A 144,179-nucleotide genomic window follows, 5' to 3' on the forward strand; every position below is an offset into this window, starting at 1 on the left:
AGCCAGACACTGGCCGCTCAGCTCAGCGCTCCTGTAGGTGATGCTCGTACCCGAGTGAGGAGGCTAACCAGCTAACAACGTTCAGCTCAACGGTTTTCTAGTTAGCTGCAATGCTAACGAGCTAACCTGAGGCGCTGAAGCGGAGAACGGCGCCTCGAGAGTCTGATACTCGGACAAAACAGCCCGCTGAGCGTTAAAAGCGCGGGTATAAATGCGTGTCTACCTGTGATGATGCGAGTCCCGCAGATTGACGTTCGGTTCAGCTTCCAGGATGCGAACTGACTCGTTACGGGACGCCGGAGGAGGAGCGGAGCTGACACCGCGGCGGAAGAGCCTGACGGGGCGGCTTCATGGACGCGCGCGTCGGCCAATCGCGTCGGCGGAATCTCGTCGCCTGACATCATTTCAGCCGACGTCGGCGAAGCGATTTGCATCGGAATGACTGTGGCCCCGTTCCCATACGCGTACCTGTGTTCTAGATAGGAGGCCTAGGTAGTGCATAGCTATCTGGCCAGAACCGTGGGCAGCCCACATTCTGCGTACCAGCTAAAAGTTAAAGGTAAGACACACGGACTGATATTGGGACGCAGCCTGCTACTCAGCTGGAGTTACAAACGATAGAACTGCTAATTTTGGAGACTAATCAGTGGACAAAGTACACAAACCATGTGATTGAGTTAAAGTAGAGATACCCAAGGTAAAATATTACTCCAGTAAAAGTAGAAGTTCCTCCCTTGAGTAAAAGTACAAAAGTATTCGCCTTCAAATGTACTTAAGTATCAAAAGTAAAAGTTTAATTATGGCTCTAATGTTCTATTATTATCATTTTTGTAACAAGACTCAGCTTTATTAACTCATTTTAGGTGAAAATACTCCAGTGTCTCTCTTGGTAAACCAGTCTTTTAATAGAATGTCATTAATTAGTGACGCTGATGTCTATTAAAATTATCATAAGCACAAAACACTGAAGGCGAACAGTTTCCATCAGGTAGAACTGAGTGGCTCTGAAATCACTTTTTGCAAACAAGCAAAGTTTCAGTTTAAGATTTATTTGCAATGTTTAAGTCTAATAAAAACTTGCTTTAAACTCAGGTTCACAGGTGAGGTTTCCTTTACTAAACTGCATCTGTAGGTCTCTGTTCATAAACATAAACTAGACAAAACTAATTTACTATAAAATGAAATGTGTTTGTATAAATTCAGAAAAAAGACACGTCAGTCACAACTGCATATGTGTACATATTTCTATATTATGGTCTATTTACACAAAGTTAGGTTAGTTCATCATTTATGTTGAATAGACACTCAAAATTTTACGCTGCTGCACTGACGTTGAACAGTGAACCGTGTAATATATATATATATATATATATATATATATATATATATATATATATATATATATATATGTATATATATATATATATGTTGTTTTTTTTTGTTTTTTTTTGTTTAATCAAGTAACAGACATCATAGATGAGACAGGTCTTCAACAGCACTACCAGTTAATGAGGGTGAAGAGCAGCACACACTCTTGCTCCAACAGTCGTTCGGTCAAATGACGTTTTGTTGTTTTTCTAAGCAAAAATAAGTAACACATCCTCTACAAGGACGCACTTAAACGTGTCATTTTCCTGCAGATTTTTATGCACAGCTTCTATTTACCTATAGAATTTACGGATTGAAAAAAAAATTAAACATGTACCATAAAATTCACAACTTTTGCTTTGACATCATTCTGTGTTTTTTTCACCAATATAATAAATTCAGCAAACAAACAGTAATTGAGAATTAACCTGTGCAGATGTGTTCTCTGTAAAGGATGTGTTTACTTATGTTCACTTAGAAGATCAAACCAACAATTGGTCTGACCAAAGTGGGGCCTGTGGAACAGAGATGACCACACACAGTTTTTTCTTGTAGTTTTATTATTTTTCTTTAAAAATCATCACATTAATTACTTTTAGTACTAAAACATATTATGTAGTGTGATGAAATAAAGTGTGAAAAAACAATGACCCATCACACCATATATAGTCACTGACGGCAACGTAGATGACGTAACATAGATTTAGACACCACCAGTGTGAAGAATGTCTTTCAAGGACAAAGTGCCTCATCCAACGGTTTCTTTACATATTATTTAAAGAGCAGTTTTCTCCACATGTACTGGAACAAAGCCAAAGAGACGCTGTTTTGTCTTTTCGGCCCTTGGCCCAGCACAAACATTACACTTCACACTTTTCTCATTTGAAGACGTGACTGGAACAGGGCCTGACTCTGTGGCCCTTAAAGGGGAATTCTGCTGATTTTCCAAAATTTCTGCATAATTTAACTGTTGGGATTCAGGCTCTTTTGAGGACCTATAGCTGCGTCCCATTTGAGCGGCTGCATCCTTTGGAGGCTGCATTTGGAGGCTGAATGTGTCACAGCGGTGCGGCTAGACTGTCCCATTTCAAAGGCTCCTTCATATGCGGCTGATAAATGTGTCCTTCGTTGCCGTGCTGTGACACAAACAGGAAATCAGCCGTAGAGCAGACCGTCTCATTACGGTTCGGGCTTTGCGGGTCTAAGCAGCTTACTGGATACAGGTTTGAACTAAACTCTGCAGGAACATGAAGTGTGTCCCAATTCAGGGGCTGGATCCTTCAAAGGACGCGGTCTACAAAGGCGTGTCCTTTGAAGGATCCAGCCACTGAATTGGGACACACCGCATGTTCCTGCAGAGTTTAGTTCCAACTTGTATCCAGTAAGCTGCCCCACCCCTTACTTAACCCCACTACATCTGATTCAGCCAATCAGGGACTTGGGAAGAGGTTGATTAGCTGGAGCAGGTGTGGCAATACATGGTTGGAACCAGGACGCTCTCCAGGAGGATGACTGGAGAAACATACTGACTGTGATTTCTTTACACTGGTGGTGATTGGAGTGGTTTAGATGTCTATAACTCAAATATAGACATTTTAGTTACTATCCAAAATGACCAGTGTACCTACATGTGTAGTTTTTATATGTTCATAAAGGTAAAATAGTGCTAAATAAAGTGGGCACTACTTTTGCCTTAGAATGCCCTGCATGTACATTGCCACCAAAAATGGGTTTGCAAATACATATTTAAGGCAAACATCTCATCTGAGAACTACCATAAATCAATGTCTCAGGCATCAGACACTATTTTTGTTACTATTTCATGCAATAGCTTTCTGTGAGGCAAATATTAGAGGTATTAAAAGCTAATGCCGTCTGGTTACTATCACAACCATGGTCAATGATTATAGTAAAAAGTTTCTTACTTAGAATGACTTTGCTTACATCTTAATGACTGAACTGTGCAGAAATTTTGAAAAATCAGTGGAATCCCCCTTTAAACATAAACGAATGTTACGTGCTTACCAAAAGGGACATTGTACCCTCAGGAGAATCTAGTCCCTGATGAGGGTTTCAGACTTTTCTGTTGATGCAGAGGAGATTAATAAGCATGCTTTGTTTTCTGAATCACGCCACTATCATTCAACTGATTATCTGTCGATCAGACAGCTGAACAAAAGCATGTAAGCTTATCACAAATTACTGACGGGCCTAAGTGCGCAGGGGGCCCATTTTCAGAAGTACAAAATGTCTTAATTTGAGTCATTTGAACTTTATAAAAGAAACATAGAAGTGATTGAAAGTAATGAATCTGTGGTGCATTATTAATGACAGATAAGTTTGGCCTGTGTGTATGATCCCCCTCATCAATAATGGAGGCAGGTGTCACTGATACCCCTCTGTTCTCAGAGCACCTCAAACGCCGGCCCGGCCGCAGTGTACCACGACCTTCGCTGACTCCAGCGCTAATAAGAAGTCTGGCATGAGGGTATGAAAGAGAAAAAGAGACAGCGAGAGAGAGAGAGACTGAGGAAAAGGGAGAGAGAGAGAGGGGGACAGAAAGCTGACGTAAGAGAAGGACAAAGGCTGAGACGGCATGGCTGGACTGAACAAGCAAATGTTGTCGCAGCAACGATCAAGTAGTTCCATAAATCAGCAGTTTTCTCTCTCTCTTCCCCGTCCTTACAGACACTAATCAGTTCTAGAGAACAGAATGGAACAGAACGCTGATCACACATCCATTATTTATAGACTCTTTACTGAAAAAAGAAAACTGTCCTCCGTTAGTTCATAATTATCACCGTTGTTAGCGAGGCACTGCTCCAGCAGTTTATGGAAGTCGACAGAGCTGGAGCTTGAGGAACACAGAGTGCAGAGAAAGGAGTCTTTCATCCTGGATTACACACGCCAATTACACCCACTGGCTCTCCACAGCATGGCTTTGTCCACTGTTCACAGGCACGGTCCAGATCTGGCCTTTCCCTACTGATACTCACACACTTCTTCACATGAAACTTTGGCTTCCTGTCCTGTAACCAAACACAAGGGGAGGGTTCTAAAGAAGACTTTTAAATCAGACCATAAAACACAACACAAGGCCCAATTTTTGTTCACTATACTGTGCTAACCTTCACATTCCAACACGTCATAGGATTCAGTTCAGCCTCCGCGTCACTATCTCTGTACATCTAACCAGCTTTGGGCAGCCATAATCCTGTAGGCATTCCATTTTTAAGCTTGTACGTCCATGAAAGAGCCACTAGAGGGAGAGAGAGTGCTGTTAAAACACTTAACCTACATGCAGTACAAAGAACACTCGGAAGATTTTGTGGATTCAGACTTAAAATGAAGGTAATGAGTTTGTACACAGGTTTACTGAGGAACCGAAGTACATTGAGAGTCACCAGAACTAAAAAAGCGGAGCACTGCCAGCTTAACTGAACCTATTTAAAGTTAGTGGGCTGCTGGAGATCCCCTTTCCTGCTGAAGAAGTGTGGGTGAAAAATGGACAGTAACTGTGACTGAAATATAAAGTTGTTTAAGCTTGAACCTGTTAGGTAATTTTAATTTTTAAAAGGTTTTTCTTTCATAAAAGCATGTCACAATAAAAAAAATAAAAAGTCCTTTGTTGTTGGATGTGCCACGTTTGACAATCACAATTTGAAGTTCAAAATTTTGTATTTTAATGAGCTGAATATGTTTAAACTCGCTGTATTATTCAAGTTTATGGGGCAGTCGTGGGCTGGAGGTTAGGGAACCAGCCCTGTGACCGGAAGGTCGCCGGCTTGAACCCCTGAGCTGACAGGACATGACTGAAGTGCCCTTGAGCAAGACACCTAACCCCCAACTGCTCCCTGGGTGTTGCAGATAGGGCTGCCCACTGCCCTGGGCAGGTGTGCTCACTGCCCCCTAGTGTGTGTATGTTCACTAGTGCACATGTGGTGTTTCACTGCATGGGTGGCTTAAATGAGGAGGTGAAATTTCCCTGTTGTGGGATTAATAAGAGTCACTTCACTTGATTTGAAAGGTTTCAAGCATAGAATCATGCAAAACTATTTAATATGACTACATTACCTTTTTAATAGTTTACATATTCTGTATAAATGGTTGGATGGTTGCACCATTTCACATGTTTAGACTGTGGAAGGCATACATTCCTAAAATTAATTTTATTTTGGTGCACTGTAAGAAGGCTTTGTTGGACAATGTGCTGTGTCATGTGTTTATTAAATTGTTTAATAGGAAAATAATGGACCTAAACACAAAACATGCATGTCAGTGATGAGCTAAACAAAATCAGAATTGTTTGTTAGACAATAAACACATCCAGACAGTCTGTGTGTTTGCAGCAATGGAACTGCTGCTGAATAACAAGACAGAAGCGTAGGTGAGGAGCGAGCATTCCAGGCCTCATAATAAGCTTTTAATGGCTGTTTAATTCAGAAGCCCAGGCTCATGCTTAAGCCCTGGCAGGGTTGTTGTGGCTCTCTGCAGGGATCTCCATGCAGGAAGAGCCCTAGAGCGTTACTAAAGCACACTGTTAATGAGACCGTACTCCAACGGCTCAATTCAAAGCAAGAACAGTGAGGAAAGCTGTAAATCTTCAATTATTTGTTCAGCTATAGTTGATATAATGCTGAGTTTTTCTCTACCATTCTTCAGAGGCATTAAACATAGACCTACACTGGTCAGCCATAACATTATGAGCTCCTCCTTGTTTCTACGCTCATTGTCCATTTTATCAGCTCCACTTACTATATAGGTGCACTTTGTAGTTCTACAGTTACAGACTGTAGTCCATCTGTTTCTCTGTTTGTTAGCCCCCTTTTACTCTGTTCTTCAGTGGTCAGGACCCCCATAGACCCTCACAGAGCAGGCACTATTTGGGTGGTGGATCATTCTCAGCACTGCAGTAACACTGACGTGATGGTGGTGTGTTAGTGTGTGTTGTGCTGGTACGAGTGGATCAGACCCAGCAGTGCTGCTGGACTAAAGACCACAAGCTGGGTGGTATTTAGTCCAGAAGACACAGTGTCCATGATTTCCAAAAAGAATTTCAAATGTTGCTTCTTCAGACAGGATTCTGTTTATATTTGGTTTCTTCTTTGCGTTTTAGAGTTTTAACTTGCATTTGTGGATGCAGTGATGAACTGTTTTCACAGACAGTGGTTTTCAGAAGTGTTTCTGAGCCCATGCAGTGATTTCCACTACAGAATCATGTCTGTTTTTAATGCAGTGCTGCCTGAGGACCCAAAGATCACGGCCAGCAAATACTGGTTTTTGGCCCCGTCCCTTACATACAGAGATTTCTCTCTCTCTCACTACGTAAGTAATAACTCACTACACTACTCTCTGAATCTTTTAATGATATTATGTACCGTAGATGATTTGCACATCATTGCATTATGTGTTTATTTACATTTTGCACAACGTCCCAACTTTTTTGGAAATGGGGTTGTGTTAACTATTGTGTTTAATGGTAGATAAATGCTCCAAAAATTCCAAGCTGCTTCAACTGTGGGGAAATACTGTGAGCCTTAATGTCAGGAGGGGTTGTTACCAAAATGCTAAGCTAAGATATCATTTTATTTCTTTAGTTATTGTAGACCACTAGCTATCACCTCCTCATAAATGAAGTAGGTTCTTGAAATAGGTTAACCCAAGTAGGAAGCAGCGTCTAACTTCTACAAACTGTGATGTAATAAACCATCATGCATGTGTGTGTGTGTGTGTTATTAGGGAGTTTTTCCTTGCCACTGTTGCCACTGGCGACGCTCATGGGGGCTCAGACTTTGACTTGACTTGAACTTTTTCGGTGCTTGATGATGCGTCTTTTCACTTAATACAGACACGTTTTTAGTCCGACAGAGCTGACGCTGCGTACTAACAGAAAGAGTTCAAACCATTTCAACTTTTGCTGCAACGCATTCTGACGTGGAGGCACATCAACCAATAGAAATGTTTTGTTTCACCCTGGATTGCGAACTGTACAAATTCCACGCGCTCCAGCCGTGTACACACCTTTTAGATGTACAAGATCTATATGCGTCTGCGTCTACTGCTCCATCTTTGCGTTGTCTAGTGTGAAGGCACCCAAACACATTAGAGGTCTGAGTGTCTGATGCTGCATCAGCCTCTAGTATGTAGGCATCCTAATACTTAAAATGAATAGACAGGTTTTAATTAATTTAGCCATTTGTTCATTCAAGGACTACTCTTCATGTGATGTTTACATCTCCAGTGGATTTTACCAAGTCTTTAAGCCGCCTCAGCCTTTGTGGTCAGAGCCCCCCAGGCACTGGCCCTAATGGCCCGGTCAGTATTCCGTCCTTGCATGAATTAATTTACACATAAACTACTTATTACATGTAATAGATCTCTTGGGTCAGTGGCGACACATAATACGTCTAATGGGTCAGTGTAAACAAACTGTGGTGCTTTTGGTGACTTTCCTGCTCTTCACACACCAACTAAAAATGGCAGTTATCTGCTGGGGTAAATCAGGTCCTTTTGAGTGGGAAAATAGCTGGACTTTGGCTCTCCAGGACTGGAGTTTGTCACCGCTTGTCACACCACCCGCCGTCACACTGCTGAACTAGATGTTCTACATACGTAGCATCTGTTCTGCGTAAAGTATCTGAACAGATGATCAGTAAGTAGCACGGACTACATGCCTCCAAATAGCTCAGTATTCCACCCTAACCTTAGGCGGTCATTAAAAGACTTTGTTATGGCTAACAGCTTTGGAATCCTTGACTGGAACGCCAAAACACAGTTACACACACACACACACACAGACACACACACACACACACACACACACACACAGACACACACACACACACACACACAGATAAAGAGAGAGCAACAAAATCCCCCAGCGGCTGCAGGGTCTCACAAACCCTATCGCACTCCTTCATGATGTGTGTAATTACTGTGAAATGCTTTTCAGGCTCTCATCCCGTCTGCCTTGGCCTAAATAACGGTGATAATGATACCAACAGAGGAGCCCCCCTGCTGTCTCACTGTCCCTGGAGAGGGTGTAGGGCTGGGCGCCTGTGGCCGAGTTCTCTGGTTCTCACAGCCATGGTGGTGATAGAGACAATGATGGCTGCATCTGAATTTTCTTATGGGGTCTGTCTGGACAGCAGAATGAGTTCTGTGAGTTCTGTGGATCCACAGTAACACGATAACTACACTGAGAATTAAAGGACACAATTCCCAATTATTGACCATTACACCTATTACAACTGAACAATATCGAAATCGTAATTTGAAAGAGTGCAATTTTCAAATTGCAACAGCAATATTAGTCAAAAAGATTGCGATTAGATGTTTTCCATAAATTATTCAGCCCTAACATGTAACATTTATGGTTATACATGCATAAAACCATGAAAAGATGGAGGTGGATGGTCAGTGTGGCCTCGGAATGCATAAAAAGTAACTCCAAATGGACGGGCATAACGTCCCGGGATAAGAGGGCTTCACTATGCGTTGGTGAGAAGCCTGTGTTGTCTGTGATGCTGGGTTTGGGGTTTCTGCTGTTTGTAAAACAGAATTGCTGATAAAATTAATAATGGTGTTTATTTTTAATCTTGTGTGCATTCAATACATGGACAGAATGCAGTGTCCATATGATTTTTTAAAATAATCTGAAATATAGATTTATTACAGACTTTGCTGTCTATAATCTATTGTTTAGATCAAAAGGAGCACAATTAATAGCAGATCATTGAGATAATGGGTAATGCATAAAATGTCGAGCATAAAATGTTCCAAAAGCTTACAGTAGTTAATACAGTTTGAATGCGTATTAGACTAAAGTATTTACCGGAACGCTAAATTCAAACCTATTTTGATCCTTAAACAGTAACTCACCACGCAGGAGCTGAGAGATTTAGCATGATTTGTGCTGCGTTTTTGTGGCATACCAGTTTAAGGCGCCTCAGTGTGGTGAACAGAAAATTCAAATCAGAAGCTGACTTGAGCTTGACCTACACCGATCAGCCATAACATTCTGACCACCTCCTTATTTCTACACTCATTGTCCATTTGATCAGCTCCACTTACTATATAGGTGCACTTTGTAGTTCTACAGTTACAGACTGTAGTCCATCTGTTTCTCTGATACTTTGTTAGCCCCCTTTTACCCTGTTCTTCAGTGGTCAGGACCCCCATGGACCCTCACAGAGCAGGTACTATTTGGGTGGTGGATCATTCTCAGCACTGCAGTAACACTGACGTGGTGGTGGTGTGTTAGTGTGTGTTGTGCTGGTACGAGTGGATCAGACACAGCAGTGCTGCTGGAGTTTTTAAACACTGTGCCCACTCACTGTCCACTCTATTAGACACTCCTACCTTGTCGGTTCACCTTGTTACAGGACGCTGCCCTCAGGACACGGTTGGCTGGATATTTTTGTTTGGTGGACTATTCTCAGTCCAGCAGTGACACTGAGGTGTTTAAAAACTCCAGTCCCAAATTATGAAAAACTAACGCATAAATAAATAAATACATGAAGTGTGGATGCAGCGTTCTAACTGTGCTGTTATTTCACCATAACATCACGTTTTTTTCACAAGCACTGTATCACTCCGCTGAGACACCGTTGCTAAGCAACGACTGTGACAGCCGTAGGAGACGCTCAAGACATTTGAACGTTTTTACTTCTTACTTTGCCACAAACAGAAAATGGACACTTTTAAGATCACATTTGACCGACAGCCGATTTGGTCAGACTCTGAAGATGAGACGACACTAAATTCCCAAACTGTCATCACCACTGAGCAGCTTTTCAGTCGGCAGCTGTGACAGAAGAACAGCTAAACAACCTGGAATCAGCCAGAAATGAACCCAACACCATTCGCCAAACTAAATGGGCTGTAAGATGCTTTACAGACTGGCTGGAACAAAACAACATTAATACTGATCTGGCAAAAACTGACAAAACTGAGCTGAACTTGATATTGCAGCAGTTTTATGGCTCAGTCTGATTTGATCAGACTCTGAAGATCAGACTACACGTTTGGCAAATGGTGTTGGGTTCATTTCTGGCTGATTCCAGGTTGTTTAGCTGTTCTTCTGTCACAGCTGCCGACTGAAAAGCTGCTCAGTGGTGACAGTTTGGGAATTTAGTGTGAGGAGCTGGAGAACGAACTGCCGGCTGTGCAGCGAGTGGGCGGAGCTCGTTACTCTGACGTAGCAACAAGCTGCTCGTTAAGGAACTATAATTTGGTGAAGGAACTGCGAACATTAAAACATATTAAACGCCGCGTTCACGGCCCAGTTTATTAATTTATTACTGTATTTATTTAACTGGTGTATTAAAGCAATAAAACACTCGAGGAGTGTGTTATCACCAATAACATCACGGCTGTGATGATCTACGGCGACCGAATCACGATAACACACTCCCTCTCGTGTTTGATTGCTGAAATAAAGTACGCTTAGAGCTCTGTTAAGCGTGTTATGTATAATGAGTTCTACAGTTCAGTACAGCTGCCATGTAAACACGTTTTGAACTGAATCGTTATGAAGGTGAAAGAACGTTCTATGGAACACTAAAGTCGAAGTCTGAAGTCGTTCAGTTGTTTACTGACCGAGCAAACCGCTTTCTCTTGTGCTCCACTTTGCAGGCGAGCTGCTGTCTGAAAATGACTTCTTCTCTCTCTGTCCTCGGCTGTCCGCTGCGGTCAGCGCTCAGCGGCAGCTCTTCTCATTTTCTCTTTTACAGGTGGCGGAGGGTCCAGGACAAGCAGCGGCTGAAAGAAGACGCTGTGACCCAGACCGACGCTCACGATGGCGAGTCCAGTATTTTCACTAGCACAGCGATGAAGAGACGCTTCCATTACACAGTCCTGCTACTGACCGGACAGCGGTGCCAGCTAACTTCTGTAACTTTGCTCTCAACTATTAGTTTTAGTGTTTCACAAAAGCATCCAAGTTTGGTTAAAATATACTGTTTTCATTTAAAAAGACTTGAACGACCACATTAACATCTCTTCCTCACATTTAGCTCCATCTAGTGACATTAGAGTGGTAATGTTAGCTTTAGCCTGAAGCTAAGCTAAACCTAGTTTTGTTATGGTTTGCAACTGGTTACCACAGTAAGTAATGTCTTCAGGGTTTCTCAAACTATTCATTAAAATTAAATAATTAAAGGTTAGCGCTAAAATACATGATTTGTCGATTATGTAAGTGACAAATAGAAACTGTTCAATAAACTTTGCAGAAAAAAAACATATTTATGTTAATTCAGTATTGAGGATGTGTTCATTTACTTTATCAGCGTGATCCAGAAAACGGACCAGTTACTGTGTAAAAATAATCTTTTTTATGCCAAAATAGTCTCTGACGCCTCAACTTCATGCAAAGTCACAAGCATCAAAAAAGAGAAATCCACACACAGATTGGTTTGCAAGTATTTTTGAGTTTAGCAGTTGCTGTTTTTGTTGATATGGAAAATATTAAAAAAAGACTGCAGTCCACGAGTGTGGATTTCACATTGTTAAAAAAAATTATATACTATATTTCTATAGCTGTATGTTTGCTAAAACAGAGAATAGCTATAAAACATTATTCATTTATTTTCTATCTAAAATAACTAATTTGTTTTTCATAAATGAGCACTCTTTCGTTGTATACTTATTTCGATTTCTAGGTGTAGACATGCCCAATCAGTGTTAAATTAAAAAAGTGTATTTTATTGGTTTAAACAGTTTTACTTTCACATTTTCAGACTGGTGATGGCATTCAGACCAACTGAGCGAGACTAAATGAGAAAGTTAAACAATCAAATAAATAATAAGTAACGTTTTATGTTATCAACTTAATTGTTTGTTGGAAATATGTGTCCATTCTGAAATTAATGCCTGCAACACGTTCCAAAAAAGTTGGATGGGGAAATTTAAGACTAGGAACATTGTGAATGCGGTTTGTGCGTCACCTCTTTGCTCAGACTATTTTGCTGCTGTCAGAAGAAAACCTTGTATGTCCATTTGTGTTGTTTTTCAGTTTTTGACATAATTTGAAAACGCTTGTTGTCGTTTACATTGTGCGTAAATTTCATGATGAATGGACCAAAAGAAACGGCCCAAAATGACTTGGAAAAAAATCTGGTTCCATTGATTTACATTAAAAATAAAGTAGGTTTTTTCCTTCTCCTGTAAAGTTACCATTTTCGAGGTTTTCTTCCGACAACAGCGATATGATAGCTAGTCTTGAGACGATCTGTAGAAGGAATTAATTCCACCACTCAGTCCACACACTTTAATTTTAGAGAATGAAAAACAGTTTTTTTTTTCTTCAAAAATAGAGGAAACAGGTAACACATATTTATGCAGAACCTTTGATAATAAGCATGTGATTCCGCTTATTATCCACTTATAAACGTGTAATGAAAGTTCAATAACACTTTTCCAGTTTGTGATGAAGGCTCACAAGACTTATCATCTTCGGCTTTTTTAGGTGGACCAGCAAACTCAGGTAAGAAACCTCAAATTTTGCCTTAAAGTCTACAGACGGCAATAGATTCTTTCATCTGTAAACGTAAAGAAAATACGTCTTTATCTGTCAGCACTGCATTTTTAATGTGTGGACATGTGAACTTTTTACGTGTGCAGGTGACTGGTCATTAGGTGTTTTGGCACCATGCCATAGGTTCCCATCATCACCACCACTGTGATCAATTCTGACTCGTTTCTCCAGAATGAAGCATTTCACACCAAACCACTCCGAGTCACTTTGTTTACAAGTTAACCATTTAATTATGCAGAAAATTTTTAAAATCAGTGGAATTTCTCCTTAAGGGAAACGAGGTGAGGCCAGAGCAGAGCCTGTTTATGAGGAGTCTGACCACTTCCTATTCCCCCTTACATCAAAAACAGGACCGCAAATCAGCAGAGGGCGCCCACGAGCAAGTCCTCAATGAATGGGAGTGAATGGAGCTCAACGGCTAAAAACGAAAAGTTAAAATAGTTCCTAATCACTGAACCAGAACTTTCCTTTAGTTTTAGAAAGTAGAAGGATGAATTTCACTAAAAGAAATCTCACCTGTATGTTTCCTTGTTTCTACAGCAAACTGGTTTTGGGCAGCAGAGCACTAAAATTACTGCTACTGAGTGCTGATTGGTTGGCGAGCGGAGCAGCTCATAAAAATAAGCAGCTCTTAAAAATAAACAGCAGTGTTAAAATGTTTTATGCTGTTCAGGAAATGAATGTATTCTTTTATATTAAAAATGTTTCAGCATTTATAAACTATGATTTTGCTCAAATGCTCCATATCAACCCATTCATTTTGGACTCACTCAGGAGCGCCCTCTAGTGTTTGAGAAACCCGGAAGAGGCCCAAAGTTCCTACCGGTGTTCTGACGAATTGTGCTACTTTGTCAAAATGTCCTACAGTATTACGTATTTTAGGTTGTGCTCTATATAAAAGTGTGGTGAGGATGTTTTAATGGCCTAAATTACTCTATCAGAAAATGCTACCTGCACTGAAATCTATAAGTGGGATAGTTTGACAGCCTAGGGGTCGTTCTACAGAAACGTCCACTGTTCTATCTCTTCATAGGAGTCACTGGTGTTACTGATCCTCATTGGTGTTCCACATAATAAAGGAACACCAGAGACATTTTTAATGAACAATGCATTTTACTAAACGGCTGCTACAGAACATCAAACCACATGTTGTCAATCATGGAATATCCACTAAAATATGAAATTTAATCCATTTGTATTCTATTTTTTCACAATTACCTCAGAATAAAGTCGGTCACACCAGTGACTTCAGCTAAAAGCTTCGTATGAAATCATGAGCTAAATGAGAAAATCTCTGATAACTGAAAGACTCAGTGGACTCACCATGAGCTTTTCTTCATAGATCCTCAGAAAACAGGTAAAAGGAAGTCGAGTGATGTCATCAGTGTGACGTTACACGGTAACACCAGTGACACGACTCCTGGGGACCACAACTTTCATTATATATTTTATAATATTTATTTGTTTTCTTTATGTCATTTAATTCATATATTCCATAATCATGTATAGATTATTGCAGTTAAAATTGCAGAAAAACATGTTTTTACCTCAAAATATGGCCTCAGCCTTCACACATGACTGTGAGGACGAGCTCTTCTGTGGTGGTGGGAATTTTATATGATTGATTTAAATACCAATATTGCTAAATTGAGGCTCAAGAAGGTGAAATTGTCAAAATAACTTACTGTTTTATTTTAAAATATGAAAAACTTTTGTCCCCTAACATGTTTAATATATATGTAAACTGTTTCCATTGAATGGCTCCTTAATCTCCTTATCAGGGGGTAAGTAATAATAATAAGCTGAGTCTGTACCGAATTAACATGAAAAAACACAATTAAACGTTTGAAAAATTAAGTTACTACGCTATAATAATGATCTGCGCATGCTCAGTAGGACTTTTCAAAAGGTAGGACTGTTAGAACACCTGCCTGTTTATTTAGGCCATAAGATGCGGAAAGATCATAAACTCAAACCCTCTCATCCGCTGATCCTCCTCAGGAGGCCAGACTCCTAAACTCCTGCTGGTCCTCCTCGCGGAGCCGGTGGAGGCAGTAGAGCTCTGTGAACGCTGTTTCTGGGACTCCTCTCCGTCAGAGCCGCTTGCTGGGCGGGGAGAAACACCTCAGTGTCCAGATCAGGCTTTCCAGCCGTCCCTCTCGCAGTATTGTCGAGCAGCAGCGAGGGGGAACGTGGGAACGGACGAGCTGAGGAGGAGAAACCGGACACACAGGAGGAACGTGCTGCTCGCCAAGGATTAAAAACACGAGTGGACAGCGCCGGGGCGATTTAAACTGCGTGGCTCACTGTCGTTTCTTGCTCGTTAGTGTCCAAAGCCGAACTTCCACCCTCGACTCGAGGATCGGGGGGTTTGATTTCTCACCGAATCGTCGCTCCAAAGCGGAATGAATGACCAAGACAAAGGCTGACCCCGGCTCTCCCACCCACAGCGCCTCCTCGCCCAAAGGAAAGAGGAGCACCATGGAAAACGACGACGGCCAGCCTCCGGCCGGCGAGAAGAAGAAGCTGCACCGCGCGCCGTCGCCCGCCAGACCGCGAGACGTGCCCGGCTGGTCTTTGGCCAAAATCCGCGGAGGCATCGGCGCTCCGGCGCTCAGCGTGAAGCCGGGCTCCATCCACATCGGGTCCCGCGTGTCGCGGCGCAGCCCCGGCGGGGTAAGGGAGCCCAAGGGGGAGAAGGGCAAGGCGGCGGGGAGAAGCGGGCAGCCCGCCGCAGCGACGACGAGAGCCAGCGCCAAGCCGAGCCGGAGGAAGACGTCGGACGCCAGCGCCGCATCCGACGAGCTGAGCAAAGACTCCGGCTGCGCGCCGGGCAAACTCTCGGCCACGGACAGCAGCTCGGAGCTGTCGGACTGCGCGTCCGAGGAGCACCGGATCAGCGCGGACGCCCTGAGCAGCGACACGGAGACGAGCAGCCGCGGAGGGGCGGCTGGAGAACGGCGGCCCAAGGGCGACGGAGGGGAGCGGCTGTCTTCGGGCGTGGAGGCCGGGGAGGGGAGCGTGTCGCCCGGGGACGAGCGCTCGCTGGCCTCGCTGGAGAGCCGCGTGGCCGCCAGCACCTCGCTCGCCTTCTCCGACCTGACCGAGGAGCTCGCGGACGGAATACATGAGGAGTATCTCAGGGAGATCGAGGAGCTGAGGTCGGAGAACGACTACCTGAAGGTGGGCGGCTTTTTTGTGGTGGGAGAAGTTCAGATAAACAGGCTTAACCAGCTTAACGAACTCGGACCGTTATGCTAAATGGACAAATGGGCTAAATGTGCGTGCAGCGCTGTGCTGAATGGAAGGTGCACCACGAGCTGCTGGTGTACATACCAGGCAGATATACAGCCTGTTTACGTCCACATTGATTTCCTTCGGCATCTTATTGTCTGCGTTGGCCTTTTAGGGTTTATTGAGATCCGTCAGATCTTCATAGGTGTTAATTGGTCCGTTTGGAGCACGATTTGCATGGCGAGTATTGGATGATAGATCTGGTTTCTGGCCGTCAACCAAACAAAATCACATTTGAATATATTTGATTATATCATGGCAACGCAGAACAGCAGACAGTGCGATGCATTATAAATGAGCAGGCGGTAAACAGATCCTTACAGGACCGATACTGCAGCCCTCCAGGAGGCAAAACACAGCCCAGTTCACGGGCTGGATCCAAATGCTGCTGTTCACATTCTGCTAGACGGCATCGGTGGGTTTAATTCGTATTTAGACCCTGTTTTATGAATAATTTCATCTTTATTGGCTAATTAAATCGCATTGTTCCCTGTTTGCCTACCAAAAAGCAGGTATAGATACAGTTTACTCGACTAAGCCTTTGTGTCCAGCCCGTTGCTGTAGCCTTGATTTGTTTATGCTCGTTAAGCATACAGATGTTTTGCTTCGCAGGGGCTGCAGTTCGCTCGCGCCCACCTTTCACGCTACTGTTTATGCGCGCGGTGAGCACGTGACGCGCGCTGCAGTGAGTGACCTACATAGTGGAGAACTTGTGTGACCGCACGCGGTGGCCCACCGCATCCTAGGAGCCAATGAGCGGCTGCCTGTGCCCACCGCATTTCACCAGCCAATCAACGGCCTCCTGTTTACTACGCTACTCGCTCTCATAAATACTTTAGCTGGCTTATTACTCCGGCTGTGTTACGGGATCAGCTGGAAGTTATGCTCGCCCAACATACACTATATTGCCAAAAGTGTTCACTCACCCATCCAAATCATTGAATTCAGGTGTTCCAATCACTTCCATGGCCACAGGTGTATAAAACCGAGCACCTAGGCCTGCAGACTGCTTCTACAGACATTAGTGAAAGAATGGGTCGCTCTCAGGAGCTCAGTGAACTCCAGCGTGGTACCGTGATCGGATGCCACCTGTGCAACAAGTCCAGTCGTGAAACTTCCTCACTACTAAATATTCCACAGTTAACTGTCAGTGGGATTATAACAAAGTGGAAGCGATTGGGAACGACAGCAACTCAGCAAATGACAGAGTGGGGTCAGCGGATGCTGAGGCACATAGTGCGCAGAGGTCGCCGACTTTCTGCAGAGTCAATCGCTACAGACCTCCAAACTTCATGTGGCCTTCAGATCAGCTCAAGAACAGCGTAGAGAGCTTCATGGAATGGGTCTCCATGGCCGAGCAGCTGCATCCAAGCCTTACATCACCAAGCGCAATGCAAAGCGTCGAATGCAGTGGTGTAAAGCGCCGCCACTGGACTCTAGAGCAGTGGAGACGTGTTCTCTGGAGTGACCAATCACGCTTCTCCATCTGGCAATCCGATGGACGAGTCTGGGTTTGGCGGTTGCCAGGAGACGGTACTTGTCTGACTGCATTGTGCCGAGTGTAAAGTTTGGTGGAGGGGGGATTATGGTGTGGGGCTGTTTTTCAGGAGTTGGGCTCGGCCCCTTAGTTCCAGTGAAAGGAACTCTTAATGCTTCAGCACCAAGAGATTTTGGACAATTTCATGCTCCCAACTTTGTGGGAACAGTTTGGGGACGACCCCTTCCTGTTCCAGCATGACTGCGCACCAGTGCACAAAGCAGCTCCATAAAGACATGGATGAGCGAGTTTGGTGTGGAAGAACTTGACTGGCCTGCACAGAGTCCTGACCTCAACCCAATAGAACACCTTTGGGATGAATTAGAGCAGAGACTGCGAGCCAGGCCTTCTCGTCCAACATCAGTGCCTGACCTCACAAATGCGCTTCTGGAGGAATGGTCAAAAATTCCCATAAACACTCCTAAACCTTGTGGAAAGCCTTCCCAGAAGAGTTGAAGCTGTTACAGCTGCAAAGGGTTGGCCGACATCATATTAAACCCTATGGATTAAGAATGGGAGGTCACTCAAGTTCATATGGGTGTGAAGGCAGACGAGCGAACACTTTTGGCAATATAGTGTATTTCATGATATAAGACCGAAATGCTAGAGATGCTAGAAGTGATGTGACATGCTTCCTGTCCTTTATGACTTAATATGGGATCCATACAAGCTGGTTCTTCAAGAGATTTTGCAGCAGATGTAAACTCACTGCCTGTGTGTGTGTGTGTGTGTGTGTGTGTCAGGATGAGGTGGAGGAGCTGCGCTCTGAGATGCTGGAGATGAGAGACATGTACATGGAGGAGGATGTGTACCAGCTGCAGGAGCTCCGGCAGCAGCTGGATCAGGCCAACAAGACCTGCCGCATCCTGCAGTACAGACTCCGCAAGGCAGAGAGACGCAGCCTACGCGTGGCCCAGACGGGCCAGGTGGACGGGGAGCTTATCCGCACACTGGAGCAGGACGTCAAGGTGAGAGAGCGGGTCTGAGAGCATTTGTGAGAGAGCGTTTGTGTTTGCTTGGGTCCGTTTAATAGTAGTGCGACTATGGATGCAATGATTTCAGCACAGTGTTCTATGATTTTAATACAGAGCGTAATACAGTACAGTCCTCAGTATTTTCGGAGGGTCTCTCATTTGTGTCAGTGACGAAAAGAATGCATCTTAGCATGGAATAAAGTGGGCAGAGAGGGGGACGGGCTCATGCTATGCACACACCCACACTCCAAAACCCATTTAGGATGTTTGGGGCTTATTTTGTTAAAGGGCTGACACTGCAGGCACTGTAAAAGTCTTATTTGGGAACTCATAATAATTAGTGGTCTGTAGAATCAAGACATCCATAACACAAAATACTGAATATTAAATCAAGTCTCAAAACCGTTCAGTGCAAAATCAAAGGTACAAAGTTTTCCACTTACCCAGATGTAGCTGATCAGCCAAGACATGCTTGGTGTCTAAATTTTGCTTCTTTAGTTTAGCGCTGGAGCTGCGACGCTGACGTTTCTGAAAAACACCAGAAGTCAATAGTCACGCAAATCTTTTCAGTAAATACCTACATTTTTTCTCAACCCGCTCAAACCGCATCCAAGTATCCATTAAGGTTGCACAGACTTGACAATGTGATTTAGGACCAAATATGATTTACTGTAAACTTTACAATTGAACAAAACTTCACTGTTGCTGACCACGGTGGTCTTTCATATGGACGAATGTAACGCAGGCATGCAGATGCTAGATTGCATCGCAGTTTCTGTTGTTAGTATTTTAACCGCATAAATGGCCTTTAAATGGGAAATTTCTGCTTCTATAACCTAAGAATGCACACTCAAAACACTTGGTTCTTCAAGGGTTCTTTAGCAAAGAAAATGGTTTATATAGACCTATGAACACTCAAAGAACCCTTTGCATGATTAAATGGGTCTCTGCATGGTGAAATGTTCTTCAGATTGACGGAGAACGTGCTGCAGATGTTTTCTGAGCAGGGTTCTATATAGCACCACAAAGGGTTCTGCTGTTGTTACAATATCAAGCTTGTGACAAAAGATAAACCCTTTTTGGTGCCTAGAACCATATACAACACATTCTCCATTAATTTGAAGAACATTCCACCATGCAGAGACCCATTTAATCATGCAGAGGGTTCTTTGAGTGTTCATAGTTCTATATAGAACCATTGTCTTTACTAAAGAACCATTGAAGAACCATGTTTGTTAAGAGTGGAGCTCAAGCAGTTTGCATTCAAATCCCTGTAGTTACTGAATGATAAGCCTTGGTATCTAATAAGCCTGGAATTTTAAGGGGTTAAAAGACAATCTTCAGTTTGAAAATTTAAGATTTACAGTTATTATAGGAAATAACAGAAATTACAAACATGATCTGTGGCATTCATATGTATGTGTAATGTACATAATGTGCATGTACAAGAAGGGGAGTCAGAATTTGGTACAACACCTGTTTTCTATAGTGGTGACTGCATCGTTCAACAAAACACAGTTAAGTTTTGTTTGTTTTTGTATGTCTGTAACTCATACTGTGTCCTAAACCGCACTGACGTGGCTATGAGACCTTAATGAAGACCTGGATGCCGGTTAAAAAGTTTTGGGGATGTATTTACGGAAAGGTTTTGGGTGACTATTGTCTTCTAGTGTTTGATAGCAACGTTAGCCTCATAACTCTAGTGCTGAAGAGGCAAAATATGGACACAAAATATGTCTTGGCTGTTGAACTCCTTCTCGGGTAAGTGAAAAAATGTGTAAATATTTTTTTTTGTCTAATTATTCCTTTAATCTTAGAGTTGAAAATGTATCAAACCTGAATATGTGTTCATATCTCCACCCCGTGACTATCATGTGCTTAATCATTCTCTTACGATGACAGGCAAATACCCAACAAATACCCTGCATTCTGTCTCCTCTGAAGGAAACTATGACAGGGTTGTTTAACAGAAAGCGCCACAGGTCATTAACTTGTGTTTCGTTCCATGACCGACTGGCCCATGAGTTACGCTCTGGACCTGACCAGTAGGAGTTTTTTTAACAAAGCGTTTTAAGAGCCTTCATTCTGCGGCTTCTGTTTGCAAGTCCTGGTTTTCATGTGGAGATGTTTAGGCCTCTGTCTCGTGTCCCTAGAGGACAATCCTTCCTTTTTCATGTCTGACAGCAAGAAAAGCTCCAGTGATGATGTCATTCCCTTAAGCTGTGTCCTGCTGCCGCTGTTCCTCATTTCAAATGACCAAGATGTAGAGCGTAGAGTTACACCGACAACTGAAAGCAGATATGCTCTTTCTTCTGCGAAACTAATATTGGGTGACATCCAAGCCCACGTGACTCCAAGTGTTTCCTAAACAAGGGAGCTTGACCATGCATTTGGTTTAAATCCTGTTCAGCCAATCAGGAAACAGCTGGCAGAAGTTGTGCTTTGGGACAGCCACTCAGAGGAGACTGAACACAGGAAAAGGGTTGTTTAAAAAAAGGGCTTGAAGGAAAACACTCCCTGTGTGTGTCGGATTCTTTAACTGCTAGCAGGAGTCTCCTAACACTGGGCCAATTGTCTGCCTGAGCTACCAGCCACAGCCGGGTCAAATTACTCTGCCCCGTGCAGCTCTGGCTCTTTCAGTTTGGTTCAGATAGTGTAGGGCCACTGCTGCTGCCTTAGAAGAAACAAAAACACCCGTGTGGTGTCCTGTGCCAGAAATACCAAAAGTTAAAGTGGGCAGTATGGCCAAAAAATGTATATCACAGTATAATTCAAATTGTTTCTGTATGACAATATCTATATTTTCTTCAAATAAAACCATTTTAGATGCTGGAGTAAGCCTATTTTTGTTTGGTAACAGTGGCTTAATATTCTGGGATGCCACTGTTAACAAACAAAGTAAAATGAAATGTTTTTTATTGTGCAGAATATTGTACAGAAATTACAACATGTAGGTAAATATGTAAGTATTGCTTTCTAACACCAGCCCAGTGGACCAGGCAGCGTGTTAAATATGCTTTCATGTCTTAAATTTCCAACTTATTTGGAATTTGTCATTTCACCCTAAATGGAGCAGCAGTTACATTCGTGCATCTGTACAGGTGTCTGAATGTAACTGCTGCACCATTTAAGGTGGAATGGGGTTTGCGTATAAGAAGTTAACATCAGCTTCTCAAGTCATTTGTCTCATATGAGCATCCCGTCCACCAAACACTGATCCCATCGACTGTCAAACTCTGCAGGACGTTTTCAGTTGCAGAGCAAAGCACTGAGCTCCACAGCCTTGTGAAATCCAGGAGAAACTGTTGACCGAGGTTAGATATGAATATGCGGTAACATGCTGGGTGCTGATTGGTTGGTTTGAGGCTCTCTGGGCCAGTGGAAGACCAGCTGTGGGTGAATATCAGCCCTCCAGTTGTTGCTGTTTCGCTCCAGATGAATGAGCAGCATTCATGGGCCAGTCATGGTTTTGCTCTGGGTCACTGTAACACTAACGTTTTATTTGCTTTTGACGCAACTTTGTCTGAGTGTTTCCCACGTCTTCTCCATGGAGGAGGGGATGATGTCATTGATAGCTTGGTCATGAGGGAGAGCGTTGGGGGCTAAGAGGGGTGATGAGAGATTCGGACGTTAGTGAAATCCCAGCACCATTTCCTGCCCTCTGATGCCCCGGCCTCATTTCTCAAACTGACGAGAGGAACATCTGGGCCCAGTGCTGCCAAGGGAGAGTGACTGAGAGAGAAAGAGAGACGCTGCATGCCTTTCAGTCGGCTGCAGTGAAGTATTGAAAATGGCTTTTTTAGTTTGCGTTTGAAAGGGAAAAAGCCAAAAATTGGTCTACAATTAGGTGTCAATAAACAGCAGCAGCAGATCGACAGTTCAATTAACTGCTATAATGGAATTCTTTAATCGTAATCACGCAAACAATACTGAATAACTCAACATTTTTGGTAATAAACTTTTTTATCTCTTATTTTAAAAGTTTTCAGCGCATTCGTTGGATCCGTGTGAGATTTATAACTGTTTGTTCACTAAATGATGAACACTAAAGCGACTTGCACGCTGATGAACCTTCAGACAGCCAGACAGAAGCTTCAAACCACATCCATGTGCTTTACAGATTCAAAAACAAGGTGTTTTCCATTGTTATAGTGAAGGCGGTCTGGAATTCATCTTTAGATGCCTTTGGGAAACCATGAGGTATTATATTTTCATAATTTAACAATTTATTGTTTATTATTTAGCAAGCTATTTAAATTCCATTAGTCCTCTAGTTCTCGCAGTTCTCCTTCCTAACGTGGTGATTACTGGCTTTGAAGAAAGCATAAATAAAACAGCAAATTATAAAAGAACCTTGGTTTTCGGTTTCAGTTTTTGGCTCTGTCCTGAATTTCGCTTTTTCGCTCAGGCCAGTCTGTAACCTTGTCACATTAAGAGTTAAGCAGTGTGCTATGATATATTATTTAATATTATATAATATTTGTGGTAGATAAAAATCTCAGTGTAGTAGAGTGATTGCATTATGGTTGTTTATATAGGGCTTAGGGCTGAACGACATAAAACACGATCTTCAATAAAGCTGCTGGACATCACAATGACGATATGAGTAGTGATACATAATTAAAATAGAGTGACTCTATTTTATGTGATGCAAGCACAGACTGTTTTTTGGTATGAGTAAACAGAAATCTAGCTAACCTCCCATTTAAGCAAGTAGCAAAATACAAAATTACAAATGCACCATTCACTGTTGTGCAAAATTTCACATAGAAGCACATAAAAACAATAAATATATATTTAATGTCTTTAAAAAAATGATGGTAATGCACGTTTGTTGTGACAGTAGCCACGACTGCTTTAGAACCCATTCAAAACAACTAATGTTCAATGTGTTTCTACAGGCTTGTAGTTCAGGGTGGAGTAGTTTTTGAGTCTTGAGTGTGTTTAGCTGAATGGTTTAGTTACTTGTTTACCACTTGGGAGAGCAGCATTCAAGTCCAGCGCAGGAAAGCATTTCATTAGGCTTTTACCGGATTGTGCCACAATGTAATGGCGTCTTCTGCCGCTGTGACATTGCACAGCCCTAATAGGGCAATTGATTACTATTACTATTTATTATATAAGCAAAGAAGTAATCTACCTATTATTTTTTGACAAATAAGACCAAATAATAAAAATACAAATGGACTTAACTGAACAATAACAAGCCACGCACAGCCATTTAAAGATTCCAGAATATTTTACTGGATAAAGATAAACTACTTTATAGACTTTAAAACACAGCACATACTAAAACAAGCCAAAACGTGCACATACATGTGTCCAAAAGCCTCTGTTTCTTTCTAATCAATGATGTAATCAAGTAACCGTCTCAGCTCTATTTTGGTCCTCATTGTGCAGCTCTGCTGCAGACTGGACCCAAATGTTCCTGCATAGCAACAGCTGAAGAGCAGACCTGATGCAGAGAATAAGGGACCTCGTAAAGCGTATTGTTTGGTCAGCGCGGCCTCTGTGTGTTCAGATAACAGCTGAGCTGCAGCATCCTGGAGATAAAGGCCGGGCGAGGCTGGGGCAGTACAGAGAACGAAATGGAGAGAGAGAAACTGTAACGAGGCTATCTTCCTTGCGGCTTGGCCTCAAGTTCCAGCTCCGTGTTGAAGCCTTTCTGACAATTCCAGGAAAAATACCTCCCTCCCCCCTTTCCCTTTGACATTCCACACACGGCGATGAGAGGCGCATGCATAATCACCCATGTGCTACATTCACATGTCACAGTCAGTCCAAAACATCCTGCAGGCTGGCAGGAGGACAAGGCGCCGCTTTAGGCCCAGACGCTGCCCCAGTGTTGGGCAGCGAGAGACCTGGGAACCCGACGACTAAAAAAAAGACCCCATGTGTCTCAATCAACTCAAAGCATGTCGCGATTGGGCTTTGTTTGCAAGCGGAGGCCAAAGTAAGCAGACAAAAGCAGCTTTTTCCCCTGTTAGCTTTCTGTTCGTACAAGCGCAGGCAAACAATTGCAAAATGTGGGCCAAAGTGACAACTGAGCCACACTGAGTCTGAACAAATGATGAATTATGAAGAATTCAGGAGTGATATGTCATTCTAATAATTCAACTGTGTTGAAAAATGCGTGTTTCTGAAACAGCTTAAGACGTTAGCCGAAAGCGAACTATTGCAAGGAAGTGCTTTGAGTCCCAGGGAACACAGTAAAATATTAAAAATGTTTGTATGACACCAAACTTGAGTGTTACATTAAACATCCAGCAATGCTTGAATGAATATACAAAAAAAAGATAAAACACAGCTTAAAAACTGCTGATCTGACCTATATGAGAACTGTGTGGGCGTGGCTAATGAGCCTGATTGACAGCTGTCCGTCCCACAAACAGGCAGATGAAGCAACATGCAAAGGAGCAGACGTGCAGATGGACAAACGGACTGACAGTGTTCATGTATGGATAAGTGAATGAACGGGCGACATGCAGCTACAGACAGGAGGTCTAGCTTGCTGGCTTTTGGTTATGCTGGGTTATCTTTAGCTAGCTAGATAATCTGACTCTGAACCTGTTTTGTGTGGGTGGGGCAAGAGACGTCAGCCTTGTGATTGGTCAGGGGAATGCTTACGGAAGCGTTACCCAAGATTAGGACCGCCCAGTTTACATCAAGAGGAGAGAAATGAGGTGAAATGTAATGGTCATTTATTGGTCAGTGGAACATTATTCAAAGGGGAGACTTCGTGCATGTTTACTGTTGGCCTGCAAGAACAAGATTAAGCTAATTAGAGAGAAAACAGATGTAGGTTCCCTGAGTCTTTAACAGCTGAAGTTGCTCAGTCTCTGCATATGAATTTGTAAATGTGTAATGATTCAGAAATTGTTTTGATATGATAGTGATGTTTCAGTACATTTTTCAATACAGAAAAAAAAAATAAGAAGAGACTAAAAAGTAGGGAGGTACATTCTGACTAACTCTGATATTCATTCAAGTATCCATAAGAGTTCATGACGTCATGGAGCGAAAACATAAAGATGACGGACCAAAAGGAAAGCAGGTCTGCAGGCTCACCTGTTCAGGTGACTGCATGAGTGTTGAAATACAGCAGAGGAACGTTTCATTATTCAGAGCAGCTGAGGGAGGATGGGGGTCCTGTTGGATGAGTAATTGAACTGCCTCGTCAGAGAAGCTAATGAGCTAACAAAGCTAAGAAATGTCACGTCTTCTATACAAGGTATTTCTTCATCAGTGGACGATGTTCCCACATATCACTTATAAATATACTCTCAGTGTTTTCTGGACCGAGCTAACATTAGTAGTAGCTTTGTTAGCCTGGTTAGTGACACAGCTGGTTTCTTTAATAACATCTCTTTAACAGCGCATACTCGGTAATAACACGCTAATATTCCAGCACTCATACGTCAGAGCAGTAAAGAATAACACAGTATAACGTGTGTACCTTGTCTTACCTAACATACTTAGCAGTACTAGCAAACCCATCATGTTCCACTGAACCCATAATCTGTATGTTTTCTCCGTCTCCTGGTGATGAAATGTAACTGAATGGTGATTTCAGTATTCACCTCCAACTACATACACTGTTCACATACTGAAAAGGTGGCTTACTTTAATATATAAATATGTGCATTTATATAGATCTAAGGCTGTAGTCACAAGCTAATAGATTAGCTCCAAGCTAACACACTGGTCACAAGCTAACATGGTAGTCATGATACCCCAGATAGCAAGTGTATCGCTGTTGTCGGAACAAAACCTCATTATCTCAACTGTTTTATGTTTTTCAGTTTTTGCCATAATTTGAAAACGTCTGTTCCTCTTTATATTGCATGTAAATTTAATGATAAGTGGACTAAAATAAATGACCCAAAATTTAAAGTTACCATTTTGGAGAGTTTTTGTTCAGACAGCAGCGATATGTCGGTCTGGCTTGATAAGGTCGGCACCCCTCTGGCTGCATGCCACTGCTTAAAAAGTTTTTAATCTCCTCAAACGGAATTTAGATGCACACAGACTTTTATTTTGGAAAATAAACTAAGACGAATATTACAAACAATTGAGGGGAAAAAGGACTAGGCCTAATCTAAAATGATTTGTTGAAAATATTGTTGCTGACACTGTGCTGGATTGGTTACAGCTGTATACTCAGTATTATTTATGATGTTGCAATTAAAATTATTTACTAAACTGATTTACAAATGACAACAAACAAAACAAAATAAGGGAAGATAAGTAAATTGGACGGTGAGGGAAAATAAGTGGTGAAAAGTGGCATTTTGTCTAATATTCTGTCTAATATTTTGTCTTAACCACCAGTGGGCTGCCTGGAAATATGCTAAGCAGAAAGCCAGTGGGCTGGCAGCTTTGGCATCAGTGGGCTAACAGGGGCCCACTGTCGTCTTGCTATTTTACAGTTTAATACAATATGATACACCGTGTTTTACATCTCTGAGTTTCTGTCATGTTAGGCCTGTATTGGACCAAGAGTGACCCTACTGCTAAACTCCTACCGCTAGAGAAGCTTGAGGTATGAGAGCCCAGAACTGCTCGCACAACCAGCTAAAAGACGAATGTGCTACATTTTGTCCTTCAAAAATGGAATTTTGAAAATGGATATTGGAACATTTGTAGAAATAATAATAAAAATGGATATGTGATAGAGATGTGGCCTGACAGACGACAGTTTCCAGACACTGCATGAAGTAAAACACATGGTAATGAGTTACTTTGAATATTTGTTCTAGCGACTTTGAAACGCCCTTATTATAAGGCTAAGAGGAATAAGCTGAGGTGAACTGAAGGGCAGCCGAGCTTCGCTAAGCTGGTTTGGGCTGTGTTTAGTGCGCAGAGTGTGAGAGCTGTGCTCAATCAGACCTCCACAGATAGGATCAGCAGGGAAGTTGTTAAAGACGACTGTTCGGTGAGGGGGCAGCTGGGGCAATACTGACAAACAGGATCAAGGAGGAGTGGCAAACACACGTGCATGAACACACCCACACACACACACACCCACACACACACACACACACACACACACACACACACACACACACACATAAAAGCCCCTCTTTGAAGGCTAATTGTCTTCCTTTGATTCCTCTTGCCGTTTATATGGCGTACAGACACAACATATTAGGTCTGACTGCAATTGGGTGGTTGTGGTGGTGGGGGAGCTGTGGCGGGTGAAGCACAGCAGGGCACCAGGCGACTCTTAACACCTCTAACGCACTGTAACAGGACACTCAGTTCTCACCTCTATACACTGTGATAAGTCTCTGGCCTCCCCCTGTTTCCTCCCTCTGGGACCTTCCTCTTCAACCACCCCAGGTGTCCTCCAGATTTTAGGAGCTTTAAAGTAGTTTGGCAAAATATCTAACTTACTCAGTTTTCAGAGTACCCCACAGGCGATGAGCCAAGACATGTTTGCATGAGATATGAGGCTAATGTAGCAAACAAGTCATGGAAATGTATGTCCCAGAAATAAGCATCCTGCAGACTGCATGCATATCATATATATATATATATATATATATATATATATATATATATATATATATATATATATATATATATATATATATATAATCATCAACTTGAGCTGTTCAATAATCCCAGAATCTTGGTTAACTGTAAACCTGTATGCAATGCGATGCACTTCTGTCCAATTTATTGGTATCTTTAAAGTTGAGCTTCACTGATTTTTCTAAAATTTTGCATAATTTAAAGGCTGAGATGTAAACAAAGTCATTCAGAGTGGTTTGGTGTGAAATGGTTCATTGTAGATATAATTACCGATTCAGATTTCTTTACAGTGGTGGTGATAGGAACCAGAGGATCATCACGAATTTACACATTTTATTTACTGTCCAAAACAACCGGTGCACCAGCATGTCTTCTGATTTTTTTATATGTAATGCTTATAAGTGGTAAAGTATTACTGTTTATTACCTTAACTTGGCCCTGCATGTATGTCTCCACCATGAATTCTTTAAAAAATACATTTTATGCCACAAACTTCGCAAAACTACCATAAAACGTCTTCATAACCATTCTAAGTAATAACTTCCCATTAGGTAGTTTTAAGTGGCATTAAATGCTTCAGACTCATTATGAACAGTTCTGACTCTAGAATGGAGCATTTTATGTCAAACCACTGTGAATTATTTTGTTTACATCTTTAGTTATGTTAAAGTCCTCTTTAATAGATAACATTAGCCTCACGGCTCCAGTGCAAAACAAAATAAGCGTACTTTGGACATCAGACTTCAACTGTACTTGGGGTAAATGTGCATTTAGGGGACAAAATGTGTAAATTTAATCTTTTTGACTAACTATTGCTTTTACATGGGCTGACTGAAGCAGGTGGGTGGTGTCAGACAGGAAGGCGGAGAAGAGAATGCAAATGAATCACGCCTGAGCAGCTACTTACAGAGGGCCGTCAATAGAAGGCACTTGTTTGATGGTGCAGGCAGCCATTCACTGTAAAGCAATGGCACATGCGTTAGGGAACATGCTCGCCTGTATAATGAATGGGAGCATTGATTAGTACTGGCATGGCTGGCTTTGGCTCTAATGCTCTAACTGTAGAGAGAGAGACAGAGAGAGAGAGAGAGAGAGAGAGAGAGAGAGAATCAGAGCATAGATGTGATAGAACCGATGGCGTGAGAGATGAACAGAGTGCTGGCTTATTCTTCAACACAAGGATGGGAATGGATAGAAGGAGGGATGGAGCCTGAATAGAATAGAGCTATAAAGGGAGTGAAAGAGGCAGAGAGAGAGGAAAGGAGGGATCTGATATGAATTAGAGCGTGGTATGGTCACAGAGGGGTATTGTGGGTACCCAGCTGCCCCCTGGCACTGATTCAGAGAGAGAAAGAGAAAGAGAGAGAGAGGGAGAGAGAGAGGGGATGGGTGGGTAAAACAGAAAGGAGAACCCCTCATGTAGTTGCATTCACAAACAGCCACTCTGTTCATGCTTATCTTTTCCCCCACGTCCTCTTTTTCGCTATGCACAGCCTCCACCGTTCAGCTGTGGGTGATGATGATGGATCACAGATGAACAGAATGTAATGGAACCAGGGCTGAACAATGAATCGCTTTAATATCGAAATCGCAATGAGAACGAGTGCAGTTTTCACATCGCATGAGCTGCAATTTTAATTCTGTCCTACATTATTCAACCTTGTCCTAAAGAAGGCAGAGCTTGACCTGGCAGTCCAGCACACGGCAGTCAGTGTTCAGGCATCACGTTTGACAAAGTGAATGTGCTGAACTTCTTGGTGAAAGAAGGCCTGAAGCTTAATTTATGGAAATAACTTGTATTTAAAGCGCAGTTTATAATATTGATAAGAAAAATAGCAATTGCACTTTCCCCAAATCGTTCAGCCCTTAATCATCAAAAATGATCATTTTGATATGCATTAAAATGAGACACTTACTGCCACAGACTAACACTGTCCACTTTATTAGAAACAGCTACTTTGTAGATTCACTCTGCTGGTAAACAGTTGACTGTTGACTCATCTCCAGTCATCATGTGTGTCAGCCATCCTCCAGCCCTTCATCAGTGGCTGCTTTCTGACCACAGAACTGCTCTTGGCTGGACTTTTTTGGGTGGTGACCACTGCCATCCTAGCACTGACTCTAACAATAGTGTGTAAAAACTGCCATGTCATTGTTGCTGTTTTGAAAATAATATTAATAATATCTGGGGCCGTATTACAGAAAATTCTTAAGTCTGAGATCATATCTTTTTTGTCGTCATGGCAACTTCACTTAAGACTGAAGTTAGGACAGAACAACAGTTCTTAAGTCTATAATCTTATTTCCAGAGAAGAAAACGATTTTACAGAAACATCCTAAGTTTCCAAAATATCCTAAATATTTCTTAACTTTAATTTAAACCCCAGAGTGTCTTACCTTCTGTTTTAATTGTCTGTTTCTATTGTTTTATGCAGCCCAGTTCACTATAACCAGCATGATGACGCCACATTTATCTACACTGAAAACGCTGCTTTGACTTTTCTAATAGGGTTTAAAACCCCAGACGCTGCAGACTCGATCTCCACCGCCCCTCTGATCACCTTCGTGTGTTAATGTTGATGATGAAATATTACAGTGATGGTGGTGAATAATGAGGAGACGGAGCTGAACGTGTGTCTGTTTATTAGGAGGAGTAACGTTAGCGCGCTCGGCTAAAGCGTTTGGGAAATGGAGACTGAAACTGGAGACGCTCTGATAACCAGCAGGGGGCGCTCTCACAGTATTCTTAACTCTCAGTTTATCATGCTTTAGTTTTATTTTACCTTCTTTAAATCGGTAACGGCAGCTAACATTAGCTGTCTGGCTAACTAACTTAAATATGTGTTTACGTTTCAGCTGTGCGCGTAGGGTCAGTTGCTAGGAAACAGACACGACAGTTGATTATCAACTTCAATTGAGAAAGTTAAGATTTCCTAAATTGAGATAAGAGAAGATGCTGTAAGATCAGATAAGATTCCTAAATTAAGATCAGATTTGATTCTGTAATACGAATTTGTGAAAAATCTGACCTGTTAAGACAAAAAGATAGGAAGTTTCTGTAATACGGCCCCAGGTCAACAGTGGTGCTGTGGTCAGAAACTGACCAATCATAGATGTGTGACTGATGTGACTGATAAATGTTAAATAGAAAGAGTCTACAGTCTGTATTTGGACACCTTTGGACACATCAAAGCAGTGGCGGCTGGTGGTCAAGTCTGGGTATTGAAGGGGAATTCTACCAAAATTTCAAACAACCGAGTCAGAATTGTTCACTGTGGTGGAAATAAGAACCGGACATCTGAAAATTTCACTGCCTCTAAAAGCTCCCTCTCAGAACGGTCATCAGTGGTCACAGGACGCTGTTGGCTGGTTGGTGGACTATTCTCAGTCCAGCAGTGACACTGAGGTGTTTAAAAACTCCAGCAGCCCTGCTGCGTCTGATCCACTCAGACCAGCGCAACACACACTAACACACCACCACCACGTCAGTGTTACTGCAGTGCTGAGAATGATCCACCACCCAAATAGTACCTGCTCTGTGAGGGTCCATGGGGGTCCTGACCACTGAAGAACAGGGTAAAAGGGGGCTAACAAAGTATCAGAGAAACAGATGGACTACAGTCTGTAACTGTAGAACTACAAAGTGCACCTATATAGTAAGTGGAGCTGATAAAATGGACAATGAGCGTAGATACAACATAGGTGTACCTAATAAACTGGAAACTGTTTAATAGACTTAAGGTACATGGAGCTCCTAAAGTTGCCGCTGAGTACAGTGGTGAGAATATTCAATGTAAATCGATAATTACACTTAATTAGGTCATTTTAGCACTGTGATATTTTGCTCTGTGTAATGCGACATGTTCCAGCACAGCAGGGCTTGGTGCATTACTGTGCCTTTCATTTGTGTGTGTGTGTGTGTGTGTGTGTGTGTGTGCAGCAGGTGTGTGTACCTTGGTGTCCCTGTTTGCCTAACACTGATAAAGGCCATCCTAAAATTTTAGCACAGCCTAATGATGAAAAGCTTTTAATGAGCTCTGAGCACCCTGAGGGAGGCGTGAATTAAACACTCTTAAACTGGCCTTCTGCAGCACGTCGCTTAGCGCTGCTCGGCTCAACCGAGGAAAGTGATGCATAACAACCCTAGACTTCAGGAAAACGCCTGCACAATGATACCTTACAATTACAAGTCTAGCTTATTAATATCTTTTGCATTCTGTAATTATTTTAATGTAAGTACATAAATAATTACATAGTTATTTGAAGGATTACTTTACATTCAAATTTCTTTTCATTAAGCCGGTCACAGTTTTATATAATTGCCTAAAACAACTATTTCAGGTGTTCACAGTTATTGTTTACAGTTGTTAGCTTTCACAGTCATGTTTATGTTGTAGCAAACAGAATGTAAATGTGTGCAGTTTCATCAGCTGGGTGAGGCAAAAACAGGTAAATAAAAGAAAGCAACATCCACAAAAAATACTGCTGGTGATGTAACACTAATACAGGGCAGCGGTGAGTTATACTGAAAAAGCAGAACAGCTGATCAGCTAATTTGGCCACTTTAGGCTTACAATCACAGCTATTTGACACATTATCAGACACGTTATAGTCTCCATGTCTGGATCAAGATAATGACAACCAAAATTTCTATAGCTTTTGTTGGAAGAAAACCTCGTATCTCCAAAATGGTAACTTTACAGGAGAAGGAAAAAACCTACTTTACTTTTAATGTAAATCAATGGAACCAGAATTTTTTCCAAGTCATTTTGAGCCGTTTCTTTTGGTCCATTCATCATGAAATTTACACACAATGTAAAGGACAACATGCATTTTCAAATCCTGTCAAAAACTGAAAAATGAAATGGAGATGCGAAGTTTTCTTCCCACAGCAGCGATATATAATTATTAGACCAGTGGTTTCTAATCCCAAACCTTGGCAGTTTTACTTTCCTGCCTCTAACTTGATTCATCTATGTATGGTAATTAGCTGATAATTGAAGCAGGTCTGTTAGATTAGAGAAAATGCTGTAGTTTTGTTCCCCCTGACTGGCGTTAGGAACCTCTTGCACCATCTCTGGTGTCTTATGAGAGAGTAACAACTACTCAGATGATCCTGCAGGCTCCTTTTCTCTAACCTATGCTCCATCTTTCCGTTCTAGGTGGCCAAGGATGTGTCCATCCGCCTGCACAATGAGCTGGAGGCAGTGGAGAAGAAGAGGAGCCGCCTGGAGCAGGAGAACGAGGAGCTGCAGGTGAAGCTGCAAGACCTGGAGGTGGCCAAGCAGGTCCTACAGGCCGAGCTGGAGAAGAGCAGAGAGGTAGGGGAGGTCAAACTGCTGCCCGTCTAAGTTCTGGGAAATGTAGCTATTAACTGTATGTTTTGCCAAATGTTTGTAAATACTTGACATCATAAGCAACCCAGGACTTTTACCTGACATAAACTGACCCCAGACTGCTGTAATAGTGCGAAACTGGTAAAACATTTTACTTTTACTAATTTTAGATTTTGTTATATTTTGATATTTTGTCGCTTATCTGAAAAAAACATTCAAAAACGGGTCCACAGAGGGTTCTTTGAGCGACGCTGTAGAAGGACCGCTTTAGTTTTTTAAGAACTTTGTTTGTAAATGAGATATGTGAGTGTGAAGAACCTTTTAAAGGCATAAAAACCCTCACATACTGTAGAGCAGAGGTCACTAATTGGCGGACCACGGTCCGATTCCGGACCCAGACGCTGTCCTATGTGGACCTGGACCTGTAACCGTTAAACTATGGAGAATCATTTAATTTCAATGGGGTGGTCCTGTTTTAATCGGTGTAGCTTTTCTAGCCTTTACGGTACCGATTTAGCGACCCGAGAGACTCACAGACCAATCGCATGCGTTGTAAATATCACACGTGACGCTACTCAGCCAATCAGATCTGTGCATTATGATGAGCTCTGAGACTCGAGTGAGTGACGCACACACAGGGGAGGGACGAGGCGAGACACAGCAGTTGGAGAAGAAAGTGAGTCAGAGGGAAGTTATTTCACATGGCGTGATCTAAAAAGAGAAAACTGACAGTAAATGTTGTTGAAATATGACTGAACTGTACTTTATTTGGTTTGACATTCAGTTGTTGACTGTATAAGATGTTGATATACCTACTAGGCTACTTCAGTAAACAGTATATGGCACTGAGTCATAATGCAAGTTAGACATTATGATGTTCTGGACCTTCGCTTGAGGATATTTTCTCTAACTGGACCTTATTGAATTTTGAGGTTCTTTACCAGTTTAAGGGTTCTTCCCTGAACCTGTACATTATGTGGAAGTTCTTCAAACTACGATTCTTCACAGTCACACATATCACTTACCAAAGAACCATCCATTAAATTTCTTTAGGGAGCCAAAAGCAGTTCTTCTATGGCATCACGCAAAGAATTATTTCTGGAATCTTCGATCTTTAATTAAATTTTTTAATAGAGAAATGAGGTCAGGGCTTGCTAGTGACCTGAGGGAAGCGTTTAAGAGTTCATGAATGAGGCGCGTTGAGGAGCCTGGGTGGTTTTACAGTGCGTGATGAGTATTGTTCTGGGAGTAAGAGCATCGAAGAGTCCATGAAAGGAAATGGAGAGAATTCCTGGTTTGCACTCAGTTGGCCAGTGGTTGAACCTCTAAACTGCTCTTAAATATATGTGGTTCAGTAACGGATTAAGATTTGGGCTGTTTTAGATTCTTCGGGGTGCTTTGTTCTTGGTGTGTTTGATCTAGCGCTGTGTTAGCCGGGGGCTTGTCCACAGCTGGTCAGAGGGCTGTTGGTGTGTTTTGGTTAAAAGCTGTTGACTTTTCCAGTGTAAATGCCACGAGAGGGAAAAACACAAATGATGGACACATAAATTGACTTTAATGGTAGACTCTCCTCCTGCGAGACATTAAAGGAAGAGAGATGTGTGTGTGGAACAGCTCTGCTTGTTTGGGTCTCTTTTGTACTCTCTGTGTTTGTATTAGCGCTGGTGTATATAATGTGTGACATGCTGATAACCAGTGACTTCTTTTTGGTTGTTTCCAGGCCTGTTACGGTCATTACATTTGAACTGATCATTAATTGGCACGTGAATAATTGCCATTAACAGTTTGTTTGCCTTTTTTGTTCATTGTGTGCAGCTATTAAATTACAAGACTAAAAAGGCCAAATTAGCAGACTAAATTTACAGAAAAGCCACGTAAATTTTAGAGCACTTCACATCTTAAAAAGGTTATCATGTGTGGAAAAATGTGATTACATGTGAAATTGTGCTCACATATGAAAAAATGTGTGATTATTTGTAAACCCATGTTGTTTTTGCCACTTCAGACTGAAATATATGTGACGTTTCTGTAAAGGCAGCTATCTGTCTCACTTTACAGCTGTCGAAACTTAGGAGCTCCCAACTGATGACAGAAACAGCTCAAGCACAAATAAACAAACATTACTCATTGCTGCCTTCTAAACGTGCTAAAGCGCCTGTCAGAAGTTAGAACTTTCGTTTGTTTCTTTATAAGACTCATGACGCGTCTCATTAGGTGCATTTTCCTGTCCATTTGCCTCAACTCAATAGAAGAAAACACCCAATTCACATTCTGTTAGTTGCCAACAACTGAGGAGAATAACTACCATCAGCTGAACTAATTATGATCAAGCGATCATATTATTATGTAATAATTGTGACAGGCTCAGCTGCAGCATCATCAGGACCTTATGATCTCCCGATGACAGGGCAAAACCACAGACGGGAAACCCAATAAGAGGAAAGAGCTGTTTAACAGGAGTACAAGCTGAATTCATACACTTGAACACAAAACACTTCTAGAGTAACGAAAACAGGTAAAATGTATCCAAACCGAATTTTTAGCGTAAACATAATGCTTTTACACAAAACAGGAGCAGAAAGACTTCTAGATCTTAGAGATGCACCGATATGAGATATTTTTCATGTACATATCTGTCGATGTGCATGCATAAATATTTAATTATGTATATTTGAAATATCGGTCAAATAAAATACAATCCCAATTCCAAAGTTGGGTCGCTGTGTAAAATGTAAATAAATGTAAATAAAAACAGAATGCAATGATTTGCAAAACTCATAGACCCAAATTTCATTCACAGCAGAACATAGAACACATATCAATGTTGAAAGTGAGACATTTTACCATTTCATTAAAAATAATCACTCATTTAGACATTTGAAATGGTAAAATGTCTCACTTTCAACATCTGATATGTGTTCTATGTTCTATTGTAAATGAAATATGGGTCTATGAGTTTTGCAAATCATTGCATTGTTTTTATTTACATTTATTTACATTTTATACAGCGTCCCAACGTTTTTGGAACTGAGGTTGTATCTGTTGATTTTTTTAAACAGTTATCTGCTGATACCATCGTGTTTCTGGTATCCTTGTACATCTGTAGTAGCTCCACCCTCAGTGCTATGATATCTATATTACTTAAGCCTATGAGTTTCTGCTTTATGTAAGCTTTAAGAAGTGTGTCAATTGAAAATCAAATCTACCAGTTAAGCACTGAAAACTATGGGAGTATAAAATGAGGTGCCCGATATTATCGGTTGTCAGAATGTTTAATTCCCTGAAACTGGTAATGACTACAAAACGTTCATATTGTCCAGGTCTTATTTGTGTGTATAACAGTGTATATGAATCAAGGGGTTAGGCTGCTGCTGTTGCAGTGAAAGGCTGATTGTATGAGATCAGTGACTACATTATTAGAGATGAGCTCCATGGCCTTCTTAGAGTCCAGTAGCTCAGTCTGTGGTGCATTAGAACGAGGCGCTCGTACAGTTGATGAATGCATCATTGTGTGAGCTGGTGGTCAGAGTTTGATTGAAAAATCATTTCTGTGGCTGTTTTGTTTTAAACTGCAAGGTCAGCTGCCGGTTGGCTGGGCTTCTCGATGTGGGCTGGCACGGAGAGCTGGAGAAGGCTGTGATTGGCCGAATGCCCTTGGCAAGGCTTTTGCTACTGTTTGTTAAAATGGGTGAAATTCTTGTGATAACTGACATTTTATGGTACACAACCTGGATTATGTGTGTGTGTGTGTGTGTGTGTGTGTGCTTGTATTAGTAAACAATAATAAATGCCCTCACAAGTATAGTAAAATATATCACAATTTTTGAAAAAAAAACAAAGAGGTTTTTATGGTCCTTACTGTTTGCAATTATTTAGTTGACAGAAAAAAAAAAAAATTATGGAAAAAAGTAAAGTATCAGCTTAAGTAAATGTAATCTCACAAACATAATACTACATAATAATGATGGGATATATATATATATATATATATATATATATATATTTCATTATAGCCCACATATTAATATTTAAGTATAGAGCAAAACTGTATTTAATATTCAGTGCTATACTTTGTAAAGGAGAACGTGGGGCACAACCCTCCCAATATTTATCAGTTCTTTGATTTGTACATTTTAAAATATTTGAGCAGGATTAATATGTATGGCCCACTGGTGGTCCGCGGCCCACAGGTTGAGAAACCCTGTAGATTCTATCACAGCTTTATAAAAAACGTAATGAAGGCAAGTGAGGACAGGACAGAGATGGTGAAAGAGAGAAAGAGACAGATGGGATCTTATTTGCTCTGTGCGTTTTCATTTCAGTTATGAGTCGCGACGTGCAAAGCAGAAAGACTGGCTTTTCCAACAGAATGTGATGAAATATTGAGCAACGTGAATGCACAGCCATAGGAGGTATGGAATGTCACGCGGTGATGGGAAGTGGTAACTCCTCTACATTAGCATGAGCAGCAGTAGAGGTTACTTCCCATTTTTCCTTACAAATATCGTGACCAGCAGTCACACACCCAGACACACACAGTTACACAGAGCAATGTGTGACTGAGAGATGACAGGCTGTACGTATTACTGTACATTGGCCTCATGTAGTACAAAATATTAACTTAATGTCCAAAATGAACTTAGTGAAACTCAGAATTCTTACCAGAATACTTATACGCAATTAGAACTGTAGAAAATGTACAAATTAAGCCATGTGCACGTTCCATTTCCATTTTATCCTGCTAGAACCACAAAACGTGGCAGGATCATAGAACCTATACAGGAATAGTGCTTGAGTGCTTTTGGGACCAAACACACGTGTGATTTTCGTACGTTTGTTCAAAGATGATTTTTATTTCTCCCTTAGGAAATGAAATACAGATGAGATACAAGCACATGCAACACCTTAGCAACCACCTGGATACCATAGCAATGGCCAAGCAACACCTTAGCAACCACCTGGATACCACAGCAATGGCCAAGCAACACCTTACCAACCATATGAATGCTATGACAATGCCCGGGCAACACCTTAGCAACCACCGTGGACATCATAGCAATAGTCAGGCAACATCTTAACAACCACCTGGAGTAACATAGCAATGGCATAGCAACACCTTAACAATGACCTGGATACCTTAGCAATGGCCAAGCAACAACTTAGAATCCACCTGGGATACCACAGCAATGCCCTAGCAACACCTTAGCAACCATATGAATGCTATGACAACACCTTAGCAACCACCGGGTACATCACAGCAATAGTCAGGCAATAACACCTTGACAACCACCTGGAGTAACATAGCAATGGCATAGCAACACCTTAACAACCACCTGGAGTAACATAGCAATGGCATAGCAACATCTTTGCAACCACCTGAATGCCATGACAATGCCCTGGCAACACCTTAGCAACCACCTGGGACATCATAGCAACAGTCTGACAACACCTTAACAACCACCTGGGATTTCATAGCAACGGCTTTGTGCTTTCAGAAATGCCTGGGTGATATTTTAAACATTAATAATATTATTATAATATAAAATCTATTATAAAAATGTTTCTGAAGACACAACATTGTAAAAGCAGTGATCTTAAGCGTCATTAAATGGATTTTACTGGTGTAGCTGAGTTTCTGGAGGCTGCATCACGTTACCCCTCCTTATCCTGCGACTATGTGAGAATCCAATACATAAAGTGGTTGGATAGCAGAGTGGATAACTCCTCCCCCACACAGCAGAGCAGGGTTTGATTACTCATTCAAAAGGAAATACAGAGCAGATTCCTAACGCTACATATTAAACCGCTCTGGATCAGACTCTTCCTCATCAGGTGTGGCCAGTTAGCATCATACCTTGTACTATTGATTCATTCCCTCTCTCTCTGAACCCAAACACACACACCTCAGTGCAGGAGAGCAGACTCCCATCCCAAACTCTTGTTTTTTTACCTTCCCTCCCTCAGGCTCCTTCTCTCTCTCTCTCTCTCTCTCTCTCTCTCTCTCTCTCTCTCTCTCTCTCTCTCTCTCTCTCTCTCTCTCTCTCTCTCTCTCTCTCTCTCTCTCTCTCTCTCTCTCTCTCTCTCTCCCCTCCCTTCTCACTCCCTTCTTCATTTCATACACATCGATCGTCCAGCCGTTGCAAAGCTTCAGGGGTGATTAGGCTGGGAAGTGTAGCCGAGTGGGGGTTGTGCTAGGTGTGTGTGTGAGGCTGGTATAGCTCTGTGGTGGGTCGCTGTAGGGGGGCTGACTGTTTAGAGGTGTGAGGGGGAGGAGGGTGAACTGTTAATGGGAAAACCTCAATAAAACAGGGAAAAGGTGACTTTGGTTCTGTGCATTGTGCCTCTCTCTCTCTCTCTCTCTCTCTCTCTTTCTTTCTTGCTCTCTCAGACACACGTATGCCTAGGGTCATCACGATTAATCGATTAACCACCTTTACATGATTAAAAATCAATAAAAATGAATCTTCTGCGTGAATCGGCAGTGATCATTTAAAATCTAAAAATGTAAAATAGACTGTATTTTATCTTTATATGTATTTTTAACCACACTGTGTAAAATAGTGTGTAGTTTATCTGTTTGTTTTTCCAGTAAAGAATTTTGGAACGTGTGAAAAGCTGAGCCTGGGTTATTATTGTTCAGTTAAGTCCATTTTTATTGTTTGGCCTTTTTAAAAATGTCAAAATAATCTGTAGATCACTAATAAAATTAACAGCGACACCCCAACAAACCACATACAACTACTTTACTACCATTTTAGTTGGTGTCCATCAAGGGCCTGTTTGTTTACACTGGACCTTTAACTGTGTGAAAGAGCTCAGAACAACCCCCCCCCCCCTCTCTCTCTCTCTCTCTCTCTCTCTCTCTCCCCCCTCTCTCTAGCACACTTCACACATTTAATCAGCTCTGCAAAAGGAAGCAGCTCTCAGGCTGACTCCATCTTTATTTATAACCTCCAGGAAACTGCTGTCTTTGTTTTCGTGTAGTTCAGAGGGGAAGTCTGCAGTCAGAAAAGTGAGGCTGGATGGACAGTGGTCAGTGAGCAAAGCGTGTATGTGTGGTAGGTTATGATACAGGTGTAGCTGCATAACTGTTGAAACTTGCCAGTGATCTTTTGTCATTAGTAATAGTGGGGAAATACCAGGGCCTACAGAGTTCAATGGGAAGTTCCAGAAAAGAAGTCCAGGAAATTACTGGACTGGTCCACTAAGCTGAAGCTTGCAGTTTGCTGTGGAAATACTTACAAGTTGACCAGTGCAGTCAGGACAGAAAAGGGCTGGTGATTAATCATTATGCCTGTGCGATGACACAGAATGACTACTTTCATTCTTAGCACACACACACACACACACACACACACACACACATACATACACACACACACACACACACACACACACACACACACACACACATACACACACACACACACACCAAGTATACACTTAAGAGCTTAATCTGGCGTTCTGCTGTCACGCCACACCAAACAGCTAGCTGAAGTCCAGGCCTGTCTGGTCTAGAAGAGTGTATTTGCAGACTTTGGCTCCGTCTACACATACCTGGATATTTCTGAAAACATTTTTTTTCTGTGTTTCAGCGTCCTGTTCACACAAAAACAGTCACTGAAGGCGTAGCCTTGGCAACATAACGCTGTTGTCGGAATCCTTGTATCTCCAAAATGGTAATTTTACAAAAGAAGGAAAAAACTGTTTATTTTTAATGTAAGTCAATGGAACCAGACATTTTTGCAAGTCATTTTGGGCCATTTTGGGCCAAATCTACAGACAATGTAAAGGACAACAGGCGCTTTTTTTTTAATGTCAAAAACTGAAAAATGATTTTCCTCCAACAGCAGCAAAAAACAACCCACAGAAAGCAAAGGGCTGTTTTTCAGCTTTTATTTTCTGGCAGAAATCAGACTTTGACTCTGTTTTAGAACTCTGAATTACAGAGTTCCGATCTCCTCCATGATGCCGCCATGACGTTTCGAAATCTTTCACACTCTCTGTTTTACTTAGTCCGCATGCTCACAACGTTCTTCTTGAATCATTTCACATCATTTTTACAGGGTTTTGTAGCCCTCTACTGGGCTGGCATGCTCATGTCAGTGTCTTTTTTGTATTCAAGTACAAATGGAGACATTTTTGAAAATGAAGTTTTTCAAAATATTTTTTGAAAACAGAGAAAAAGAATCTACATTTCTTTTAAAAATACCCGGATGCGTGTGGACGCACCTACAGCTTCCTTCCTTGACTTTGATTAAGCCGAAGTCTAGACAGATTTTCTAGGTAGTCTGAAAAGGATTCTCAGTGATGAGTCATCATTGGCACTGCAGTTTAGTCCAAGTCTAGGCTTAATCCCTGTCTGAGAAACCGGGCTCTGAAGGCTACATTACAGAGAAAGGTTTCAGTAAATAAGTCTACATGGATCGAAGCCTTACACTGGAAACACTCTGGGCTACACCCTCTAATTAGCCACTGCTCTCTGTCCTATTTACAACATGATTACACAAGTAGTACCGAGCCTATTCTATTTTATTCTAGCACCAACCAGCATCCCGACCCACCAGCAGTTTTTAAAGGTCTTCACTGTTAGCGGGTTTCTGTGTGCTGTGTGGGATGGAGTTCTGTCGCTGCATTGTCTAATCTGTGCTCTAGATTTCCCACACAAAACCAGCAGGGCCTGATCTCCAGTTCTAAGTGCAGCAGCTTCAAAGCTGTTGACTGTGCAGAGGAGGTTCTATTGTGCTGCATTTTGTGGGTCATTGTGATTAATTAATGGAGGTTCTGAGAGCTGCTTTATTTACTATAGAGGCTGGATAAAAAAGTTGTCTTCTGCAGAGATAGAGAGAGAAAGAAAGGGAGAGAGAGAAAGAGACACACACACAAAGGCAGGTCAGGGTTACCTTGATCTATTTTCTAATCCCCTTGAAAATTAACCCCTTCCAGACGGCGCTTTAAGGTGACGCCAGTGTTTGTCACTGTGTAATAGCATGGCCCATTACCTGAGCTGATAACAGGACGGCCAGCCAAACACTTGAGGATAAGTGTCTCACTCACGTACACATACAGATACGATCCTCCCTCAGGGAGAGAAGTAATTTCATGCTCCAATAAAGTCCACATTATATATGAAAAGAAGGGAATACGCTACAGACGCACCAGCCAAACTCATAGCCCACCGCAGTGAGGAGATAGAGTGATGTCTAGGCCTGAAATCACAGCCAGGTTAAAGGAGATTATTTATCCTTGAAGTCCAGCAAAAAAAACTAATTTACACAATTTTCCCTTTGCCCCAAATATAGTTAATAACATGTTCAGCATCCAAAGTTTCTGCAGCTACAAAAACAAGCAATAGACACATTTCCAAAATAGCGATTGACACGCCTCTCCGCCAATCACGGTAATCTGTAAGAGCCACTACCTCTGTCCAGTCAAGAAAAATTCATCAGAACAAACCTGCAGTGAGAACGGCAGTGGCTAACAGTTAGCTTGATAAATGAATCCGATTACAAAGTGCTGCAGAATGCTCACGTTTGCAATTTAAAAAGTTCTGTGAAGATCCATAGTACTGCACTGGTCTGTATGTCGTCGTTTCTGTAGCTTCATTACAGTTTGCACTAAGAACCCTACAAGATGGGTCCTCCATCTAATATATATCTAGATTTTTATTTTTCTATTTATTATGTTTATATTGTTGATTCCTCACCATTCCATGAATAATACAATTCGGATAAAATTTGGGTAAAATATCCTTATGGCGTAAATATTTTTTGTTTTTATTTATAATCCTTTATATTGTTAATTTTTGTGAAGGATAGTTTTTATTTTTTTTATTTTGCTTTTAATATTATATATATTGTCTTTATAGTAACAAGTAACAAACTGTAAACCTTGTTCAGTAATTAATAAGGTTAATTACTTGCTTGTTTATTCTCTTCTTGTTACTCTGTTCTTCAGTGTCCTGCTCTCCCTTTGCTGCTGTAACACTGAGAATTTCCCCGTTTTGGGACTAATTAAGGATTAAATCATCATATCGTACTGATTAGCTCCAGCATTAGCTTTAGCTTGAGCTCATCTGTAGGGGCAGCTTTCTTAGCTCCTGATTAGGCATGAAATTCTCATAGTTTGACGTCGAGTCACTACAGTATTTCCTGATTTGATTAATGTAAACTTTGTTTCCTGAATCCATTTTTTAATTCTAATTGCACAACATTGATATCATCATTCTTAAACATGTGTGCCTCCAGTGAATATCCTGTAAAGCCAGTGTGTTACGGATGCTACCTGGTACCTGTGACGGACGTAGCAACATTAACTAAAGGAGGCGGGAATAGCAACAGAATCGCACCAATTAGGATTCTTGCATGCCTAAAAGAAAAATCGCGGAGTGATTCAGTCACTGAGATGTAAACGGTCATTCAGGGTGGTTTGATTTGAAATGGTTCATTGTAGAGAAACTTTCTGACTCTGATTGCTTTACAGTGGTGTTGATAGGAACCAGGGGTCACAATGTTCATAACGCAAATATTGCCATTTTATTTAGTATCCAAAACCAACAGTGAGCCTACACGAGTTTTTCTGTTGATGTTGATGGTGGTAAAACAGTGGTAAACCTGAGTAAATAAGTTTTCTTTGGGGGCTGTTTTGCCTTCTAACCTCTCCACCATAAATGTACTCAGAAGATAAGTTTACTTTCACAAAATTATCATTAAAAAAGTCATCAGGCAGTGAATTCATAACCATGTAATAACCTTCTGTCAGGGAGCTTTTAGAGGTGGACGTCTGGTTCCTATCACCACCGCTGAACAATCCTGACTCTGCAAGTTTCTCTAGATGGTAGTGTTAATATCAATCCACTCTGAATGGCTTTGTTTACATCTTATCCATTTTAAACATACAGATATTTGCAGTGCAGTGCTCCTTAAAGCCATGCAGTGCTCTTTTGTTAAATATGATTTTTCGTTGGACTGTCAGTTTAAACCTGTGTCTGAAAAAATAAAAGAGGAAAACGTCTTTCTTTATCTGTCTCTCTGTCTGTGCAGCTCTTTCTTTATCTGTCTGTGCAGCTCTTTACCCGCTGCCTGTCCTCACACACCCCTGGCTGTTGTTTTTTCTTTCTTCTTTGTTTCCCCACCCCTCCCTCCAGAGGCACTGCCTGGATTAATAATGTTTTGAAGTGTCAGGTTGCCAGATCCAGCGGGATGCAGCGGTGCGGGTGAGAGGGTTTTTAAAAGGACCAGGGGTTGCCTTCTCTCGGACACACTCTGGGAGTCTGTTGGGAGCCATTGTTGTCTGGGGTCGCAGTGTTGAGTGCTGCAGGGAAGGTGTGTGTGTGTGTGTGTGTGTGTGTGTGTGTGTGTGTGTGTGTGTGTGTGTTTGATGGTTTGAGAGGAGTGTTTTGGAGTGCAGACTTACACTAATGGCCTTTACCTGTTTACATCAAGACCCAGTGGTTGTGATAATTGCTCTTCCATTCTTCCATCTCATTTTATGTGTGTGTATTTCTTGGGAAGGCACACACACACACACACACACACACACACACACACACACACACACACACAGACACAGACACAGACACACACACAAAGTGTTGTGATTACGAGTTCTCCATTTAAAAATAATTACAGATGAATTATACATGCGTATGCCAGTTGTAGCTCCACTGCACGCTATGATAAATGGTTCAGTGTGCCAGTGGGTGACTCTGAATGAGTGAACACACAAAACCCGTATTCTTTCTCCATCACTGACGAGAAGAAAAGCTGCTGTCGTTATAAGAAAGACAAGAATGGCCTGAGCTATCTGTGTTTGATTTGTAGAGCCTGGCCCACATGTTCCAGAAGAGATGTGCACTCACATGCACACATACAAATATCCTTTTCCAGGGCTCGGCAGCAGGCAGCTCTTTTACTGCCCTGTTGTGGCTCCACAGCAGAATCAGATTAGTAGGTAAAAATAAAATAATCCTCCTTTACAGTAAAATAAAGCTCTGCTGATCGTTCAACACAGTTTAACAGTAAATGGTCTTAAACTCTGGAGTTAATGTAGAACTGCTGATTCACCCTTTAACCCTGAAGATCAGCACAGACTGCTGGTCACCATAGCAACACAGACAACAGTCTCGCCTAGCTAGTAGCTAACGAAACGGCAAAGAGAGAGATTTAAGATGAACATCGATCATTTAGAGATGAATGGACTGATTTGCATTTATAAGCAGTCAGCTAGATACAGTTAATCTGCAACGAGAAGCTGTCAAACACTGAAAAGTCAGTTTCTCATTTACATTTTTCCCGTTCCACCTTAAATGGTGCAGCAGTTACATTCTGGCGCCTCAGGCACCATTTAAGATGGAACGGGAAAATTTGAATGAGAAGCTGGTGAATGAGAAGCGACTTCAGCCTCGTAAAACGGCGAACGTTGAGAGACATTTTACAAAAAACTGTTCTACTTTTGTGGAAAAGTTTCCTGCTGGAGATGCGAGAAAAGCGGCTATAGCTGAGCTAAAGCTTAAAGCAGAGCAAAGTAAGTCTGTGTTTTTGTTTATATTATATTTTTAGCCCACACAGAGACAGATTTACAGCCAAGATGGTAAAATGGACATAAAATGTTGTGTCTCTCAAAGTGGTTTGATTTTTGTTGAAAGGACAAAATGGCTCTTCTTAACATTTGGGTTGCGACCCCTGGCCTTGTGTACACAATTCTGTATTCCTGCCTTTAGCTGTGTTTGAGCTGGATTAGCTTTATCTCGGCAAGAACTGTTATATAAATTGATCATCATTGAGATCTGAGTTTGCATCTGCAGTGTATGTAGTTTTTACTCAGGATGCACTGATATGAGAATCGTGGTCCGATGCTGATATGCTGTATATTTCATGTGAACATGCTGACACAAACATTTAGAAAATGTGGAAATTGGGAGTAGATTTGTATGGACAGAATAGAAGAAATCTAACATTTATCTGTAGAATGTTACAAATGCAGTAAAATAAATAAAATAAATCAATAAAATTGAGATTTTAACTTTTTGAGCCACCTAAACATTTTACTTTTCTGGTATAACCAAACAGAAACGCTATGATTCTTTTACTTACTAAATACATTCATTTATCATCATGCAGACCAGTGATATTTCTCTATGACGGCAACATTTTGTTGTAGTTTTAGGGACGTTTGATGGCCACAAAGAGCTCAATACATATTTACACACACAAACAAAAATACAGCAGACTCCAACAGCTTGTGGCACCAAGACCAGAGGTCATTAGATTTGCTAGTGACAACACTGTCATCCTGATAGGTCATTTGTAACACACTCACACACACACACACACTCACACTCTCACACACACACACACACACACACTCACGCACACACACTCACACACACACACAGGATCTCCCTCACATGGTACCTCATTCAGAGCATCTGTCGGCTCTATTTCTGGCCTTAATGTTGTTCTAATTGGCCTGTCTCTAAGCTACAGTCAGTGATGTCAACACCACACCGCAGACCCTGAGATGACTGCGACCATGAAAACCGATCAGACTGAACCGCTGTACAGAGAAGAGTGGCTTCATGCGTCACAAGACCACCACTTCAGATGTTTCTTTGTGATTACACTACTGTAGTGCAGACCTGCAATATGGACAAAGCACCATATTGTGTTTCTGGTGCTTTACATTTCAACTATGGGACCACAATCTTCTCAAGAAATTGGCCCCTTATGCTGGAAATCAAAACAGGATTGGTTGATTTTTCCCAATAGAGTCTGGCTGCAGGCATGCACTCTCAGACAGACGCACTCTCAGACAGACGCACTCTCAGACAGATGCACTCTCAGACAGACGCACTCTCCGACAGACGCACTCTCAGGCAGACGCACTCTCAGACAGATGCACTCTCAGACAGACGCACTCTCCGACAGACGCACTCTCAGACAGATGCACTCTCAGACAGATGCACTCTCAGCCCCAGTGACGTCACGTGCACATGCACTCTCTGCCACAACGGCAGAAGCAGCCCAACGGCATGTTAACATGTGGCTGCTTCTGCTTAGTGATGTCATCACTTAATCCATTTTTCATCCATAACACAGATGGAGAATTCCATTTAATGTACCTCCCTGTTGAAATAAGTCATGGGACCCATTAAAAGTGTCTGTTGGTTCCTGGTGGTGTTCAGTAGTCGCTAATGGTCTTCTGTGTTTCCTGATGGGTTGATATCACAGTGTAAAGGATTCTGATGGTTTAATCAGGTGTTTTGGGACTGATTCCAGATACAGATGTTCGTTTCCTAATGGTCTCTAATGGTAACTATCAAACCAACTCCTGTTAGGAAGCAAAATCTTCAGGTTTTATTCATAACGGGTCTAATCGTCTTCAGCATGGCTTTCATGAGTTTCAGGTTAGCCTGTTTGTTTTTTCTTGCAGTCCGAACCAATAGGAGAGCTCACTTAGGTATATCTACCTAGATACCACAGAGGAAAAGAATCCCTGATTGGCCAGTTTTCCACTGGGCGTTTAAAGAATTTAACCCTTTTGTTTCCATCCAAAACTTTACAGTGACACAAGAATAGTAATCTAAAGTTCACATTACAAGACTCATTTCTCAAATCCGATTTTTTTCTCAAATCCGATCTCTCTGACACGATGGTTCACACTCGTTTAGGTGAGTGATTCAAATCTGTCATTAATGTGACGAACCGGCGTCCTGAAATGACCCTCATGAGCTCATCCTACTCAGTAACGTCACGTGAATGAATCACGTTCATCATCAGCACAAACTAACGAGCAGAACGAGCTTCGCTGAGAAGATCATTAACTCTGATCAGCTCTCAGCTTCATTATTAGAGCGAGACGAAGGAGAAAAAGGTGAGATGAGCTGCTTTTCCACCGTTTACAGGCTTTAACTTCTGTTCGGCGCTGCTGCCATGGTAGCGCTGAATGATGGAGCAGGGCAGTGGAAAAAAAGCACATGAATACCGATCTGAGTGTCACATTAAGGTCACATGGCCACGAATCGGATATGTATCTGATCTAGGACCACATATGAAAGTGACTCAGGTCGGATTTGAAAAGATCAGATTTGTGTCCACACAGCTCTGAAAACATCAGATCTGAGTCACATTAGAGCAAAAAATCGTATTTGTTCCACTTCAGCCTGGTAATGTGAACATAGTCTAATACTAGCAGAGCTTAAATACATGCAGAAATCTATTGAATACAAATGTATTCTCTGAAGGCCAAAAAGGCTTAGAATGTTCCCCTTTGGTGCTGCCTGCTGTAGAACCTCATCTCTCTGTACTGTGGCTGCTTTCAGGCATTCGGAATGTGGTATTTAATAACATCTGTCAACAAATTCTTGACCAGGACCTTTTGTTAAACCTTTTTGTTAAACCTTTTTGTTAAACCTTTTTGTTGAGAGCTTGTATTGATTTAGAGTGAAGCTGTGCTTCATTAGTTCACTGATATAGGCTGGCATTTCCGTGGACAGGGGCGTAATTCATCTCAGCCTGTTCATTTTCAGTACCACTGAGCCAAGTGGTGCAGTGCTAGCATGACCACCATTGATCCATCTCTCTAGTGGCTCACACACACACACACACACACACACACAGGCCACATTTACTGGAAGCCACACACAGACACTTACACAATTTCAACGTCAATGTCCATTCTACACTTGAACAAATGGAAATGGGTGGAGATTATGCTCCAGTTCTCCCACAGTCAAAACTCTCTTCCCATAGTCTCTCTCACTCTCTCTATAATTAAGTCTTTATCTACTGTGTAAGCTCTGGCTGTGGCGCTGTATAAGTCAGTGCTTATGTAAGGCCTGTCTCCACACATCAGGCCTCTGAGGATCCCACCCTGCTCCGCTTTGCCTGGGCCTGATCTGTCTGAACCAACAGATCCATCACTTTGATGCACTCACAAACACACACCCACAAACAAAACACAGCAAGCGCAGGAGAGTGTGTATGCATGTTGGTGTGCTCAGCACAGTACATCAGTTATATGACTGCTTATAACTCACTTATTTCACATGTAGGCCTCTCACAATTTGACTTGTTTTCTATTCAGGAGGCCAAGATGCAGTTTAAAGTTCTTATGCATCTCAATTTTTGATTCCTATAATCTGTGTGATGACTTTTTTCTGTATTTGACCATCTTCACAAGTAGCATCAGCTCACACACACCGCAGATGTTTGACCATCTAATAGGATTAAATAAAACATTTCAGGAGTGTAACATTAATCACATGGTCTCGGTGCTGTTGTTATATAAAGCTGTGTAATGCAGTGCAGTGTAATATAAAAGGTGTCATAACTTTTGCACGACACATTTTTTTCCAGTATGTTAAATTCAGCATATAAACGGTGAGTGTGTGTTAAACTGTGCAGACGTGCGATCTCTGTAGAGGATGTGTTAACTTATTTTCACTTGTGCTGCATTTACACTGCTCCTGCACGTCAGTGCACCTCACCGCATCCCTTTTAAGTGTAGAGGAGCTGAACTTCGTGCAAATGAATCCGGCAAGCTGACGTTTGCGTCATTTGTGTCTGCAGCTCAAGATATCTCAGCTGTTGGAAGAAAACCTCTATCCATTTTTGTTGTTTTTCAGTGTTTGACACAATGTGAAAATGCCTGTTGTCCCTAACGTTGTGTGTAACGTCAAGATGAATGGACCAAAAGAACCGTCCAAAATTACTTGGGGAAAAAGTCTGGTTCCATGGACTTGCGTTAAAAGTAAAGTAGGCTTTTTCCTTCTCCTGTAAAGTTACTATTTTGGAGATGTAAGGTTTTCATCCGACAACAGTGAAATGAAACATTGGTTATGCTTTTCAAACGTTCTGGCATGACAAGGAATACCAGCGACGAAAGCTAATATATTTAAACAGTTCACCTCCAAATTCTGAGCAAGAAACAGTCATGTGGACGATGATAAACAAATAATAATAATATAATAATAATAAATGTTGTCTGCAGGTGGTAATCAGTGACCTAAATCCTCATCTTTCCACATTTATCTTTTAAACTTTGGAAAATATTAGTTTAATGATGCATTCTCTGTCCTTTCTGATTACTAAAAATATAGATATAGAAGTATTACTTACATAAATATTGACTTAACAAGCCTACATTTCAATGAGATTTTGCAAGGAACCACCTCGTAACATCCACATGCAGCTACCTAAAGGAGGGGGGTGTGTTCCTGACCGTGGATCAATGGACAAATGCACAGTTAGAAAATCAACAAAACATGTAATTTGACAAGGGTGCCCAAACTTATGCATGCAACTGTAAGTCACAGTAGGGTTTTGTTGTTACTCTTGATTAAACAAATCAACAATAAGCTCCTAATAGTGAGAACTGTACTGAATGATTTCCCGCTCACTCAGGACAATCACAATACCTCCAACAGTAAAGGGAGCCTCGTGCATCTTGTATACAGTGATAGCAAAAACTGTTCCATACAGAAAGCGCTGATTCTACACGCTGATGCACTTTATGATGGCTACCATTTACATACATGCACCATAATCAAAGGCTGTATATAGGGCAACTCCTTCGGTGGCAGTTTTAAACAAGTTTAAGGGACCGTCACCAAATGATTTAGAATGGACACTCAGTTCCACAGCGATAATCTTTTTGCTCTTTATGTCAATTTGTATATGATATAGTGTATAGTGCTAATATTTTATTAGAAATGTTTAGTGCATAGAAGCAGAATCTTTCAAGGGGGAATCTTTCATGATGCATGTATGATTTTGTTCCCACCACTAATTACATGTATGTCTAATTAGCACTGGATTTAATGATTTAGTATGAATCACCAGTAAAAATCACCAGAAAAGCTTGTTTTTATTGTCTGTATTCCACTACTTTGTCAGTAGGTCATACAGTAGTGTATTCAGTGTGATATTTCAATATTTCTGAATTGTACCAAAACAACTGATTTGAGATTTCATGTTTCCTAGAGAATTATAAATGAACCGAAACACGATGCCAGCGATGTACATCCCTCACAGAACACCTGTGTTAGAAAAGCACTCTGTTAGAAAAGCACTCTGTTAGAAAAGCACTCTGTTAGTGCTTCAGAACTCACATTCCACACTGGAAGCATGATTTTAAAGCGCGATAGTGAAGTGTTGAAAGCGGGAAATGGCCTTAAATGGCTCTTTGATCACAGTTAGCCTTTTGAAAGATGAATGACTTTGGGAGCTACTGTACTGGATAATAGGAGGGAGTGTTGAGCAGCGAGTGAGACTGATCACTCAATCAGATTGGAATTACATTCTGAGCCATTCATCTGAGCTGGAAAATCCTATTACCGCAGGCCCACACACTGACTTGTCTGACCACGAGAGAGAATAGCTGGACCTTTTCTGCCATGTGATGTAACACTGTGCTTCAGATACTACTAACTACATATACATTTGTCTTTATTGGAGAGGCTGCCTGAACAACAGAGGTTACGGTTTTAAAAGCTTTTTTTTTAAAAGTTAAAAGCTTTTAAGCGTTTAACTACATGAAACTCACAATACCAAAATTCTGATTTTGTGCAGTATCACAGTGTTCGATACAAAACTACACTATGGCAAAGTATCAAAAACACATTATTGTCTGAGCAACAAACTGGATTGAACACAGAAAAAATATAAAAATCTGTACAGAGAGCTAATGGCAGGTTTTACAGTGATCCGGCTGTGTTTTGAGCTGTATTTCTGGGTTGTGGTATGGTAGAGCTGTTTTCTCTCACTCTGGATGGTGAGGGGAGAGTCTGATGAGTGAATCATGACACTGTTTTAACCCTTTGTTGGAATATGAAGGCCAAAATGCAGAGCAATTATATCAGGATTTTGGGTGATTTTCCGAGCTGAAATACTCACTGATGCTGATGTCACAGCTGATGACATCATGCTAGCTAGTTAGGGGCGGGTCTGCTGAATGGTCTGGTATGTGTCATGTCTGTAGCTTAAAATGTTCTGAAGTTATGAAGACTAGAAGTGACCTACCGTTTTGCCCACAAATACAAAATTGATTATATCTTATGAGAAAGGTATTATTATATCTTATGTTGAGTGTTTCTAGGAGCATAAAGCCCTATTCTGATTGGATTAGTTTAACAGGGGGAGGCCTGTCAACAAACTCTTCACATCTCCTCTGTGTTCAAAATATTCTGGATGATATAACATTCAGACAGGAGGTCTGAGTTTTGGGCTGTAATTTCTATATATATATATAACAGACCACTGATGCAATCATCACTCTGCTCTCTCATTCTGTCCTGAACTGTAATGAACTGATTGATGACCGATCAGATTGCTGATATGTGGCCCAAAACTGGCCAATTTTTTGGCTCACTGTAATGAAACTATGGCGTTCAGCTAAACAGTGCATGCAGGTTTTTGAAAATATAAAATATGAACTCTGCTCCAAAACAAGCACACATGGCTCTGTACTGCGCTCAAATATCTATAAAGTTCAGAACGTTTCATTTTTATTAATTTTAACAGTTGCAATCCGGAAATCGGGATGCTGCAGCACCCTCAGCACCCCCACTTCCCGGATACCTGCTACGAGTTGTTGACTTCTGCTCCTGTTAACACTCCCCCAGTCTAGAGAGGATGGAGACGGAGTTCTAGCACTCTGACCATGTAAGTGGTTTAAAGATTCCCAAAGCATCCACTGTTTCACGCTTTGGAAAATATGCATATGTGAGCTAAGAGACTAACAATAGTGAGGAGCAGCGGTCAAAGTGGTCAGAGATTTGTATCCAGACAGGAATAATTTATCAGATGACTGCTGAGTTTGGAGAAAAACAGCAGGTAATTCAGCCTGTAAATTTCTCAGAGGAGGAAATACAGACAAAACTGATACAGACAGCAATAAAATCACTAAGGAGCACCTGTAAAAGAGGAATTTACCACAGGACCCCATGTAAATTTAATCTTGCCTGAATAGGGCTTTAGACACACATTACTGGGAAAAAAACTCTTCAGCTGTGTGTATTAGATATGCTAATGGATACGTCTCTTCCAATTCTCATCAAATTAGCATAACCAATTTGATTAGCCTTTAAAATAAAGATTCCTGAGTGGTTCTTGGCTGATCTGTATGGTCTCTAATGTAAAAAATGAATCGAACCACTACGTTATGTGGAGTTTCCATTAACTTTAAAAAGGTTATTCACACTCACAAATCTCATTTACATAAATGACTTTTTAAAGCATTGAAAGGTTCTTTAGGGATGTGTCACCTTTAAGGATGTAGGTGCAGTACAGTGTCACCCTAGTGCTGTCTAAGGTAATAAACAACTGAAAGTATTGAAGAATTTAAAGTCGTTTGCTTCGATACTTCGATACTTGGTGCAGCACTGCATAAATCGTGCATAACTCTTGGAAGCCACCCCCCCTCAGGTTTTTGAACGTCAAAAAACCTCTCCCAATTTTGTGATCCCGAAATATTACAAAATGTAGGATCGTCATTAGCAAAGTTCTTGAGTTCTTGCATCCTTTTTTCTCCACTGTAAATAAGAGACTGATCACCATCAAGATGTAAACAACACAGCATTAGCTCCACTGTTTCTCTTTAGAAGTGAGCCGGGCTGTGCTGCTTCCTACAGGCTAGACCAGGGGTGTCAAACTCAACCACTAAAAGGGTCATATTAAAAAATCTCAGCAGGTCTGTTTCATTTTTACATTTTAACATTTTGCCACGACCCTAACGGGCCATTATGTGGATTATTTGGATGAATAAGTATTCAGTACCTATTTTTGCTGTTGCAGTTTTGGCATATTTTGAATAAATATATGCCAAAACTGCAACAGCAAAAAATAGGCATTGAATACTTATTCAAAAATAATTCTAAATAAAAATAAATAGTTTTAGGTACTTCTTTAAAAACTGCCTATTTGCCAGGCATCTTTTCTGTTTGTGTAACTGCTGGCCCATAGATTGTTGTTGGGGGTCAGAATGCACACTATGTTGCAGTGCATGCTGGGGACTGTAGTGTATCTCAGGGTGAAACGAACTAATAAAAATAGAAAATGAAAATAATTTCGTGGGCCGAATGGGACTGTGTCACGGGCCTGACTTGGGCCTTGTGTTTGACACATGGGGGCTAGAGGGTAGTAGTTGACCGTGGTAAAGAAAACAAAGGTTTAGTACAAGAAAAAAGTGCCATCAATATCACAATCATCAGTTAGCTGGAACCCTCAGTGTGTAATCAGACCATCCCTAAAGTGAAAGTTACTGTGCAAACCATAATAAAATATCTCCTCTCCTACTTAAAAACACAAATGCAGTATAACAGTACAGATTAAAGGTGCAGAATCTTTTAAAATAATTTCTCTGCTTGTTCTTTAGGAGTAAGAAACTTTAAAATAAATGTAGCTAAAGCTTCAGGATTAAAATGGCCTTTTAAGGCACCTTTAAATTGAATCCAAACCTCTTAAAGCAGCACCTCCACTGTTGCACTAACAGCATATGCGTCCCTTGAGTCAGACAAGTTAATCCCCATCTAACCCACCATTTGCATTGCTCGGTCATCCTGTACTGTGCTGAATCGGCCCTTCATGGCGCTTAAAGCTGGCAGGGCACTGATGTGTTCATTAATAGATAAAAGAGATTGATTAACAAGCCATTAAAATGCTAGCAGCCCCTGTGAATCGAATTAAACCACTGTTGGTCAGACATAAAAGTGTTTTTCACCTCTCCTGGGGGGTTTAGACCCACGGCACTAAATGTCACTGACGACATCCTAATCTAGACCATCAGACCTCGGCACACTGCTGGATAGATAGTGCTTCAGTGACAATGCAATACAGCTGGACAGGTCATGGTAGGGCCAACAGGAGCAACTCATTAGCAAGGAACTCCTGGGTTCCATGTGGAGAAGGCCTTGTAGATTTCTGCGCAACTAGCAGGGGTTGTAATGAACAAGCATGCCCTGTGGTCAGTGTAGTATCTCCATAGACCACCTGAATGTGATTACACCGCTATCATCGTGCCTTCTGAGATACCAGGCAGAGTGACCGCTTCTAATCTAGACCAGTAAGAGGCTCTTAGCTGTAGATGTTTTCCATGTGTTAAAGCAATAGTTTGAACTAATTTACATAAATTTCTTCTCACCACAAAAACAGTACATCAGCCAAAATGTGTTTTGGTTCGTAAATGTACCAGAGCCACAGCAGAAGCAGTCGTGTTGAGGTATAATTTTGCCTGAACATTTGTCTGTTTTTAACAGTCATAGATTGTCAGAAACCATGTAAGGAGCCTCTTTGAGAACAACTCGATGGTTTGGAGTTGGTTTGTCATGATTTTTACCTTTATACTGATATCAAATGTAGAGCTTGATATCAAAACAATACTATAGCTGAAAATAAAACCTAATAAACGTCCAATGTTTACTAAACACAGAAAAGCATTCAAATTTTTATAGATTTGTACCACCAACTGTTACACCCAGCCACCCTGAATGACACAATGTTTACAGCTTAACGATATGATTATGCTGAAATCTTGAAAAATTGGTGGAATTCCCCTTCAAAACACTGTGAGCCTATTGAACAGGCCCCATCTGGCTCCTGAGTGGAACAGCCATCTAAGCGTTGGCCCCATTTTTAGGAGATCATGAGTTCGATCTCTACAGCCGTCCGTGGCCGGGAGCCAAAAAGATCACAACTGGCCTCTCTCTCTGGGTGGGCAGGATGGCCCCCGTCTCACCCATCACTCAACGCGATGCTAGTCAGTTAGCTGACATAACAGAACTGGGGCTTAGTGTTCTCCTCCGAGCGCGTTCGGCTGTCCAGTGACGTCGTGTGAGCTTCGGAGGAAGCCTGTGCTGGCCTTCACCCTCCCATCGCTGGTAGTATCGATAAAATTAGGGAGAAAATGTGGCAATTTTTTTTTTTAAAAAGGCCCCTGTCCTACATATTTCTACATTTTATTTTTCACGAAGGTCCCCCTCTGATGTTTTTTTGGTTTTATTCATTAAAAACAGTCAATTCATTTTTTATATAACCATTTTTCAAACTTTCTTCATTATTGCATTGAAAAAGCTTGTTTTTGTTACTGTGCCTTTTAGACTGATGTACGTAAATTAACTCTGTTCTGATTGGCTGCTCTGTTCTGCGCCTCATTCAAAAAGCAATCCAGACTGAAACACCTCTGCTTAACTTTAGTGTGGATCTGCTAGACTAAACAGATGGATATATGTAAATGTATTGTTTTTTTTGTTTTTTTAAAACATCTTAAAAAAAGAGCACATGGGCTGTTTTTGCAGCTTAACAGTCATATATGGTTTGTATGGACTGGGGAGTGAATGATACTTTGACAATGTTTACATACGGCAACAAACCATTTTATTTCAAAAAGATGACCAAAGTCCAGTTTTAGACGATATGGACTGTCTAAATAAAAAATTTAAAGTGGTGAAAGTTTGAATATTGAATTGCTGACCCTGTTGTAGAATTTTAAAAAGTACTGAATTTTTGATATTTCATGCAATACTAGCTTGAAGGAAGTGATGATTTATGCAGTTAGCTGGTGCTAATGGGTGGGGGGTGGGGGTGGGTGGGGGGTTATACACTACCATAACATTAGCTACATTAGCATCTACAGTAGCTCCAGTGCAAAACTACCGAAGCAGACTTTGGACGCCAGACATGTCTGAGCTGACTGACATTTGTGGTAGTTTGGTATTGTTTTTTTGCCACAACACTTAAAACTCCTACTGTATTTTTATTTGTTTGTCAGTTCCAGTCGAGATGCCCATTTCTGCAGGGTAAACAGGATTAGCTGAGTCTCTAGTGTGGAGTAAACAGATATGGTTGTGGTTTTGCAGGGCTGCTTTTAACATTTTGTCCAGTCTACAGAATCAAAGATGGCTTGAACTCTTATCATGTCTCTCTCTCTCTCTCTGTCTGTCTGTCTGTCTGTCTGTCTGTCTGTGAGATGTGCTGATGGTAAGGTTTCTGCCTCAGTGCTCTCGCTTGGTGATGGAGGGGAGTTAGCGAAGGCCTGTCATACACTCTCATGCGCACACAGCTCCTACATGAAGGAGACTTACTATAGAAACACAGAATAAATACAGTCCCATCTCCTCAGATATGATGAGGGCACTGCAGCGTGCACGGCTGGTCTTTCTCATCTCCCGCTCTCACTTTCTCTCCCCTGTCTTACTCAGCCTCTCAGGACCCACGAGCCTCTCTGGGCTCTTTCAGGTGGCTAAACGAAAAGAAAATTCCACTGAATGATGTGTTCTAAGCTGTACTGACTCCACACACCCCGTCTCGTCTCCAGGCTTTTATTTTACTGTTCTGTTTAAAACATTCGGTTATGAAAAGGTACAAATACGAACTTTTCACCTGGAAAAACGTATTTAAGGTTCACAATCAGACCTTAAAACCACTGTTGGAGATTTGAGGAACAATTTACACTGTTTGTACCTTGATGAACGAGAAACGTACCTGAACAGAACCTTCATTACTAACAGTGTACAGCTTAAAGATTTAATTATGAAAAGTTTTGAAAAATTGGTGGAATTCCCCTTTAGCAGAGTATGGAAAACTCTGTAGGGTGAGCCTATTGAAAAGGCCCCATCCTACATATTTCTACATTTATCTCCACAACTTACACCTTCACTGAATGACGTGGACCTCAAGCGCCGTCCTCTGCGTGTTTGTGTGTGTGCGGGTTATCTAGGCGAATACCTCTCCGGCATTTTTGACCAGAGCATGGATGGAGCTCGTTTTGTCTTTTAATCCAGACAGACTGCGTTTTTGCAGCGTATGATATGGTGTGATACATTTGGGTTTGCATCAAGGAATTTGACCTAGTTCCATTCTTTTCTGCTGGATCTCTTCCAGACCGGTCCAGATTCCACATCCAGCTCTGGATCCCAGTGTTATTGTTATTAATATGAATGAGTGGCTGAGGAGAGGTATGAGAGGAATTCTGTAGAGGAGTGTCTGTATGCTAGCAGTTAGTGGCCTGACACACTAATTAGCCTCAAGTGCTGGCCCTCGTCGTAAGGAGCGCATGGCCTCTCTGATTGAGTTCCCCTGAAAAGAGGAGGACAAGAGAAAAACACAAAGACTCCTTTATGGTGCAGCAGGGAGCTTCACTCCTTTTAGATTCTCTCCCATGTGCTCCTTTCCTGTTGTGCTGCTCGGCTCAGTCTTATGGGCTGGTTGATGCCTGCGTCACGTATGGAGTACTCCATAAGTAGGCCAAGCATGAGTGGATGAGAGGGGGCTTCCTTAGGAGAGATCAGGGGAAGCTTCCTTAGAGAACTGGGTGAGAGGAGAGAGAACTAGGTGACAGTGGGGTCTTTATATATTATATATATGGCCATCTAAGTATATTTTATCCCATTCCAACAACACCCAATTTCCATTTCATCCTATTTTAACAAATGATTCCAACGAGAATGTTTAATATTGTTTTAAATAAACCTAACGCTGATACTAAGCATTGTTCTCCACAACTTACACCTTCGCTTTGTAACAATAATATAATGCCAAAATTCCACTAGAGCCTCTCTGGGATTCCCATATTTTCCCATTGCTTATTTGTTGCTTTATTTGAATACCTACTTAAATAATGTTGGCTGAAGTCTTTCTTTCCTTTCTTGTTAACTGAATGTTCATTCCTTAAGTCTCCTGAAATCTCGACTCAAAATTAGGCATAATGCACATCCCTCCTTTATTTCCTACAGCAGTCTAGCATGTTCTAGCATGTTCTAGCATGTTCCATCTGTTTTGTAAATGGCATTATTTGCTGCTGGATTTATTTCATTTTTGCTGGCACTGGAACTACTACAATCGAAAAGGAAAAACAGGCATGAAATCTGATTTGTGGTCATGCCTCTTCCACAGTTTACTCAAATACCTGATTAAGTAAACAAATGCTATGATTTTTGATCCATATATTTAAAATACATTAACACAATATACACACATACACACACCCACACACACCAATCAGGCATAATATTATATGTTGATAATGGTTAAATAGTATATCTGAAAAAGTTTTCTTTGAGTACTAAATGCCTTTTAAAGCTATCACAAAACAATGTTTCAGGCATCAAGCAACATATCACTTCTGTCGGAGCAAAACCTTTCATTTTTCAGTTTTTGACACAATGTGAAAGTACCCGTGGTCCTATATACTGTGTGTAAATTTCATGATGAATGGACCAAGAGAAACGACCTGTCTGGTTCCATTGACTTACATTAAAAGTAGAGTAGGTTTTTTCCTCCTCCTGTAAAGTTCTCATTTTGGAGATACGAGGTTTTGATCCGACAGCAGAGAAATTCTGAACCGCTGCATGTAATAGCTTTTTGTAAGGGAACCTTTGGAGCCACTGAACACTCCAGATGTCTGGTTCCTATCACCAGTGTGAACAGTTCTGACTCTAAGTTTCTGTACAGTGGTGCATTTCACATCAAACCTCTTTGAATAACAATTTAATTATACATTAATTGAGAAGAATGTGGAATTCCCCAGAGCAGCTTCCCTACCTGACAGTTGTTTACTGCATGCTAAAGATGTTGGACACTTCAAGTGGAGAGAATGAGATGTTGTCCCGGAGGACAGAGGCCTGTTTGGAGTGGATTAGTGTTGTGTAGGCTGGGGAAAGAACGTAATTTAAGCTCTAGTATTGACTCTTGTTGGCAAAAATATAATTAGAACTAAAGCACACAGGTGGTTTCGAATGCATTGTCTCAATTTTAGGCTTCACTGGCCTCACAGGTTTGTTCTAGTCATAGAGCTTTTACGAAGCCCTAGACGGATCAGTTTCAACATGCACAGATTCCCGAGCTCCATTTGTCTGTGCACAGACAGTGACCCGCTACATTTCTCTGTGGTTACAGGCCCGCAGCCACCACTGCTTTTGATTGCCTCTGATTGGTGGGGTTAATGAGGAACAGGCTGCTGGCATTAGATTTGATTGGCCCACACCTGTGAGCTATTAGCGTGTTGATACGGCAGGTGTCCCTGATGCCTGGATACATTTATCTTTGCTTTGTCTTGTTGTTTTCCACATACTGTGTTCAGAATGGTCCCCTGATGACTGTATTAACATTGGAAAATCAGGAGCGCAGTGCAGGACTCTGTTATAGGGAACAGAATTCATGATCCAGGTGAACTTTTTACACTACGCATGTAAACTGATTTCATTTGCTTTTGGAGTTTGGTGTCACAATTTGTTTTTCAAACTTCTAGACAAACTTTTGGTCTAGTGACAAACACATACCAAACTGCCCTGCATGCACTGAAGACACATTTTACATGTGGGAGGGTTGCATGGGTGCCCAGTTATTATCAGGTATTTTAACAAGGGAAACCACAGTAATGCAGTGCAGGGGTTGCAGCACTGGAGCTGAACTGCACCAGCAAACTTACAGAATCACGTCTGTCAAAACACGACAACGTTTTCCGACCCACAACATTAAGTCTAACATTTAACGCTTATGTTTCTTCATTCAAACGTCATTTAAATCAGAAACAGAGAGTGAAGTTATACCGGCTGTCTGCAGCTCCGTTAGGGGGACGACTGTTTATGCATCACCATGGGATCCTTTACCCACCCTGACGTGAAGAGCCGGTGGGCTTCTGTGCTGTTAAATGCTGTGAGAGACTCTCTAGAATAGGGAGAGGGGCTGAGTATGAGATAAATATAAACGTCAGGAAAACACAGATTTGGTATCTTTCCGCCAGTTTAAGTGGGACCAGGAGTTCAGGGGAAACTGTATAAAGATCACAGCCTGTCAACTTTGTCAAGGTAATGTTTTTTCTCTTCTAAAGTAAGGAGAGTAATTTTATCCATCTTTCACCTCTTGTATCATCACTTGACTGAAACCCTAAGATTCACATACTGAAATCTGTATTTGTATCTGTAGCTGTTTTCACATGAGAAGAAAACAAACAGAAACATAACAGAAACATTAAATGTGGTGAGTTTGCTTGTATTCGCAGGTTAGTATGTATATTACACTTCTCTACTTAAGACGAGAGAGCCTTAACGTTAGCACATTGACAAGGATGTGTTGTTACGGAAGTAACTGAGAAGGCAGAGATGCGGCTCTATCACTAACTAGGTGCTCTAGCTGCTGTTGGGTCGAGAAACAATGAAAATATTTTCTTTCACAGAAATTCTGACAAATTAAAGTGTTGGCACATTTCCCACTGAGGAGGAAAGACCGCCTGTGGAAGATGATTCCATACTGGGATCAAATGTTGTACCATTTAGCTCTGTAAGCACATCAGCTCATCTGAAGATGAGCCATCCGACGCGCAAATCTTCTGATTTCCCACCATAAAACATTTTTGAAATGTATTTCTCTGCGTGTCGCTAAAGAATTCAGCAGATATTCTCAACTGTGTTTTCAAACACATTTGAAAAATTGTACTGTAATGTAGAGAAGGAGATTTGCTTATAGCCTCTCTCGCTGTCTCTCTGTCTCTCTGTCTCTCTGTCTCCCTGTCTCGCTCTCTCTCTCTACAAAGGCAATCCCAGTCAAAGGTCATCCCCAATCAATCCTTAATCCTACACCCTGTCAGAGAGACGTGATTGGAGGATTACAGTGAAAAGGCTGCACCGTGTCAGCTTTGCTAGGTGAATCCCGCCATTTTAATGAACGTTTCTTCCTGCCAGACAAATGTCGGTCCTTGACATTTGGGTGGATGATGCGGTGACGGCGCATGGTGATGCATTTCGGTGCATAGAGAGATGAAAGCGGACCGTAGCCTCAGCTGTGTTAGCATTAGACCTACACACCCGGAACACGTACCACAGATGCACACAGATTAACCCTTATTAGAAGCCTATTGTGCTGTGTTATAATGCGCAGAGAGACAGAATGAAAGGCTTTTAATACAACACATCTTCATTCATCAATCACGTGAGGGAGGTGAGGTGTAACAAAGGGAGGCTGAGCGATGAGAGAGAAGAGAGAGAGGAAAAAAGGACAGCAAACCCACCCACTTCTCTCACCACGACCTTTAGTCGACCCTTGTGTTGTTCTCGGCAGGGTTAGTGGTGGAGGCTGACTGAATGGTGTGAAGGCCAGAGGCTTTTAAGCTCGACTGAACTTAATATTTTCATAAAAATTACCCCTGAATTTTTGGTCTCAGATTGTACGATAATAATCATGTTACAGTCAGTGCAGTTTTCTTTCAGGAGTGATGCTGCTGGACCCACTACAGGGGGTTTCTGAACATCACCGCCTCATGAGTTTTCATATCTGTTTCATGTATAGAGAAATGTGACAAATTAGACCATACACCAATCAGGCGTAACGTTATGACCACCTCCTTGTTTCTACGCTCATTGCCCATTTTATCAGCTCCACTTACTATATAGGTGCACTTTGTAGTTCTACAGTTACAGACTGTAGTCCATCTGTTTCTCTGATACTTTGTTAGCCCCCTTTTACCCTGTTCTTCAGTGGTCAGGACCCCCATGGACCCTCACAGAGCAGGTACTATTTGGGTGGTGGATCATTCTCAGCACTGCAGTAACACTGACATGGTGGTGGTGTGTTAGTGTGTGTTGTGCTGGTACGAGTGGATCAGACACAGCAGTGCTGCTGGAGTTTTTAAACATTGTGTCCACTCACTGTCCACTCTATTAGACACTCCTACCTTGTGGGTCCACCTTGTAGATGTAAAGTCAGAGATGATAACTCATCTGCTGCTGCACAGTTTGTGTTGGCTGGATATTTTTGGCTGGTGGACTATTCTCAGTCCAGCAGTGACACTGAGGTGTTTAAAACTCCAGCAGCACTGCTGTGTCTGATCCACTTGCACCAGCACAACACACACTAACACACCACCACCACATCAGTGTTACTGCAGTGCTGAGAATGATACACCACCCAAATAGTACCTGCTCTGTGAGGGTCCATGGGGGTCCTGACCACTGAAGAACAGGGTAAAAGGGGGCTAACAAAGTATCAGAGAAACAGATGGACTACAGTCTGTAACTGTAGAACTACAAAGTGCACCTATATAGTAAGTGGAGCTGATAAAATGGACAATGAGTGTAGAAACAAGGAGGTGGTCATAATGTTATGCCTGACCGGTGTATGTTCCATATAGAGTTTAGGTTTATAGAACACCTTGAACATGTACAGTACCTCACGTGTCTGACGTGCACAAAGCTGGATTTCTCTGTATCTCCTTAAGTGCTCTTCAGTCTCCACTGTTTGCCAGGTCCTCACCTGCTCTGTCTGTACTGCACATGCACTTCAGTGCCGCCTCTCGAGACCTTCAGGGATTTAGCTATAACGAGAAAAGCTTTTCACAGCTCTGATTAACACTGAGGTCCAGTAACCTTGTGAAAGAGCGGTCACATTTGCAAGTGGACACAAGCACGTGATGATGGTGTTGAGGTGTGTGGCAAGAGCTGTGGTTGCGTTGTTGTGTGTGATTATTGGCATAATTTCTGCTACACAGTGTTTTGCAGATGGTTTGAGCAGAGTGTGGAAAGCAGTGCCAGGGACGGGGAGTGTAGAAGTGTGTGTGTGTGTGTGTGTGTGTGTGTGTGTGTGTGTGTGTGTGTGTGTGTGTGTTATTGTCAGCATATGGGCTCTCTCTAGGGCTCCATCTCAGGTGTCATCGTGTGGCTCATGTGGGAGGGGCTGACATAAGGAATTAAAACCAGCCAATAAGCTGATAGGAAATCCAGACAAACAGAGAAACTGTCCCGTAAGCATGTCAAGCGCAGAGGACAACCGAAACGTAATCTGTACAGAAGGAAACACACAAAACACACAGTGTGTGTGTGTATAAAACAGAACCCCAGTAGGGTTTATGATAAAAATATAATATCATGATACATGGAAACATTCTGACTGTACATGATAGGCTATATACCACAATATTTCATTTTGATAAGTTGCAATAAAAGCTTGAGGAACACCTCATTCCAAAAGTACTATCAAAAACACAGTATATAAAATTAACTTTGTGTTCATTTTATATACTGTGCAACAGTAAATCCAGGTAAACAGGCCTAATTAGAGTAACCAGCTCTGGTGCTGCGATTCGATGGAAATGCAAACCATCTCGTAAAAAATCTTTGTGAAACCAATTTAACTGTTCCTTTAACCTCACCCCAAGGGTTGTTGATGTGAGATGGATGATCATTGATTGGCACATTTCTTTTTGATATTTTTAAAGGCTTTAATTTGACTTTCAGTTTGACTTCAGAGTGTGCGCTGGTTAAATGAACTGAGAGTAGGCATTGGTTGGATTCATTACATATAGGCATTGATTGGATTTGTTCAAAGCAGCCGCTGACTACAAAGAAACTTTAAATCCATACTGCATTTGTGTTTGTAAATAGAAGAGGAGCTTTCAGTTGGTCTTGGTCTTGACTTGGTCTCGCTTTCATTTGGTCTCGGTCTCAACTAATCATGGTCTTGGACTCGACAAATGCAGCCTTGACTACAGCCCCACTCTTTAGCCGCTGCTGTCAGACACCAGTTCAGCTGGATTTAAAATGCAGCATCGCAACTTCCTCTCAGTTACTATTCAAATAGGTTATGGAAAAAAATATGCAAATTATCAAGTCGTTTCAATCAGAGAGGGGTCTGTACGAGAGAGAGAGAGAGAGAGAGAGAGAGAGAGAGAGAGAGAGAGAGAGAGGGGCGGAGGTAATTCTCTACAGTCGTTAGTTCTGTATGTTTGGTGCTAGAAAAGCTGCCTCATGTCAAGAGGATTTTAAGGGTTGCCATTTCCTGTCCCCCCTCTCTCCTCCCCCCTCTTATTCATCAGTTTGTTCCGTCAGCCTCTTCTAGATAGCCGGGTGCTTGAGCCGTCACCATGGGAACCTATTATGGTCTGTCGTGCCCGCTCAAGTCTGTGTCGAGTGTGTGAAATCAAAAATGCACACGGCTTCAAAAATGGTTCCTCACCAGCCGCCCGTCTGTCATGCTTTGTTTGACTGCCATTGTCTGGAAATCTCTTTCCTTCCACTGCTCTTCCCCGCGTGCTGAGCCTGTTCTCACTAAAGTCAGTAGATTGGCCTCGAACTGTCAGGACAGCCTCGGGTCTTTCTCGGCCTATGACTCTGTGAAAGGAGGCTGGAGGCTCTCTCTGCAGTCACTGTGACGGAGTGAGATTTACAATGGGAGTGCTGAGAGAGAGAGAGAGAGAGAGAGAGAGAGAGAGAGAACAAAGAGAGTGATAGGGGCTCCATAACAATTCCAAAGACAGATCTGACATTCGCAGCTAAGATCATTCAAACAAACAAAGCATCCACACACAGGTTTGTTTTAATACAATACCAGAACGTCCCATATGGACACCAACCGGCCACTTCATTAGGTACACCTCTGTTTATCTACACTCTTTGTCCATTTTATCAGCTCCACTTACTATATAGGTGCACTTTGTAGTTCTACAGTTACAGACTGTAGTCCATCTGTTTCTCTGACATTAAACACTTTTTTCATTTATTACACATGGCCTGCTGTTACTGTGTGTGTGTGTGTGTGTGTGTGTGTGTGAGGGTGGACAACATGGACAGGCTGCTGACTGGCTACAGCTGCTAAAGGAGTGCCCTATACTGGACACTTGTGATATTTTAAACATCTAGTATTTTTACATAAATTGTTATGGCTGTATTGATTTAAGAACAATAATGTGGTGGGTCCAGCAGACCACTGAGTAACACACACATCAACACCACACAAGGGTTAATGGAGTGGACAGTAAGTGGACACAGTGTTCAGAAACTCCAGCAACACAGCTGTGTCTGTTAATCAGTAACAAAAAAGAAGCTTTAGACAGCTGGACACATAGTCTGGACCTTTTTGTTCACCCTGATACTGTGAGTTAGTCCTGTGTTTCCTCTGGATATTTTCACTTTGAAAAAATAATATAAAAGCAAACAGTTTTCATACACCAGTGTCTCTCTCTAATAACGTCCTATTAATTAATTAATGCGAGCAGAGTAAATGTTGTTTATTTTGACTCGTCTTCCTCCCACTCTTTCTTCCCCTGCAAAAAATAAAAACACACACATAAACAGACAGGCTAGACTAATAAGCATGCTAGTCCTCCTCTGCCTCGCCTCGCCTCGCTGCTGTCAGCCAGAAGAGAAGCAGATCCACACGCTGTATCGGCGAGAACAGGAGCCATTGTTTCACACCGTAAACAAATGCAGACAAAGAGACTCGCTGTATTATTGCTGTGCAGACTGATTGAAATATCTACACATCACACTTCCAGGTCCTCTCGCTGCAGAGTGAACAGTTCCCATTTTCAGATTTGACTTCTGTCTTTACTGCTATAGAGAGCTTAGAGAGGCTGATCTAATTAAGCACACGAAGGCATAAAGCAACACAACATCTGCCGCTCTGACGAAAGGTTAATGGAGTTCGAGTAAATAGTCCAGTGATGTGTGCGGCGCATGCTAGAAGATCAAGCGTGCATGTGCAGAAGTATAGACAGATGACCTACCTATGCTCCGCCCACAAATGTATTGTTTCAACTGTTGCACTGCTGAATAGGCTTTACAGAATGATGGCAAATGAGAACTTGAAGCACGTAACTCTGTTAATCCTCTACTGCGCGCCTTATGAGAGCAGTGAAAAAACTAAATATTCGATTCACTGCTCTGACATAAAATGGACCTTATTATTAAATAGGTCCTTTTTGGGTATGTTGCCTTAAGGCAACGTTGTGCAACACTGGGAAGAAATAATATAGAGCCATGTTCCCTGAAGTGGTGAGACCTGGCTTGTGACTAAATCCATCCCACTGTCGCACAAATGTTGCTTCTAGGCAACAAACATATTTTTGCAAATTCTCATAACAAAAAAAGTGATACTGAATGTGAAAAAAGAGGTTTAAAAGAGAGAGAATATGACCAAGTACATGCGTTTTGACTTGCTCAAACTCTTCCCTTTATTGTTAACCCTGTCATTGTCTTTAAATATGTATAATGTTATTGTATAGTGAGGAAAATGAGTTTGTTGCCCTGAGGCAACATTGTGCAATAGAGGGTTAAGATATACATCCAGGTAAGGTACATTCACAATATCCCGACAAAAAGCTTTTGCATGTGACTCATATGTTAATTTCTGACTGTAGGCTATTTCTGGTCATCTTGTCACTGTTGAGTATCAAAAACATAATATGTATTTCAGATTTTCTTCAGTCATAAAATAATCCATTAAAAACGTGCATTTAAGTGTCTGTTTTTAACTGGAACTCGGTGACATTGGGTCTAAACAAACATCGTAGCAGTCTGGCGTGAAGAGTTTACATATTTTGAATTTCTCATTAGGTTGAGTGTTTTTTTGCCAACGTTCTTTGAAGCTCATCTAAAGTAACAATATTTCTTCTTTTTTCAAGACGTCCACTTTTCAGGCTTAAAAAAAAAAAACGTCTGGTCAAGATACCTAAATTACGCAAAATGTCCAGGATTTGGCTTTGCTGTCGTGTTGACATTTGCTTTCTACATTCTGCCCCACGTTGCCGTCCTGCCCTCCGTGTCCTCTTTTTTGAAAACCAAAGCTTATCCAACCTCACAACAGTTGCTAAGAAACAGCATTTGTGGGCAGAACGCATATACATCAATTATTTATACTTCTGCTCTAGAATACTTAATATTCCACACATCGCCGGATTACGTTCTCTTGAACTCTACAATCTTAAAAAAGTCAAGTTTTGTCAACAAATGTTCATCAGTGATGCATTAGGTCATTTGTGTCCATTCATTAAGTGTAACGTAAGTTTTGCCAACATTCTGCAAAACTTGTCCAGCTTCACAACAGTTGCTAAGTTTATAAATTAGTTTTTCAATACAGCAAATACAGCAAAAAAGTGCCTAAAAATGGAATGTGTTAATATAATATGTTAATCTTTCCATTTACAGTTTGTTAGCATTATGACAGTACAATATTAAGTAATAATGTGCGAGCCATGAGCTAATATGCTTACAAGAATGTGCTCTTTCTCCCCATTTTCAGCGATATTTTTACTTCATGCAGTATAATCAGCTCTAATCTGGGTACTTTATCAGCTCTAGTCTGCTGAACGCTGTTTGATACCTGTTCATACTGAATTGAGAGGCTCATATTAAACGATACAGTATTAAGTGTTCTGCTGCTACAGTCCTAGAAAGGATGCATTTGTGGGCGGAGCATGGAACATGGATTATATGCACGTGCTAAACATTCTGGAATATACAAGTCGAATCTGTATGCCTCGTTAGTTGTGAGAGGTCATCGTAGAGGTCAGTGATCAGGCTCTTTCTGAAGTGCTAGTCAGCTGTGAAAAGCATTCTAACACAGTCAGCGCAGCGCAATCTGGCTTTTTCATTCCCTGAACTGGGTTTGCATACTCCTTCAGATAACACGGCCTGTCAGTGCCACTGCGCTGCTCCAAAGAAACACTGCATGTGACTCAGAATGGACATGCAGTGTCCATTGTGCAGGCCAAGCCCTGCTTATGCAACCACCTTGGATCATTACTGCGCTCATGCCTTTTGTTCCCCGTGACTGAGTGTGCTCAGCGGAGCATGAGGCAAGAAGGTTGCCTCTCATGTTCACACTCTCACTCTCTCTCTCTCTCTCTCTCTCTCTCTCGCACAAACACTCACACTGTCATTGGTTATATCAGAATTCATTCAAATGATCAGGTAACAGGAGAAGAGTGAGGAGGCTGAGACAGAATGAAAAAGAGTCAATACAGCCTGCTTTTCCTGACGGTACCACTGTTAGAAATAAAGGTTCTGTTCAGGTACATTTTTCGTTCATCAAGGTACAAACAGTGTAAGTGTTCCCTCAAAGCTCCAACAGTGGTTTTAAGGTCTGATTGTGAACCTTAAATAAGTGTTTCCAGGTGAAAAGTTCGTATTTGTACCTTTTCATAACCGAATGTTTTAAACAGAACAGTAAAATAAAAGCCTGGAGACGAGACGGGGTGTGTGGAGTCAGTACAGCTTAGAACATATCATTTCAGTGGATTATGGTTCAGTTATGTTCCCTGACTAAAGGTACTGAGATGGACCCTTGAGGGTCCCACCCCAGTGACGAGAGGGGAACCACCCCAGAGACAGTTTAGTACCTTTATTTGTGCGAGTGCGGAGCTGGCAGTACTTCTTCGTTGGGGTTTGTTAGATCAGAGTAATATGGTTTCATATGAGCCCTTCTGTGATTATTCCTAACACTCCTTTCCTGCGCAAGAGGACACATTTCATCAGGCCAGTCAAGCACAGGGTAGGGCCAAACAAATACCAGCCTGTGTGCACCCGCTCGTCTTCCTCACGGCGTGTGCGCCGACTGTCTCAGGTTTCGGCATGCTCATTAAATTTCATGGTGATGAAACCTGGATAGCGGATGAGCAGTGTGGGAGTCGGATGACAAAGCAAAAAAGTGTGTGGGTTGCAGCGGAGTCAACACAGGTGTACGAGCACAAAGCAAGGTTGGGCTTATATCAATAAATATCTCTGTTAAAGGGACAGAGATTAAATTTGAAAGTGCTTAAATCACCCCTGACTGTTTGATTTCAGAATGTATTGTTGCTGTCAGAAACAAAGACAAATGTATCTCCACAATGGCAACTTTACAGGAGAAGAAAAAAGGTCTTAATGGAAGTTAATGGAGATGTTATTTATTTCAAGCAATTTTGGAACATTGGTGCACTCGTCATTTAATTTTGAGACAATCTAAAGGGCAGCTGGAAATTTCAAATTATAAAAAAAGAAAATAAAAGAAAAACAAGTAAATAAGGAAATAAGGGTTTGCACCGACAGATTTGTACTGAAGTTTTCAGTCAACAATACTTATCTTCAAAGTACGCCATGTCTTAGCTAGTAACAACTAATGTGTATGTCGCTTTAACACAACAGTAACATGTTCATTTACATTGTTTGGCAGATGCTCTTATCCAGAGTGACTTACAATCTGATCATTTTACACAGGTGGGTGAAGGTGGTGTTAGGAGTCTTACCCAAGGACTCTTATTGGTATAGTGTAGTGTGGTTACTCAGGCAGGGATTGAACCCTAGTCTACAGTGTAGAAAGCAGAGGTGTTACACACTACACTGTACCAACCACTATATATACCAACCACACCATATTCAGAACCAGTTTATAAACCTGCTGCCGTGCAAATGTAACAGCAGCTGCGCAGACCTTTTCCATTCCTTGAAAAAATCATCCTGTATAAAAGAGAACGATGTGTACTGAAGTTAAACTGAATGAAAGTGAATATATTTAGCCATTGTTTTTAAATTCTTTACTATTTTGTTGCGAATGCTTCTGGCTAACTGGCATAACAGCTGCATCTGGAGCTGTGGATCTGTGGATTTAGCTTCATGTTTGACGTTAAAACCAGGTTCCCAATTAGAGCTATAAATAAAATCACAGCATATATAATTGTGTATTTATCTCTGTTAACCAAAAGTGACCCTTATTAGTCCCACAACTGAGGAAATTTCACCTACGCATTTTGACCCATCCATGCAGTGAAGCACCACATACACACTAGTGAACACACACACTAGGGGGCAGTGAGCACACTTGCCTGGAGCGGTGGGCAGCCCTATCCACAGCGCCCAGGGAGCAGTTGGGGGTTAGGTGTCTTGTTCAAGGGCACTTCAGTCACGTACTGTCGACTCAGGGAATCAAACCAGCGACCTTCCAGTCACAGGGCTGGTTCCCTAACCTCCAGCCCACGACTGCCCCCATGTTTTGATTTACAACAAAATTAGAGATAAGGTTTTGCACCAAGAATTGTTTACAGTGTCAGAAATCAGAAACCACATAAACAGACCTATTTGAGATTAATTATGTTAATACAGTGTGAGGCATCATTACTTAGCTGGCTGTTTTGGGTGATTGACTACATTTAAGGTTCTTTGGCTGAACCACAGCTCTAAGTAGTGTAGCTAATGGGGCTTTCCATTCAGCGGCCAGTCGATGCGGTCATTAGTGAACACTGTTGGTAACATACAAGAAATTCCCAGTTACTGAGTGTGCTGACACGGGCAACTGTTATGTGAATACGCTCGTGTGTGTATGTACGTGACCTCGTGCTGGGGTGACACATAGCTGGTGCTGTGGGAGGCCCAGCCAGTTGCACGTACTTGGCAGCCGGGATGGAATTTTAGTGGGGGCAGTGAATCTCCAGACTAATGGAGCGGGGGAACACCAGAGAGAGAGAGATAGAGGGAGGGAGTGCAAGGAAAAGGTGGATGAGCGCAGCATTCGCAAGCTCTTTTCCTCGTGCAACATGTGCGTGTAAGAGGCCTATGGGAGTTTAGCAGTGTAAATAATGACGTTAGCTCTCTGTAATCTCATTATCCCCAAACCTCTTTACCACAGACGCTCTACAGACGCTACAGAACCAAAACACAGATATGCTGCCAGGTCGATGCCGCCGTTACCATGCAGCGCAGCCGTATCGATTTTAATAGTGGTGGGTTTAGTGCCATTTACACTTGCTTTGCGAGCAGCTAAACTGTGCCACACTGTCAGCAAACAGAAATTGGGGTGGGAATTGGATTTGATGCTTCAGTTCAGCCTCTGATTTCTCTGCTTCAAATCCCATCCAGCTACTTTCCCCTGTTTGCCCTTTATCATGGAAAAAAAGGTCTACAGTAGTCGAAGTCCAGGCTCTTAGCGATGCTACAGTGCCCTCGGAGTGGCCAGGAAATCTTATTTGTTTTCGTCCGCATCAAGCTGTAATACGATGAGAGTGCATCCCCTCTCTCGCTGCAGCGTAGCAGGGTTGGTTTCCATGGAAACAGCAGAGCTCGCTTACCCTGCTACAAGCTTGAGTGTGTTTTATTTCCATGTAGATTCACAGCCCGAATCATGATTTATGAGGGCCTAATGCTACAAAGAACCCAGTGAGGGACAGTGACAGCGACATAACTCACACCTCTCGCTCTGTCTCTGTCGACAGTCTTAACTCTTTCATGGACACAGTGGACAGAACTGATCTGGAGGTTGAGTCCTACTGCCTGAAACATTCAGCAACAGCGTTTCACCGATGTTTGACCAATTTGTAGTTTTTGTATTTGTAATAAATATTAGGTGTAAATATTTCCAAATATATATAAAATGTACACATTTTGGGTCGTTTCTTTTGGTCCATTCATCATGAAATTTACACACAAAATAAAAGGTAACAGGTATTTTCAAATTATGTCAAAAACTGAAAAACGTCAAAAATGGAGATATGAGCTTTTCAGCATATCAGCATTTTTTTAAATATGTAACTCATTCCAAACGAGAGAGAAAAAAGACCAGTCAAGAAAAACGATAAACACTAAATCAAATAAAAATTTGCATTATTATCGTTGCTGTTGTGACAAAACCAGTGGTGGTGATAGGAACCAAAAGTGTTTAACGCCTCTAAAAGCTGCATCACAGAAAGTTATCACATTAATTGGTTGTGATACGGATCCCTGATGTCTGAGACGTTGTTTCTGAATAGTTTTGAGGGAAAGTTTTGGCCTAAAATGTATTTTTATTGTCATTCATGGTGGAGAGAACCATGCAAGGTGTTATAAGGCCAAATGGTCCCCAAAGAAAACTTAATTTTTCAGATGTACAACTATTTTATCATTATTAACATTACATATAAAACTAAGAAGATTATTGGCAGTTTTGAAGAGTAAATAAAATGGCTATGTTTGCATTGTAAACATTAGGGCCCCTGGTTTCTATCAACACCACTATAAAGTAACCAGGGTCAGTAAGTCTCTCTACAATAAACCGTTTCACAACAAACCACTGAATGACTTTATTTACATCTCATCCACTGAATTATGCAGGAATTTTTAAAAATAAGTGGAATTCCTCTTTAGCTTTGAATGGAAGACAATGTAACATGCTTTTTTTTGTAAAAATGATTTTTGATCATTTCTGTGGGTCCATTCATGAAATTTTAACACAAAATTTAACACAAAGGACAGCTGGCAAATTATATAAAACATTTTAGAAACAAGAAAAAATGGAGATGTAAGCTTTTGTTCTAACAGTGGTGATATGCAAAATGATACAATTTTAACGTACTGTAAATTCTAATGCTGTACATTTGTATGGAACGTTTTAGCTTTTAATCCTTTTTTTTATATATATCAGATATCAGGAATTTAAACATTTCATTTAATTCTTACTGGTTAAAGTCTAATTCTCATGTGGAATTTAAATTTTTGATAATTCAATTTACATGTGAAAATTTAATTCTTACTAGTAAAAACTCAATTTCTAATATCAAGAATTCAATTTTTACCAGTAAAAATGTAATTCTTGATATGAAAATTTAATTTTTACATCTGAAAATTATATTTTTACTTGTAAGAATTAAAATTTTACTAGTCAAAATGTATTTTTTACTAGTGATAATACATGATTTTTTCCATTCATTTTAAAGGGGGAAACATTTTTACTAGTAAGAATTAAAATTTTACTAGTGAAAATGTCATTTTCACATGTAGAAACTGAATTCTTCATATCAAGAAAAGAGGATTAAAAGCTAAAATTGGTTGCCGTACATTTGTCAGATCTTACTCGAGCGTAATGTTCTCTGGTTGGTCGAGAGGGACTGAGAGTGATTTCTCTTTTCCATAATTCACACCTCTTCCTCTTTTTCTCCCTCTGTCTCTTTGTTTACATTTCTTAAGCTCAGCCAACTGTACATCTGCACCCCCATCACCATCGCTCTGGAGACAAGTGCTCGGTGGCGGTGTGGGTGGGGACGTTAAGGGGGGCTTTTCTGCAGTTATTGCATTGCTCTTCTAACAGCTTCAATTAATTTGACTTGCCTTTGTGTTTCCTCTTCAGAATTCTCTAAAGAAGCGAGGAGCGCGGCCAAACAACAAGCCCGACAAGAAGACGTCACCTCAGGTAGAGCAACAACATCTATAATCACTCACGTATTTCATCACAGCACTTTCCTAATGACCAGTGAGGCAGATTGTAGCCCCAGACCTTGATGTATCCTGTGGCCATAAAAAAGTAAACAGTGATAAATAGTGATGTAAAAACGGACAGACGCCTCTACATCCACATGTCCCTGGATATTTAACGATGAGATGAGTTTTTATTAGTGTTATTGATTCTCTTCTCAGAGTTTAAGCACTGTAGGCATTTAGAGTTAAGCATTGCAAATCGATTAATTCTCCCACTTTGATAGCAGCTTTAAATCTGTTGGTGTTCTGTCTCTGGCATGTTTGTCTGAGGAGGGACGGAAAGGCTGAAGGCAAAAAAAGCAGTAGATGCTTTTGAATTGATCTGAAGTGCTGGAGATGTTGCTTTTTACAAAATGCATTTATGAATTTCACTGTTTATATAGATAAACAACATATTTTGTACATGGAAATGTTCAAGCACAGCATACTAAAAGGGTCTGCCTGTTCAAACGTACCTGATCCCAGTCAGAGGTTACCTGGACTGGTTGCACCAGTTTTGTGTAAGTTTGTACTGAAGTTTGTGTGTAAAGTCTTTTCTAAGTCTTCAGCTTCAGACTATCTAAGCCGTGTCTCAGCTAGTTACAACTAATGTGTATGTCACTTTAACACAATAGTAACTTATTCAGAACCAATTTCTAAACCTGCTGCTACAGCAGCTGCGCGGATCTTTTCCATTCCTTGAAAAAAAAAATCCTGTATAAAAGAGAATGATGTGTACTTAAGTTAGACTGAATAAAAGTGAAAACGTTTGGCCATTGTTTTTAAATTCTTTACTATTTTGTTGCGAATGCTTCTGACTAACTGGCATAGCAGCTGCATCTGGAGCTGTGGATCTGTGGATTTTAGCTTCATGTTTGACGTTAAAACCAGGGTCATGATTAGAGCTATAAATAAAAACAGCATATATCATTTAGTGTTTTCAGCTCAGGTCAACCAAAAAATTCAGTTCATGCTTTTGGTCTTCTTTGTTTCATCTCTCTGGTTTCATCCTGTTAGTTCTGTTTTGATTTAGTAATGCATAAACCAAAATTAAGTAAACACATCATAGTAATTAGCCTCTGTTTGAACTTGCGTACAGCTGCTGCAACTTGGTGAGTATAACGAAGTTCTTCAAACTGTGCTGGACTGTGGTGTTCTAGGCCTGGAGTGAGACAGATCTGCTGTACTCACTATGCAGTCCAAGTCATTGTGTCTCAGTCGTCCTCAGGGAGCCCCAGATGTTTCAAGCAATCTGAATGGACCTTTTTCACAGTCACTGCGTCGTCACATCCGGCTGTAAACAGTAGCGTTATCGAACGTCTGCCTGCACTGTTTAACAGAGCGGCAGTAGGGGGTCGCCGAGTTTCAGCATCCCTCAAAAATTGTCCTTCGGCCTCAGCGCAGTTAATAGAAGAGCAGTTTGAGTGTCTGGTAGTTCCTCTAACATGAGCAGAAAGGCTAGTCTGACGCGGCTCAAACACGTCACGCAAAACTTTAAAACAGTTGGACTCTGTATGAAGGTAAACATGGTATGCTGTGGCAGACAACGGAGCCACGCGTCCCACGTCTGAAAGCGTATCTCCGTGTCAAAGCAGCTGCATTTAGACAGCAGAATGTATTGAGTGTTGTATGTCGGAACTGTGAGGAATCAGCCTGAGACGGGTTTTGCAAAGCAGAGAAGGAGCCGAGTAGATCTCTATGTTCAAGACCACATCACACATCCCTAAACAGAGCTGCTCTCACTGCGCTTTATTTTGGAGAAAAAGTCCAGCAGGTTTATTTTTTCCTACTCAGCCCATGTAAACATTAGCAGCATTAGCGAGTGCCCTGAACACCACAACCAGCTCAGAGACACAGCGTCGTATTTCTACAGTACAGTTACTGATCACCGAGCTGCAGTGGAGACGAGTCAGTTTCTCAGGGTTTTAAATCAAACCTCTGTGACGAGCATCTCCAGGATTTTAAACACAGCAGTGAATGAATGTTTGTCTTGGAGCATTTTTAATCACTGATCTGAGTAAATCTGTCCTGCTGTACAGCCGTATTCACTCTACTCTCTTTTTTGATTGGCTAACTCGTTAAAAGTGACACATGACGAGCGGAGCTTTTCAGCTGAAGTTGAACATTTTTAAACCTGATCGAGTGGAAACTCAAATGAGGCTGTTCAGTTGAATTACTGGTGCATTAGGAATGCAGCAATGATTTCAGGCAGTGTCAGCCTTTGTTTACAGCGCGACCGGAAGCCATTTAACGCTACTGTTTACTCTTCTGCATTAACGAAATCGGAAGTGTGAAAATGGTCTATTCTGAAAAAGCTGGAATATAGCAAAGCTAAAAGCTGGAATCCAGCAAAAACTGTGGACAGCCTGGGGGTCTCTGATTGACTGGATTGAACACTACTAATTTAGGCTAAGTAACATTTAAATTTGTAGACAAGTTTAGATGTTAATACCGAAAGCCAGATTTGCTGTTTTATATAACAATACTTCAAACAAGAGATGGCACTGATCCAATCCAGGGTATCAGCATTAGGCCCTCTGAAATTCTTGAAAATACTAAAGAATGAGTCTGATCTAGTTCTGTTACGAATCTAGCCTGAAATAACATCACTCACTCTACCTGTACGTTTCTTCCTGTTGGGTAGCAGTGTTTGAGTAGTTTGAGCATGATAGCATATTTCTAGAAGTTCATCTTCTGACTTAATTTGATTAAAAATGCCTTAATTTTTAAGCTTAGTTGTTTAAAAAAAAAATGCCTCAGCATCAGTGTCAGATCATAACTTTTCCGCATCAGTATCGGAAAAGAAAATCTGTTGTGCCATCTCTACCCGAAACACACTGCAGTTCACATTATTCCTGTCACTGATATATGAGCCTCTGTCTCTGATGCCTACAGCCTCCAGAGGACAGTTCAGACCTGAAGTGCCAGCTCCACTTTGCCAAGGAGGAGTCAGCACTCATGTGCAAGAAGCTCACCAAGATGGTAAAAGACAACGAGGCCATGAAGGAGGAGCTGGCCAAGTACCGCTCGCTCTACGGTGATGTGGATGCCTCGTTGACAGTGGAGGAGGTGGCCGACTCGCCCCACACCCGTGAGGCCGAGGTAAGAGTCCACCTGAAGCTGGTCGAGGAGGAGGCCAACCTGCTGAGCCGCCGCATCGTGGAGCTTGAGGTGGAGAACCGTGGCCTCCGGGCTGAAATGGATGACATGAAGATCCAGGAGACGCCCGGAGGCATGACGGTAACCGGAGGGGCCGGGCAACTGCTGCTCTCAGCGTCGGCCGAGAACGTAATGGAGCTGCAGCGCCACCTGCAGTTTGTGGAGGAAGAGGCGGACCTTCTAAGGCGCTCGCTGATTGAGATGGAGGAACAGAACAAGCTGCTGATGAACGAGTTAAACCGCTACAAGTCAGAACTTCCTCCTGATGCGGAGATCGAGTCGTCACCTTCCACCATCCTTCCTCCTGCCATCATTCCTGGAGCGACAGCTTCTGAAGAAGCGCCTCTGAATGAGACGTCCACGGAGGAGTTGCTGGCGGCCAGGCTACAGATCGGAGAGCTGAGCGGCAAAGTGAAGAAGCTCCAGTACGAGAACCGTGTCTTGCTGTCCAATCTTCAGCGCTGCGATCTGGCCTCCACTCACGGTGCTGGCCGGCCAGCCATGGAAACAGACGCGGAGGCTGGAGATTCGGCTGAATGTGTACCCAGCCCAGAACACCGCGAGGGCCCAGTGGGAGGTGAAGGAAGCCACCCCCTAGAGGAGAAGGTGGAAGGAGGCGACCATGCCATCACCTCTCAGTGCCTCAGCATTAAGGACCTCCTGGCCATCCGTGACCAGGCCCAGCTCGTTACCTCAGCCATCCAGCTCCTCACGTCAGCTGATTCCAACTGCCTTCTGGCCGCCTCGTCGGACTCAATCTACCGCAAAATCGCGGGTGGAGAACCTGCTGACTCTGGGTTCCTGGAGAAGAACCAGGTGCAGGGCTCGACTCTGCCACTGGTGGAGGCCCTTCAGACCAGACTCCAGGGCCTACAGGCCCAGCTGCAGAAGCTCAGTCAGAGGCTCGAGGCTTTGGAGGAATCCCCTGAGAAGGAGCATGTGGAGGGGGCGTCCTCTACGCCCTTACTGGTTCAGTCTGCAGACACCGCAGATACTCAGGTCAACCAGATCACAGCTCAGCTTAAGGTGAGAATGCCGCTTCATCTACTCTGCCTCTTAGGTTTTAATCCTTCCTTTTATCTTTTTTAGTTGGTTTTCTTTTATCCCGTTTGCATTTCTTTGGCAACAAGTTTCTGTTTTTTGCTTTGCTTTTTAAATCATTGCTAAGTTTTACTAACACTGCTCTGTCCAAACACATTCGTTTAAGAAGGCCTGCCAACTTGCCAACTAATAAGCATGCTTATTACACGTAAAGACCTTTTATAGAGCAGCACTTTGGCCTCTAATGGAGTTCGGTTTCATTAGTGTAGCACCACCAGTCATGGGTCAAATATCTGTTTGAAGAGTTTTAAGGATTGTATTTGTGGAACAGCCACTACTCATACTCATAAGAGCTGAATCAATGGGTCGGTTAATCATTTTAATGAGTTTGGGCCACTGTTTGTTTAGATTAAGTGAAATGATAATCAAACCTAAAACACACCTAAACTTAAACCATAAGATACCACAAAAAAAATAAACAGTGTAACATTCATCATTTATCAGGTCATACCTATTTAGTAAAGCTGCCCAACACCTACCCCTTGCATGCCACTGACCATTTGATTTGTTTGAAGCTGCCCTGCACAAATGAAGCATCAAAAATGTTGATTACTTCAAACACATTTGACCCAGTTCCCACAGCATTCATAAGTATACACCAGTGGCTGACCATTGCATGTTAGCAACCATTCCATTAGCTGTGCTGCTTGTGTAGAACAGCTAAAATCATTTTGAGTAGAAGCCTCTCGGGCACCATCCTCACCATAAACTACGGAAGCCTGCAGTGGTGTAGTCCTAAAAAAAACGTAGGTACACTATAAATCTACGCCAGCGCGGCACACACGGTCAACAAACTCGCAAAATAATGGAGAATAAAGTCAGAAGTTTAAGACGCTTCCTCTCCCTCTTTTTTGATTCTTGTGACAGTGTCTGTGTTTACATGCAAAGATTTTATCAAATCCAATTGATCACATTCCGATTACAGATTAAGACTGAGGGGTTTATTCTCACTCTACTCAACACTCTGATGAAACCCTTCGTCTACATGCTCACGAGTAATCAGATCCAAAATGACGCGCATGCGTGCAGTACCACTTAGAGTAGACGTTACCATGACGACCAGCATCACGTGAGTCCAGTCAGAGTGAGTTGAGCAGCAGTGAGCAGCGCTTGTGTTTTTAATTCCTTTAAAATGATGTCAGACTCAGGAAAACGTCCTTCACATGTCCTTATTAAAGAAGGCCGAGAGGAAGACGTCGTGTTCTGCTATTATGGCAAATAGAGCAGGTTGTTAAACTATTACGCTCAAATTTACACACATTCTTACCAGACGTGAGTTTGGATTTCAGTATTGTACATGATGAAACGAATGAGGGTCCACTTGTCTATTTTTACCTGAGATCACATCAAGATGTCAGTCACAGACTGCAGGAGGCACAAACACGGCGGTATCCTGTGGTGGTATCTGTAGCAACGGACAAAAATTATCAAAATTTTTTACTAATCGTGGAATTGACCAGTCATGTGCGTGTGATGTTTTTCCTTTTCTGAGTTGTGAGGCGTCTTATGCTAAACATACACTAGAAGACTTTGAAAGACTTTAAAAAGACTTTTAAAAGACTAAAGTCTGAAACCCTCTCACACCTAAAGACAGCGTCACTGTTTTTAGTCGCAGACTGTGATTTTGCAAAGACTGGAAATCCTGCAGCGTCACTGTTTACAAGACCCCAACTAGATTTCTGATGTTATTCCCCTTCGTGGACCTGGTGGGAGTTTACAAGCAGATAAACCCTTTTCCTTCCACTCTGTACTGGGACAGATGGGAAGAAACGCTGGCTGGGCCTGTAAAGATCTGGGGCTCAGTTTACTGTCGAACTGTATATTCTGGCAGATCATCACCCAGAATGTTTTAATTAACCTGTAAATGTGCAGCTACTTTTAAATTTGATATAAAGGTTTACACATCAACACAACATGCAGCGATTCAGCATTGTCAATTTGAGTGTTGAACTAAACCATAAAAAACAAACAAACCAAATAAGAAACCAGTGTAACAGAAAACAGAAAAAAAGGAAACGTTTTTACAGAGATTTCAGGCTCTCACACATGAACTCTCTCTCTCTCTCTCTCTCTCTCTCTCTCTCTCTCTCTCTCTCTCTCGTCAGTATTTGCATGAACCAAGACTCAAAACTTGCGATAATATTAAACACGGTTGATTTTGTCGCAGCGTCAAGACGAGAAAAAGACTTAACACAGTCATCCTGACCACCTCACACTGAGTGATCGAGATGACGCGAGCGCGACTCAACTCTAGCAAGACTCTCGTGATTTTATTCCAACATTATAAATTTGTCTGCGACAGTGAAATCGCTTGAAAAGTCGTTTGGCGTGAGGCCGGCATAAGAATAAAAATAGAAGTGTATGAACTTAAAACCCATCTTTAGAGGTCACTGTGTATAAATAGCCTGGTGAGAACGTCAGTGAATGTGCCCGACTACACCACTGGGTAACGGAAGTCTACGGGAATATTCCTGTGTGAAATGAAAAGGTGGAAAGGTTTATTAGGTGATGCTGTGTTTAGGCACAGACTCCATTAGAGGTCCAAAACTTAAAATCCCAATCCAGACCACTCTCTCCTCCCTCCCTCTCTCCTCCATTTTTTTCTCCCCTCTCCCTGCATGGGCACCATGACCTGTGGTCTCTGCACCCCGTCTGTCCCTGTTTCTCCTCCTCTCCCTCTCTTTTTGATTCTTTTGTGTCCCTCTCCCACACTCCGTCCCACCACAGCCGGTGCTGGTTCTCCTCATGGCCGTTTTGGTTCTGTTCGCCACTCTGTCTCCCGCCACAGTGACCAAGCTGTTTTTCCTTTACATACTTTTCATTGTCTTGTGAGTCGTCTTTTGTCTCGAGCATTTTTTTTTGGTATAAATTTTGGTTTTGTCATTTTACATTTGGTGATTTGTGGTCGCTTTTCGAACACCCTCCCTCTCCTTGTCCCGTCTTCCTGTCCTGTGTTTGACCATCCACATTCCACCACCTGACCTGCTCCCGTCCCTACGGCCCCCTTCATTCCCCTACTGTCCTGTATTCCATTCTCTCTTTTATTGTTTGGTTTTGGTTGCTTTTGTTTCCTTCATTAACTTGCCCATGCATGCATGCAACAGCCCAACATTAGGGACCATCCAGAGATCAAAGGTCACGAGGTGTACCTGGACAAAGCTGAGGAGGAGAACAACAGCCATAAAGACAGCAACAAGGAGCAGGTGGCAGATTCGACAGAGGCCAGCGCTGCACTGGTGAGCGCTCAGAAACACACCCACAGTTAAAACAAAGCCTCCATGTAAAACAACACAAGGCAATGCAGTTATAATGGTCAGAATCCGGCAGCTCTCGGTTAATTATCACACATTTGGCTCAGATGTAACAGTATCAGTGCTGATTTATAAATAAGGTTTTCACACCTAGTTTGTTTACTAAAATTTACTAAAATTTGCACCAGAGTTTAGTTTTTTGTGACATTCTGTCTTTTTCATATGGTTTAGTTAGTTTCACACTGCACAGCTAAAGTGCACCAAATTACACATGCGGGGTTTGTTTATTGGCCCGAAAGTTTTCAGGTTTCACACTCTGTTACTCTGTTACACATTTGCCACCATAAAAATAGAAAAAGCGAAAACAGAGAGTTTCTGTGTATGAAATTCTTATGAGTCTCAAAGCTGTAATTAAAAAACCTTACTTGATATTTTCTTCTTCATGATTGGTTTGTTAGTTTGACCAAAAACACATGCCATGATCTTTTATTGCTTGTCTGTCATTATAAGCAGCAGCTAGTGCTCCAGGAATGATAGCAGTGTTTATCAAGAATCAGGCAGGTTGGGCGGACAGCGCTGACAGGCTGCTGGAGGAGGAGGAAACAATGCTCTGATGCTGAATCCCATGTTTGTTGTGGACCATCATAAAACCAGCAGCAAACTGAACCACCTGCCATTTTGGCCAGACCACATTCGTTTAGTGCATTTTGATTGTTTAGATAAGGTTCAGGATCATTAGTGTCAAAGTTACTGCGTGTATGAAGTGCTAACACCATTAATTATTAACAGCCCTCATTTCTTTACACATTTTGCCAGTTCCAGCTACTGCAATGCCATTCATTTGTTTATCGTTGAAGTACATTGAGTCTGATGTGTCATTTACAACGCCAGTATCAGTAATTCAGCTGACAAAACTGGACAAAACCAATTCATAAAATAAAGTGTTATTGAATTATTAAGCAATAAATACACTCTGATAAAGCATGTTTCGTCCACTCACATAGCTATAGCAAAATGAACTTTCTTTAAGGTCAAATTTGGGGATATAAGCCAAATTGACTGCACAAAAGAAAGTGATTAATCATGATTATTTTACATTTACAACATTTGGCAGACAATCTTATCCAGAGTGACTTACAATGTGATCATTTTACACAGGTAGGTGAAGGTGGTGTTGGGAGTCTTGCCCAAGGACTCTTACTGGTATAGTGTAGGGTGTTTACCCAGGGGGATTGAACCCCAGTCTACAGTGTAGAAGGCAGAGTGTTACCCACTACACCGTACCAACCACATTTTTCATATTTTCACCATTTAACTACCAATTTCAACACAATTAAAACATCAATCATGTAAAACAAGGACTGAGTAGTCAATATGTTGTTAGCATACATTTACACCTTTTAAAAATGTTTATTATTTATTTATTCCCATCTGTTTCCAAAAAAAATCTTTGTTCACCCCAGCAGCGTTTCTGAAAATCTGTATGCTCACACGAGATCGCAAAAAGACTCGAAAACACAGCCCGATAGGGAGCAAAACCAGCCCGGAAAATTAGATGCGAAGCAGCAGGCCGTCAGACCGCAATTCGATATTTCACATAGATTCAAACTCCAATTTTAGAAGGAAAATAAAGGCTCAAAAAGCAGAATAAAAGCTACTGCTTGCCGTGGGGTGGCTGACGTCTGCATTTTCAAAAAGCTTTTGCTCGTCCACACGAAAAACACAGAATCTCTGCCCTGGAGAGCATTTTCAGAAAACTCTGTTTTCAGTGAACAAAAGTGCTGTTTTCAAAAGATATCTGTATACATGTAGACATGGCCTTAGAAAAGACAGAATTGTACTGGAGGTTGTTTTTATTAGAACATTTTGCCTTATACACACACACAAATAAAAAAGATGAAAGAAAATAAGAATTTACTTTTGAAGGCTTACATAGCTAATAATATTTATTCTATTTTAATGATAGTTTGTTTGTAATTAGCCACTTTCACACTTCGGCTAGTCTAAATCGTTTTTATTTATGAACTACTTACTGCTTATAACTGCTGGTAAAAGTACATGTTAGGCTGTCATGACAAATCCAGTGAAACTGCAGGTCCCATCGTGTGTTTTTATTTAACTTTTACCCCATGTTTGTTGGAATTTTACAGAAATGTAATGTAATAAAGTTACAAGTGGTAATAAAGTGGAAATAGGTTTATCAGGCTGTCAGTATGTATATATTTGTTTATGGAATATTGGTTTTGTGTTTTTGCCAGAGACAGAAAGCAACTTACCATAAGTGGTGCTGTAACTGTTTTGCTTACTCTAAGATCAACACACAGCTCCTTTCCTTTCTCTTCCCAGAATGCAGAACCTGGGAATAGGATTAAGGGACCAAACACACTCAGGCTTAGATGTGCTGTTTGCTTGTTCATCATGCTGAATGAGTCACTCCACCCATTTAAATGACAAGACCCCTTTAAACGTGAGAAGGAAGGGTCTCTTGCTTCTGTTCCCTTTTGATACATGGTGTGTGGTGATTGTAACAAACCAAACTCGCCTTTAATTGTTCAAAATTTCTGCCTAATTTAATCATGAAGCATGTAAACAAAGTTGTACAGAGTAGTTTAATGCGAGTCTAATTCGAGAGAAGTTTCTCGGCTCTTTACCGTGGTGGTGATAGGAACCAGGGATTGCAATGTCCGCAGTGCAGATAAAGCCATTTATTCACTATTTCAAAACAAACGGTGACCTCACACTGTCTTCTGGGTTTTATATGTAATGTTGATAATTATAAAATAGTCGTAAGTTTTCTTTGGGGACTATTTTGCCTCACAAGACCCTGCATGTCCCCCTTCACCATGAATTGATTCTGCAAAGATTGTTTAGGCCAAAACTTAATCTCACAACTATTGTAAAATGTCTCAGGCATCATGTTCATATTAACTATATCATATAATTATGTTCTGTGATGGAGGTTTTAGAGGCACTAAACTCTTCAGACGTCTGATTCTTATCACCACCACTGTGAACAATTCTGAATCATAAGTTCTGCATCATGGAGAAATTCGTATTTTAAGCCACTCTAAACGACTGTGTGTATATTTTAATGATTTAATTATGCACAATTTCCCCTTTCGTGAAAAGACTTGTATTAAAATGCCACTGTCTAAACCATGGGCGGGAACCGAGGGCCGGACTCCACAGTGTGGTGATTTCCCTGCTATAGCACACCAACTAAACCTGCTAATTAGCCGATGAGTTGAATCAGGTGTGCTTGAGTAGGAAAATCACCAAACTGTGCAGTAATCCGGCCCTCCAGCTCTGGAATTCCCCACCTCTAGTCTAAACAGCATGAATCAGAAAATGTCAGGGATCTCATTTAGCCTCACAGGAACCATTCAGATCCCAACTTGTAGTGTAATTTAAAATATTTTTTCATTTCTGATGTAAAAATACAAAAAAGACCCTGCTGGTCATGAAGGTGTTGTTTTCGGCTGTGGCTTTCACCAGGATTCGATCTTGCAACCTCCAGAAAGGATAACGTGTAGCTCCACATGATTTGAGCTAATAATTGTGATAATTGAGAACTGACAATCATATCAGTCAGTAAAGGACCGTTTCACTAAAACTACAGGAATATTCCATTAAAACAGAAAATTATATCAGTTGATATTATACGTTAACAGAATTATTAGCCCCCTAAAATTGGCATGTCATACACTATTTTCATATCAGCCCTTGTATTGACATATTACCTACTTCTAAAACTGTTCAACCAAATCTGTGTTGGCCTAGTAACGTCTGGGGCAGCTCAGTGGAGCAAATGTGGGTTAGTCGTCAGTGGATGACACAAACAGGCTTTTCTTTCCTGGCAGAAAGTGTGACAGAGCTCAGGTTAACACACAGTATAATGTAAACAATCTGCCTTATTGAGTACAGCGTCATTATTACTGTCGTGTTAAGCAGGATGAAATATAAGGAGATAAAAAATGAAAATACAGCCATTCTTCTGCAAAAACATTGAGTATTGGGTTCAAAAACAGACAGAGCCTTGAGCAGGAAAGCTGAAGAGAGAGAGAGAGAGAGAGAGAGAGAGAGAGAGAGAGAGAGAGAGAGGTGTTCTGTGCCTCGGAGAACAAGCATCACTAACTCTCTGTGGGAGTCTGGTGGAGGGTTTAGTGGGAACTCATGGGGGCTTCTAAACTGCTGCTGAAAATCACTGCTATGCTTTGAGGCGTTCCACCATTGAGGGGTTTCAGTTTACAGTTAGAAAACGAGCTGGACACATTCCTGCTTATTCTCTTCTGGTAAAGCTTTGAGGCAAATAGACTAAAAAGTGAGCATTCCAATAAATTCAAAGAACCCAAATCCACACACACACACACACACACACACACACACACACACACACCCCTGTCAATGTCCCACTCAATTTCATAGTCTCTATTTAATTGGCTTGCAAATAAGATTTTTAGTAAAGAGAGATAATTACAGTCTCGAGGTCATAATCACTAGTCTTGTGCTTTGAATTACATGGAGGCTGCGTGCAGTGTGCAGCGTCGGTGGCCTCGGGGCCACTGGAGGAGGAAATGGAAACGGTTGAAGCTCATCTTTCTATGACACCAGCAGATTAAATGCAGTCATGTGTGCCTTGGATGCTATGGATTGTCTGTGGTGGCACAATCGGACATTATGTATGGAAGCCTATTTCCAAAGCATGAAAAAAAAGTAAATAAATAATGTCATCATGAGAAAGTTTCTCATAAAGATCTTACTAACTCATAACAATGGGAACATTTTCTTAATTATCTCATTAATACGAGATACTAAGTCAGAATTATGAGATACTAAGTTATAGTAAGTCATTTGTGACACAGTAAGTTAAAATTATGAAAGCTTTTCCATATTATGAGATCTCCTTGTTATGAGATACTAATCATAAATATGAGATATTTAATTGTAATTATGAGACAGGATCTCAGTATTATGAGATAATAAATCATAATTATGAGATACCAAGTCATATTTATGAGACAGTATCTTAATAAGATACTTACGTCAGAATGATGAGATACTAAGTCATAGTTAGTCATTTATGCCTTAGTAAGTCAATTAGAAGTGCTAAGTCGTAATGATCATATACTTTCATAATTATGAGATTATAAGTCATAATTGAGATTGCAAGTCAAAATTATGAGAAACCTTTTCGATATTATGAGATCTTGTTATAAGGTTCTTCATCATAATTATGAAATATTTAATCAGAATTATGAGACAGGATCTCATTATTATGACAGCAGGTCATAATAATGAGACACCTAGTCATATTTATGAGACAGAATCTCATTATTATAAGACAGCAAGTGACAGTTATGAGGTTATAAGTCATAATTATGACATAGTATCTCATTATTCTGAGACAGGAGGTCAATTTTGAGATACATAGTCATAATTATGTAAATTTCTCTTTATAATGGACTAAACGGCTGTTCTTTTTCAGTGGCAGAAACAGGCTTTCATAATTAAGGGCTGTAGTCTAAAGGGAATAGAACCTTTAGTAAACTATGTTTAAGTGTGAATTCTCTTACATGGCTGTGTCTAAAATAAAGAGCATGCAGTCTGACCCACGTCGTGTGTCCCTGTGTTGCTGGGGGAGCAGGTTTGGGAGCTGCAGGCCCAGCTGTCCTTGGTGAAGGAGAAGGCTGAGAAAGCCCAGGAGGAGCTGGCCCTGGAGAGACAGGCTCGCCGTGACCACACACACAGCTGCTCCCAGAAACTCACTCAGGTAACGCGTTAAAGTAACAGCAGTTTGGCAAAAAATCTAATCTGTCATTTACTCAGTACCTCAGATGTAATTCATCAGCCAAGACGTTTCTGCTGTCTGAAGTTTGCTTCTTTGTAGCTAACAAGGAGGGAAGCTTGTAGCTCATCAGTTAGCTTTGAGCTAACTGTGTACCTAAAGCTGTGGTTACACTACACGACCTTTACCCCAGTTTTAGCCCCGATTCCCAGTCTCAGTCTGGGCTGGTCGGCTCTAGTCTGCAAATGTTTGGGTCAGTCAGAGTTGACAGCTGGAGAGAGAGTCGAGTCGTGTGTGAGGGGCGCAGACTCAGATTTACTGCCTCCAGATCGCGTTTCAGACCGGTCTGAGTTTAATAAACGTTTGATTTATTTCAACCCAACTCTGAGTGTAATCTAGTGTAACCTGGTCAGCGACTCAATCTGAATGGATTCCTGCAACAGCCAATGAAAACAGAGAGCACAAAATGAGAAAAAAAATGGTGAAAATTCTCTCACGTGTGGAGCGAAGCTTTTTAATGAGCTGAGTTTAAGGCACAATCGAGTTTATGTACATTTAAAACACTAAAAATACCAACTGATCACAAATAAATCCATGACTCTCACTGAAACATGTTTACCTGCTGCTTCTTCACTGTATCAACACAAACGGCAGAGAAAACAGCAGCACCAGTTCATGTTTGTTTATTTGGGTCTTCTAGTAACGGGAAAACACAAGAGTTTGTGAGAGTTTGCGCAAGTTCAGTGAGCTCCGTTCAGTTCAGCAGCAGCTGAAAAGTTGAGTAGTGTGTGATCCCTAATCGTTCAGTGTGGATCCCCAATATTTCAGTCACCCAAAAATTCTACAAAAACCAGTCTGATACTGTGAGACGCCCAGTCTTTTATAATCTGTTCAGACTGACAGTCGTGTAGTGAACCCAAGGCTTAAATCATCACACACGAATCAAGCCATGTTGCATGCTAATGCGGTTTCTGACACCGTATCATGGCGGGAGCGAGCTGGCTTCTGACCCTGAACAGTTTAAAATGTCTGAGTGACCCAGCGAGCTGAGCTGTAGTGTTTCCTGTAGTGAGTTCCAGCTCACTGGTGCTCTGGAACTAAAGGCAGATTCTCCCAGTTCATGTTTGAGCATGGCACATACAATTTAAACATTATATGATATTGGATTTTTTTTATTTAGTTGCCGATATTGGAAAAGAAAAAGTTGTATCGCACCATCTCTCAATCACCTATGCTTCATTCGATTTGTTGAACTGCTCCTTTAAAGTGACTCGCTCTGACTGCGACAGAACTAGCAAACCAGTCATCAGAAACATCAGGCCTGGGAACGAAACGGCACAGACAAACTAAAATGTGAACATAGCAAACTGTGCAGGTGCACTTCTTGAAAGCACAAGCTTTCCTGTGAGCATGTTGGTAAAAATCAAGCGTTCGTAGGGAAAATAACAGCTGTTCGTTCTGTAAACGCAGCCACAAAAACACACACTACACAACCGGAACATGAAAATAATATGCAGACCCATCGAATTCCGCATGTTCATGCAACACGACCTCTTGGCAGCAGATGTTAACATCATCGTTTTAACCTCAGTTCAGCTGCTGGCACAGCGGATTTAACAGGCATTGACTCACTCGCTCCTTCTTTCACTCTCTTCTCCTTCTCTTCCTTCCCTCCATCTCATCAGCTGCAGGAGGAGCACCAGAAGGCGCTTGTACGGCGGGACTTCCAGCTGCAGAGTGTGAGCCTGCAGACACGGCTGCAGCAGAAGTTCTGGAGCCAGGAGAGGAACCTGCTGGTGCAGGAGTCCCAGCAGCTCAAGCAGAGCCTGCTACTGGTCAGCCTCAAGCTGCGCTGGCTCCTCAAGCAGTGGAGGCTCGGCAAGAAGCTGGATACCGAGGGCAAGGATGTTCTGGAGGTACAGAGGCATAACTGATCTAGGTGGTTACTGCATTTAGGACTGTGGCCAGGAGCCAACATCTGGAGAGCTCAAAGCAGTTCTTAATGTGCATCATATCCAGGCACTCAGCCTTAAAGCCCCAGGGAACCTAAATCTGTTTTCTTTCTAAGTGGGTTAATCTTGCTCTCGTGGGCCACAACATACATGTACAGTGTACACCGATCAGCCATAACATCATGACCACCTCCTTGTTTCTACGCTCATTGTCCATTTTATCAGCTCCACTTACTATATAGGTGCACTTTGTAGTTCTACAGTTACAGACTGTAGTCCATCTGTTTCTCTGATACTTTGTTAGCCCCCTTTTACCCTGTTCTTCAGTGGTCAGGACCCCATGGACCCTCACAGAGGGTGGTTGATCATTCTCAGCACTGCAGTAACACTGACATGGTGGTGGTGTGTTAGTGTGTGTTGTGCTGGTCTGAGTGGATCAGACACAGCAGTGCTGCTGGAGTTTTTAAACACTGTGGCCACTCACTGTCCACTCTATTACCTTGTTGGTCCACCTTGTAGATGTAAAGTCTGAGACAGCAGCTCATGTGTGTCAGCACAGTTTGTGTTGGTCATCCTTTAGTCCCTCATCAGTGGTCACAGGACGCTGCTCACAGGACGCTGTTGACTGTATATTTTTGGTTGGTGGACTATTCTCAGTCCAGCAGCGACACTGAGGTGTTTAAAAACTCCAGCAGCACTGCTGTGTCTGATCTACTCAGACCAGCGCAACACACACTAACACACCACCACCACGTCAGTGTTACTGCAGTGCTGAGAATGACCCACCACCCAAATAGTACCTGCTCTGTGAGGGTCCATGGGGGTCCTGACCACTGAAGAACAGGGTAAAAGGGGGCTAACAAAGTATCAGAGAAACAGATGGACTACAGTCTGTAACTGTAGAACTACAAAGTGCACCTATATAGTAAGTGGAGCTGATAAAATGGACAATGAGCGTAGAAACAAGGAGGTGGTCAGAATGTTATGCCTGATCAGTGTAAATTACACATTCACTTCAGAATATTAGGCCAGACAGTTCTCAGAGATGTCTGCTCAGCTGGTTTTAAGCCGTTTTTATCATTGTTGTTTTCACTTGAACAATGGTGGATTTTTTATATTACAATATTTTTAATTACACACACATTTGTAATTTTTACACTGTGTTACCTGGGACTTAATGATGGTTTGGCCAAATGTGCAAAATGTCCACCTAATCCCAAAGGTCACTAAAAACATGTCTGGTCCAAAGTTTGCTTTTTTACTTTTGCCCTGGAGCTACAAGGCTAATGTAGCTAACGAGTAAAGGAAGCTTCTACATACTCGTTCTTAAATTATCACTTACCTGAAGTTGTTAATCAGACAAAATTCTGCATCTGTTTTTATCTGTGATGTATTTTTGCCCATAGCTGTTCAATTTCAAACTCTGCAGCTGAAAACATAAATGATTTCTGTGTACATGTTGAGCCAGACTACTGAGCCAGTACCAGTTCAAATGCGACAAATGCATGTTCCCCTTTCAGATTAATAGCGTTAAGGACCTCCATCTGCTTCTGGAGGAAGAGGGCCTCTCCGCTCACCACGGCGACAACAAGATGGCGGCTGCCGAGGAGCAGCCACGGAGCCCCGCGACCAAAGAACACAGCCTTCCAGAGAAGATCCACCTTCAGGTAGGCTAAGCTCTGCTTTAGAGGTAAAAATACAGTTTTACACTAAACGTGTGTGATAAACCTCACTGTTCCACCCCCAGCAGTCCAGCGGTTTCAGTACCACTTTGTCAGACCTGAAAGTGGCTCTGCAGGATCTGAACGCCGAACTGCGAGAAGAGCGGCAAAGCTCTCAGGAGCTCACACAGCAGTTTGCCCGAGCCAAAGCCTCCTGGGAAGTGGAGCGGACTGAGCTCAAAAGCCTCATCACTCAGGTGAGATGCCCCGCCCTCTCGGACAGACAGCGATACTTGCCAAAGTACTGTTCTAGTGATTCTTAATTAATGCAACATTAAGCTGTAATCTAGACTAGAGCAGCAACTAAGATGGGAAGGACCTCAAAACGATTCTGTACAAGTTTTGGCAAATATATATATATTTTTTTCCCTTTATTCTATCATGTTCATTGGTAACTATGAGCATGTATGTTCAGGGTAATTGTACCTGTGATCCTGACTTTGTGTGGAAATAAAATGTCAGTTACAAAAATTAAAAAAGAAAGTAAGATAAAAGTCATTTTCTCGCCTGAAGAGGTTACGTGATGTAGCTGAGCTGGATGCAGTGTGCTTTGGATGTATGCCAGCATTCGGATAAATATCACCACACTTTTATGAGATGATTAATCAAACTTGTGGTACATCTGTGGTTTTACAGTCTCCTATTGCATATTTTGCAATGAGCATTTTTCTTACCGTCCAAAAATTTTAAATGCCCCCACACATGATTTCTTTCTGAGGCATCTTTGCTCTTTTAGCCTTTTTAACTCCTTGAGACCACCGGTGGTTCCAAAACGCATAACTTTCATATTTCATAAGCTACATTCTAAAGGTGGGGGTCGTATGAGGCTGTAACTGTCTTCTTCCCAGTCAAATAGATGGGTGATGTAATTTTAAACCCTTATAATAAAAGAAGCTGAACTGAATTTTTTTTGTTCTACTGAAAGTCGACCCATTTTTCCACAAATCTGGGCTATAAACTATAAACAGATGGCATCTCTTCAGTGATCTGCTCTGTAAAAATTATTTTCATAAAATAATACAAAGAGCGTCTAAGATTTTTGGCTTTCAGCAGTGAATTGTAAGCTTATAGCAATATGTTTATGATCATAAAACACGTTCTGTTAATTTGAGGGGAGCTTTTACCAACAAAAAAAAAACAAAAATGTACATTTATTGTATGCAGTTACTGAATAATTTGCCTTATGATTTGGGCATGTGAATTCAGATGGAAAAACCAAAATATACCCACGAGCATAAGAGGTTAATGGCCACATAAAAATCAGTGTGGTCTGTTGTGCCGTTGGTGATGTGGATGCCTAGAATACATCATAACTCATTCCAATCTAAACTACCTATGTATTTTTTCTATTTATTAACAATTACATTTCTGTATAATGTCCTTTGCTCTTAAATTGTATTTTACAGTTATACAGAGGAACAAATACCAACAATGCAAAAATACTTCTTATACGTGTGGCGAAACAGCAGACATATACTGAGGTTTCATTTCTTTCTTATAGATCTTTTCTGTGTTACATTAGCCGAGCTTTTCCTTCACTATTTGTATTTTTTTGTAACAGCATCATTTTGAATAAAGTATATAGTAGTTAGAGTTCATAAAGACTAAAGCTGTCTTTAGATGTGCTGGCAGAACAATATTAGTGATGATTCTACTTTAGCAACATTACTTTCTGGAAAATTCCATGGAGATAGTTGCCTTGGACCAAACCCAGACCGAGACTGCATCTTTATGGTCTTGAGATCTTTACTTCCATAAGCTAGTGGTGCACATACTGAATGTAGTGCTGTCCTTGCATGTTTAATCAGCACTAAAATAACAACCACATTTGCCTTTAAGGGAAACACCTGCAAGCTCCATCTCCCAGCAGTTCACATTAACACTTAAATCATAGAGGTGAAATTTAATATCAGCATCTAAAATCAATCATTTTCCCAGTCATGAAGGCTACAGCATTCTTTATTTATATCTGTGCTGTGCTGCAATCAGAGGTAACCTGCTTTAGCCTCAATCGGGCTGGGGTTGCACATCTGAAGAGTTCTTTACTCCACGGTCATAATCAATGATTATGCCTAGAAATATTAAAGTAGCCCTACTCCACTACTCACAGTGCACCACTTGAACGCTCATGTCAGATTAATGTCCTTATGAAACGCTCCCCAAGATTCAAAACATTTCTGAATGTCAGATTGAATTCAGTCACTCGATATTCATTTCATCTGCCGCAGTAGTTTGTGGAAGAGCTGATGGTCTGTGGAGGTTTGAGAGCTGGTGATTTATCGTCGGGCTGTCAGCAGCAGCCCGGCGTGTGCGTGAGAACGTGTTAGGGTGCTTATGAGCTCGGTCCTGGGTGTGATGCTGAGATATGAGTTTTATAACTCTTAGCGCCCAGACGCGTTGGTAGCTGCAGTCTCCTTAATGACTTAATTAACGAGCTGGAGGAGACGGAGGGGAGAGGCAGACACATGCTTTATGAGCAGCACAGAGAAGCTGGGTGAGGGGCGAAGAGTGAGAGCTGGCAGGAACAAAAGAAAACACTACGATAGAAAAAATACAGAAGGAAAGAACAAAGAGATTTTTAAAGCTTAGAAACCACTGGATGGGTTTATAGCAAATATCTTACATTTAACTTCGGCTGTAACATTAAAACAGAGAGATTTGGCAACCCACAGAGGACTTTCAGAGTGCTTCACTTTGAGTGGTCATGCAATAACACAGCCATATCCAAAAACTTGAACACCCCCAGTTAAATTACGTTTTGTTGATTTTCTAAGTCAAAATAAGTAAATCCAACCAAATACTACATATGGCGTTTGTTTTGATATGGCAAATTGCTGTGTACAATTTATATTTATTTCAGTTTAACAACTGGAAAAAAATAAAATATAAAATGTGCCATTCTTTTGCACAGGACAGATTGTGTTTTTTTCCAGTATGTTCAATTTTGCAAATAAACAATAATTGTGCATTAAAATGCACAGAAGTGTTTTCTCTGTAGAGGATGTGTAACTTATTCTCACTTAGAAAATCAACACAATTTAAACAGGGCGCCCAAACTTTCGTATGCGACTGTATTTTCGCTGTCGTACACAAAACTGGTAATGTTTTAATTTTTTATTTACTCAATTTGAAAACGCCAGCTGCACTTTACATTGTGTAAATGTTTCATGACGAATGGACCAATAGAAATGGTCCAAAATGACCATTAAAGTTACCAATTCAGCAATACGAGTTTCATTACAGTAACAACAGGCTTTCACCATAAAAACAGACATTTCTACACATCATGCCGTCATGTTTACTGCAGCAAATGGTTCACGGCTCAGAGGGAAAAAAAGTTTTTATATTTTTCATATATTTTGCTTTTGTCTCCTGCGGTCCACTTACAACGTTTGTATTTTTATATGAATCTATATGTAAATGACCTCTGTTCTGACAGGCTACCCTGTAATGTGCCTTGCAGTCAAATCTGAAACACTCCTTATAACTTCAGTGTGAATGGGTGGGGCTAAACTGCTGTAGGATTAAGGGGTGGGTATATATAAAACGTAGGTTTTCCTGATATCACAGAAACAGTGAATTCAACACAAGCTGATTTTGCAGCCTATTTTCTATATATGGAATGCAGAGACACTATTTTTTTTAACTTAGATCCATAAATTATCTGTGGGAGGGTCTGGATTCATCCAATTAATTGTAACACATTTCAGAGCTGCTGTTAGTAACATTCCTAGAAGGTCTTTCTTAGATCTCCCCTCTAGTTTATCCGGTATTACTCTAGGATATTGTGGAATGTTTGGCTGAAACACTTCCTTAAGAGCATCAAAGACTTCTTTCCAAAATATCTGTAACTCAGGGCACAGCCGAAATATGTGGGTATGGTTTCCAATTTGTACTCCACAGTTTCTCCAACATGAACTGTTGTGTTTGACCATCTTCGACACCATTTATGGTGTTCGGAAATATCTTTCCTTCTGAATTCCCTCCAGATGTTTGAATTTGTTACTGGACTTGCTTCTTAGCGTATTTTGTTCCAAGTACTCTGTTTTGGATCCACATTTAGTTCTGATTCCCATCTCTGCTTTATATTTAAGGAATTATTTAGGTTCATAGACAAGAATATTTGATACAGTTTACAGATGATTCTTCCTACACTGTATGTTTTGAGGAAGATTCAGTTTTCCATGATATGGGCCCTTTAAGAGTGAATGGATTCTGCCTGTTTTCCCTCCCTGCCACTCCTCCTTGCCCTGCACACTTCTTTTGTTCTCCTTTTCCATTGTGTGTTTACAACAACCTCAGACAATAGAGTTAGTTTAGCCCTCTGTAGCACTAAACTGTCCATCAAAGCCAGCTGAGGATACACCGCAGCAGTGATACAGCAGGTTATTAATGTGTGAAAGGAAATGAAAGTGAATGTAAAGCCATGTATCACCTATTGCTGATATGTGGCCTCAAACTAACGAATAAGTCAAAGAGGACAAACGTCTGGCAGGTCGGAATCCTCTAGTACCCTTCACCAAATCCTCCAGCATGGTCCGAGCATTCCTCTGCCGTGGTCCGCCTGGCACATCTGGCACTGAGTGCGGAGCTGTACTATAAGAGGGAGGGCCAAGCATCTCAGCAGGGTGAACTGGCAACGTGGCATCACATCACCAGCTGCACGCCTGCTCTGCCCAGCGTCTGGCACTCTCCCATAGACCTTAGTGCAACACAGGTTTCAGAGGGGAGGGACTCAGTCTGGAGTAAATGAGTTTCTCTTTAACAGCAGACCACAAACTCTATTAACCTCGTCACGCCGTACACAGTGTAGCTCATTAGGCTTTATTTGCCATCATGTAAAACAAAACCAAAAAAAAAATGACAAACACTCCAATACCGTCAGAGTCTAATCATGTAATCGTCTAATGGGTTCCCAGATTGTTCCATTAGAACCTTATATGGTGGAGACGTGCTGGTGCATGTGACTGATGGGCCTCCCAGAAGGCCCGGAGTTTTAATAACGTGACCCGCGGAGGCTCATAAAATATGTGAGTCACAGCTACTGCTTTGAAGCGCCGCTTGGTACAATCTAATGAAGAAACCCCAAGCAAGGCTGAGAAAGCTGTTGCTTTTAAAGCATGTAAGAGAGAATATGTATATATTTTTTAATATTTCGTAGGTAACGTGATTGGAATCGGCCAAGATCAGAATTGGCCATTTTTTTTGCTGCAGTCATGCTGTCTGCAATCAGCTGATTATTATTAAAATTATTATTTTGATTTTGGACTGTTGTGATTATTATTGTGGATTTTTTGAGCTAAATAACATCAGGCAGGTTAATGCACTCATTAAGTATTTGAAAGCTGCTGCTACACCTGCACCAAAATGTTGCAGCATTATTATGCATGAGTTGTTGGGCTAAATAGTTAGTTGCCTCTTACTTTCAGTGTCACACTGTGTTTGATTCATGTTATTTAAAGACGTAAATATTTTTCCTACTTTTTTTAAATTAAGAGGTAGCATTAACATGCTAAAATACAGTGTCTGACTGCGGCTGCGAGTCGCCTTGTAAAGCCTGAAATACTTGGGTGTCAGGTCGATTTTGGCAGGACTTTTTCAGACTACATCTCACGTCTTTATGTATTTACATCACACAAACAGGATCAAAACCATCTGATTTTACATCGCCTCAAATGTAAAATCAACATGATCCTAAAGAAGATATGATGACAATAGTAAATCATTCACTTCCATCCACTGAGGAGAAGCTTTTCATGAAGTTTTATCACGAGTTCTTTTCGAATTCTCTTTTAGTGCACTCACAAACATCACATTGATCCACAGCCAACATTACAAAACATATTTTCATCACAAAGGTCTCCAAATCTCCAAATCCCCAAAACTCAGACAGTGTAGCCTTAAATAAGCGACTGTTTTTCCCATTTAGGAATTTTAAAATCCATTTGGCCCATTAAAGAGTAAATTCTGTTATATATATTGCAACTTTGGCTAGACTAGTGTTTTATACATGTAAATAACAAATAATTGTGCAATCATTATTGCACTGCATGATTAATTTCGTATCCTGCTGAGTTCACATCAGGTTCTGTTTGTTTTGAAAAGGTGTGCCCAAGCTTTTATATACAAATCACGCAATGTTATCTGACCGTTGGATGATATAAGCTTGATTTATGATGAATTTGCCCTAAACCAAACAGAATTCTAGTGCACTTGCTTCTCAACACTGCAAGGAGAAAAAAATCAGCCAGACCAAATGTTGGACATAGATCCAATGGAAGATCTTTCACTCAGCAAATGACTGAAGAAGTGGCTAGTTAGCATTTTTGGACCATCATGATGTCACTATGGTTCCCACTCATGACGTATTCCACCCTCATCTCGCTCTCTCCCTGCTCTTACCAGCTGGAGGGGAAGGCAGCAAAGGCATCTGTGGCTGGCACTGAGAAGGATCCTCCAGACCTGAAGGGGGCTCTGAAGAGGGAGCGCGAGGAGCACCAGCACTTGCTGGCAGACTCGTACGCTGCAGTGATGGACCTGACCAAACAGCTGCAGATTAGCGAGCGGAACTGGGCCCGGGAGAAGCTGGAGCTCCTGGAGCGCTTTAACCAGGAGAGGAGCCAGTGGGAACAGAGGCTCCGTGACATCCAGAGCAAGGGCACACAGGTCAGTGGGGTTAATGACCTGTGGGTCAATACAGGAGTCAGTGGTCATACTGGTTAAACAATATGGCCTCAATTGGATCTTTAGATCATTAATGCTGACCACTTCTCCCCATTTCATCATTTTTTAATTTTTTCCCTAGATGCCAAGTTATCTGCTTTTGTTTTGCTATACTATTGAAATTCTGTCACATTTTATCCAGAGTACACGATAAATTGTGCTTATATTTGATGTACACCCTAGAAATGAGACAAATCATGGCAAACATGTAAAGCATCGCTCCTCTTTCTGAAAAAACAAGTCTCAAGAAAAAGATTTCATTAATCATAGCTTCATCATAATTAAATACACCGATCAGACACAACATTCTGACCACCTCCTTGTTTCTACGCTCATTGTCCATTTTATCAGCTCCACTTACTATATAGGTGCACTTTGTAGTTCTACAGTTACAGACTGTAGTCCATCTGTTTCTCTGATACTTTGTTAGCCCCCTTTTACCCTGTTCTTCAGTGGTCAGGACCCCCCGTGGACTATTGGGTTGTTGGTCATTCTCAGCACTGCAGTAACACTGACGTGGTGGGTGGTGTGTTAGTGTGTGTTGCGCTGGTCTGAGTAGATCAGTCACAGCAGTGCCTCAGTGTCGCTGCTGGACTGAGAATAGTCCACCAACCAAAAATATCCAGCCAACAGCGTCCTGTGGGCAGCGTCCTGTGACCACTGATGAAGGACTAGAGGATGACCAACACAAACTGTGCAGCAGCAGATGAGCTATCGTCTCTGACTTTACATCTACAAGGTGGACTGACAAGGTAGGAGTGTCTAATAGAGTGGACAGTGAGTGGACACAGTGTTTAAAAACTCCAGCAGCACTGATGTGTCTGATCCACTCAGACCAGCACAACACACACTAACACACCACCACTACATCAGTGTTACTGCAGAGCTGAGAATGATCCACCACCCAAATAGTACCTGCTCTGTGAGGGTCCATGGGGGTCCTGACCACTGAAGAACAGGGTAAAAGGGGGCTAACAAAGTATCAGAGAAACAGATGGACTACAGTCTGTAACTGTAGAACTACAAAGTGCACCTATATAGTAAGTGGAGCTGATAAAATGGACAATGAGCGTAGAAACAAGTCACTGTTATGCCTGATCGGTGTATCTCCTCATGTACTTGCAAACACAGTTGTGGTTGTACCAGACTGAACGTTTAGTTTAGAAATGTGCTTGTTTCAGTGAGCTGTGAATGAGAAGTAATTAATATTGAAGTCCAATATGCTTTTGTTGTGACCAGCGCTACGTTTTTTTAGGGGTTAACTCTCGATCTCAATACTCTTTGCAGGTTTTGTTGAGTCGTTTTAAAAGGTGTTGGAATTTTTGTTTTGTATCATTTGTTATGGTGTCTTGCGCTTTGTTTGTTGCGTCTCTTGCCCTCTTTTGTTCCCACATTTCCTCCCTTGGCTCCGTATCCCGTTTTCAGAATGGGCGGATATGACATTATCCTTTAGCTCTTCCAAAGATTACACACAGACTGCTGTGCTGTTGCATCAATTATCTATGACTGTAGGGGTTGTCTCTCCAGCGTGGCTGCTCCTAGCCAGTGGTCAGACTGGAACGCAGCCTTACGTACTGTGGTCAGTGCGTCTGCCCGGAAGAAAAGAAATGACTAAATTTGTCCGTTTATTCATTTAACTTTCCTAAACTCTAACATTAAATCTCGCTCTGTGGACATTTTATGTGCCACCATCCTCTGAGCTGTTTTTATGAGTTCATATTGTTTCACATGATGGACACAGTCATTCTCCCCCTTAAGGAAATGAGCTGGTCCTGCAGAAATACAGTGAGTTTCACAGCATGTAGAATGATTGAATGTGTCATGTTTGAGAGATGATCTGAGCCTCATCCTTCTACTACTGAATACTACCTCCTCTGAAAGAATACTAAAGCTCAACTTTCATTTTCAGTCTCTCCATGACAAAGAGAAGGAAGTATCCTCAGATGCAACCACAAATGGAACAACTTTGCAGAGGTAAAATATATTCTTATTGTCTCTCCTGTTACTCTATACGACTAATTAGCAAGAAAAGATTTTAAACTGTTTGGTTCGTCTTTTTTGTGCAGGACCAAATCAATTTCCTCCCTGTCAGACCTTGAGAGTCTTCTAGACGCCGCTCCTTTCCTTCCAGGTCATGAGGTTAATGGAATCGCAGAGGGGAAAGCAGGGAAATACCAGTTTGATGACCACGCCAGCCTTCTGGCCTGCACAGATCTTAGTGATTTAAACCAGAAGAACTGGAAGTATCTGAACAGCGAGTGGGCCTCTCTGGAGAAAGCCGAGCCCTTCAAGACCTGGGACTGCCCCAGCACAAGCTCCAGCACCAGCTTCCCAGAGCTGGAGCCGAGTGTGGAACATGTCCAGAGGAGTTACACCGCACCGGACAAAACGGGTATTAGGATCTACTACAGTCCTCCAGCCGTGAGGAGGATGGAAAGGAGGGCTGCCAAAGAGCAGGGTCTGCATGAGGCCCAGTCAGGGCTTACATCTCGGGGAGTTGCCACCTCGGATCCGACCGCGCTGCCTTCGGCGGTGGCATCTTCAGCTTCCTCTTCTCCTACATCGTCTTCGTATGAACAGTGGCTAAGCTCTCTGTCCCAGCAGCACAGGGACTTGCTGGAGGGCAGGGCAGGTGGCGCCACACCTTTCCATGGCCTGGAGATTTCGGGCAACCTCAGTGACGACATGAAGGAGATGACCAACTGCGTGCGGCAGGCCATCCGTTCTAGCTCCCTGGAGAGGAAGTGCAGCAAGGATGCTGGAAGCCAAACGGTGGGTGTCACCAGCACAGGAACACAGACAGCCCAGTTTGTCAGCGTGGGGCTGCAGACAGACGGTCCTGCCTCCTCAACCTCCAGAGGCGCCGGGCTTCACGGGAAGGTGTGGTCTCCCCGGCCCTCCTCTTCTCTTGCATCAGCAAGGTCACGCCAGATCTCCTCATCACTGGAAAAGGTGCACAGCCGCATTGACCGGCCATGCTGCTCACCGAAATACGGGTCACCCAAGCTTACTCGAAGGGTCTCCACATCATCCTCCAAGCTGGAGACTTCCTCAACGTCATCTAGGGACCGGAGCGTTTGGAACCTGCCAAACCGTAGCGGGGCACAGAACGGTTCGGCATGGGCTCGATCTACCACCACCCGTGACAGCCCCGTGCTCAGCGGCCTGAATGATGGCCTGTCCAGCCTTTTCAGCGTGGTGGAGCACTCTTCCAGTATGGAGTCTCTATGGAAGGGCGACACCTGCCCTGGGAGGCAGGCCGCGGGCAAGCCTTCCTGCCCCAGTGTTGGCATCAGCCTTGGCGACACTGGAACGCAGAAGTATGGCATCGTCCAGGAGTTCTTGCGCAATGTATGTGGACGGACAGGACCGGCAGGACCAGGAGAGAGGAATGGAACCATAGATGAGCCCAAGCCTGAGTGCCTCTCTGGGGCTCTGATCGGCACTGACAGCGTCACTAAGATCGTAAATAAGAGGTTTATGAAACAGACGCAGCGGGATGATGTAGTGGTCAGCGGGAAGGAGTCTACCACCGTAAACACCAGCGCTAGTAGCCTGGAGGTGAGTGATAAGGATATATGTAGCAGGCATGTGCCGATTTAAAAAATACTGTCATGATAACTACCTATTACAGGAATCATGACATTGGATTAAAAAAACTACGTTTACAGTCAGTATAAAAATGTGAAACATTCTCTTTCAGTACATTTGAAACACGTCCAAATACGGTATCAGGGAGGGTCTCTGAGCTAGCGGAGCGTTTTCTCTCAATGATAGGTGGAGGTAGCAGGAGGGGGACATGAGACATGATATTAGTGGTTAATATTACTTTGCCCCCCCTGCTGGTGCATGGTAATATAACCTATTAAATATTAGCACTACTTACGTTACGTGTCCACTTGCACTTTTTGTTTCTGCATTACGCCACGCTGGATTCCTCTGCTCTGCTGGGCGTTTCTTTGTTCTTTTTGTTTTGACAATGAAGGAACCATACTGAACATCTGGGGCAGTTTCTTCGTTTTAATGGAACACAGAAGCCTGCAGTGAGACTAAAATACAGACTCAGGCTTTTAATGCTTTTATATTTTTTTAAACTCAGTCATCCACACAAGGTAAAAAATTACTTGCTCAATCTTTCTTGCAAGCTTAGCAATTAACCTTTGAGCTCCGTATGGTTTAAATTTTGCATTCCCACTCAAACGATTACATCCAATCGAACGTCTTCCCTTCAAACCTTCACTGTCAGCAGTTCTGTATAAATCCAGATGTTGTTATATTACGTTAAACCATTCTAGACTTAATGAACAGAAAGAGAGCCGTGGTTTTCGCCTGTCTACTCTGAGATTTTTTGGGTTGTGTGCTGTTGCATGACAAAGACTGGTCTACTATTGCCTGATCGACTAAACGGAATGCAGCGGCCACAGTCATTTGCATAAAGTTGAAATCTGATGAACTTCTTGGCCGCATGGCGAGGCAGATTTCACCAAACCATCAAGCACAACTCAATGGGAGCTCAAAGCTCTCCGTAGAGATGAATAGGATGCGGTGAAGTGGACACGTACTGCTAGGCTTTGTTTACATTCAGATCAGATTTGTTTCTTATGCCCAACTATTTAGACTGACTGTTCAGATTTCATGTTACAGGTGACCAATTCTGATTTGCATGGTCAGACTGTATGTGCATGTGTTTGCATATCCACAATGGTTTCCATAGTAACGATGCACACGTGCATACACTGAATAGGTAGGAGCAAACCCATTAGCTAGAAGATCATACTATCGTTTTACAAGAGTCAACTACAGCATCATGGTCCTGGAGATCTACCACCCTGGAGAGTTTAGATCCAGCACACCTGACTAATATTCAGATGCTTCTGAAGGCCTTGATTACCTGGATCAGGTGTGTTAGATCAGGGTTAGAGCTAAACTCTGCAGGATGGTAGATCGTCAGCTCCAAGATTGAGCTTTTATTCTCCATCTTTAAGCTGTAATATGGGAATATCTGTCACTAACCGTGTCGCACACACCATGATCCTGAATAACGAAAGACACAGATCAAATTCGTCGAGTCACATATCCAGAAATCCACCTATAAATGTGGCTTGAATCTGAGTGGAAAATTGGATTCAAACCACATTCATTTGCTATTTGCCGTTCAGACGGACAAAAATCTGTTAAAGCGTTAGAGATCATTAATTACAGACTACAGTTTGTAATTCAGGATTCTGTATGTCAAATAAATCATTATTGTCGATTGTGTTTTCAAATATTCACGTAAATAATTTGCTTCCTTCACAGGATTCATCTTGTGACTGCACCTCACAGTCCCTCACTTCCTGCTTTGCTCGCTCCTCCCGCTCCACCGTTCGCCACACCCACAGCCAGTGTAGGCACCGCCTACAGGAGCCCGCCATATCTAACGAGGAGAGATTGGATGCCAGTAATGAATGACTGGGAAAAGGATGTGGTTCCCCCTCAGTACTTCACAGCACACATTCACAGACACACTGCCACACAAACGCACTGCCGCACACAAACACACAGACTCACACACTACCACAGTCTTTATATTCAGAACCACGCGAGGCACTGTAGAAGTCCTTTCTGGACAGTTCAAGAACCAGAGCTCCACACAACCAGCGCATTCGTTATGCCAAGGAAAAGGGAAGCAGACGGACTTCTCTTTTAACTCCATTCCAGCATCATCATCACTCAACCAGCGAGACCACCCCTTCCCTATCCAACCAGCAGGACAGCTCAACTCTGCCGTCACTGGACCATGGACAGTCACACCACACGCAAGATGTCACTGGGACCTACCGCGTTCAGGGGATCAGCCCTCTCAGAGTAAGAGTGGTGTTCTGGGATCAGTCTTTGCTTTCAGTATCCTAATGAATTTGATTCTGTGGACAAATTCATATTCAGATTTATTTGTACAGTGGTTTTTACAGCAGATGTCACAAAGTTGCTTTATAGAAATCCGGGTCCAAGCAAGCTTAGGGCAACAATGTCAGGTAAACCTCCCTAACAGAATGAGAAACAAAGAGAAACTCAAAAGGAGAACCCATCCTCCTGTGGGCAGCACCTGATAGCAGAATTATGATAAACGAATGAGAATTTTGAGAAATATGATTACAGAAACAGGAGAGAGACAATCCTTGATCGGTTCTCTCACTCTGAGACACTTCACTGAATCCACAGGCCTCGATTAATCCACAGGATGAAGAAATGACAACTGGTAATGAAAAGCACCTCGGAGGTGACCAATGAGATCCACAGTAGTGATCCACAGTTAACATCAGCGTGATCAGCACTGTCCCCTGGAAAAATAAACAGTGTCTTTAATCCTGCTGAATCAATCAGAACCTCATTTGGATTCACAGTTCTGACCACTGCGGACTGTCTTCTTTCAATTTTCCTCCCCATAATTTAAACTAACTAATGGCTCAACGGCCTGAATCTTCTAGCTCATCAAACGTGGGTTATAACAGCCAGTCTACAAACTGAGCAGCTGTTGGGACCACTTGCCATCTTAAAATCAGTCAAATGATGAACCTCTGCTTTGGACAAACTGCCAAGCCCACTGTTCCAGCACCAAATCAGACATACAGCCACAGTCAGGTGCTTTGGGAAAGAAGCCCTGAATATTCCAAACACTGCTGTATTACTGCAAAATGATGATGACATGTTTGACTGCTGATGTCTACTGAGAGCACATGGTATCTGTAGTGTAGGAGGATCTTGAGATAGTGTTCGTTGTACTGTATGTGTGAGACCATTAGCGCACTGATGAACTGTGCCTACTCTTAGCTAGGATTTTCTAGGTGACCTTTGGGGGGGGAGGACGAAAATGCCTCCGTGTTCCATGGGAAAGATGCAGGCGTGTGCATGCGGCTCTCCTCATTGTGTGCACCTAAATGTGTCACTGTATAAGGTCATTTTTTTAGAAAGCCTCTCCTCGCTCCCCCTCCTCCTCTTTATCCATCATGTGTATGCAGAGCAGATGTTACTGTCTGAGAGAGAGTGACGAAACAAACCAACTCCGTCTACCTAGCCTCATTCTGTTCTCCGTTTCAATGCTGTTTTTATGCCCTCGTCAATTTGCCCTCACCGTTTCCCCTCGGAGGAACGCCCGACATCTTAAAGGCTGTTCCTTTACTGCGTTAGGTCAAATTAAGTGTGAGATGACCTCCTGGAGGCACAAAAATCTACAGCTCAGCAGCAGAAGTCAGCTGAAATCTGATACAGTTTCCTTTTTAAACCCCCCAAAAATGCAGAGCTGTTCATAAGCCAGAGAAATAAAATACTTAATATTTAAAAAGTATTTCGTACTGTTTTGTATGCAGTTGGGCTTCGTGTAGTAAATGACAGTCTCTGTTATACATGACCACTGACCTGTGTAATCAGTGTATAACAAACTGTATTAAGCGACAGCCTTTACAGCTACAAAATGAAAGGCAGTGCACTGAAGTTCTTACCCTGAACCTGAGGTTTAGTGCGTTTCTGTTGGAAATAATAAACCGTCCCCCTGTTGTTGGCCTCCTCCTGTTATGCTTACGCAACTTGTGTAACGTAGATGCTACATTCTCCTGAGCTGCGAGATGAAGTCAGTGAGGACGTGTTAAAAACAGTACTGAAACAGAGAACTGAACAGTTTTAATGCTACACTTTAAAGCTATATTATGAAGAGCTCAGCTCACCAGAGCAGCGGTCATCAATCCAGTTTCTGGTCCTGTATTTTGTAATTAGTGGTAGTTGATTGAACTGTTAATGTAACGGATTGGCCACTTAGTCCAGGGGCCGTATTACAGAAACATCCTCTCTTTTTTGTCTTAACTTAAGATCTGACAGGTCAGGATAAGATTTGTCACAATTTCATATTACAGAAGCAAATCTGACCTTAATTTAAGAATCTTATCTTATCTTACAGCATCTTCTCTCAAGTTAAGAAATCTTAATTCACGCGAGTGAAGTTGACAGTCAACTGTCACGTCTGTTACCTAGCAACCGACCATACTGCACAGCTGAAACGTAAACACAATCAAAGTAACGTTAATCAAACTAGTTAGCCAGGCAGCTAACTGCCATTACTGATGTAAAAAGAGGTCAAACAGAACTAAAGTGTGATAAACTGTAAGGTGTGAATACTGTGAGAGCGCCCCCTGCTGTTTATCAGAGCGTCACCACTCCCCAGTTTCAGTCTCCATTTCCCAAACGCTTTAGCTGAGCGCGCTAACGTTACTCCTCCTAATAAACAGACACACGTTCAGCTCCGTCTCCTCATTATTCACCACCATCACTGTAATATTTCATCATCAACATTAACACACGAAGGTGATCAGAGGGGCGGTGGAGATCGAGTCTGCAGCGTCTGAGATCTTTAAAACGCAGAGTTAGAAAAGAAAATCATCTCACAGTGAAAGCAGCGTTTTACAGTAGAGATAAATGGAGCTCATTATGCTGGTAGTGAACTATGCTGCTGACACAGCTGCCTAAAAACCATAGAAACGGACCTTAAACAGAAGTGAGGACCCTGTTGGGGTTCATCCTAAAGTTAGGACAGGATTTAGGAGGTTCAGTCTAGTTAGGATGTTTGTGTGATGCTGTTTTCTTATCTGGAGTTCATGATGAGATGATGAAGGTAGGAACTGTTATTCTGGAACAGCTACTGAATTCAGTCCTAACTAAAGTTGTCATGGTGACTAAACATATCTACAAAATCCAGGACTGCAAACTGAATTCTGGGCCTGGATTTGAAGGCCTCTGCACTGAGTTTCATTTAGCCTAAAGATTTAGAATGAAAAAATCATCATTAGTGTCTGTGAGACCAAGAGTCTGTCGGTCAAGTCGAGTGACTTTAACAATCTTAATGTTGGAGCGAATTCTGATAATTAAGCCATGGAATAAGTTAAGGTTAAAGTAACTATGCAGTTACTGTCTGATGTCCTCGCCTTCAAATTAGAGGTGCCCTTCGCCCAGTTTAGGTTTTGTGCAGTTTATTTTTCCTCCTTGTGCTGCGTGTTTCTGTCTCAGATAGGAATGGTGCTTTAAAATGAAAAGCTTTCTCCTGATTTAAGTGCTTTTAGGCAGATTTGGAGCATTTCTGTCCTTTGCATCTGAACCTCTGAAAACCGATGGGAAAGTGTGTAATCACAGTGACCGCAGTGGCAGCCCCAGCACTCAGTGTCACTCACTGACTGTAAAGGCGAGATATAAAGACACACACACACACACACACACACACACAGCTGCTATCTGAGTGCTCCCTGCTTTTTACGCCCACGCATTCTCTTCCTCTCTCCTGCCCGCCCTCTCAGGTGCTCTCGCTCCACGTCTCTGGCTGCCAAGCAATGGTGGTCAGGCTCCTCTGTATGCGTCTCTCTCGCCGCAGCCACTTGCTGACTCAGCTCTTTTATAAATAGGGCATTACTGGTGAGACACATTTCCCCATTCCCCTGCGGTACTGTTCACAGCGTCTGGCCTAATTGTCAGTCATTGACAGTCGGCCAGGACACCAGCGCACTCTGCATTATTCCGTCCGCCCACCGGCGCCTCCTATCCGAGCGCCGAAGCCACAGCCATACCTCTTGCTGCTACCTCCTCTCAGCATCGAGTCCAGCGCTACTCCCAGTGTTCACTCTGCTCACTCCCTTTTTGTTCAGAAGGTCACAAGAGTGCCTTTCTTTCTTTCTTAGAAGAAATCAAACAAGATGTCTCATTAAGTCTTTGAGGAACTGCCTGCAACAAGACCACAGGCCGTTTTTACAATGCCGTCAGTTTTGGGTTGTTCTGTCTGTGTTGTGCTACAAAAAAACACATTTCTCGCACTTAAAGGGAAATTCCAGCATTTTTTTTCTGAATTTCTGCATAAATCAGAGCTTGAGATGTAAAGTTATTCAGAGTGGTTTGATGTGTCCATTGTAGAGAAGCTTACTGACTCAGGTTTCTTTACAGTGGTGGTGATGAGAACCAGGGCTCACAACATCTGCAAGCCATTTTACTTACCATCCAATAAGACTAGTGAACCTAAACTGGTCGTCTGAGTTGATGTTGATGGTAAAATAGTGGTAAATCTGAAAAAATAAGTTTTTTAAAATTTCTTTAAAGACTATTTTTCCACTCAACCCCCTGCATGTATCTCTACGCTATGAATTTTGATGATTTAAAAATCATGTTTCGAGCATCAGGCTGCATATTCGTAAGCGTTTATGTAGTAACTTACTGTGCAGTGGCTTTTAGAGGCAGATATCTGGTTCCTATCACCACCACTGTGAATAATTCTGTTCCTTTAACATCAAACCACTCTAAATAACTATTTAATTGTGCAGAAATTGATTAGAAAATACAGAAAATGATTAGAATTGTGCTGGAAATGATAATGTGGTAGCAGCCAAGACCCAGTGAACAAAAGACAGTCGGCTACTGACAGCATGTTTGATTATTCTGTCAATCATCCGACAGCCTGAATTTTCTCTAAGGCTGTTGCTTTTTTCACTGTAAAGAAGTAATTTTAAAAAATTTCATACCTAATGTTTTGTGTAACTCTCTGTAAGCGGCCCTTGACCCTTCAAGTATGTGTTGTGTATTGTGTACGTTCCTGAACAACATGGTCCAAATGATCCCTAAAACACGGACTGCCAAGGGGGAAGGACCGAAGCTCAGAGATCCGTTTCCAGATAAATTTGAGCTCCAGCCAAGTTCTTTAAGTCCTTATCTTTAGATGACTTCAAAAACAAACCTATCGCAGGAACCATTTCCACTAATTTGAGAAGAATTATATCCGAACAATTATCCAAATCGTCTCTATCACCGAACGCAAGCGCAGGGCCTTGGCTCACGAGATTAAAGGAGCTGATTTGTCTGATAAGCCTTTATTGTTTAAGCATCAAAGCCCTCAAACCCTTCTACCCCTCTCATCACTTCCCATCATCCTCTCATACAGCCTAGCAATATGTAAATGACCTAGTAGCTTATTACCATTTGCTAAATTATTGAGAATGCTTGTATATTTTGTTTTCTCCTCCTTTATAAAAACTTTTATTAAATGAGATGGTAATGAATTTAAAAAAAGAAAAAAAACCCACAAACACTCCTTAATATTGTAACTTGAAAACAACTATCCTATACATAAATATATGATTTATACTCTTTCTATCCTTGTGTAGGAAAACTCTTGAATGTCTCTGCTGAATTTGAGCTTGACCTCTGTAGCCCACCTCCTCCCCTCCAAGAAGAGCTTGAGAATCTCTTTCTTTTGTGTGTGTGTCTGTAAATAGCTCCATTTTGGGATTAGAAAATGCTGTAATAATAATGGATTGCATCGTTTTTGGGCGTGGGGAGGGGGTCGGATTGGTTGTTGCCTCAAATATACTTTCTTGTTTGTCATAATTCACAAATAAATGTTTGTTGACAAATAATGTCTCAGTTGTGTTCTCATCATTTCAGCTTCAAGCATGTGATCTCACCTCAACACTGACCTGTCTGATCTATCTGACCTCTACATGCTCCGCCCACAAATGCATTGTAGGCTTGACAAGCACCTGATGAAAAACTATAGCAGAGAAATACGGTTTGGTCAAAATAAGTATTTGGAGCGTGTTATTAATTTCAAATATTTATTTTGTATGTGCCCTGCGATGGACTGGCGACCTGTCCAGGGTGTATCCTGCCTTCCGCCCAATGACAGCTGGGATAGGCTCCAGCACCCCACCGCGACCCAGAAGGATAAGCGGTTTAGATGATGTGTGTGTGTATTTCTTAGGGTAGACTGGAGTTTCTGCGGTTGTTAGAATGGTGGCAAATGTTTATTGTTTCAAACCTGACTAGTTTTAATTCATTACTTGCATTGTGAGAAGCAGACAAAGCAAGCAAAGTTTATAACTGAACTTTGGAGGTTTTTATAAGAGGCAGATTTCTATGAAAAACAAAGCAAAAGAATGAAAACTGTAATTAAGGCAAAGGTTGGACACACTAAACACTGAAAAATATATCGCTGCTGTTGGATCAACACTTTCTATCTCCAAAACGGTAACTTTACAGGAGAGAGAAAAAACATACTTCACTTTTAATGTCAGTCAGTGGAACCAGACATCTTTTCGCATGATTTTGAGTTGTTTCTTTTGGTCTGTTCATCATGAAATTTACACACAATGTAAAGAGCAACAGGTATTTTCAAATTATGATAAACCTGAAAAATGACAAATATTGAGATACGAGGTTTAGTTCCGAAAGCAGTGATATACTTAGCATTGAGGCATTTGTAAAAGTGTCTGTTATATCTATATTTCTGTTATAAGTATATTTAGCATTTTTTCCTGTTGCACAAAAACGAATAACTCGTACTGAATGGCTGTTTTGACTAGAAATGAAATAAATCAAGGGTGGTCTCTGACTTTCGCACAGTACTGTAAGTATTTTGGTAAAAATGAGTTGTGCACTACAGTTTCTCACTGGGATGAACAGGAATTTTGCCAGTGATCTGTTCATCTTGCAAAACTCGTAACATTTGCTAAAAAAGAACATGTTTTTGGCTGGAGAATGGAGCGGTCAGTTGAGCTGTTAACTATATAGAGTTGTAGAGGAATTATCAATGTTACCAATGTTCTTTTTCTTTGTGTAACAATAAATCGTAGCATAAGCCTGATTGGTGAAAATTAAGCAAATCATATTAAGGTTCTCTGTGACCCCCCAGCACCACCCACTTCCTGTGCGCACACACACACATACACCCACTGGCCCAACCGTGACTCTAGTGGCCAATCTGACCAGCTGCAGGCCTGACGAAACAGCGTGCAACACACTCAGACAGGGAGATGAGGGCGGAAGAGAACTGGGTAAAAGGGAAACGCTGGAAAAAGAGAGAGAGAAGATTTAACAGTTAGTAGAGTAAGAGGACCAGAAGCTGGAAGTAAGCAGTAACATTTACTCAGTTACGCGTACTTAAACCTCATGGTTGGTGGGTTTGTGTTTAATACTTTTCTACTCAAGTATTATTTGTGAGTAATTTACTGTTTTTACTCGTTCATGTGGAATTCATATTGTTTATTTATTTTTTCATTTAATTTCATTGATTATTTTATCTGCAACTTGGAGCTCTTGCATTTTATTTAAACCTAAAAGTTAAAAAAGAAGAAAGCGGTTTGTTTTGACTGCACAGTCTGTTTGGTGAAGTGCTACCTGTGCTCTCACAGCAAGGTTTTTACACAAGACTCCTTCAGCTGAGCACAGATTTCTAAGTAATGGCTCACTTTACGCTGCCTAACTGTTAATACATTTCTGCTTGAGCAAACAAACAAAAATACAAAATATACATACACAAATAAAGAATGGATACATTAGATAACTTCAATAAAATAACATCTGACCTGCAGCCCGTGTGGTCAGATTCTGAAGCAGAGTGTGACGGAGGCCTACAACAAATTCCGACCTTGTCGTTGGCCCTAAACAAGCTTTTCAGTTGGCAGCTGTGACAGCAGAATGACTAAACCAGAGGTCACTAATGGGCGGACTGCGGTCCGAGTCCGGACCCAGACGCTGTCCTATGCGGACCTGGACCTACAACCGATAAAATATAGAGAATTTAATTTTGACGGGGTGGTCCTGTTTTAATCGGTGTCGCTTTTCTGGCCTTTACGGTGCCGGTTTAAAAAAAAAAAGGCAACTTTTTGGCAGAAGGAATTGCCAATATTTACACCCTGCTGGTGACATAATAAAAATAAAATGTATTTATTTATTTATTCATAATACAAAATAAAATTTATGCATGACCACGCATTATTAACGCGTGGGAATGAGATCCTAATGCATGGCCACGACTTAGTAAGACATGGGAACAACATCATGCTTTAAGTCGTGGCCACACATTAGGATCTCGCTCTCATGCCTTATTAAGTCGTGGCCATGCATTATGTATATTAATGCAGGATGTCACCAGCAGGGCTCCGTGAAGCACAGTTGATATAATGTAGCGGCTGCTTTGTTTGACTTTTGTCTTTATTTAGCTGAACTGCTGTATAAATGCAATAAAACACTTCATGTAGTGTTTTACTACAGATAACACTCTCTCTCTCTCTCTCGCTCTCTCTCTCGCTCTCATTTTTTACTGCTGAAATAAACTTTGCTTGCTGTGCTGATAGGGGCTCAATGTCATACTGACCCCGGCCAAATGATGTTTTCCTGATTTTCACAGTGTAATGCACCATTTATTTGCTCAATTTAACATATTTGTGGAAAAGTATAAAATGTGGGCGGCACTAAAGTTATAGCACATTTTATATTTTATGCTTCCCACCCCCGCCAAGATGTTAAAACTCAGCAAATAAACATAAGTTGCGCACTAAAATTGGCAGAAAATGCAGTGTTTAAGTTTATTCTCTAGATTATTTTCACTAAGAAAATCATAATTAGACCAGGTGTGTTCTGTACTAACAAATTCCAGGAAATAGGAAACTTAGTACTTGGGAGATTTTGGACCTGATACTTTTTATTCCTACTCAAGTTACTTTTTGGTAGCTAATTTTGAGTTGTTACTTTTATTGCTATCTATGAGTGGTTTTTGGCTGCTGCCTCTGGAGAGAACACTGTGTCCAGTTGTGGTCAGAGCTGGACTTCAGGCTGCATTCCTTTCCTTTACATCATTCACGCACTGACAACTCACACCAGGTTAACTGAGCTGATGGATGTGCTTTACAAGGGAAACAGAGTGATGAGAATTAAACAGTTGTGTTTATGTGTTTATGTGTGTGTGTGTGTGTGTGTGTGTGTGTGTGTGTGTGTGTGAATGAAATTATTATTTTTTTTTTGCTTAAAATGTAAACTTCAGATCTAAATCTTTAAATTTCACTTTACAGGGTTATGTGTGTGTGTGTGTGTGTGTGTGTGTGTGTGTGTGTGTGTCTGTGTGTGTCTGTGTGTGTGTGTGTCTGTGTCTGTGTGTGTGTGTGTGTGTCTGTGTGTGTGTGTGTGAATGAAATTATTTTTTTTTTTTTGCTTAAAATGTAAACTTCAGATCTAAATCTTTAAATTTCACTTTACAGGGTTATGTGTGTGTGTGTGTGTGTGTGTGTGTGTGTGTGTGTATATATGTGTGTGTCTGTGGTGTGGGGAGGAGGACTGTGTGGTGTTGAGTTCACTTCCTGGGAACATCTGTGATTCTCCACTGAGACATTTTTCCTCGTTCTCTTCCTTCTTTTCCTTTTTTTCCTTCTTTGAAAAGAGACGTGTTTATATTTGAATCTCGGTTCTCACAGGATGTGACCTCACAGCAGTGACATTCAAAACGCTTCCCTCATCTCTAACCCAGTGAACTGGCACCAAAAAAAAAAAAAAAAAAACAAACAAAAAAAAAAACAAAAAACTGCATTCGGCTCTACACCAGCTGAGCGAGGGAAGCAGATGTGAAGGTTGTGGCTTTCGAACACTGGAGAGGAATTCCACCAATTTTTGAAAATTTCTGTTTGTTAAGATGTGAACAAAGTCAGAGTGGCTGGATGTGAAACGCAGCGTTCTGACGAAATCCCTCCTGCTGGATTTGTGTTTACCATCACTAAAGGAATCCAGACAGTCAACTGGTGCAAATAATTTAGCTGAAGTTTATAAAGATCACTGTACTTTATGAATTATTCTGCTGAAAACACACCTTTATTTCAGGTTTATTACTATTTACTATATTAGTATTTACATATAAACACCCACAACTCAGAAACTCAGTAGGTTCACTGGTGGTTTTGGACTGTAAATAAAATGGCTGAGTTTGCCTTGTAGACATCACAACCTCTGGTTCCCATCACCAGCACTGTTAAGAGTTTCTCTACAACACTGGTTTCCAAAGTGGGCATTAAGGTTAAGATTGAGTGACCCTTACTAGCCCCACAACGGGGAAATTTCACCTCCGCATTTTGACCCGTCCGTGCAGTGAAACACCACATACACACTAGTGAACACACACACTAGGGGGCAGTGAGCGCACTTGCCCAGAGCAGTGGGCAGCCCTATCCACGGTGCCCGGGGAGCAGGGGTTAGGTGCTCAAGGGCACTTCAGTCATGTACTGTCGGCTCAGGGGATCAAACAAGGCTGGTTCCCTAACCTCCAGCCCACGACTGCCCCACGTTGGAAGTGAATGTAATTGTAGTGAGTTTTTAGTTATAGCTGCTTTGCTTAGCGCTTAGCCATTAGCATTCTGGTGTCATGTATGTAGAACGGCTTCATGTTGTGATGCTGTTAAACACTAAATGGATGAAGCTGCTGTGCTGTATGTGATTTGCGGCTATTAATTTTACAGCCGTAGACTCTCACATATGTCTATGTGCCCTCAAACTGACAACAATACAGGCCTAACATTATTTATTTAAAGTCTACACTAAACCATTTCACATTAACCCACACTTTGTTTACATCTCAGTGACTGAATGACGCAGACATTTTGAAAAATCAAAGGAATGCTGGCATGGAGCTAATGTTAAAGCAATAAGCCACGAGAGGCCGCGGGTTACTGTGATTTTATCACGGGGAAGGGTGTAACGCACGGTAGCGCACAGTAACGCACAGTAACGCACAGCCTTGAGTGGCTTATTGCTTTGATAAAATGTTGGCCAACATAAAATGTATTCAAATAAATAATTATCTAAAACATTGTGTAAGTTATTATCAATAATAATCAACATAACTAAGAAATGTAGTTCAACGGTATCGTTGCTAAGCAACCACTGACCAGTGAGCGAGAAGAACGTTCAGTTGACCTTCACTGTAAACTGACATTTCATACTGTTCTGCTCCCTACATAGTGCACTACGTAGGAGTTTAAATACTGACTCCTGCAGCCCAACTGAGCAAATATAGCTAAGAAATGGTCATTTGGGATTCGTCCACATTCAGACTGGACAGGCACTGCACTGTTTGACAGCAGAAGCTAGAATTTCTAAACTTTGGTTACACAGCGCACTATTTATCTAAGGAGCACGGAGCCGTTTAGGGTTCAGTCTGGGTTTGACGCGACTTCTGACTGAAACACGGACATTTAAAGCGTGTAACACATTCAGGTGACGTTCTTTAGACTTTTATACTGCCGTTTTTCAGTGAATCATATCGTGAGTGCTTTAATTCAACCTGTGATATTAATGATGGAGCTGTTTAGCATGTTTGTTATCTTTTAGCCTGTTAGCTAGCTGACCAGCCTGGTTCTAGATAAGAAAATAAGTTTTCAGCCCCTCAATTTAAACAAACACAGGTTCTTTCTTCATCAGTTCACTCGGTGCTCTGTGTGATCAGCATTAGAGTCAAAGATTAATCCATTAACAGCAGAAGGGTTTTTCGTGTCGTGGCGCAGTGATACAGAGCTCAGTCGCTGTGAGGCGGTCAGAGCCGTGGTATATCGTGAATTTTACAACGGCTTTGAACACGGCTCAGCCAATCAGATTTTAGGACCAGAACTGTCCGTTTTATAAAAAACATTGTGCGTTTGTATACTTGGTATACAGTGAAATATCAGAATGAGATTTCTGACTTTGTGTTTTTGTGTGTGTGGCCACTACAGCGGTCACTGTTCTCCACAGTTTCCTCCTCTGACCCCCGAATATACATCACTATTTCTATTTTGAGTATAAATACTGCACATTTTAAAGCGGAAATGATCTGGTTCTTTCCACCAAAACCCCCCTGAGAATTAGAACGTGACTCACTGAGGACACACACAGGGACGGTTCTCAGTCACAGAACAAACCCTCTCACTGTGCCCTTTCATCCAGTACTAGTTTTGATCTGTTTCCAGAAACGGCTCTTAAAACGGTCAAATCCACACATACAGTGTAGGTCATCACCGAGTCTGGAATCTGACAGAGCCTGAGCGAAGCCTCTTGCTGGGTCAGGAGCATCTCCAGTCTGGTCCGATAAGATAACGATCTGCTTCTCCTCAGAGACGAGTGAGCAGGAAACTCAATCTGGCCTTTAGTAGGTCACTGCAGAGGAGGAGAGGAGCTTCTTATCACACTCAACCTCTCAGGAAACTCCAGTGGTATTTCCTTTCTTGCAGATGGGAAAGATAATCAAAGATGATAGATAAGTAACCATGTTCCTCTCTTTACTGGAGCTGATCTGCACGTGCACAGAGGTGGAAAACAGAGGCTTTCAGCTCAGTTTAAAACACTGTTAGCCTAATTTCATTCATTTGATTTTCATTGAATGATTAATTTCTTATATAATATTTTATAAAATAAAATCTATTGCTTTAATCGTGTTTTGATCTCGTTTTTAATGTCTATTCTCCTTTACTACTTTTTAAATTACAGCTTGAGTCTTTGATCTGTCTTTGAAGTTTATCATTTTTAAGCACTTTTAATGACCGCTGTGTATGAAAGGTGCTGTATACATAAACTTGCCTTGCCGTAAGTAAACGTATAGTCATGTGTCAAAATCTTTCTCAATATTAACGTATATAAAGGGTACAAAGTTTTGTCCTTTGAGGTTTGTAATGAGTATTTTGAAGGTCTAAATCAGGGGTGCCCAAACTTTTTGCTTTCGGGGCTGAAGTGCAATATTTGTTGTGGCCAATAGCCAAAAACACAAAATATTATGCCTATACAGAAGGCAAGTTTCAAGGTTTTTAAATGCATTTTACACCATATTTTGTTACTAAAATACTTACAAAAAACACAAATATAAAACACAACAAGGATTTAATATGTTTTATATAGTATAAATAAGTTTTATATCATATAAAAGTATAAAAATAAAGTTGCACATACTGAATGAAAATGTAAGGGGTAAGGGGTTTTTCTCTTGAAAAATAAAAGTACAAGCATTCAATTTCAATACAGATAAACAAATAAAGTACAAATCCTCCAAAAGAACTCAAACCCTACACTCAAAACATTTTTTAAATGGTTCAATCCTATTGGAGGAACGTAGCGGAGGGGGTTGTATATCGGGCATGCAAGTTGGTTGCAGCTTTTTTGGGGCAGTCCAACACTCCTAGTCACCACAGACGGGGGTCAAAACATAAGCAGGCAATATCACAGAGAAAATCCAGGAAGATGAGCAGAGGTCAAAACCAGGAAACTATGCAAAGAAAACATAGCTGGGTCCTCACTGAAACAGCAGAGTGCAACAACAGAGACTGCGTTCAGACTGCAGGCAAATGGAGTTTGTTTCTCAATCAGATCTTTGAGATGATTGTCTGCAAGCGATCAGATCAGATTTCTGTGTTCAGACGTCACCGGCCTGTCTGCACAGGTTGCTGTGACTAGGTAGGCGTCAGTACCTAAGTAGCTACGCTGCTGACGTGGATCCTGTGGTGTTTTGCTGTCCAGACTATCTGGATCTGCCAAAAGTGGGATTTGGGCAGTCACAGCTTAGAGTCTCCCCAGATGGGGGAGACATCACGATAGATGGTTTACTGTCATCATATAGATCAGTATTTTTGTCAAATATGTGACATCACAAACAAGCTTGAGCCTATCACACTCTAACATATGCTAATGAGAAGATGACAACATGGCGACAGGAAACTTTAAACACAAAAGGCCCAAACTGCTGAGACTTCAGAGCCCATGTGTCAAACACAAGGCAGACGGGCCAGGTCAGGCCCGTGACATAGTCCTATTAGACCTGCAAAATTAATTTTATTTTCTATTCTTATTAGTCCGTTTCACTCTGAGATGCACTACAGTCCCCAGCATGCACTGCAACATAGTGTGCGTTCTGACCCCCTTCCCTCCAGAACAATCTATGGGCCGGTGGTTACACAAAAAGAAAAGTCTACCTAAAACTATTTATGTTTATTTATAATTATTTCTGAAAAAGTTTTCAATGCCTATTTTGCTGTTGCAGTTTTGGTATATTTTGAATAAACAATGGCCCGTTTGGATCATGGCACAATATTGAGTAAAGATGAAATAAAAACACAGCTGGCCTTAATATGACCCTTTTAGTGGTTGAGTTTGACACCCCTGCATTACAGCTGGTTTCAGAAACTGATGCACAACCCTAAACACACAGTCTGAACCGCGTACATGGAAAAACGCAGAACGTGCTTCTCTCCCTCGTGTGTATGGATGTAAGGGACGACATACAAAATGTGGGAGAATCGCGGAAAAAGTGGGTGTGGCTGTTTACAAATTCAGCTGGATTTACTAAAATTTGAGCATCTCATGGTAGCAGGTTTTGAGTTTATTTTAAAGCATATTAGATATTAAAAGATATTAAAAATGGTTGAAGATACTTTCTTTAACAATGGCAGCAGGCACAGCGGTGAGACGGAGACACGAGCCTCGAAATAACGTTTCCCATCCGGATAGCACTGTTAAACTCTCAGGCAGTGTAAAATATGCTGTGAAGTGGCTGAAATACGTGTGCGCAGCGCGTGTTATCCTCCAGTTAAAAAAAAAGCCAAATTAAATAAAAACTTTTTATTAACACAACTAACTTTTGATCACTGAACTTCCATTTTCTGTTTTGTCTTGAGCTTGCTGATGGCTCCACTATTTCACTGCCTCTTTTAAAGCCTGCACCTCACAAGCGAGCAGTTAGTGGGTGGGCTTGTGAGATACGCTGCAGTATTAGTAAATTAAACGATCTCAACAAGGCATCACTTGGCACTGAACTTGATGACAGGAAGGGGAAGGGTTTGGAAACTGGGAGGCAACTGGGTATTTGAATTTTCCATAATCGTGCATAAATCTCTGCATTTTTAAAGAGTGTTAAAGTTTAGGGATGCTCCTATGCCATTTTAGTAGATTTGTGTGCATAGCAGTAATAATCATTCATTAATTTTTTTATGGTTTAAATTATGATTTTAAGGTTACTTTAAAGCTGCACTGGTGTAACATCGTTAGTTGAAATTTAAAGAAGTAACATTACTGAGTCAGGAAAAAAAAAAAAAAACAGTCTTGCTGAGAGTCGCCTGGTAAAGCCTGCAATAATAATAATAATTTAAAAGTCAGAGGCGTCAGGGTGGGTTTTGCAGGAGTTTTATGTCTTTACACATTAACATCACACGCACAGACTCAAAAGATCCAGCTTGATATTTATGTATCAAATGCAAAATCTACATTAAACTAATTAAGTCTGAAGCACAACTCGACATTACAAATTGTTCTTGTTGTGTGCAATTACACATTTCCACCAGAGAGGTCTCCACATTCCTAAATCTTACGTAGTGCAGCTTTAAATCACTCAAGTATTTGCTACTCCTGCATGTTACTCATGTTAAAATGCCATCTACAGCGTGATTCAAAAAGATTCCGATTTCAAAATGATTTATTTCACTTGTAAATCGTTACAGATCAGTGCAGTGAACTGTAAATGGTTTAAATGAGCATAAAGTTTATTATGTAATTGTAGAAGGTCTCAGTCTGAACCTCCTCCAGCTGTACAGACAACATCAACACCATAGTCAAATTCATCCCATACTGGATTGAGCATGACGGGTGTCGCTGCACTCTCGGCTCTTTCAGTGCGATTTCGGAGATCATCCAGTGTTGTGGAACCAGCGACGAACGCTCTGAGCTGTTGGAGCTTCACTGCCCACGAAAATCACACCGCACAGTTATGCATCTGCCAACTGATTGTCCAATATGTAGAATATAATGTCAACCTACTGTTAGCTTATTTAATAAACAGAAAGTATTCAGGGTTAGAGGACTGAATTCTTTATCACACTGTAGTATTGAAAAACCATTTAACTTTCAGTGCACTGTGCAACACCAGTGCAGAGAGGAACAAAGAGCTGCATTGCTGGAGGCTACAGGGAGCAATGAGAGAATGATGAGAGCTAATTGCATGACCAACATCTGGAACAAGAGATATATGTGTGTGTGTGTGTGTGTTAAAGACAGAAGGAAGCCATAGAAAAGAGGAAACTGTACCTACAGATAGAGTTAAATACCTACAGAGTTCAAAAGGCAGAAGACTATTAGAGGACAAAAGAGAACCCACAGCACGAAAAGGAGAAAAAGCACTGTGCAAAGTCTCCATTGATTCCCTTAATGATTACAGGTTTAAGGCTGCACTAACCTGAGCTGCACCGCAAATCGCAGCAGCTAAAATCCATTTGAGCAGGCGATGTGATCAGCAGCAGGGATCTGTCCCAGAGTGACTGCAGTCCCACAGGCCTGGATCTCCCAACCCAAATCAATCACACTCACCTCCACTGTGGAGGCTATTAGAGCTGCAGAAAAGCGGCTGACTAGGGAAAAAACTCAGCCCAACCATTCGAGCGTCTACAGGAGATTTGTGCTGCTATTTTCACTTTTGCAGAGAGGCTGCATCACTTCTTGGGTTTGCTAACAGACGCATAAATCATCTCAGCAGCATTCACAGTAGGGCTGGAGATGCTTCTTTTACAGAATCTTAACATGCTTTGGCCCTCCTTGATAAGGCAAATCAAGTGTGCTAGATTAGAAGTGGAACTGCACTCTGCAGGACTCCCTGGGCTCCCTGGATTTAGAGGATGGTGTGTTTCGGCTACGACGGGTACGAAGTGTCCTCAGAATGATCAAAACATAAAACGTTTTGATGTTGTGATGAAATCTAGCTGCTCTCCAACGAGGAAAAAGGCTCTTTTTTATATAAAAAAACAGGAAAGTAGCTTTATTTGAAAAGTAAAAGATCAAAAATATTTCCTTTCTGTTGAAGATGTTTAAACGTGTTGTAAACCTCTGCAACACTGTTTGTTTTTCTAAATTCTGCAGACTTAAGCGGTTAAAGGTGCAAACAAAGCCATTCAGAGTAGACTGATGCGAAATGCTCGCAGACGTCTGAAGCATTTGCTGCCTCTAGCAGCGACTTCACAGACAGTTATTTCACAGATACGAATACACTGCCAGTTGCTTAAGACATTGAGTGCGTTTACATGCATTCAATAATCCGATCATAATCAGATTTCTGCAGTTATCTGATTATTCAAATGGTCATGTAACCACCACACTCTGATCTAGAAATCTGATTAAGAAATCTGATAAAGAGGCTGGATTTTAGCTCAGTAATCAGATTTCTTAGTGCATGTAAACTCATACTCTGATTTCTATCAGACAGTGGATGTCACGAGACGCAGCAAAACACTTGGAGTGGCACTGAAACCAAACACCAAATAAAAGATTTAAATATTCTTCATCTTCTGGATGATGTTTGTTCATATTTTCAGGTAAAGTAGCGCGGTTTTAAAAAAAAAAGCTGCCGTATGAAGCATGTCTGACTCTTGGAGTTTCCCCATTATCTGATTACTCAAGTTTTCTTTTGGCAAATATTAAAAAACGGGTCCCACAGACCCGAACACCGCACAAGGGTTAAATAAAAATATATATTTACAGTGCAAACATCACAACTCCACCACTGTAAAGTCTGTGACTTTCTCTACAGTGGAGCACTTCACATCAAACCATTCAGAAATGTGTGGGTCTTTATTAGCATTATGGGCATTATTTAGCTACAGTAACACAGAAGTCAATGCAAATACAACACAAGGACAGAAATACAAACATAAGATTTCAAAAACTAAAAAAGCAAACTTGGTTCCTAAAACTAGGGTCACATTTAGGTGCAGAAACAGCAGCATTTAGCTACACTAATAGAAGAAATCAGATGTGTGAGAAGTGTGTGTGTGTGTGTGTGTGTGTGTGTGTGTGTGTTCTTGTCTTGCTATACTTGTGAGTACCACATGTTCTCACTATGATAGGATAACGACACTTTTTCCTGAGTTTTGTCTTCACAAATCACATTTTTTTGAAAAAACAGAGTAAAAAATTGCCTTTTGGATACTGAGGTTAGGGTTAAAGTTTGATTTAGGTGTAGTATTATTTGGCCACAACAAAAAAAAAAAAAAATCAGAAAACTGTGAAAGTCCTCCCAAGTACAGCAAGACAAACGTGTGTGTGTGTGTGTGTGAAATGGAAGTTCCAGCACTTTAATCACTGCCAGATTATATCAGTCAGACATCAGAACTCCAACAAACAAAGGCTCGCTAATGAAGGGAGAAAGTGAGCTACTGGAGGAGGAAAGCGTGAGGCGATTGTTTTGAAGGCGAGGGAAGGGTGTGCACCTCCGGCGAGGCCCAGCAAAAACATTACAGCACCAATCAGCTTTCAGAGACGAATGCTTTATAATGACTAAAGTGAACTTGCTCAACTAACAGAGGCCCAATATAGCAGCAGACCGCTAATCAACCAGCCAATCAGGCTACAAGTCCAGTACTCTTTTGTTAGCTTAAAGGGCAAACCCTGTTATTTCTGATGAGTTTTATCAAAGAAAGAAAAGGTGGGGGGAGGGGAGGGGTGTAGAGAGGAAAATGAAGCTTTCCCTTCCCTCAGAGTACAGCTGTATGCAAAAAACTATGTTGATTTTTGAAGTGAAAAGAAGAGCAACTGTTTCTTAAAATAACATTTTCTGAAAATGTTAAATTATTTTATATTTAATGATCATTAAAAAGTAATTCTTGAACAACAGTTTAGACATTTGAACGCACCCTTTGGCAGATATTACAGCTTGGTAATGCTTCTTGTGTTCAGATAGAAGTCTTTAGTTTCTTGTTTTTTCACCAACTCTTTCTTCTATTTCTGCGCCGTCTTATTTGTCGTCCGTCTTGCCTACAAAGCATGTTTAAAATCTACCGACTTTTAAAGATGTTTGAGTTAAGGGGCTGTGAGGGCTGTTCCAAAAGATCAGCTTTTATTTCTAGAATTAGTTCATGGTGAATTCTGAGGTACGTTTTGAATCGTGGAGATGCTCTAGAAATGAGCCTCTTTTCAGCACCTTTCCTCTACCTATGCAGTGCTCCCTGAGCCACACAACACACAAAAGCATAACAGATCCACCTCCATGCGTAACAGTTTGTCCCCCTGGGATTATAAGGTTCTATCTGCGTTCTGAGCAGTTTTAGGATATTGAGCTTCAACGATTTTGCATTCCAAATAGCAAAACTGACACGTGGATCTCCTTAACACATGAGAACAACAAACACTCTCTATATTCTAAATGTACAAAATCAAAATCCTATCAAATTTAGAAATGAGTTTTTGCAGGTAGAACCCTCCAATCCTAAGAACTCACTTTCTGCTTGGAGTTATGAGGTTCTATCTGGCAAAACATGAAAATAAGCAAAGATTTCCAAGGAACACAAACGGTTTACTTATAATTTATTTTAAAACATCAAATTATTGTTATTACAGAGTGTCTACCTATCAGAAAGTAATATTTTATGCTTTCTATGGCATTTTTATGACATTTATTTTATTATTTAGAGTTTTTTTAACTTTTTTAGTTCTTGTTTTAAAATAAATCATCTTTTACTTATTAAAAAAACATTGATTGACAGATTAAACATAAAGGTCAGTGCTAAATATTCTGTCCAGTGCAGAGGTCAGTTCTGTAGAAACCATCAATTTAAGCTTCCTTTAGTCAGACAGAAACCAGCTACTGTTATAAAGTGTCCCAGTGAGACGTGCAGCAGATCAGTATAAAGGCAGTGCGACGTTTTGTTTTATATCAGAAATTTTGACTGTATGGCACCAAAATGTCAAGTTGGCAGGGTCTTCTTTTCTGCGCCTGTTTTCTCCAAACATACCTTTGGTGGCTTTGGGCAGAAGGTTCCATTTTGAGTTCATCAATCCACAGCAGGTGTCTCTGAAATGCCTCAGGTGTATCTAGATATTGTTTTGCATACTTCAGATGTTCTGTAACGGGTCGTAAGTGAGGCTTTCTTCTCATGACTCCTCCCTGCAAATGATATCTGTGCAACACTACAAAGTAGAACGGTGCATCACTAGTCCTGCATTAGTTAAACCTTCCAGCAGGTCCTTTGTGGCCATATGGGGGTTTTACTTTGCCTTTCTGGCCAACATACAAGCAGTTCTATCAGAGTTTTCTTGGTCTTCCAGATCTTGCCTTAACATCAACATTTCCCCTTAACTACCATTTCATAATGAGTTTTTGGACAGTGGAAACTGCAAGCTGGAAGCACTTTGAAATCTTTTTTATAGTCTTCCTCTGTTTGTAGGCACTAGCTGACAATTCCTAATGAGTTTCTGATCTTCTAACTAGTCCTCATGAGTATATTAAGGCCTAACAGGTTAATTTAGTTCTGCGATGTTGAACTGGAAGGGCGTCAAAACATTTGCACATTGCTACAATCACCATTTTATTTTTTTCCCATTTCAAACAGTGTAACTCCACATTAACACTCGCAGAAGAGAAAAAGAGAAAGAAAATATTTTTATATTAGTTTGCTGCAGAGGTTGTGTTTACAGCTCATTTTCACTTCAAAAATCAACAAAATATGAAATTTTGATGAACATTTGCATATCAATGTTTCCACACCTCACAGTCGGAGTGTTTTTTCTCTTTGGCTGAGCTAATTGAGGAGCATGCAAGTACAGAGAAGACAGAGCAGTCATACAGGATGTGGACGATGGTCTTTAAAAAGACTTCTGGAGAAGAGTCTGTGAGGGAACACAGCCAAGACTGTGAAAAAGACAAAGATTCCGACCATATGCCACCAGAAAAACGAGAAAGACAGCAATTAAGGTTGACCTACAATACAGCTAACCAACTCGGCCCCTGCAGGGCTGCAGTCCAGCACAGATTGGTGACTTCCACGTCTACTAAAGCTGGTAATTAACCCTTTAACGCTGAAGTAAACAAGCAGCTATTTCTGTCTTCTGTCTCTTTTAATATGTGATTTCACAATACTGTTATAACATCACCAAAAAGAGCCGACAAAACCCCCTTTGCTCAGTAACACTGATGGGTTGTTTAATTCCAAAATAAGCCAAGTTAACAAGAATATCTGTCATTTCTTTTTCAACAAATCTATTTCAATAAATGTGAAACTATCTTTAACAGTGCGTAATAGCTGCCCAGCTTACAGGCCAAACTAATAACAACGGCTGAGACAGAAAATACTTTGTGCTGATTAGATAAAAGACAGAAACACAGATGAAATCACAGAAAATGCAAGGATGCAATACATGTTATACAATTACATAAGGCTTTCAAGCCAAACTGATGTAAACATACATAAACATTTCTAGATGTTCACTCCAACGAGCGGCAGTTGTTATAAAGACTGTCAACTTAAATGTCAAAGTTGACAAAAACCCTTCTGTTCAGTGACTGGGTTTTGTTGACGTTAGGTTGTGTCATGACACTTTCTGGGTTGAAATAACAGCAGGTTATGACAGCTGATTTCTAAGTGGCACTGTGTTCATTTCACAGTTCGTCTCCTGTTTCTAATCGTGTTCATTTCACATGCAGTTCTTAAAGAGGACTTTTATTATGCTTTTCCAGTTTTTCCCTTTCCTTTGGTGTGTTATATAGATTTTTGTGCATGTAAACAGTCTATAAAAGTTAAAACGCCAGAGGGAGAAACTCTCTCCCACAGAAACCACTTTTCTCAGCTGCCTGAAACGCCTCATTGGAATCCCAGCCCTTTTCTCTGTTACAAGGTGACATCATCTCGTAACACAATCCTCATTGCCTGCCTGCCGGCAAGTTGTCACACACTCACACAGCTAAAGACAAAGTAAAAACCTACCACTCTGAAACATCCGGCTCCAGTCTAGCTTGCAAAAATGGATCAGGTCTACTATTTGTTCTCTCTGACCTTCAGGATCGGAATCCGGCTCAAACTAATACAGCAGAACCGACAACATTGTAAGAATAGCTACAGCAGTGTAGGATACCGTTCTGGTGGATGACCAATCAGAACAGAGTGGGCAAGCCAACCAACCAGAGCACAGTTGGCTTATCTGGAGCGGGGCTTAAAGATACAGGAATCTAGCAGAGCAGTCCAGACATGTACGGTATGTATGGAAAAATATTGTGTTTTGGGAAAACTGAAGCATGTAAATCTATTCTAGTAGATCCTAGAAATAAAATTATGAACACTGAAAATGAGCATAATCAATCCCCAGTAAAATACTATACTTGACATTTTAATCCTGACAAAATTTCTAACCCAAGTCGTTCACGAAGTCGACACAAAACAGACTGAAATCATTCTACATCAAGGTGGGATTTTAATGAGAATTGAGAAAGAGAGAAAAAGGAAAGATGTGACTCCATGAAGCAGCGCTTTGAAAGCCACAGCATTCAGCAAAAACGACTGCAAAACTGTTCGTTTTACTTTAGAGCCCACAAAATAAAATATACAGTGATTTATTTCAGTGTTTGGTGTCACTATTAGGATTCGTAACATCTTTTAAGCAGCAAAATGAAACTCCTTTAAATATGAATATGATACTTTAAATAAGGGTCAGAAAAAAATACACATAACACTGCCTTAACAGAGTATCAGTATCAAAACTTTCACCAGATACCTACAATACAGCAGAGTTTAATTTCAGTGTTATCACAAAGTGTCAAGTCATCTTTTTAGAAGTGCACACCTTTGTTTGATTTTGGAACCAGCCCCACTTGTCAAGGTGTGTAAAATAATCACCATTTTGTTTTTGACATACCAAAAATACACTGATCTACAAAGCCAGCTGGCATAATGTGCTGTCATTTCAATCCAGAAAGTATTATGACAACCTAATGTCACCAAGAACCGGTCACTTGACACTGAAGTTGACAAAAGTAGCCTTTATGACAACTGGTGCTTACCGGAATAAGCCTTTATAGAAGGCTGAGGCCATATTTTGAGCTAAAAAGTGTTTTTCTGCAATTTGCAATAATCTATACATGACTATGAAATATATGATTTAAATGACAAAGAAAACAAGTGCCAAATGTATAAAATATATAATGAAAGTTGTCCCCAGGAGTCGTGTCACTGGTGTTACTGTGTAACAAAAAATCTCTTATTTTGAAATAAAAGTCACACTGATGACATCACTCGACCTGTTTTCTGAGGATCTATGAAGAAAAGCTCATGGTGAGTCCACTGTGTCTTTCAGTTATCAGAGATTTTCTCATTTAGCTCATGATTTCATATGAAGCTTTTAGCTGAAGTCACTGGTGTGACCGACTTTATTCTGAGGTAACTGTGAAAAAAAGAATACAAATGGATTAAATTCCATATTTTAGTGGATTTTCCATGATTGACAACATGTGGTTTGATGCTCTGTAGCAGCTGTTTAGTAAAATGCATTGTTCATCAAAAATGTCTCTGGTGTTCCTTTATTATGTGGAACACCAATGAGGATCAGTAACACCAGTGACTCCTATGGACAGATAGAAAAGTGGGCGTTTCTATAGAATGACCCTAATGTTTATGTAAGTTGATGTCAGTTGTCATGAAAGGCCAATGTAACGGTCATTAAGCATTATGAACATGACGTACAGCTTTACCGAAAGTAAAATATTACCTTTGTGCTCAGATTTTTCCGTGCGCTCCTGTCTATTTTAAATCAGGAGCAGCAGTGCTCCTCAGCTAAAAGCTTGCGGTAAAACTCGGCTCTGCCAACTCGGAGCGCCTGACCTACAACAACACATGCCATATACTGAGAACAAAGCTTGGGAGGTTCACACCCAGTCATGGTGCTCAGGATACACGGCACTGACTGCGCTGTACAGATAAAACCCTCAGACAGAGACGTATTAGCTGGATGCTGCACTTAGATAACAGCAGCCAGGCCTGCTACTCAAATCCTTCTCTCAGAACATGATGCCATCTCTCTCTCTCTCTCACACACACACACACTTTCTCTCACCTTCTCTCGCTCGCTCTCTCTCTCTCTCTCTTCTTATCTTTCTCCTTCCAAAATTCCAACGTTGCTGTGCCTGGAAATCTAGGTCAGTGGTAGAAGTGGCAGAGGGAGAGAGCAAAAGTGAGAGAAAGATTTATCATGAGGAATGTCGGCACACTCCTCTACTCTGCCCTTTACACACACTCACACACACCCTCACACACACACGCACACACACACACACACACACACACACACACACACACACTCACACACACACACACACACACACACACACTCACACGTGAAGCTGCTTATGTTTACGTTCATTTATTTTTTGGCCTTACATGAAAATAGCAATTTTTCGCAATAATCTCCATCTCATAAATCCCCCAAAACCTCAGGGTTTTCATTTGGAAAGTGAAAGTTACACAGTTCACATTGCGGGGAATTCAGTACACTTTATTCCTGTGTGTGTGTGTGTGTGTGTGTGTGTGTGTGTGTGTGTGTGTGTGTGTATTACTGTGAAGGTGTTTACAGGAGAGCAGCCAAGGGCCTTGCTCCAAATAGAACAATGCATCACTAACAAAAGCTCTTTCCACGTTCTGGTGTAAGCGTGGGATACACTAAAGGCTCAGAACTTTAGGATCATTGCTTTGTTGCACAAAGAGCTGACAAACTTGAAAAAACATCAAATGAAAAAACAATGAAACACCAAACTATAAAGAAGCAGCACATTAAACTAAATAAACATAATAAACAATAAACAAAAGCCATGAAATGACAAATGACTTATTAATATGCACACATTTCTTTATTATATTAATACTATTATAAGCATATATGCTATAAATCATTCAACATTCATTTTTTGGGTTTCTAAAGAAATACAAGGCATCTAGTAAACGTAAAACATTTCAAACAGCTAGTTCTTCTGCAAAAACTCCAATCACACAAAAAGAAAAAGGAATGTGTCGAGAGGCAGCATGTTCAAAATCGCAACAGCATTTTTTATACAACAAGGAACAACAAGAAGCCGCAGCTGACAAATTAAGCTCAATGACAAAAATGATCATTTTTATCATTATTGGTGTATTATGATTAATTTATAATGCATGTCAGACTAAGAATTCAAAGGAAAGAAAAACACCATTATAATTGGCAACAAAATTGAATCTCTAGACTGATTATGTATTTCTATTATGTGTTCTTGTGTTTTATTGCTGACACATAAAGCATGAAATATTAATATGATAAGTGTAATGGCAGACATGCTTCGTTTACCCATTTTTACATTTGAACTGCTGTGTTAGCTGCAGCCTCCTGACATTGGTCTGACCACTCATCAGATCAAATCTGCGCCCCTGGATATCTGTATGGTGTTATAAGGCTGAGTCACTTGTAACTTAAGCCAGTGTTTTTTTTTTAAAAAGGAAATGAGCAAAACACTCAGTCTTAAGAGAGGTGGAAGAAACTGATATGGTCTGAGTTTTATTTATTTATTTTTAGAGGTGAAGTAGAGAGGTGGAGCTGCTGTTACGCCATTTAGCAGTAGATGACCTCACTGAAATGTACTTTATACCAATAAGAAGGAAAAATAAAATAACTGATCTTTTTAATATCTCTGTATTTTCTCATAGACATTAATGAGAAAGACAAAGAAGACTTCTGCTTAAGTCTCCTGCTGCTCAGATAGTTCTCCTGAGCGAAAGACCCCAGTAGACTCACCTGGGTCTCCTCTGGAGTTTTAGTAGAGATCTCAATAGTCAAGTCAAAGTTTATTTATATGGCGCTTTTTACAGCAGGTGTTGTCACAAAGCAGCTTTACAAAAAAAATCCGGGTCCGAGCCCCCATGAGCGTCGCCAGTGGAGACAGTGGACAGGAAAAACTCCCTAAGAGCAAGAGGAAGAAACACTGAGAGGAACCAAGACTCAGAAGGGGAACCCATCCTCCTCTGGACCACACCGGACAGCAAACAGCATTAGTATAAAATATTAGAATACAAAACGGAGAAAAACAGGTGGAGCAACGGTCAATTAGATAGTTAGAGTTTATGCAGCAGCAGCAGGAGGGTCAGTTCATCCAGGTGAGGTTTGCACAGCTTTGCACAGCTTTGTACAGCGAGAAGCTCCAATAAAGACACACTTTGTGCTCAGATAATAACGTTCATCTTTATCTGCAATTAAACTCTAACCTATTCCTCTCTCACGTCTCCTTTTTGTCTAAACCTATTTCTCCTAAGGAATTTTAGGAGAATTACTATTAAAGGGAAACTCCACTGATTTTCCAAAATTTCTGCCCAATTCAGTCTCTGAGAGGTAAACAAGTCAGAGGTGTTTGATGTAAAATGGTTCATTGCAGAGAAACTTAGTCTGTCAGTTTTCTTTACTGTGGTGGAGACAGGAACCAGGGATCGCAATGTCTACAACACAAATATAGACATTTACTATCTAGAACAACCGTGTGGCCTCTGAGTTTTTATATGTAATGTTGATGATGGTACGCCAGAAAAAACAGCCTGGTAGACGACCCAGTCACCATCAGATTAACAGGACTTTCACTTTTGAAAGACAGGAAAATCAAGCTCCACTCTTGCTTCAGAAAAATTCCATGTATGTTTCTGTCCATCCTTCCCCTCTGAGAAAACCCATGCTGTGGGTCTGAAAGGATGTGCACCCTTCAAGAAGCCTCACTGAGAAAAGAAAATAAATAAAAGAAGAACAAACTAAGAAGCTCAGAAGAATGGACTGTCCACTCCAGAGCCCAGACCTCAGCATCACTGAGTGTGTTTGTGACTACTTGGATTGTGACAAGCAGAAAATGCACCAAGTTCTAAGACTGAACTTTGAAGGTGTGTAAAAATATCCCTGCAGATTTCTTTATAAAGCTGAAAGCAAGTCTCTTCTAAAGAATGGAAGATGTGAAGGCAAAGGCTGGACACACTGCATACTGAAAATTCTGATGTGTATGTTGTTGAAGCGTCTGTGTAATTTTATAGCTGTGTCCCATTTCTGGGGCTGCGTCCTTCGGAGGCTGCAGTTGAAGGCGATTGTGTCACAGCGGCGCTACTAGGCTGTCCCATTTTGAAGGCTCCTTCATGTGCGGCCAAGAAATGTGTCCTTCTTTTCCAATGGGTGGATCCTCTGCCAGTCAACATATCCCAGGGTTTATTGCATGTTGGCGTCAGCAGAGGAGTGAACGGCGGCTGAGGACACACTTTAAAATAGAAGTACTGGGTTGAAACTGAGGCGAATGGCTGACAATACAGATGTTAAAAAAAAAAAAACTATCTAATCAGTAGCCGGCTGTGAAGCATTTCCAAACGATACAATAATCAATAACAATAATAAACAATAATCAAAGTTTCTGGCTCCACCTTTGAAGAATGAAAAAAGAACTTGACAGGAGCAGCGTTTTGTGACGCAATGGTGAGGCCAGGAACAGCGGTGCTGTGATGTAAACAGGAAATCCAGCGTAGAGCAGACCGTCTCATTTCAGTTCAGCCTTCACGGGTCTACACAGCCTTCATAGACCACATCCTTCAAAGGAAGTTTTCTATCTGAATTCAAATGCCCAAATCATTAGGCAAATTATTCAGTAACTGCATGAAACAAATGTAAATTTTTGGGTTTTTTTTTTGTAAAAGTTCCCTTCAAATTAACAGAATGTGTTTTATGATACACATATCGCTATATGCTTACAATTTACTGCTGAAAGCCAAAAATCTTAGACGTTCTTTGTATTATTTTATAAAAATAATGTTTACAGAGCAGATCACTGAAGAGACGCCATCTGTTTACAGTTTGTAGCCCAGATTTGTGGAAAAATGGGTCGACTTTCAGTAGAATAAAAAAAATTCTTTTTTCAGCTTCTTTTATTATAAGGGTTTAAAATTACATCACCCATCTATTTGAGTGGAGAGAAGACAGTTACAGCTCTCATACGACCCCCACCTTTAGAATGCAGCTTATAAATATGAAAGTTATTAAGTAAAGAATGGTTCCAAGGATAAAGTTAAACATATGTTTTTGCTTCTCACACCCCAACACCCCCACAGCCCCGCCCGCCCCCTTGCTAAAAATTCAATAGCTTGTATTTAATGGCAGTTTTGACTAGAAATTAAAATCAATGCAAAGGTGGTCTCTGACTTTTGCACACTGCTGTATATTGTGCTGGACTCCTGTGGACCCCTCCCTCACTGGTCTGTGAGTGTGTCAGTGTGTGTACATGCTGTATCACACAGGCATTATGGGACAGTGATGAATAAAGTGATTAATGAAGAAAGCATTAGTCTTTAAAGAGCCTGTTGTTGGAGGGAGAATCTCTCTCTCTCTCTCTCTCACTAAAGCCCACTCACACAGCAGGGAGACGGCGACTGTGTGTGTTGAGTGTGTGTATCATTAAACAACCGTTTGTCTGCAGAGCTACGTGGAGTGATTTTCTGTAAGGCCACATTGATTTGACCACAGCAGACAGTGATCTAAAAGTGCTGACACTAATAAACTACACATAGATACACTAACACACACCAGCTCGAACACACACACACACACACACACACACACACACACTCTCTCTCTAAAGCAGCTAACTGTTCAGCATATACACACATAATGACTCAAATCAGCTCTGTATGCAGCTAGAAAATAGAACTTATGTTTATTATGAAATGTCCTTCGCCTTAAATTGCATTTGCGCTTGACCCAACTATTCATAAAAAAAAAAGTTTGAGTGATGCTACAGAACTTTCAGTTTCCAGGGATACCTGAGATTTAATAATAGTAATAATAATAATAATAATAATAATAATAATAATGTTTTTGTTTATATAGCACTTTTTATGCCGGTGGCAGCTTAAAGTGCTTTACAGACAAATGACAAAGTTAAACAGTTATACAAGAAATTATAAGTATTAATTTTGAATCATAAGAAAATGAAACATCAAATTAAAAGATAAAAAATGAAGCACTGAGTTAAAGAGATCCAATTATTAGATGCTTCTTAAAAGTGAGTCCATGTTTTCTGTGTTTTACTGAAGGTGTTTGTAGTTTAGTATCTGCAGATCTAAGATCATAAACAGACAGACAGTCTGTGATGGAAGCGGAGCTTTAAGGTCATTCAGAGCTTTAAAAACTAGTAGCAAAACTTTAAAATCTATCCTGAACGATTCAGGCAGTCAGTGCAGCTCTTTTAAAGCGGGACTGATCTGATCTCTCTGTGTTTTTGTTGATGCTGCTGCCTTTTGTACGAGTTATAAAGGATGGACTGTTTTCTTAGGAAGTTCAGTAAGAAGATCATTACAGTGATCAACTCTGCTGTAACAAATGCATGAACAAGTTTCTCTGCGTCGCTCTGAGAGAGAAAAGGCTGAACTTTAGCAACATTTCTCAGATGATAAAAAGCTGCTTTAGTGACTGTTTACATGCAGATTAAACAGAGCTCAGAGTCTAAGATCACACCCTGGTATATGAAGCTAAAGAACCAAGTTTCTCATTAAACATTTTTCTCTGAGGTTTTGTACCAATGATCAGTGTTTCACTGAGAAATATCTGACACACAGCTGGTCAGTCTGTCTCCAGACTGAATGAAAATATATAACTGGGTGTCGTCAGCAAAGCTATGAAAATGTATGTTTTCTAATGACATCACCTAGAGGTAGCATGTACAAAGAGAAAAGACCCTACAACTGAACCTTGAGGGACTCTACAAGAAATGTCAAATCTTTTTGATGAATGATTTCCAAGTGAAATCATCAACTGCCTATTACCTAAATATGACTTAACCGGATGGATTAAAATCTTGTGGTCAACGGCATCAAAAGCTGCACTAAGATCTAATAAAACCAGTTTACACTTCATTTAATCTTCATTTCATTCTGGCCACACAAGATACACAGATACCTCCTCAACACTGGCAACACAAACAGCTCTGCCAGCTCTGCCAGCTCTGCCCACCACTCACCAAATCATGCACAAGAGATTCTCACTGAAATTGCCACAAGCCGAGCTTTGAATACTGGGCTGAATCAAAAGCCAATGCCAGATTTTTGGATAGTGTTGCGTACATCCAGCACATGACAAACCCGAGCTCTCGTTAGGTATTTTATTTAATATTTATTTAATATTATTTGTATCAATGGCTGCTTGAGAAAAAGCCATTTCACTCTGGCTCCTTCTAGAGAAACTAATTCATTCATTAGTTTATCATGTGCTGTTGTGAGTGAAGCAGGTATCATTTACTAACCGCTGTTAAAGTCCGTGTACGGCTTGTTGGTCCAGAAAGTAAAAACCCTCCTCAGAAATTTGTTGCAACTGCCTGGCTTCTCTATTTTCCCCAAACCGGGAGCAAAGGTGTTTAGGCAGTTGGAACAAAATCCTGGGGAGGGTTTTTACTTTCTGGACCTGGATTACCCACCTCTGGTTAGCGTATTCAAGTTAGATTCTCTCTCTCAGATGAATAAATGAATGATGTTGCTGTGCTGTATGTGATCTGTGGCTCGCGTTCGTGAACACTGTCCACACTGTCCCTACGTGTTCATGAATAATAATTACGATAATCATAATAATTAATAATAGAACAAGAGAATTGAAATGTCTTATCGCACTTATGTATTAATTTCTGTATTTTGTATCTTTCTTTCTAGGTATCAGCACTGACTCTTCTTCTTCTGGCTGTATATTAGCTTAAGAGTAGTTTAGACCCTGACCTATTTGTCCTAGCTAGGATTCTTTCTTTTGTAAGTCACACTGGATAAGAGTCTGTTATACACTGTAAATGTAATCATTTCTATTTGTGTCCATTCTGTCAAAAGAGCATTTGTGAGGTCAGGCACTGATGTTGGACGAGAGGGCCTGGCTCACAATCGATATTCCAATTCATTGCAAAGGTGTTCAGTGGTGTTGAGGTCAGGACTCTGTGCAGGGCGATGGAGTTTCTGCACACCAAACTGGTCAAACCTTGTCTTTATGGACCTCAGCACTGGGGCTCAGTCATGCTGGAACAGGAAAGACTCCTCCTCAAACCACAGGCACAAAAAAAAAAACAAGGTGGAAGCATTTTATTGTCTAAAATGTCTTTGTATGCTGTAGCATTAACATCACCCTTCACAGGAACTATGGGGTCTACCCCAGACCATAATCCCACCTCCACCAAACTTTCTTATTGGCACTATGCATTAGATCTGCAGATACTGACCTACAAACACCTTCTGTAAAATACAGAAAACGTGGAGAGACTCGTTCAGTTATTCTGCTTCTAAACTGTGGAGCTCAGTTCAGCTTTAATTAGACAGTCGAGCTCAGAGTTCACTTTTAATAAACATCTGAAAACGTCTTTAACTCAGCATTTAACTAAAACTCTACGTCGTGGTGTTTATCTTCTAATTTGATCTGTCATTTTCTTATGATTCTAAATCAATACTTATAATTTTTTGTATTACTGTTTATCACCTATCTGTAAAGTGCATTGAGCTGCCACCAGCATGAAAAGTGCTGTATAAAAAAATATTATTATATATATTTTTAAATTATATTATTATTATTATTATTATTATTATTATTATTACTATGCATTCGGGTAAGTAGCGTTCTACTGGGACCCGCCAAACCCAGATTCATCCAACAGACTGCCAGATAATAGTGTTTCATCAGTCCAGAGAACACGCTTCCACTGCTCCAGAGTCCAGTGGCGAGGCGCTTGGCATTATGCATAGCGATATTACGCTTGTGTGCAGTTGCTCAACCAGGGAAACCCATTTTTATGATGGAGCCTCCAGAGGCAGTTTGAAGCTCTGTAACGAGTGATGCAACTGTAGATAGGCAATTTTTATATGCTACACACTTCAGCACTCAGCTACCCCATTTTGTGAGTTTGGTCAACCACTTTGTGGCTGAGCTGTTGTTGCCCCTAGACCAGGGGTCGCAACCCAAACGTTAAGAAGAGCCATTCTGTCCTTTGAACAAAAATCAAACCACCTTGGGAGCCACAACATTGCATGTCTGTTTTACCATCTTGGCTGTAAACATGTCTCAGTATGTGCTGATGTCCTAGTATAGGCTAAAAATTTTAAATAAACAAAAACCTACTTTGCTCTGCTTTAACCTTTAGCTCAGCTATAGCTGCTTTTCTCGCATCTCTGGTAGGAAACTTTTCCTCAAAAGTAGAACAGCTTCTCGTAAAATGTCTTTCAATGGTCATTTTTTATGAGGCTGAAGTCGCTCCTCATTCTCCAGCTTCTCATTCAAATTTTCCCGTTCCACCTTAAATGGTGCCTGAGGTACCAGAATGTAACTGCAGCACCATTTAAGGTGGAGCGGGACAATTCGGACGAGAAGCTGGAGAACGAGATGCTGGCTATAGACTTTTTAGTGTTTGACAGTTTCTGGTTACAGATTAAACATCAGTATCAGGAAACCAGCTGGAATGATTATAAATGCAAATAAGTCCGTTCGTCTCCAAATTATCGATGTTCCTCCTAAATCTCCCTCTTTTCCTTTTCGTTAGCTACTAGCTAGGCAAGAGTGCTGTCGTTGCTATGGTGACCAGCAGTCTGCGCTGATCTTCAGGGTTAAAGGGTGAATCAGCAGTTCTACATTAACTCCAGAGTTTAAGACCATTTAGTGTTAAACTGTGTTGAACGATCAGCAGAGCTTTATTTTACTGTAAAGGAGGATTATTTTATTTTTACCTACTAATCTGCCAACAGGACAGTAAAAGAGGTCCTGAGCCGCATGTTGCCGACCGCTGACTTAGACGCTTCCATTTCACCATAACAGCACTGGGACAGCGGACTGGGGCAGATCTAGCAGGGCAGAGATTTCACAAGTTGACTAGTGACAAAGGTGGCATCCTATCACAGTGCCATGTTTAAAGCCATTCAACTCTTCAGTACGACCCTCTACTGCCAGTGTCCATGAAGGCTATGTGCTTGATTTTACACCTGTTAGCAGTGGGTGTGGCTTAAACACCTGAACTCAATAATTAGGAGGGGTTTCCAAATACTTTTGGGCACACAGTTTATATTCATGACTCAAACTGTTCTTCTCTTTCTCTGTCCTCTACCTCCTATGTCATACTGAGACACTGACCACACTGTCCTTGTATGCAATTTTCATTAGCCGTGACTCAAAGGCCACAGTGTGCCCACAGGATTGGCAGCTGCTGGCCATCTTTTATGCATCTCAGTCTGGCTGAATTTTATGCAGAAGTAAGAAAGATTTTCAAAAGGTGATGAAGATTTCATGGACCGCTCTGTGTTTCTAGCTTCTGTCCACTGGGGCATCAGCCAGATCGATCTCTCTGTCTCTCTCTCTGTCTCTCTCTCTCAGTCTCTAGAAAGAACTGAATCAAAGTAAACTGATGAATAGTGAGTATGCCAAACACAGAAAAAAAGCAGAGTGGAAGAAACAGATAAGGATAAGCCTTTGAAAGAGTAAACAAACACTGTGTTTAAGCATTCTATACACACACACACACACACACACACACACACACACACACACTCCCAAATGTATAATGATCGCTAGCCCTGTGAGTTACAGCTTGCAAAAGAGGCCTGAATTATTAAAAGACAGTGAGAAAATAAGAGATGGCGAGCGAAAGGCTGAGAGAGAGAGATAAATACTTTGAACTTTAATATTAAGTGCATTAATGTGTGTTTCTTCTGCTTGTATGTATTTCAAGCCTTCTGAAGTCAAAAATCTTCAAAAATACAGCCACGTGTTACCTCACTAACTATGACCATATATTGGACAAGCAAACAGACAAACAGACAGACTGTTTAGAGGCTGTTTACACCTTGCAATAACATGTGATTCACATCTGGATTATATCTGCGTAAACTTTGGCTGGATTCATTCATGCTTTTCCCCAAAATGTGGTCCCAGTTGAGATTCAGTTTTACTTTCCCATATAAAAGGCACATCAACACACAGATCACCTCCCTTTTACTTTCGTTTACTTCTTCCTCCTGTTATGATGCGAATCGACAAGCTTAGTTTGGACGCTTTTTCAGCCTAGAGTGCAAGTGCAAGTAATTGTGTGGACATCGAAAACACATTCCGATTTTATGTGTGTTGAGGTGGTCAAGATCCATCTTTGACCACCTCTGAGTGTGGTTTGAGTGATGTGGTCATGTGAAGCCTGAATGTGCATACAAATATTGATGCATGGTGTAAACAGCCTCCTATAGCGTTCGTCCATCATGGTTACAAATCCAAAAATGTATTGTACGACCAAACCATTATTCATTAATCCATTATTGTTACAAATCCATGATCATGCATAATCACAGTTACAAATCCATGAATCTGTCATTTCCGCTGCCAAGTGAACCGTACCCGTGCTGAATTTGATTACCCTTCTTGCAGGGGTACCAAAGTGCCGAGCCAGAACTGCATGGGTGGAGCTAGTAATAGTGCAAACCATTTATAGGTCCAATGCAATCCTCGCAGAATCATCACACGGTATCTCTGCAGTCTGACGACCATCATTTTAAAAAGGCAAAGGCTGCGTTCACGTTACCAGGCTGAAGTGGCACAGATCCGATTTTTTCTAATGTGACTCAGATCTGATGTTTTCAAAGCTGTGTGGACACAAATCTGACCTTTTCAAATCCGACCTGAGCCACCTTCATTTGTGGTCCTAGATCAGATACGTATCTGATTCATGTCCATGTGACCTTAATGTGACACTCAGATCAGAATTCATGTGCTTTTTTCCACTGCGCGTGATCATCATTCAGCGTTACCATGGCAGCAGCGCCGAACAGAAGTTAAAGCCTGTAAACGGTGGAAAAGCAGCTCATCTCCCCTTTTTCTCCTTCGTCTCGCTCTAATAATGAAGCTGAGAGCTGATCAGAGTTAATGATCTTCTCAGCGAAGCTCGTTCTGCTCGTTAGTTTGTGCTGATGATGAACGTGATTCATTCACGTGACGTTACTGAGTAGGATGTTGTCATGAGGGTCATTTCAGGACGCTGGTTCGTCACATTAATGACCGATTTGAGTCACTTACCTAAACAAGTGTGAACCATCGTGTTAGAGAGATCGGATCTGAGCAAAAAATCAGATTTGAGCAACGAGGCTTGTAATGTGAACACAGCCTTAAAATACACTTGCTGGCCAGAATCCTTGTCTGTGACTCCACAAGCTGAAGAAAAATCTACCTATTTTCATGGTTATGCTGTGTGATAGGAAGTAGACAATAGGTAGTTAACCAGGGGACAGACCACTCTGGGTTCAGATTTGTAGTCATGTGCTGTACTAGTGATAGTCTGACAGCAACACACACACACACACACACACACACACACACACACACACACACCTCACAAAGTGTACAGAATGCAGTAGGTGTAAACAGATTCCTTCTCAGTGCTTAGAAAACATTCAAGAAGATGGAGGTGAACTGAAGTGTGAAGTACAAGCTTCAGCATTTACATTAAAATATTTATGCCTGCACAGATCTCTCTCTCTCTCTCTCTCTCTCTCTCTCTCTCTGACACTGAATACAGGAAACGTCTCTTGGTTTAGCCTCATTAACCGAGTCAATGATTCTCATAACTCATGAATCATGTATCTCTTCCACAAAGTAAGTACAGCGGTTCTCCAACACAGACGCATCCATCTTTGTCAAATACAAAACATAATTCAGTAAATGTTCAGTGCAGTTAAGTAAAAGTTGTGGTTGTCACAGAAATGTCTAATCCAACGCTGTGGCGTCCACAGCCGCCTATCTTAGCTTGATTACACAAGAACAGAGACATGACGACTCAAAGCTGTTTTGTCTGATGTGTGAAACCAGACACTCTGGTGTGAAGATGTCCTACATGTACACTGTACCAACTTTTATACAGGCATGATATCAACCAGCGCAGCTCAACAGCCACGTTTCTAGAACCATCTCATCTAAATAACTGTGATATTAATGTAGGATATCACATCGCCCAAATACCCTGATTTCTCAGATCAGAGTAAGGTCTAGAAATCCTATTAGGAAATCCGATAAAGAGGCTGGATTTTAGCTCAGTAATCAGATTTCTCAGTGTAAACTCCGACTCTGATTTATTTTGGATTTCTCAGTCTGCGTATGTGTGAAAACACCGCGGTACTGGAAATAAGCGAGCAGCGCAAGATGGCAGCAAAACACTTTTGGAGCGACGCTGAAACCAAATACTTGCTTGATGAAAAAGATTTAAATATTCTTCATCTTCTGGATGGTGTATGTCTATATTTTCAGGTAAAGGGGGTCAATGTTTCAAAAAAAGCCGCAGCATGACGGTTTATATTACGTTTACATCACATCTTATTCTGAGTGTTTACTGGCCGGTTGCAAAGCAGCAATCTGATTACTGTTAGACTCTGTTAGACCCAGAGCTTTCCCATTATCTGATTACTCAAGCGCATGTAAACATGTTGATCAGATTACTGACAAAATCTGTTTTTCTGCAGTCATTGGATTATTAAGTGCATGTAAACACACTGTTTTTTAAACCAGAGGGAAATGAGTTTTTACCATCACTGGGTGCTGTTACTGCACTACCCGGGTTAACATCACTGTAACTTTGTCACAGATACAGCGTCTTCTCTTTTAATGCTCACTCATACGGGGCATCTGTGTTGCACACAATATCAAACTGTGCAAAAGAAACAAGTTGGTTCTACTTATTCAAATTGGCCATCTCTTCTTTTAGCTGCTCAGAGGTGTTCAGTTCATTCTTATATTTCAGACTGGAGTTATACTGGGATCTAAACCAAATCTACATGACCAGAAAGAATATCTTGATGTGGTTTGAGGTTTTTCAGTACATATTTACAGAAACTGTTTGGGTGAATATTAGGTTAGCAACATTAGTCTCATAGCTCCACTTCTAAATTAAAGAAACAACATTTGGACACCAAATATGTGTAATCACATCGAACTTGTTTGATCGACGGCATCTGGGGTAAGTGGAAAATTCTGTAAACATGATTTTTTGCTGAACTATTTCCTTAAACACTGTGTACACTTTCCAGCATTGCAGTCCATCAGTTTAGGTTTTTAAGAGACCCTTATTAGTCCCACAACAGGGAAATTTCACCTCCGCATTTAACCCACCTGTGCAGTGAAACACATACACACTAGTGAACACACACTAGGGGGCAGTGAGCACACGGAGCGGTGGGCAGCCCTATCTGCAGCGCCCAGGGAGCAGTTGGGGGTTAGGTGTCTTGCTCAAGAGCACTTCAGGTCACGTACTGTCGGCTCAGGGGATCAAACCGGCGACCTTCTGGTCACAAGGCTGGTTCCCTAACCTCCAGCCCATGACTGCCCCTTGAAGTGCCTGTTCACAAATGTGCAATGTTTTCTGCATGTTCTTCTGAGCTGACGCTACATTGGTGAAGAGGGATGTGGCAGCTGAGTTGAGGAAATCAAGCGACGCATCAACAAACTCAAAGGTGGACAACGAAGAAGACATGGCCCGTAGAAAGGGGGTGCCGAACACTATGTTTGCCCCCCCTGCCCGGAGAGTCCAGCCAGTCAAAAGCAAGGCAGTTGGCCAGGGAAGACGACGAAGGAAACAGCGCAGTGAGGCCTGGCAGCCTGACGAGAGAGTCGTAGGCAGAACTCATTGTCGGCATTAAAATGCTACGCAACTCAATGCTATGTGGCAGAAGAGCGCAAGGAGGAGACCATGTGCTGGGCGGCCCCTGAGCAAGTGGCGGCGGAGTGACTGGTGTGCTGGAACGCACTAAGAGGGGACATCGTGCCAGACATTGCCACTGAGACTTTGGGTTGAGTGCAGCATAGATTGGAAACAGCTCACTGCCCTCGTTGAGACTGGCTCGTTGATGTCAATGCTACGTACAGGCATGTTCCCACGCACCAAGAGCGGCACACCTACCAACAGGGAAGTGACAACCATCCAATTTAAGTCTGTCACCGTCAACTGAGTCAACATGAGACGGAGGGGGCGGCTCCCATTTGTGGTGGGAGGCCTGAGCCAAGTGCATGAGTTCTGGATCGTACCCTGTGAGGGTGTGACCAACTAAAGGCAGCTTCAGTGAGTCAAAGAGGACAGTTTAATGTTTTTAGAGGAAGGCAAGAAGGACGATTTCAATGTTTTAATAATGGTTTGTGTTGAACAGTGCTACGCCAACATACTGTGAAACATAGGTATGACAGCCCCAGACTCTTATGTGGGCCATCACACTCCAATACTGGGTCCATGCATACTCTGGATTTCCTCATGGTGGCAAGGGCTGTGCTCGACTTCAGGAAGGAAATGGTACGCTACTTTGAGAATAATCCAACACCCAAATAAGACCTGCCTGATAATGGACAGTGAGTGTAGATACAAGGTAGGTGTAGCTAATAAAGTGGCCAGAATTTGACTAGTTTGACTTTAAACATGACTTTATTGTACTGTGGCCTATTAGATTTATGAAAAACTGTCACTAATTACTTTAGTGTTCAGTTAGCTATGCAAGATCTTAGATAACGCCCCCCCCCTTCATCCTGGAAGTATCCCCTTTCTAGCACTTTGATTTATTTGCTTTCACTGCACTCTAACTGACTCAAAGCCCCAAACACTGTCCAAACACTGTTCTTCATTCATTTCTCATACTGAGAGCCAATCAGTCAGAACCAGCCCAAAATCCATCAATAAAACTGAAGAAGGTTACTGCAGATGTTTAGTCATCCAGTTTAAGATCAATCATCTTTCAGTGTCGCTGCTCGAAATGTATTAAATTTAACAGCCTTGCAGTAACAGTGCTGAGTGTGAGTTCTGGGAAGGGAAAGGCAGGAATTATCCCACCAAAGCAAAAGAAAGAGTTCTCATGGGTTTCCCTTCATAATGCTCAATCTACACAGCTCTGGACACACAGATAATGGGCAGCGGATGGAGATAAGGAGGATGGTCTAAACAGAGAGAGGATAATTACAGAAGCTTAGATTTCCCTTTTGATTGCCATGGCCTGCTTTATTTCAGCACATCCTTAAAACCTTCACTCTGAGAGAGTGATAATAGCACAGAGTCTTGTAAGATGGCAATGAAATGACAGATACATGTACAATCGCTGTCATAGGCAGCCTGTGACATCTTTTAGTCTTTAAAGGTCCTAATTTTCTGTTACTGCACAATTAGTTGGCCCATTTTATTGAAGAAATTCTTTTCCTTTCTTTTCCATTAGGTTTCATAAAACATCCCATTCACTATCCTGTCCATACAGTCCATATATGAACACCACCCTACAGAAACAGACTGTTTTGAATTCATTGTTTCAGTGAGGTCACAAGAATCAACTCATTTACATCTATCAACCGATTCAGTCTACAGCAGTTTAGCCCCGCCCATTCATTTTTGTTACCATGCATTTAAAAGACCTACACCGGTCAGGCATAACATTCTGACCACCTCCTTGTTTCTACGCTCATTGTCCATTTTATCAGCTCCACTTACTATATAGGTGCACTTTGTAGTTCTACAGTTACAGACTGTAGTCCATCTGTTTCTCTGATACTTTGTTAGCCCCCTTTTACCCTGTTCTTCAGTGGTCAGGACCCCCATGGACCCTCACAGAGCAGGTACTATTTGGGTGGTGGATCATTCTCAGCACTGCAGTAACACTGTCGTGGTGGTGGTGTGTTAGTGTGTGTTGTGCTGGTACGAGTGGATCAGACAGCAATGCTGATGAAGTTTTTAAACACTGTGTCCACTCACTGTCCACTCTATTAGACACTCCTAGCTTGTCAGTCCACCTTGTAGATGTAAAGTCAGAGACGATAGCTCGTCTGCTGCCGCACAGTTTGTGTTGGTCATCCTGTAGTCCTTCATCAGTGGTCACAGAACGCTGCCCACAGGAAGCTGTTAGTTGGATGTTTTTGGTTGGTGGACTATTCTCAGTCCAGCAGTGACACTGAGGTGTTTAAAAACTCCAGCAGCAGATGTAGAAACAAGGTCATAATGTTATGCCTGATCGGTGTATATCATGGAAAAACGTCTTTTCCTCAGAACTGAGGGTTTAAGTTGGTAAATTTAGTGTGACTGTGACCTCACAAGAACCAATTATTTACATATATCTACCTACTCAGCCTAAAGAGCCTAAAAAGGTGGATATTCTGGTCTTCTTGGCCAAAATGCATCTCAGTTGATAAAAATCGGAATTTAGATTGCAGTCGCAATATTAGTCGGAAAATTGGCAATTCGATTTTTTTCCCCCAAATCGTTTAGCCCTAGTCATCAGATCACATGATGCTACCAAGCTGGGAGAGTCAAGGCTAGCCTGCATTTCCTCAGTCATGTTAAAGCCAGTCATCTTTTTTGAACTGCTGCTAACTTCTGTCCAACATCACTGGATGCCTCAACATGCT

General features: G+C 41.4%; 2 protein-coding genes across 3 annotated transcripts in view; one reads left to right on the forward strand and one right to left on the reverse strand.

Annotated features, from left to right (window-relative positions):
• osbpl2b (oxysterol binding protein-like 2b) overlaps nucleotides 1-354 on the reverse strand; it is a 38,792-nt gene extending 38,438 nt beyond the window's left edge. The window contains exon 1 of the mRNA XM_036592476.1: nucleotides 224-354. The gene's annotated coding sequence lies outside the window, so the exon portion shown is untranslated. The remainder of the gene's footprint in view (nucleotides 1-223) is intronic.
• Nucleotides 355-15,027: 14,673 nt separating this feature from the next.
• soga1 (suppressor of glucose, autophagy associated 1) lies at nucleotides 15,028-106,388 on the forward strand. 2 transcript variants are annotated; one of them, XM_036591419.1, is made up of 14 exons: nucleotides 15,028-16,087; nucleotides 18,479-18,703; nucleotides 33,409-33,567; nucleotides 74,415-74,477; nucleotides 77,417-78,706; nucleotides 81,886-82,017; nucleotides 87,677-87,802; nucleotides 89,503-89,733; nucleotides 91,290-91,436; nucleotides 91,517-91,687; nucleotides 97,896-98,156; nucleotides 100,123-100,187; nucleotides 100,280-101,774; nucleotides 103,512-106,388. In XM_036591419.1, the coding sequence occupies exons 1-14, from the start codon at nucleotides 15,314-15,316 to the stop codon at nucleotides 103,662-103,664; spliced, it is 5,292 nt and encodes a 1,763-aa protein (XP_036447312.1). In that variant the 5' UTR covers nucleotides 15,028-15,313; the 3' UTR covers nucleotides 103,665-106,388. The 2 variants fall into 2 exon arrangements, with proteins under 2 accessions (XP_036447312.1, XP_036447313.1); XM_036591420.1 differs by having other exon boundaries at nucleotides 91,520-91,687.
• Nucleotides 106,389-144,179: the final 37,791 nt, after the last annotated feature.

This window comes from Colossoma macropomum, unplaced genomic scaffold (assembly GCF_904425465.1).
Source record: "Colossoma macropomum unplaced genomic scaffold, Colossoma_macropomum, whole genome shotgun sequence".
Taxonomy (NCBI): Eukaryota; Metazoa; Chordata; class Actinopteri; order Characiformes; family Serrasalmidae; genus Colossoma; species Colossoma macropomum.

What these genes read in the sequence shown, in the direction of transcription:
- soga1 (XM_036591419.1), top strand. Translation starts at nt 15,314, where the DNA reads ATGACCAAGACAAAGGCTGACCCCGGCTCTCCCACCCACAGCGCCTCC. An exon ending in GCTCCCAGAAACTCACTCAG is followed by an intron (nt 87,803 to 89,502) that starts GTAACGCGTTAA and finishes CCATCTCATCAG; the next exon opens with CTGCAGGAGGAGCACCAGAA. An exon ending in AATGGAACAACTTTGCAGAG is followed by an intron (nt 100,188 to 100,279) that starts GTAAAATATATT and finishes TTTTTTGTGCAG; the next exon opens with GACCAAATCAATTTCCTCCC.